The following is a 144,179-nucleotide window of genomic DNA, read 5'->3' on the forward strand; positions in this document are numbered from 1 at the left end:
AGAGGAGAACGGAGGGATGCGGAGGGATGCAGAGGGTGGGTGGAAGGGTGGGTGGCTGGAGGGAGAGAGGTGGGTGAGATTTACTACCTCATGTATTTTTGGTTGCTCACAATTTTTACTACCTCAAGTATTTTGTTTGCTCACAATTGTCATTATTACCTTTACTACCTCATGTATTTTTGGTTGCTCACAATTTTTACTACCTCATGTTTTTTGTTTGCTCACAATTGTCACTATTACCTTATGTAAGTAACGTATGTTTTAGTAATCTGCTCTTCTGTAATGTTTCTCATTATGTTTCATTTCTGTTCCTAATGTGAAGCGCTCTGACGCCTTCGGGTAAAGTCCGCGCTATATAAAAATGCATAAATAAAAAAAATAAAATAAAATGTCTGTGCGGAGGGCTCTTGCTGAGGGTGGACGGGAGAATGGAATGAGAGAAAGGAGGGGTGAGGAGCGAGGGGGCGGGGCTGCACTGGAGGGGGGAGAGCTGGGATAGGGGCAGAAGCCTGGAGGGGGCGGAACGGGAGGGAGGGGGGCTGGCATACTCGGCCCTCTGCCCTGCCTGGATCAGATTTCCTCCTGGAGAGAAAGAGAAAAGGCAGCCGAGGCAGCGACAGGCATCTCTGCAGCCCGCTCCCCAGCGCCAGCACACAGCACCCCGCAACCGCTGCAGAGGACCCCCAACCAGAAGACAACATGGTGAGGACCCCAGGACCCGGGGAGGGCGCCAGAGGAGGGATGGAGGGGCGAGAGGAGGGTTGGAGGGGAGGATGAGGGGCACTCGAGCAGTCAGGGGCTCCGGCCTGTCCCAGCTGGGGTGGGGGTAGAAAGCTGTCCTTCCTGGTGGGAGCCTAGATCCTACCCCCAGAACGCTGCCCTCCCCTGTCTTCTGTGTCCCCCAAATTCCACTTCCCTCGATCTTTTCTGTCCCTGATTCCCCCAAGTTTTCCTCTATTCTGTCCTCTCCATGCCCCCTCCTTCTATAACACCACCCCCTCTCCTGTTTCTCAAAGACTACCCCTCTCTCATGCCCACCAGGATCGCTGCCCTCCGGTCTCCCCACCCCCTCCCTATCTCTAGGTTTTATACTCCTTACCCCGTCTCTCCTGTGCTCGTTTATACATCCGTTCTTGGCCACCTAATGTCTATTCTTTTCTGCCCCTCCTCCTCCACCCCCCTCTCTTTTCTCTCCCTTCATCAGGTTCCTCTTCTCCCCTCTACCCCCTTCCTGTCCCCCATGGACTCAGCCTTCTCCTCTGCACCCCAGAACAACTCCCCTCATCTAGCCCCAGACTTACCCTGCCTCCACCCTGCCTGCAGATCTGCCTTCTCCCGCACCCCTCACTCCTCACTGCTCACCTGTCTCTCCCAGCTCTGTCACCTAGAACCCCCTCCCCCACCCCCTTGTTGCTTCTCCTGCCCCACTTGGGTTCAGCGCCTTCGCTTCAGCCCGCGTGGTATTCCGATTCTGGCGCTGCTCTGCCGGCCTGTCCTGCAAAGGAGGAATGCTGAACAATGTCAAACATTCGCCCCAGTACAGAGATCTGGCTTAAATCCAGTGTTGATTTGGTCCCCATGTCATTCCAGTTTGGACCTAGCCATATGCAAATCAGTCTTGACCCTGCGCCCAATGGGAACAGTCCAGCAGGAACGCCAGGCCAGGTCCTCCCTGGACTGGAAACAAGCATCCTGGGACTGGTTTCGGGGTTTCACCCCTCATCAGCCAGGCTAGCTTGACTCCAGTAGCACGGAGAGCACGTCTGGGCATACCCGTTCCACTCGGGTGACAAATGCAATGAAAAAGAACAATTGATGGACGGAAACATTCACCCCAGTACAAAGAACTGGGCCAAAATTCATCGTTTCTTGCTCACCATTGCCTATCCTGGCACTGGTTTGCTGGCCTATCCTGGCACTGCTGTAGATTCTGGCACTGTTCTGTTGGCCTACCTGGCACTGCCGTCGATTCTGGCACTGCTCTGTTGGCCTACCTGGCATTGCAGTTGATTCTGGCACTGCTCTGCTGGTCTATCCTGGCACTGTTGGTGATTCTGGCACTGCTCTGCTGGTCTATTCTGGCACTGCTCTGCTGGTCTATTCTGGCACTGCTCTGCTGGTCTACTCTGGCACTGCTGGCGATTCTGGCACTGCTGGTCTATTCTGGCACTGCTCTGCTGGTCTATTCTGGCACTGCTGTCGATTCTGGCACTGTTCTGTTGGCCTACCTGGCACTGCCATCGATTCTGGCACTGCTCTGTTGGCCTACCTGGCATTGCCGTTGATTCTGGCACTGCTCTGCTGGTCTATTCTGGCACTGCTCTGCTGGTCTATTTTGGCACTGCTGGCGATTCTGGCACTGCCCTGCTGGTCTATTCTGGCACTGCTCTGCTGGTCTATTCTGGCACTGCTGGTGATTCTGGCACTGCTCTGCTGGTCTATCCTGGCACTGCTCTGCTGGTCTATTTTGGCACTGCTGGCGATTCTGGCACTGCCCTGCTGGTCTATTCTGGCACTGCTCTGCTGGTCTATTCTGGCACTGTTCTGCTGACCTATCCTGGCCCTGCTCTGCTGGCCTATCCTGGCACTGCTGTCGATTCCGGTTCTGCTGGCCTATCCTGGCACTACTGTCGATTCTGCCACTGCTCTGCTCTGCTGACCTATTCTGGCACTGCTGTCGGTTTGGTACTGCTCTGCTGGCCTATTCGGGCACTTCTGTTGATTCTGGCTCTGCTGGCCTATCCTGGTACTGCTGTCGATTCTGGCACTGCTCTCCTGGCCTGTCCTGGCATTGCTGTTGATTTTGGCACTGCTCTGCTGGCCTGTCCTGGCACTGTTGTCGATTCTGGCACTGCTGGCCTATCCTGGCACTGCTGTCGATTTTGGCACTGCTGGCCTGTCCTGGCACTGCTGTCGATTTTGGCACTGCTCTGCTGGCCTGTCCTGGCACTGCTGTCGATTCTGGCACTGCTGGCCTGTCCTGGCACTGCTGTCGATTTTGGCACTGCTCTGCTGGCCTGTCCTGGCGATTCTGGCTCTGCTGGCCTATCCTGGCACTGCTGTCGATTCTGGTTCTGCTGGTCTATCCTGACACTGCTGTATATTCTGGCATTGCTCTGCTGGCCTATCCTGGCACTGCCGTCGATTCTGGCACTGGTCTGCTGGCCTCTCCTGGCACTGCTGTTGATTCTGGCTCTGCTGGCCTGTCCTGGCACTGCTGTAGATTCTGGCATTGCTCTGCTGGCCTATCCTGGCACTGCTGTCGATTCTGGCACTGCTGTATTGGTTTGGCCCTGCTCTCATCCTCCTCAGTTGCATGCACTGCTCTGCTGGTCTGTCCCAGCATTGCTGTCGATTCTTGCATGCCTAGCAGACCTCTTGATCCAGCACAGTGCTCAATCTCCTCATGTTTTTGGGCACTGCTCTGGTATTCACTCTCCAGCTGTTCTGGCCCTCTCCCAATCTGCATTTACCTGGCTCTCTTCACGTGCTGATCATGTTCGGGCTCTCTGCCTATTTTTTGAACTGAGCCCCCTCTGGTCACCTTCCTCGTTTTCCCTTCCTGACACATTCCTGGCTCTCTTCATTTTATGGTATGATTGCCTCTCTTCTTTCAGGCAGTATGCTCACTCATTTCTCATTTTGTCTCTGTACTCCCTGCTTTCTTTCGATTCTGGCCTTGAGTTTGCTCTCTTCCCATTCTGCCCCTGTGCACTCTCTCTTCCAATCCTTTCCCTATGCTCACGTTCTTTCTAATCTGGTCCTGTGCTCACTCTCTTTCCATTGTGGCCCTGTGCCCTCTCTCTTCCTATCCTGTCCCTGCTCTCTTCCCATACTCCCCTGTGCTTGCTTTCTTCCCCTTCTAGCACCATGATCACTCTTTTCCCAGTCTGGGCCTGGCCCAGTGCTTGCTCTTTGCTTACTATCCCCCCATTCTGGCCCTGTGCTCTCTCTCTTCCTATCCTGCCCCTGCTCTCTTCCCATACTCCCCTGTGCTTGCTTTCTTCCCCTTCTAGCACCATGATCACTCTTTTCCCAGTCTGGGCCTGGCCCAGTGCTTGCTCTTTGCTTACTATCCCCCCATTCTGGCCCTGTGCTCTCTCTCTTCCTAGCCTGTCCCTGCTCTCTTCCCATACTCCCCTGTGCTTGCTTTCTTCCCCTTCTAGCACCATGATCACTCTTTTCCCAGTCTGGGCCTGGCCCAGTGCTTGCTCTTTGCTTACTATCCCCCCATTCTGGCCCTGTGCTCTCTCTCTTCCTATCCTGCCCCTGCTCTCTTCCCATACTCCCCTGTGCTTGCTTTCTTCCCCTTCTAGCACCATGATCACTCTTTTCCCAGTCTGGGCCTGGCCCAGTGCTTGCTCTTTGCGTACTATCCCCCCATTCTGGCCCTGTGCTCTCTCTCTCTTCCTATCCTGCCCCTGCTCTCTTCCCATACTCCCCTGTGCTTGCTTTCTTCCCCTTCTAGCACCATGATCACTCTTTTCCCAGTCTGGGCCTGGCCCAGTGCTTGCTCTTTGCGTACTATCCCCCCATTCTGGCCCTGTGCTCTCTCTCTCTTCCTATCCTGCCCCTGCTCTCTTCCCATAATCCCCTGTGCTTGCTTTCTTCCCCTTCTAGCACCATGAGCACTCTTTTCCCAGTCTGGGCCTGGCCCAGTGCTTGCTCTTTGCTTACTATCCTCCCATTCTGGCCCTTGACTCACTGTCTTTCCATTTTGGCCATTTTCTTGCTTAATTCATATTCTGCCCTATGGCTCAGTTACTTCCCATGTTAGTTCCATGCTCGCTTACATCCTATATTAGTCCTATGAGCACTCTCTTCAATGCCTGGCTGTGTACTCAATATTTTCCTATTCTGGGCTAGTGCTTGTTTACTTCTTATCTTGCCCATGTGATTGCATACTTCCCGTGTGAGCCTTGTGCTCGCTTACATTCCATGTTAGCCCTACGCTTGCTCTCTTCCCATTCTGACCCTGTGCTCCCGCTCTCTTCCCATTCTGCATCTGTGCTCACTCCGTTCCCATCCTGCCACCTAGCTCGCTCTCTTCCCGTTCGGCTCTGGTGCTCACCATCTTCCTATTTTGCCGCTGTGCTCCTTTGCTTCACTGATGGCCCAGTGCTTGCTTTTTTCCTGTTCTGGCCCTGTGCTTACTATCTTCCCTTTCGGGCCATGTACTCACTCTCTTCCTATTCTGGCCTGGTCCCTACTTACTTTCTATTATGTCCTTCTGCTCATGTACTTCTCTTGTTAGGTCTGTGCTCGCTTACAACCCATTTTAGCCCTCTCTTTGCTCTCTTGCAGGTCTGGCCCTATGCTCGCTTTCTTCTTATTCTAGGCCTTTGCTCACTTTTATCCTATTCTGGCCCTGTGCTTGCTTTCTTCCTATTGTATACCTGTGCTCGCTTTTGTCCAATTTCGGCCCTGCACTTGCTTTCTTCCGATTAAATACCTGTGCTTGCTTTCCTCCTATTCTGGCCCTTCGCTCGCTTTCCTGCGCTTATAGCTCTGTACTTGCTCTCTTCCAAGACTGGCCCTGTGCTCTCATTCTTCCTATTCTGGCTCTGTGGTCGCTTTCTTCCGATTATATACCTGTGCTCGCTTTCTTCCTGTTCTGGCGCTGTGCTGGCTTTTCTCTGATTATAGGACTATGCTTGCTCTATTCCAAGACTGGCCCTGTGCTCACTTTCTCTATATTCTTGTCCTGTGCTCATTTTCTTCCGATTATATACCTATGTTCACCTTCTTCCTATTCTGGCCCTGTGCTCGCTTTCATCCCATGTAATACCTGTAATCGCTTTCTTCCTATTCTGGCCCCATGCTTGATTTCTTCCAATTATATACCTATGCTCGCTTTCCTCCTATTCTGGCTCTATGCTCGCTTTCTTCCGATTATATACCTATGTTCGCTTCTGGCCCTTGGCTGTATGCTCACTCTCTTCCTATTCTGGCCCTGTGCTCACTTTCTTCCAAATATGTATGCCTTTCTTCACTTTCTTTTATTCTGGCCCTGTGCTTGCTTTCTTTAGATTATATACCTATGCTCGCTTTCTTCCGATTCTGGCACTGTTCTCACTTTCTTCCAATTATATACACACCAATGCTCACTTTCTTCCTATTCTGGCCCTGTGCTCGCTTTCTTCCTATTATATACACCTATGCTTGCTTTCTTCTTATTCTGGTCCTGTGCTCGCTTTCTTCCAATTATATACACACCAGTGCTCGCTTTCTTCCTATTCTGGCCCTGTGCTCGCTTTCTTCCAATTATATACACATATGCTCGCTTTCTTCTTATTCTGGCCCTGTGCTCACTTTCTTCCGATTATATTCCTATGCTCGGTTTCTTCATATTCAGGCCCTGTGCTCTCTTTCTTCCAATTATATACACCTATGCTCGCTTTCTTCTTATTCTGGCCCTGTGCTAGCTTTCTTCCGAATATAAACCTTTTCTCGTTTTCTTCTTATTCTGGCCCTGTGCTCACTTACCTCCGATAATAGCTCTCTGCTTGCTCTCTTCCAAGACTGGCCCTGTGCTCACTTCCTATTCTGGCCCTGTGCTCGCTTTCTTATTATTAGCCTGTGCTCACTTTCTTACTATTCTGGCCGCGTGCTCACTTTCTTCCATTTGTATACCTTTGCTCGCTTTCTTATTATTAGCCTGTGCTCGCTTTCTTCCATTTATATACCTTTGCTCGCTTTCTTATTATTAGCCTATGCTCGCTTTCTTCCATTTATATACCTATGCTCTCTTTCTTATTATTAGCCTGTGCTCGCTTTCTTCCTATTGTATACCTGTGCTCACTTTTGTCCAATTTCGGCCCTGCACTTGCTTTATTCCGATTAAATACCTGTGCTTGCTTTCCTCCTATTCTGGCCCTTCGCTCGCTTTCCTGCTCTTATAGCTCTGTACTAGCTCTCTTCCAAGACTGGCCCTGTGCTCACAATCTTCCTATTCTGGCTCTGTAGTCGCTTTCTTCCGATTATATACCTGTGCTCGCTATCTTCCTATTCTGGCGCTGTGCTCACTTTCCTCTGATTATAGGACTATGCTTGCTCTCTTCCAAGACTGGCCCTGTGCTCACTTTCTCTATATTCTTGTCCTGTGCTCATTTTCTTCCGATTATATACCTATGTTCACCTTCTTCCTATTCTGGCCCTGTGCTCGCTTTCATCCCATGTAATACCTGTAATCGCTTTCTTCCTATTCTGGCCCTATGCTTGATTTCTTCCAATTATATACCTATGCTCGCTTTCTTCCTATTCTGGCCCTGTGCTCGCTTTCTTCCAATTATATACACACCAGTGCTCGCTTTCTTCCTATTCTGGCCCTGTGCTTGCTTTATTCCAATTATATACACCTATGCTCGCTTTCTTCTTATTCTGGCCCTGTGCTCACTTTCTTCCAATTATATACACACACCAATGCTCACTTTCTTCCTATTCTGGCCCTGTGCTCGCTTTCTTCCAATTATATACACACCAGTGCTCGCTTTCATCCTATTCTGGCCCTGTGCTCGCTTTCTTCCAATTATATACACCTCTGCTCGCTTTCTTCTTATTCTAGCACTGTGCTCACTTTCTTCTGATTATATTCCTATGCTCGCTTTCTTCATATTCAGGCCCTGTGCTCTCTTTCTTCCAATTATATACACCTATGCTCGCTTTCTTCTTATTCTGGCCCTGTGCTAGCTTTCTTCCGAACATAAATCTTTTCTCGCTTTCTTCCTATTCTGGCCCTGTGCTCCTACTCTTCCAGTTATATACACTGATGCTCGTTTTCTTCTTATTCTGGCCCTGTGCTCACTTACCTCCGATAATAGCTCTATGCTTGCTCTCTTCCAAGACTGGCCCTGTGCTCACTTCCTATTCTGGCCCATGTGCTCGCTTTCTTATTATTAGCCTGTGCTCGCTTTCTTCCTATTCTGGCCCTGTGCTCACTTTCTTCCATTTATATACCTATGCTCGCTTTCTTGTTATTAGCCTGTGCTCTCTTTCTTCCATTTATATACCTATGCTCGCTTTCTTATTATTAGCCTGTGCTCGCTTTCTTCCCAGTCATTTCTCCCTAGACTTGACCAAGATCCTCGACTGATGTATTCGCCACGACTTCCCGAGTCCCATATATCCACATAGAATCTTGTACCCCTCTTTCACCCCCTCGAGTCATGTGCGCCCTTAAAGAACATCATCCCATCCAGGCCCACGAAGAAAACCCAGCTGTACATATCCCTCCAGAGTGAGAGCCCCCAGCCTCTCTCTCTCCCCAAGAGCAGACCCAAGCAGTCCCTCCCTCTCTTCTACCCGCATTGCCCCGCCCCTTTCCCCCTGCCTCGCTCTCCCTCCACCCCTGCCCCCCTCTCCTACAGCCAGTCGTATGGGAACGCATTCCTTCTCAGCCGTTCACTCCTGCCTCCATGGCCTCCCGTAGACATTGGGATTTCCTCTTCAATTTAGGTTTTGTTAAATGTAAACGTCCCTGTTTCTTGTAAAGCGCTTTCATGCCCGTGGTCTTATAGCGCTATATAAAACAGTTAAAATATATAAGGACACATGTTCTAAACCCAACCTCATGTATCCTCCTACACGTATCTATCACCAAGACTCGAATACCCCAGAAATATGTGCCCCATATACTTTCCTATCACCTGTACCCCTAGACTTGTGTACCCCAGCCGCCTGTATCTATCTAGACTTCCCTTCAAAGTATCCCCCTACACTTATCTATCCCCTCAACTTGTATTCTGCAGAATTATGGATTCCATATACGGACCTATCACCTGACACTCCAGCCTTGTGTACCCTTGTAGACTTCCTTATTACCTTACACTCTCGTACCTCAGCCTCATGTATCCTTCTATAATTATCTATCAATTGGACTCGTATACCCATAAATAATTATGTACTCCATATACTTACCTATCACCTGTACCCATACACTTGTGTAACCCAGGCTTATGTATCTATCTAGACTTACCCATCACCCTAGACTCAGCCATCACCCTAGACTCACCCATCACCCTAGACTCAGCCATCACCCTAGACTCACCCATCACCCTAGACTCACCCATCAACATAGACTCACCCATCAACCTGACTCACCCATCACCCTAGACTCACCCATCACCCTAGACTCACCCATCAACCTAGACTCACCCATCAACCTGACTCACCCATCACCCTAGACTCACCCATCACCCTAGACTCACCCATCACCCTAGACTCAGCCATCACCCTAGACTCAGCCATCACCCTAGGCTCAGCCATCACCCTAGGCTCAGCCATCACCCTAGGCTCAGCCATCACCCTAGACTCAGCCATCACCCTAGACTCAGCCATCACCCTAGACTCTCGTACCCGAGTCTCCTGTACTCCCTAGACTTCCCTCAAACACTCAAGTCCTCTAAGCCCACCGCCCTGTATCTGCCTCGACGTGTCTGCCCCCCTGACCCGTGCACCCAGACTCACGCCTCCTCTGCTTCTGGTTCCAGATGCTGAAGTGCCTGCCTGTGCTGGTCCTGCTGGCCGTCTCCTGGGTCCACGCGCTGGTAAGTACCGCTCACTCTGCGCATGCGCGTCCCAGACAGACTCCATTTTAGGAGAGGAATGTCTTTTTTACAGCTTTATAATATGGTGATAAAGTGAACGGGTGCTCCCCCTGAAGATGAAAAAATGAAGCATTCTTTGGATAATTGTGTGAAAATGGAAATATGCGTTAAAGTCTGTTTATTTTAGCAGAATAAACGGCAGCAGGATGTTCTGAAACATCTGGGCGGGTTGGTGGGGGGCGAGGAGGGAAGGGGGCTATTACACAGCAGGGCAGGGGGAGAGAGGGAGGGTAGTGCTGATTTGAGAGGAAGTCAATGGCATTTCATAATTGCCGCAATTTATTCAGCCTGGGAGGCATTCCTCATTCTCAGTTGTATCTCCACTTCAGAAAGATTTGGGCTGATTGTATTTTCAAATGGGAGGTTTAATGTAATTACCCTACCCAGGGATATTTATCTTCGCAAACAGCACTGGGGAGATTGTAATTCATTCAGGGAGATTTGCAAACTAATGAATGTTCTGCTTGTGTTTAAATTGGAAAACCAAGCGTTGACCTGCTTTTCAAGATGTTTTCTATAAATCAGAACACACTCTCCTCTAATATAAAATACTCTTGTTGTTGCAGATGTGCAGGGAAAGAGATGCGTTTGTAGCTCAGTAGGTTTTGTGCCCGGGCTAGCATATGTTTGGTACTTCCAGTCAAAGGTTCAACTCCTAGTGGGCCTTGATGGGGAAATACTGCCACCTCCCAGGAGCATATGAATGAAGCTCACCAGACATAGCAGGTTTGCTCAGAAACAAAGTGAAATGTATTTAGTGATACCAAAAGCATGCATCATTGAATTAGCAATGATGCATGCTTTTGGTACCACTAAATACATTTCACTCTGCTTCGGAGCAAACCTGCTATGTCTGGTGAGTTTCGTTCATATGCTCCTCGGAGGACCAGTATTTCCCCATCAGGCCTATCCTGACGTTTTTTTTTTTGTAAACTTTATTTATCAAGTTTTAAGTTTTACAGGTTAAATCTCCAGCACAGTAAATCCACCGCTCTCGTCATAAAGAAAAAAAAAAAAACATCACAGCAAAATATCAAGCAGTCAGTTGCATAATAGTTATGAGGATATTGTGTTCATTTTGTCTGAACCCCAGTTTAGACATGGCCATAAGCAAATCAGTCTGACCCTGTGCCTCATGTGAACAGTGCAACCCGAACTGCCAAAGCCATGTCTTCCCTGGACCAGAAACAAGCATCATAGGACCGGTTTCTGGCATTTCAGCCGTCATCAGCCAGGCTTGCTTGAATCCAGTGGCAAAGTGAGCAAGGGACTCACGTCTGAGCATACCCTGCCAACTTAGGGCGAACAAAGTGATACAAAAGGGGGTGATGGACGGAGCGCTTGAGCAAATCAAACACTCACCCCCAGTCAACTGATCTGGCTTTAATCCATCACCATTCTTTAGCTCACTCCGCCACCCCATTTCAGATGTGGCCATATGCAAATCAGTTTACCCTGTGCCTCATGGGAACAGTCCAGTTCGAACTGCCAAGATAAATAGCAAAGCAGATAAAACCTCAAAATCTTGTATTTTCTATGCTTTGAAATAAATACAAGATAAAAACCCATGGTTTTGTCCAAAATATTCTTAAGTGATTTTTAACGCAGAGGCAAAATTGTAGTGTTGAAAAAAGATGTAAGTGATGAGGCTTGGAGGCTTGGAGCAGAAGGCGTAACCAGGCAAAATCCTGGAAAACTGTGATTTACAACAGAACAGAAACAAAGGAGAGCAGTGCTCAATTTGTGCCTGTGGTTTCCAGGCCTCGGACCTGCACTTGCTTGTCAAACATCTGCACTTGTGACAGTCTTCCACATGGTGGTGCTGTCTGGCTAATTTAGAGTTGACCACAACAACAGTAGATATGAATTAAATATACATTAAAAATGACTACTACCTGCTTCCCAAGTCATTCTTTTAGCTTTGGCGGCCTGAAATAGTCTAAATTATCACACTTCTACTAACCATCACACTTGTAGGAGTGTGATGGTTAGTAGTTGCGTTGTTACCACCATTGGCAACATGGCAGGGGCAACGTGTGGTGCAAGCTGCAGTAGCCTCCGGATGAGAGCCCCAGCACTTATTCTTTTACAAATTCTGAAGGAGAGAAAAGCACGACAAAGCCAGTCTCCCCCTCCTGCTACACTCGACAGCAGGGTGGTATCGCTGCAAACAGACAGCAGACCTTCCATTTCAAAGAAAAGAGGCTGCAGGCTTGGGGCAGAAGGCCCGACTAGGCCCAAGCCTGGAAAAGCAGTATTTAGAATAAAATAGAAATCTGGAGAAAATCCAATTTGTCATCAGATAAACTCCAGTGCCTTCCCGGCTCCACCCAGTAATATAATTGTGTTGCTAGAAACAAAAAATACGCCTTTCAGGTCCCAAAGTTTGAGCCGTCATCCAGCTGCTGAGGTCATGGTGAAACTATGCAATGCTGGCCAATGGAGAAGCAAAGCGGGACAGTGGGATAAAGAGAACCATCCCTATAGACACACCCGGCTCTGGGCCAGCTCAAGATCCTCTCGAGCCCAAAACGAGCCGAGCTTTCATGTGGCTTCTGCCTGCCACCCACACTCTAACCCCAGAGGGCAAGAATCAAACACGAAACATTAATCCTTGATGTTAGGGGATACCTAGATAGGGGCTGAACTGCATAACGCAGAGGAAGCAAGAAAACCTGGGAACAATCCTACTTCCCCCGTTTGACTAAATTGTGTGATTCTAGGCAAATATTTTATTTCACTGGGCCTCTTTTTTCCTCATTATTACACGTGCGAATACCTTGAAATATGTGCTCTGTACAAAAACATCTGTGCGGTTTGATTTAATAGATTATAGCATTGCTCCTTGTATAGTAGGAATTTTGCCCACATATATGGTGCACGTGACAACTGATTTGCCTCTTGGTTGAGCAGTGGCATTGTCATGGCGAATCTTTCTTACTTCATGGTAAAAACTATCACTTTCAAGAAATGCCTCTCAATCAGTGGTGAAACGAAACGTATGCCCCCCCTGCAAAGTATATGGAGGGGACCCCCTTCCGGACTCATTCGGGAGTGCTCATTCTGAGGGCCCCCCCTGGAGCTTGTCCCCCCACACTGCGGGGGCCTTTGTTACGCCACTGCTCTCAATGCAGTGATATCATCTGATTTTCTAAGGTGAAACACTTGTGCATGTTAAAGAAAGGCATTTTTTATAATTTTGAAGAGGCTTTGTCATATTATATTTTATTTTATACATGTTGCACAATTTACGTAAATACCACTCCTGTGCGTTTAGAAAAGTGTCCTATCCTGAGGGGCAAACCATGTGCAACAAGCAAGGAGCAGACTCAGTATGAAGAAGTGCCCTACCCCAGCCACCATGGGTCTAATATACGAATTCACTGTCTAACGCCATTGGGCAATGAGTGACAACAATACAGTGACTATGAACTCTGCCAAAACTTACCCTGTAAGCCACTTTTACCTACCAACGCAACAGTGAACTTTACGAGGAAAGCAGCCAATTTCCAATTATTGAGCCCTTGCAAGTGATAATCCGGGATGGCGGGTGCATCTTGGTTCATGTAGCGTACAGCCATACCGGTATGGTAAAAAGGCACTATTACGTATAGAAAAGATATTATTTTGCAACAACAGCCTCACTCTGGGCAAGCAGAGGCTGCAGACAGTACGGAGTACTGACCTTATGTTAAAGGAATTAGGAATTAGCACTGTGTCTTTATTCATTCCAACTGGAGACATGCTGCTGAGCCTCACAATCCAATTTGCTTAAAGTTTTCTGAAGGTGTTCAGCTGTCACACCCTTAACGATGGAAGATGGAGTCTTTGTCTTTACTGATTGAAAAGCGCTGAGCGATTGATGCAGTCTGTTGATAATCATAATTACTGAACCTGCTAAAAGATTCTAACCCTTAAGTTTTGAAAGTTAATTACTTGATCTATTTTGCAACGGCTATACATAATAAAATTGCCATATGGGGTTACAATGAATGCTTTGTGTTGTCTGGACCGGTGCACGGCATTCATTAATAGAGAAGGCATTGTTCCACCTATGTATAGAAGCTGCAGCGTTCACATGTGCTTGTGCTCGGTCCCCAGGCTCTGAGTATGGAGTGGGGCAGTAGCTCCTGCCCTGCGGTGACAGCAAGAATCCCATGTCAAGAGGAGCCACTGTCCCTTCCCTCAACGCCTGCAGATGGACTGGTGGTGGGAACTTATTTTCACTAGAACGCCCATATTCGAACAACACCCTCTTCTTTGAATGTTTCTGTGGAATACCAGTTTAGTATTGCAGTGCCATTGCAGTGAAGGTAAACAGTGGCTGCAGGATAGAATCTAGTGTGGAAGACCACCGTTGTGGACCGCCAGCCCCATCTAGTGTGGAAGACCCTTAGTCCATACCATCAGCCCCATCTAGTGTGGAAGACCACCAGTGTGGTCCACCAGCCCCATCTAGTGTGGAAGACCGCCATTGTGGTCCACCAACCCCATTGAGTGTGGAAGACCGCCAGTATTGACTACCAGCCCCATCTAGTGTGGGAGACGATCAGTCCAGACCATCAGCCCCATCTAGTCTGGAAGACCGCCAGTGCCGTCCGCCGGCCTCATCTAGTGTGGAAAACCACCAGTCCAGGCCATCAGCCCCATCTAGTGTGGAAGACCGCCAGTATGGACTATCAGCCCCATCTAGTGTGGAAGACCGCCAGTGTGGACCACCAGTCCCATCTAGTGTGGAAGATCATCAGTCCAGGCCATCAGCCCCATCTAGTGTGGAAGACCGCCAGTGCGGACCACCAGCCTCATCTAGTGTAGAAGATAACCAGTCTGGACCGCCAGCCCCATCTAGTGTGGAAGACTACCAGTCCAGACCATCAGCCCCATCTAGTTCTGGAAGACCACCAGTGAGGACCACCAGCCTCATCTAGTGTGGAAGACCACCAGTCCAGACCACAAGCCCCATCCAGTGTGGAAGACCATCAGTCCAGACCATCAGCCCCAACCTAGTGTGGAAGACTGCCAGTGTGGACCACAAGTCCCATCTAGTGTGGAAGACCATCAGTCCAGACCATCAGCCCCAACCTAGTGTGGAAGACTGCCAGTGTTGTCCACAAGTCCCATCTAGTGTGGAAGACCATCAGTCCAGACCATTAGCCCAATCTAGTGTGGAAGACCACCAGTTCGGACTGCCCCATCTAGTATGGAAGACCACCAGTCCAGACTGCTCCATCTAGTATGGAAGACCACCAGTCCAGACTGCCCCATCTAGTGTGGACCACCAGTCTAGCCCACCAGCTCCATGTAGTTCTGAAAGACCACCAGTCCAGACCATCAAACCCATCTAGTGTGGAAGACCGCCAGTGTGGACCGCCAACCCTATCTAGTGTAGAAGGCCACCAGCCCATACCATCAGCCCCATCTAGTGTGGCAGACTGCCAGTGAGGACCGCCAGCCTCATCTAGTGTGGAAGACCACCAGTCCAGACCACAAGCCCCATCTAGTGTGCAAGACCACCAGTGTGGACCACCAGCCCCATCTAGTGTGGAAGACCACCAGTCCGGACTATCAGCCCCAACCTGGTATGGGAGACCGCCAGTGTGGACCACAAGTCCCATCTAGTGTGGAAGACCATCAGTCCAGACCATCAGCCCCAACCTAGTGTGGAAGACCGCCAGTGTCGACCACAAGTCCCATCTAGTGTGGAAGACCACCAGTCCGGACCATCAGCCCCATCTAGTGTGGAAGACCACCAGTTCGGACTGCCCTATCTAGTATGGAAGGCCACCAGTCCAGACTACCCCATCTAGTGTGGACCACCAGTCCAGCCCACCAGCCCCATGTAGTTCTGAAAGACCACCAGTCCAGACCATCAAACCCATCTAGTGTCGAAAACCGCCAGTGTGGACCGCCAAGCCCATCTAGTGTGGAAGACCACCAGTCCAGACCATTAGCCCCATCTAGTGTGGAAAAGCGCCAGTGCGGACCGCCAGCCCCATCTAGTGTAGAAGACCACCAGTCCAGACCATCAGCCCCATCTAGTGTGGAAGACCGTCAGTGCAGCCTGTTAGCCCCATCTAGTGTGGAAGACCACCAATTCCGACTGCCAGCCCCATCTAGTTTGGAGGACCGCCAGTGCGGACCGCCAGCCCTATCTAGTGCGGAATTTCCAAATGAGGTCGCACACTGCTCGTCCCATCATCGTGTGACCCCGGAGCATGATGGCGGATGTAGTAGGTATCAGCCGGTGCACTTCTACCCGAGTCTTGAGTCTTGAGGGTGTTCACTGATGTGCTTGCCATCCCTGGACACGTGTTTCGAGGTCATTACCTCTCATCAGCAGGGATTAGGCGTGTGCACGGGGTTGCTGCGTGGGCTGCCCAAAATATTCATAGGTCCATATACCTCTTATGGCGCGCAGGTGCGTTGTCTCGAGGTCGTCACCTCCACCGGCTCAAGGGAGCCTGTATAAATAGTATTTCCAAATGAGGTCGCACACTTCTCGTCCCATCAGCGTGTGACCCCGGAGCATGATGGTGGATGTAGTAGGTATCAGCGGGTGCGCTTCTACTCGAGTCTTGAGTCATGAGGGTGTTCACTGATGTGCTTGCCATCCCTGGACACGTGTTTCGAGGTCCTTACCTCTCATCAGCAGGGATTAGGCGTGTGCACTGGGTTGCTGCGTGGGCTGCCGAAAATATTCTTAGGTCCATATACCTCTTATGGCACGCAGGTGTGTTGTCTCGAGGTCGTCACCTCCACCGGCTCAAGGGAGCCTGTATAAATAGTATTTCCAAATGAGGTCGCACACTGCTCGTCCCATCAGCGTGTGACCCCGGACCATGATGGTGGATGTAGTAGGTATCAGCGGGTGCGCTTCTACCCGAGTCTTGAGTCTTGAGGGTGTTCACTGATGTGCTTGCCATCCCTGGACACGTGTTTCGAGGTCATTAATAATAATAATAATAAAGGGGTTTATAAAGCGCCTGGTGACGCCATCCCGGCGTGTCCCCGCGCTGTGGAGAGAGAAGCAGAAAAAACAGTGAAAGACCTATAGGGTATAGAGGTGGGTTTTTAAGAGTTTCCTGAATATTGTCTCAGTCTCTGCTAATCTGATGTTCAGAGGGAGAGAGTTCCAATTTTTGGCCGCCAACGTGCGAAAGGAGCGTCCTCCCATTCTGGCATTATTTATCCGGGGGATTTTAAGAAGACCAGTTCCCATAGAACGAAGTGCTCTATTGGGCACGTAGGGGATGGCAAGATCCTTCAGGTATTCAGGGGCTTTCTGAGAGGTTATCCTGTAGCATAGTAGGAGCGCTTTGAACAGGATCCTCTTTTTTATAGGAAGCCAGTGAAGAGCAGCCAAGGTGGGCTTGGAGGCTGCTCTTTTGGGTAACCTGAGGACTAGTCGCGCTGCTGTGTTTTGTAGAACCTGCAGTCTTCTGATGTTCTTCTCGGTTGTCCCTAAAAGTAGCACATTACCGTAATCAATACGGGAGGTGACTAGAGCTTGGGTCATAGTGCGTCTGGCCTCTAAAGGGAGAAGGTCCAGAGTACGGTTTACGGTCTTGAGCACCCCAAAACATTTCCCTACTACTTTATGGACATGGCTGTCAAAGGAAAGCGTGGGATCAACCCAGACACCCAAGTTCTTTGCTTCCTTGCAAGGAGTAGGTAGAGGACCTAAACAGGGAGGCCACCAGTCCTGAGTCCAACTAGCCGTGCTTCCCCCTATCACAAGAACCTCTGTTTTTGAGCCGTTGAGCTTCAGGCAGTGTTGGTTCATCCAGCCTGCGAGCTCCTGCATACAGGTTTTAAAGTTTGCGGCTGCTAAGGTGGGTGCCTGGGATAAGGAGATGAGGAGTTGGGTATCGTCGGTGTAAGATACTAATTTTACGCCGTACGATTGGACCACATCCGCCAGCGGGGCCATATAAAGGTTAAACAGGGTGGGGCTCAGGGCGGAGCCCTGAGGTACCCCCTGTTCTAAGGCAATGCTATCAGAGAGGAGGTTGCCTCTCTGAACCTGGAAGCTGCGGTCTATGAGGAAAGCTTTAAGCCATCCCAGTGCAGCCTTGGTGACCCCAGCCTGGTTTAGACACTGTAGCAAGATGGAGTGTGCTACAGTGTCAAACGCAGCAGCTCTCTTCAGCAGGGATTAGGCGTGTGCACGGGGTTGCTGCGTGGGCTGCCGAAAATGTTCATAGGTCCATATACCTATTATGGCGCGCAGGTGCGTTGTCTCGAGGTCGTCACCTCCACCGGCTCAAGGGAGCCTGTATAAATAGTATTTCCAAATGAGGTCGCACACTTCTCGTCCCATCAGCGTGTGACCCCGGAGCATGATGGTGGATGTAGTAGGTATCAGCGGGTGCGCTTCTACCCGAGTCTTGAGTCATGAGGGTGTTCACTGATGTGCTTGCCATCCCTGGACACGTGTTTCGAGGTCATTACCTCTCAACAGCAGGGATTAGGAGTGTGCATGGGGTTGCTGCGTGGGCTGCCGAAAATATTCATAGGTCCATATACCTCTTATGGCGCGCAGGTGCGTTGTCTCGAGGTCGTCACCTCCACCGGCTCAAGGGAGCCTGTAAAAAATAGTATTTCCAAATGAGGTCGCACACTGCTCGTCCCATCAGCGTGTGACCCCGGAGCATGATGGTGGATGTAGTAGGAAGACCACCAGTCCAGACCATCAGCCCCATCTAGTGTGGAAGACCACCAGTGTGGACCACCAGCCCCATCTAGTGTGGAAGACCACCAGTCCGGAATATCATCCCCAACCTAGTGTGGAAGACCGCCAGTGTGAACCACAAGTCCCATCTAGTGTGGAAGACCATCAGTCCAGACCATCAGCCCCAAACTAGTGTGGAAGACCACCAGTGTCGACCACAAGTCCCATCTAGTGTGGAAGACCATCAGTCCAAACCATCAGCCCCATCTAGTGTGGTGGACCACCAGTCCAGACCATCAGCCCCATCTAGTGTGGAAGACCACCAGTCCGGACTATCAGCCCCAACCTAGTGTGGAAGACCGCCAGTGTGGACCATAAGTCCCATCTAGTGTGGAAGACCATCAGTCCAGACCATCAGCCCCAAACTAGTGTGGAAGACCACCAGTGTCGACCACAAGTCCCATCTAGTGTGGAAGACCATCAGTCCAGACCATCAGCCCCATCTAGTGTGGAAGACCACCAGTTCGGACTGCCCCATCTACTGGTGGAAGACCACCAGTCCAGACTGCCCCATCTAGTGTGGACCACCAGTCCAGCCCACCAACCCCATGTAGTTCTGAAAGACCACCAGTCCAGACCATCAAACCCATCTAGTGTGGAAGACCACCAGTGTGGACCGCCAACCCCATCTAGTGTGGAAGACCACCAGTCCAGACCATCTGCCCCATCTAGTGTGGAAAACTGCCAGTGCGGACCTCCAGCCCCATCTAGTGTAGAAGACCGCCAGTGCGGACCGCCAGCCCTATCTAGTGTAGAAGACCGCCAGTGCAGACCGCCAGCCCTATCTAGTGTGGAAGACCGCCAGTGAGGACCGCCAGCCCTATCTAGTGTGGAAGACCGCCAGTGCGGGCCGCCAGCCCCATCTAGTGTGGAAGACCGCCAGTGCGGACCGCCACCCCCCCTCCCCCACACTCCCCTCGAACCGTAGACAAGATGGCGGCGTTTTGATCCTGTTGGAGGTCTTGTGAGGGTGGGTGCTTCTGTGAGGAAGTGTAGGGACCCTCTCCGGTCTGACTTCAACCCCCTTCCAGAGTCTGGTCATGCCTGATTAATTGCTCATTAGTGTTTCTGAGGCATTTGTTCCACACCCTCGTTTCACATCCGGTTTGAAGGTGGGCGCCATTTATTCAACTAAAAGCTGAAACCCCGTCCATCGGGATATCTGGAAACAAGGAGCAAACCGTGATTACAGTGAAGAAATGCATGAACATTGGACACACCAGACCAGACTAAAATGTGACATTAAATATGTGAATTCATTTTGTATAGTGTCAAACATCTCCTTGCAGTTGCTTCTAAGCGCTAGATGGATAGGAGCGCGCTTAACACATGAGAAGTCGGTCGATGGCGGACTGCACATGCGCAACGCGTAGGACACTGCATTATTGATTTCTTGACGAGTGGTTCACGGGGCCTCTTCTCGGTGGGCCTGTGAGGGTGAATTCTGAGACCCCTCCTTTTTTCACCCAGGCCCACCCAGGCTGTGGCCTCACAGGGGTGCAGGAGGTCCTGACACCTCCTGGCAAACACAGCTGCTGCCCCCGTGTTTACAGGGCCCGCAGACCCCCGTCTGTCCCCTCCCAGGCCTACTGCCACCTGTGCCAACACGGCCTGTGATTGGCTGGGTGCTACTATGGGCCTGCACTGGCCATCTAGAGGGGGTCCTTGTCTGGAGAGTGCCCAGGGGCCCCCCCGATCCGCTCTGCCAGAATAACACCACCATCGGATGGTATGTGTTATTTCGGGTCTGCGCGGGGGACCTTTGGGCCAACCCTAGAACCCTAACGTTCTGATTGGTCAGGGGTTGGTTCAGTCCTTTCTTCACATGCAACTATCACTATAAAAATACACCCCTTAAAGAACATGCGATATGGAACAGCTGCCTACTTGGCTCGAAGTGCTAAGCGAGGGCCCTTACACGGCTCCTACTAAGGAAGCGATCACCGTCTCGAGGCGCTATGTCTCGGTTACAGGACCTTGCACTGACATACGGACTAACCTCCTCTGGGTGAACCCTCTCTCGAGGTGTCTGGGTGCAGTACACTCCAGGTGGTCCCGCGGCTCCCGCCACCCAGAGGTCACCCCGCCACAACATGTAACATGTGTCTGAGCTGCACCCAGAAGCCCCCCTCTCGGAGTCAGCCCTCGTTCTTTGAGACTCCTAGGCACCCAGTCACTCCACGGGTTGTGAAAATGGGGCACACAAACACGACAATGTGCGCAACAAGTGCCCCCCCAACACACACACTTTTCTATGACATGTCGTCATCACAATTCATCAAACATTGCTGCAGCTCTTTGATGATTCGCAATCTACTTTGATATATCAGCGGAGAGGCCAAGGACTGGATGGGCATAGAGTGTGGTGTGCATTTCTTGGAGGCCACAGCCCCATCGCATTGATACATAGTGGGAAAGGGTGGCTTCTTTGGGCAGTGGGTCCAGTGAGTCCGTCAATAATCCTGACCGTTGTTTTGGAACGAAATACTAACAAATTGTAATGCCCTCTTAAAGGGGCCACTCAGTGTAAAGAAGACCAAACCCCCCAGTAAGCCAGTTCCCTCCACCCAAGCCCCCACTGCCAACAGTAAGGGCTCCAGAACGACCCTTTGTTATGAGGCCGGACTGGGATTTGAGAGACATCGTGACACCATTAAAAACCCTGGGGCAGATTTACAAGCCCCTTGCGCCACTTTTGCGTCATTTTTCTCATGTTAAAAGTGACGCAAAAGTGGCGCAAGGGCCTTGTAAATCTGCCCCCGGGCCCTTAAAATAACAGCCATTATTATCAGCTGTAATATACCATCTCTCTTCACACAGAAGCCATAAAATAAAAAAATATTCACCTATTAAAGAAAGTTGGAAGTCCCTGCCTCCCAATATAAATGACAGCTCTTCTTTTCCCTGAAGCTCTAGGGCACCTCTGAATATTGAAATGTTTTATTTTGAAGAGTGTAAAGATCTACTGACACTGAATTTTGCATGAGCTGCATCGCCGCAAGCCTGGGGACGTGTGAGGTCGGGGGGGGGAGGGAGGGGGGTTATTTTCAGCTGGGTTTCCCGAAGCATCTCTTCTAGGTTGGCATGCCCTTCTCTTCTGGAATCGGGGGTGAAATTCATCATTACGCGTGTCCTTGCCCCCGTGTTTTTACTCTCCATGCTATGGAGGTCATGGCTGCCCAGTCTAGGCGGGGGGAAGGGGGGTGGAGGGGGCTTGACCAGGTTCCAATGCACATTTACAGGATACCCACTCTCTAAATACACGAGTCCCGTTCAGGTTGTATGTATGTACATATATCTTGTGTTGATGTTTTCAACCCCCTGCATGGGTCTGGCTGTGCTGGACCTGCGTTGGACACCCCTGAGACATCTTCAACCCACTGACTAGCTATAAACTCAACCCCGTGCATCTGCTGAACGCCTTTGAAGGATGCCTGGTTGGAACCGATACACATCTTAAAGGGTGCCTGGCTGCATCTCTTGGACACTTTTGATGGATGTCTGGCTGCATCAGTTGAACATCTTTGAATACTAAACGCGACACAAGCAAAAGTTGTTGCCTGAATGTGAGCAGTGGAACAATACAAGTCATCCAATCACAGGGGTGGTAAAGAAGCCATGCTCCAGGGGAGGGAGAAACACAAGAAGAGGAAGGAAATCTGTGGATAAGAATCAAGCACATGAGATTGACAAAGACGCCAACCTATGGTAAGGACTGACTCAAAGTCCTCTCTTACATTTGTTCAACCTGGATCTCCGACAGTTCTACACCAGACATCTACTAGGTTAGGTTAGCAAGAGCGGCCAGAGCAGTTATGGTTTGTCAAAAGAACATTTAGGTCAGGAGAGGTGGTGTATCCGGGGACCTGGAGTTACCTGGTCTGGTCACCCTATTGTGTACATTGACTCACTGCGCGTGTCTTTCATTCTACCAGCAGCCAATTGACCCCATCTCATGAGCGTTCCCTAAACTGGCTTTCTAGCCAACAGCATATGAAACTTTGCACTTGCATTTGTGTTTTTTCCATTTCAAGAAAGACCGAAGGATCTCAACTTACACCATGGCTGAAGGTGAACACCTGGCCCCAAAGAGAGCTCTGTCACCTTAAAGAGCAGCAGATGTGATCACAAGCTCAGCAGAGCCCAGGTTCTGAGGCATGGCTGCCCAGTGACTCTGCCATTTGTAACCCCTTCAGTCAGTCTGGTGGCCAATAGAACTGCTTCTACTGCGATTATTTGTGAATAGAAAAACAGTGCAAGTCCCAAAATGCAACTTTCTGTTAGTTAAAATACCAGGCCCGGCTGAAGGTGCCAGCCATGAGATTGGGTCATCTTGCATAGTGCTGGCTGAACAGAGTCACATCATGTTGGTAGTGGGCACTGGGGAGAGTTGCACGACTGCCGCTCAAGATGCACCTCTCTGCACAAAGTGGCATCTCCTGATAAGCCATGTGAGTAGTACCTGGAGTCCTACGTTTATAACATGAACCTCAAAACGACAAGTACCACAAATCAAAGGTAAAAACAGGAATGGATGAATTAATCACAGCAGACGTGACAGCTTCAGAGCTGCTAAGTAGGCACACGTTATGTATGACACATTGGGACTGTACCAGCTTTTTGGCTAACAGCACACTGCATTCTGGGATTTGTAGTTTGCAAGTATTGTCTTACAATGCCATTATACAAAGCACTGCTGATGAAAAGCCCATACTTGACAGAAGGCCACGTGGCAGCGATGCACAATGCAGGTGTATGCGAGAGACTGACAGCGGCCAGGTTTCCTTGGTGCTTGCGTGACAATTTCCCCCAGTCCATGTTTTTTCCTTTGCATTCTGGGACTTGTAGTTCTGGTTTTATAATGGGATAAACAAGACTTAAAGTTCTAGAATGCAAGCCGCTGGTCCCGCATGGAGCTGAGAAACGTGGCAGGCTGCAGAAGACGAGGTATTTCAATATGCTGGTATTGCAGATCATAGCAGCAGGCAGCAGGACTGCTGGGGCAGGGATGGCGGCTGCTCTCTAAGCCCCACCCCTTCCTCCCAGGGGTGCTACTGCCTGGTAAACCCTTACACAGGGCTTCCTCACTAATTGTTTTAATTACTCGCCAATTAGTGAGGAATTATCTTTGCTTATGCAGCAAATGGATCGTGGCTGACTACACTGCATCAGCAGACATGTTCCCATGAACACGAAAACCTGATGAGGTGTGTCTGTGTGCGCGTGTGTGTTAGGGAGAGCAGACAACAGGAGGAAAGAGCGAAATAACTGGCTAGAGGTCGGTCTAGTTACTGTTATTTTGCTATTTGCCACTTATGTTGCGCATGCATCATATGTGGCGTCTCACATACAACATGTGAAGGGAGGATGCTTGCAGTTAGCATAACCTGTGGTAGCATTCCAACTGGTGGTACGTTTCCATACCATGACACCTCAGTTTGCACCCAGCCATATGCAAATCAGTCTTGACCCTGCTCCCCATGGGAACAGTCCAGCCGAACTGCCAGGCCTGGTCCTCCCTGGACCGGAAGCAAGCATCCTGGGACCGGTTTCGCCCTGACTGGGACTTTTCAGTCGCGTGTAGCTTTGTTCCAGAGTCACAGTGAGCACGGTACCACATCTGGGCATACTCTTCACCACCAAAGGCATGTAGCCAGGCTGTGCTCCATGCTTCAGTAGCTTGTTACATTCTGGGATTTGTGCCCTGTTTATCCTTCTAAAAGCAGCACTACAAGTCCCAGAAAGCAAAGACCATTTCTGGATTGTTCGAGCTAACCATGCGTAGAACTGGACATTTTGAGCGCTTTGGAATAAACCTGTTGCAGAGCTGTGCACCACCCTTGTCTCTATGAATCTTGCCTTTGAGTCTCTGAATCAGACCGAGGTCAGCAGGATGCAAGGGCGAGAGCTGGTAGAATTGCACAGATACATTCCTGGTTTCCCTCAGGACAAAGATAAGCCAGGCCCAGAATGGGAAGCCGCCAGTGTGGCTGGGAGGTTTGCACTCGCCCACCCACAGGCCTGGGAACAATTCTTCTTTTCACCCGCAGAGACCAGCATTTTTGATCTCTCGAGAGTACAAGGTCTCCCCTAGAATAATTATTTCAGGCGGCAGAGCTCTCAGGTTTCCTGGTTCCATGTGTAAGTGGCTCACCCAGCCCAGGAGTTGGCTTTGCTCTCTGAGACTTTGTTGTCTTATTTAATAACAGGATTTAAAAGGCTACCCTGCGAGTTCTACCCCATGGAGCTGGCTGTGCTGTCCTGATGGGTGCAGGGATGTTGTTCCAGATTCTGGGTGCACAGATGGAGAAGGCCTGCTGCATTATTTTCCCTTCTTGCACTTTGCTTCCAGTCTGTTGGTGTCCTGGCTGCGAGTGTGCAGGGAGTCACTGGAGCTGGTCAGCTTGTCCACCAGTAATGCGGGCGCTGGTTGTGATGGCTTTGTAAATAGGCCTGGGCGGTAATTTCGGTCCCGCTTGCGGAAATGGGTAATTTCGCGTTCCGCGGAGAGCGGAAAATTGCCCAAAATTCTGCTTTCCGCATCTTCACGAAATTTTTTGCTTGTTCGCGTTCTCAAAATGCGTGTTCGCAAGATATTTCGAGCACAAAAACAGCGATTGCGAACAGTAAAAAAGCATCGCAAATAAGCAATTCAACGTGTTTGTGGAATTTCTGCATGTTTGCTGAGATTTTTTACCGTTTTGCGGAGATTTGCCTAACGTGATAACGCAAATTCCGCCCACTCCTATTTGTAAATGATGCAGCTGGGTTTGAGGAGGGTAAGGGATGGCACGGGGAGTCAGTGGAGTTTCATCAGTATGGGCGTGATGCGGGCATATTTCTTCAGGCGCTTGAAGAGACATGCTGCATGCTGTAGGATGCCCCTGAGGGCATAAGCCTTGTTAGGCCCTCCTTGGAGGGTCGGTATATTGGTTTGCCGCCTGCATACATGTCTGTGATTTTATGAGTGTACGGCTGAAAGATGCTCTGCAGCAAAAATGATGCTCGATACCGTAGGCGTGGTTTGTTGTGGTGTCAGGCCAGGGATAAAGACAACGGGCCTGATTAGTTTATGGAAAAAGCCAGAGGTTATAGCTCTAAATTGTTTATCATGAAAAGTTATGACATCGGTAGTAGGACCGCCATATATATTTTTTAAAAGTATACGTTAAACCAATATGCTTTTACGGGTGGATTGTTATTATACTGCCTGCACACTATGTACAAACCACTCCAAGATGGCATGGCTGCCATGCTTAGAGGGTGGTATGTTTTCTTTTTTCTAAGTTTATGCTTTGATTTTATCGTATATATGGTTTTTGAATTTGTGTGTGTTTCACTGTGGACAATAAGTCAGTGGGTGAATGCAAACATGAATCAGTGGTTTGAATGAATGAATGTGTGACTGACTGCAAGGATGTGTGACAAAGTGCATATATGATGGGTTATTGAGTGCCTAAGACATCAGTGACTGAAGAGGCACTTGAAGGTATAAACCAGACCTGGCTTGTTTTCGTTCTGAGTTTTCACTCTGTACATCTGATAAAAAAGATGCGGGTTGTGTGAGGCTGGGGAGGGCGCTGCTGTCCCTCTGTCCTGCAGCCTGTTGTCTCTGTAAGCACAGCTGTGTTTGCCCCCATGGATGGGTTTTCCTCACTTGGAGGGGTGTTTGCTGTTAGGCATCAGGGAGGGGGTGCGACCCCGCATTCTTTACTCTTCTGGAATGCTGCCTATGACCTGTTCTCTCTGTTTCTCGTCAGCCAAAACAATATTTCAGCTGCTGCTGGAGGGAGGGGGCACCCGAGGGTCCAGGGGAGGGGCGCTCTGTGCTCTGTGAACACAGCACCATACCCCAAGAATGTCCTCCCTGGACCTCAGCACTCTGGAATGGCCCTTCCCACAAGGGGCCCTGGCCCACCTCACGGTCTTTCTGCCTCGTCCCCACCGACCCTTGTCACATCCTCCACCCAGCAAGAAGAAATACACCCTCCCCGAGTCTGAACTAAAGCTTTCAAATACTTAACAAGTTCTGACGTGTCAGAAGAGGAACTATACGACCCCCTTCTCTCACTGGGCGCAAGTCTTTTATTTTTCATCACCTTTTATTCTTTTTATTTGATGTTCTAGGGTCTGTCTGTACAGTGTTATGTCTTGTAATCTTAGCACAGACCATTAAAAGAAATATTTCAACCCTTACCTCCCAGCTGACACCATGTCGCCAGGGAACATGCAGCCTCTCTTGAATCTACTCGGCATGCTGGGAATTGTAGTTTCTCTTTTTCCAATATTACCGTGGGACTCTTCCGAGCAGGCATGCAGATTTCTGTTGGTTAAAAACTCAGGATAGGTCGGACAGGCCTCTGTGGGGCGTGCGTTAGGTTAACAGGATTGGTACCTATAAACGGGCCCGTAGGGCTGGACAAGGTCAGTCGTCTGTCAAAACTAGAGGCTGTAAGTGTAGAATGCAAAACTAAAATCAGACTGGGACTTGCTTCTCTTTAAAGCTCTGATCTGATGTGTGGATTACCCGAATTCTTTCTAGTGAAACACGTTCATAATACATGTGAAATTTACTAATGCTGAACCTAATAGGGTTATTCAAAGGGTTTTGTGTTGTACAACAAAGGTGTGTTTAAAGCAGAAGCCCACGTCCACACTTGATGTGCCATCGCTTAGGGAGTCTCTTTCAGAAGAAACAGTGAAAGTGACACCTTCAAAAGATTAATCCCTGGGGATATCAATTCAGTGAGAGTTAGAGTTTTCTCTGCCCTGATGAAGCAAATTTGTTTCCATATAAAAAAAAGCTTGAATATGAGGGGGGGGGGGAGAATTTTTTTCTAGCTCAATCAAGCTCATTTTATCCTAATTTCTCTGACATAAAGATACTACGATCCTCATGTGCGACGCCTAAATTATGATGAACCCGAATTTCCCCCTCAGAATTATACATTAAAATCTCCATGACACTCCAGGGAAACTTAAAGAAACCCTATTTCCCGCATGTGGTTGCCCCAAAGCATGTAATTGTCAGTAGGTAACATTTTGAATTGGATCGGTTGAATTTGGCCGTTGCTGCCACATAATGTGCCCTTTATTTCTGCAACATTTAGTCAACATTGCCAGGTAATTTGGTAGTCTATGTATGTATTGGTATTTATATAGCACAAATCCAGCTAGAAGCGACGATGCGCTGTGCATTATTTGCCGGCACGCGAGGCGATCTACAAGCTGGTATATATCAAGTGGCCATTACATAAATACTATTGACATATCACATTTCACAGGGAAATTAAGTGATTTGCCCAGAATCACACAATGTTGAGTGAAGCACCACGGTCAGGATTCAAGCCAGAATCCCCTGGTTCTGTGGTCTGCAGTTCTAGCTGGTGTACCACCCCCCCCCTGCTCTCTGTTTCTTCATTATTCCAACTGTCCTGTGATATTGGTGTTTGGTACTATTTTTTTTACGGTCTGGCCTAGAGGCAGTGTCTAGTTTTCTCTCCAGCATCAAGTAATACAAAAATCATAACTAACCTACATAGAGGGGCTTTGGATCAGCCCTCGTCATTCATTGGTCACACATTTTACTTCCAAAGGCAACAACAAACAGCATGGGACAATGGGTTAGTCCACTTCGGCCGTTGTCTCGGCTGCATGGTGATGTTCTTTTGCCGGATCACGTGCAGTGGCGTAGCAAGGGGGATGGGGCGCTCCGCCCCGGGCGGCACAAGTTTTGGGGGCGGAAGCTCCCCGCCCCGCTCTTACAAGAGTGTGACGCAGGAGCGGCAAACAGAACAAGCATTGGCATAGCCAATAGGTCTCGCTTTTGGGACCTTATAAGTATTTAGTTATGCAGCACAATGTCCTTGGTGCAACAACATTAACTGTTGCATTGCTAAACACTTATAAGGTCCCAAAAGCGAGACCTATTGGCAATGCCAATGCTTGTTATTTTCTGTCGTCTGAAATGGTTTTTTTCCTGGACACCAATGATTTCATGCAACAAATCTTTGTAATAGGACATGAAAGAAAATGATAGGCTTTCTGTATAATCCTGGCTACCCAGGCAATGCATTACCTGAATGGAATGAATCCTGTAAAGTCAATGAAAGAAGCTGATGCTTGTAAAAGAATACAAGGAAGCTTCTAAAACCCGTTCCTCAAGCAATGCATTGACAGCTCAAACAACTGCCAAGCCAGTAATTCCACATACCAAAGCGAAAATCCTTTTATTTTTTATTTAAAGGCTTTGGCATTAGAATGCCTGTTGCCTTTGTACAACCAAACCTAAAACGTAGAAAAGGAAGAAAAAAAGAAGAAATCGAGATTGGAGCCCAGACCCTACACAAATAAAATATAAAAGGTCTTAAGACCCCAAGAAGAAATAAGCATACATTGGACCTTACTTGCAAAATAAGTACATCCAAGTTCAACAACTTAGGGGGTGAGGCCAGACACGAGATGCAGTACAACACTGCTGCCGAAGCTCCGCCCTTAGGACCCGACCCTTAAGTGATCCTGACAAGACAGGGCCTCCATTGCTCCTTGGAGTGACTGAGAGTTCTCCTGCAATCAGCAGGCTGAACATAACCTCCCTTGGTGTAAAGACGGCAGATTCTGTTTCCGAAGGGCAATGGCTTGCTACCTTGAAAAACAAAAGAGTGGCCACAAGTGACTGGTAATCAGACGTTTTCTCTGGGACATCTAATAAGAGGACTGAACCCCATCGGTGATTTAGGGGCAGGGCCTTTGGGGATGTGGGGGGGGCACCACTGATAAACAGCTTGAAGACGGGAAGATGTGCGGGGTACTGGCCGAGCGTGAGCGAATGTGCAACATGCAACTCGGCTGGAGCTGCCCCTGTTCTGGCCAAGAGCTCGCCGGCCCCTGCAATAAACGCTGCGGTGGTCGAGTGAACAGGCACGGGAGAGCCGAGCACAGTCCCAAAGAGGGCTCAGATTTACAACCAGCTGCTTGGTAAGAGAGCGAATGAAGGAAGGGAGGGGGGACTGATGGCGAGAGAGGCAAAGACGGGCAGTGCAAGGCCGCTGTAAAGCGCGGGGTGGTGAAAGAGACGTGGAGCGGGAGAGAGGCAAAGAGCAACACAGAGAGAGGGAGGAGGAAGTGAGAAAACTGAGAGACACAAAGAAGGAAAGAAGAGCTGGGAGATCATGTCAATGATAAAGAAGAACAGAGCGAGACAACATCGCAAAAGTGGCGGCCGCGCATGAAAGTGAAACTGATCGCGATCAAGTGAACGTGAACAAAGGGGGGCGGGAAGAAAGGGGGCGGGAAGAAGGGGAGGGGGTAGAGGAGGGGAGGGGATTCACGCGCGGTTCAAAAGTGAAAATAAAGCTGACGAGGAGGGAGTGGGAGAAGGGAGGGGGTAGGGGAGGGGATTCACACGTGCACTGAAAGCCAGATGGCAGCTGTGCACGTTGCGACGCGCGCTTGTGCACGTAATAGCAGGCTGGTGGCCTGCAAGGTAGCACTTTTAAAGCAGCTACTAAATGTCTCGCCAGAGCAGCGCATGCGCTGGATCAGGCGAGACTTAAAAATCATCGCCTGCCCTCACCCTCACCTCCCACTGCGTGGTGGCAAAGGCACAGCCCGCCGCGGGTGGCAAAGTGCCTAGCTACGCCACTGATCACATGTCCAAATTTGCTTACAAGTTAGTGCGCTTTAGTGCCAGGCCTTTAGTTTTCAGCTGTCTGCTTTCAACTCTACATTTTTATAAAAACATGTTCCGTGTTTGCCAATGATTTAAATTGTATTTTTCAAAATGTTTCAATTTTTATTCTTTGTGCACTTGCCCTGGCCAGACTTCCTGGCGTTGCCAATGCTAAAATCCAAAAATGAGAGCAACTGTGGCTTTCCACGACCCCACAAATGTTATTACATATAAATCAAAGTACAGCTCCACACCTACCAAAAGGGCCTACCGCTCACAGACCCCAACCTTCTTGTGAAGCATTTCTCAACATGCAGGGAGTGCTACTAAATATCAGTAGAACATTTGAGTGATTTAATTTTATGATCATTGAATTAATTGTCAATCAGTCTGTTAAGATGGAAAGTTCTTCATTCAATCCATAGATACAAGAGAGCCATAATCTTGTATTTTCAAAAAACGTGTATTCTTCACAAACAAAACTCCAGCCGAGCCAACGCGTTTCGTCCCTCCGAGAGGACTTCATCAGGGATGAACATATTTCTGTCAATACTCTCAAACTTCCTCTTGCGCATGTGTGGAAAACTTGTAACAACCACCATGCATTCAACAATCACCAATAAACTGGCCGTCAAAAGCGTTCACCCATCGCACATGATAACGTTCTTCTGTAGCCAGGCTACAAATGATGGCTCTCCTTGGTCTATGAATGGAATGAAGAACTTTGTCAATGCTTGTTCTGGTGTGTGTTGTGGTAAATGGACTGGTTTCTTTTGTTGTACTTGCAATATGTGCTTATTAAAATGAATCATCTGCTTACATTTTTGTCTTCTGTGGGTCATAGGGATGGAAGGAGTTGCTTTTGTGACTCACTTGCTCACAGCAAACTTATGGTCTAAGAAGTGGGACAGACCCTCTTCATCTGGGGTTCAATGCTGACCCTTGAGGGTCGCTCAAATGGGTGTAAGAAAGTGGCATAGAGATACTTGCATTTCATTTGCAGGCAGAGCCTGCACAGCGCTTGCGCTCTGCTTGCGAAACCTCTTGTATTGAAAAAAAAATCTTAAAAGGGGCGTTGAGCCCGTCATTACTTTCCTTAACTAACTATTGGCTGACTCCCACGTGCTCCCGTGTCACTTTACTTAACATTGGCTGGCTCCCTGTGACTCCCATGTCACTCTAGTTTCCTTGCTTCCTATTGGTCAGCTCCTTTTCCTCACCTCTGTCTTCCTCTTGGGCTTCCAGTCTTCATTGTACCCTGGAGCTTGAACCAAGTACTGCTTCGGGTTGCCAGTGGGCATCCTCTGCAGGCTCCTGCAGGTATTCTTTTTGCTCTCGTCGCGTGGTCCTCCCTGAACCGAAACACGAGCAACCTAGGAGCAGTTTTGCCCTAGTTAGGGCTTTTCAGCCGGATATAGCTTGGTTCCAGTGGCACAGTAAGCCCGGTCCTGGGTTGCCTGTGTTCTGGTTCAGGGAGGACCTGGCCTGGCAGTTCGGGCTGGACTGTTCCCACGAGGAGCAGGGTCACGACTGATTTGTGTATGGCGGGTCCAAACTGACGTGGCATGGTGGGCAAAAAACTATGGATTGGGATGCGATCTAGCCATTGCCAGTGGCTGAGATTAATTTAATCATTCCATCCATCACCTTGTTTTTGTACTGTTTCTATAGTGGCATGGTGTAATTGCTTCCTTCATTTAATCTCCTTTCTTTATGTTTGCTCCATGAACGTTTTTAGGTTGAGCCTGGGCAGCGCATGCGCTGCTCTAAAAGGCATGCTGTATTGAGGTAGGGACTTAAGACCCTCCCACCTGCGTTTTTTATTGGCTTATGTCATTGTCCACTGTAAATTGTGTCTATTCATTGGTCAAAAGGCTTAGTAGTCCCTCCTTAGTACCTACCGCCTTGTCTCATTTTGTAACCTCCCATGGCGCCACCCCCTGTTACGTGTGTTGTTGCTCGGTTTGCTTTAATTACAGCCTGCGAGCACTATTTTCTAAAATATTGTTGTCCTGCCTGCAGGCAGTATATGCTCTCTCCTATCACTTTCTTTTATTTTTATAGCATTCATTTACAATGCAATAGGTCTTGCATTTGTCTGTTTTAAAATCAACACATAAATAAAAGCATTCTCATTTACAATGCCAATAGCTCAAAATCTCATACATGCGAGACCTATTGCATTGCAAATGCTTGTTGTGCTCTGTGCTAAGGAAGTGTGTGAGTGTTAAGTGGCTCAGCAGAACCTGGCAGCAATAAGTGACCTATGACACCCATGAAAAATAATATTGTGCATGGTGACCATCAGTGACCAGGGGTCACAGTCACACCCCAGTACCCCTCCTTAACACGAAGACAGCGCAATCATATACTCTGCCATTATCTCTGAACATTAACTGACATGAAACCATCTTTGGGCTATTGACCGTGTCCTAACTAAGCAAGAAGGTCTGCCACGTTGTATATTCTAATTGCAATTGCCAAGTAACCAATGCGTCTCTGGGTCAGCCCACTTTAGTCATTGGATTACACAGGTTTTTCATGGTTTCCCATTGCTCGGATGAGCTGTCCATCACGGCTATGGCATTGATGACTAAGTATGAAAGAGCAGTCTATAGGCCAGACATAAACTAGAAGGCGTTCTGCCTAAGGCACCGTCTTCAATTGCCTTAAATGTGAAGCTGTGCTCGGTTGCTCTGGCAATGTAAATGTTACTTAAATGTGAATTACATTTATTGGCATCCAGGCCTTTCTCTGCCTTCCAGGCTGTAGCAATTATGCACAGGCCCTTCAGAGCCACTTTGAGTTTCTGCGAGGGGGGCCTTGCCCCCCCCCCCCCCCCCCCCATCCCCACGCAGGAGTGAGCTCATGTATTTGTGCTAGTTATGACAAGGAATGTAAATGTTCTCTCTGTTGCCTGCAGCGCCCCCCCATGCCCCCACCTTTGCCTAACTAACCCTCATCAAAGTCTAGACAGCCTCCGGTGGGTCCTCTCCCCCCTACCCAGAGACCCCCCCCTCGCTCACTGCCTGATCCTTGCTGCTAAACCATGACTATTTCCTGAAGAATGTCTCCCTCCCCCCTCCCTTCTCTGTTTCACATGAGTTGCTCTTTTAAAGCAGCACCGAGGTGAGGGGATGGAGGCCGAGAGGGGGTGGGAGTTATAACTTTATCAGTTAAAATATTGTGCAGTTTTGTGTAGCGCAAAGTTTGCTAATTGCAGTGGCGTAACGAAACTTAAGGGCCCCCTGCTAAGCACATGGAGGGCCCCCCTCTGGACTCCCTCAGGAGCTCTCAGGCCAAGGTACTGTGGGAGGGGGGCCCCCTGGAGCTCGGGGCCCTCCCACTCTGCGGGGGCCTTGTTCGCCACTATTTGTGTGGCCTTTTGACGCTATTTGATGATTCGGTGTGCGGCCTGTTGTCTGTTTTTGTGTGTGGTGTAGACTGTGGGTGCCTTGCTAGGAGGAGGACAGGGGCCACTTTGGTACCTGCACCACACTTGTGTGAACAGAGTGAGTCTTGGCTTTAGAATCTGGTTGTGTACCATTGTCTCCTGGTTGCGTGTTCACGGGGTTGGGTCTTGGTAAGCAGACGTCTGCTTATCCCAATGGCAGGCGCCAAGAAAGCAGAGCCTCGTTCTGTGATTTTCCCAACACCCGTGTACAGGCGCGCAACGCCCATTGGGCTGAAAGGGCTTCAGCCCACCCCCGGTCATGTGGGTCAGCCCAGACTGAGACAGCTACCCAGGCACACACACAGCCGCACCCGAGTACTTCACAGGTCTTTAAAAAAACATTTACTTGCTAACGGGGCTTTGTTGCTTTTCACCCTTTCTTAGAGCCCCTGCCATCTCCACTCTGGCTGGAAGAATTAGCCCCCCCAAAACACTTTTAGTAGCCCCCCCCCCGGAAATGTGGCTTTAGTTGCACCTCTGCCTGTGGATATGTGCTCTGTGTGGTCTCCTTGTGCACTGCTGGTGTCAGCTTGTGCAGATGTTCTTGCCTCCCACTGTGCATGTCAGTGTGTCCTTGTTCATTGTATCTCTGTGTCTTGGGCCATCCCTCTCTATCCAGGGCAGTCTTGCCAACTCACGCAGTGCTGCCGTGTGTCACACGATATCGGCTCCCTTCACACAGTCACCCGGCGAGGATTCGGAGCCGCTACCACAGGGTGGCAGGCAAGGCGAGCTGGAAACCAATGTAAAGAGGGGGTTCCCAGCTTGTTTCGGAGGATTTTAAGGACCCATGTTCATTAAGGGATGTGAAAACACCCAGGAATTGGCACCAGTCTCAGCAAGTTTCCTTTTTGGAGGAGGAGGGTTGGTGGGGAGGGGGGGTTGGTGAGTGTCTCTTTGATAGTTTTCAGCATGAGGCCCCACCCCATCCAAGGCCACGCCCCATCCTCAAAAAGTGTTTTTTGTTTTAAAGTTGTCGGGTCTGCTTGTGTAACTTGCTATTGCATGTTGCACACCGGCATCGCCATGTAGGGGGACTAGCACAGGAGGACACGTACATAGCAAGCTCAGTAAAGGACCACTCATTTCCAGGGTTTTACATCTTGGATTATTGCCGCATGCAGAACTCACCCTCTTGGGTCCCTCTGGTGTCCGTCCGCCATGCCCGGTGGCACATCACATCCTTGAGCAGGTGGAAGTCTCCCTGGGGCATATTTACTGAAGTCTTGCGATGCCATCGCGCCATGCAAGAGCGACACAACTCAGTTTGATTTATCAAGCTGCACAGCGTTGCCTGGCTTGATAAATCTAGAGTAAGTCATTCAGTGCAAATCTCTGCGCTGCGTTACTCTGCCCCAGGGAGGCTTTCCATGGGTGGAGCGCGGGTGGTGCCACGCACCCACCCATGGATTTTGGTATATTCACAGATTTACCAGAACTGGCAGACCTGGGAATGCGTCAAAATGCTGTCGCCCCAGATGAGGTATAACTAGGATAAATATCTTTTCTCTCTCCTTGTTACTCCCTCTTTGTAAGTGTTCTGAATTCTGCAGCTCACCTAGAAAGAGGGAAATGCCCCTCAGGATTGTTTTTGTGCAGGAAGGTCTGCCTTCCCCCGCAAAAACAATCCTGCTTACAATGCAGGCGCCCTAAGAATATGACGCAAGGGTACCAGCGTTGGCGCTAGGCAGCACATTCCACGCCAGCGCAGGGAAATGACAGGAATGTGCCGTATAATGTGGGATACGGAGCATTCCTGCCCTTCCACCATCATGCAGCCCAGTAAGGGGACTTTCTGCGCTGCGTTGTGCTGCGCTGTGTGATTTCTTAATAAATATGCCCCCCAGTGTGCATTTCAGAGTCTCCTCGTCCCGTGGTTCGTATCTATCAGTGTGTTGAGCGTGCCTCTCCCTGTCTGGCAGAATCTGTTCCATGTCCCAGGGTCCAGCATGGATGTAACTCTGGCTACCCCTGGCTTGCCCTCTGGTACCCCTGGCATGCCCTCTGGTACACCCCTGGCACTGCCCTTGCACCCCTAGTCTCAGAGATCACCAAAACAGTAGCAGACTGAGACACCTCTATTTCTACTCTTTGCCTTAACCCCATAGCAGCTGACAAGAGCAGTCACGGCTCGCATGACTCGCGGGTGGGGGGGGTTGCGCGGGGATTTGCACGGGGGGGCGGATTTAAACATTTTTTAAAACTCACCTTACCGGGTCCCGCGCCACCTCCGTTCCTGGACCGGTCCTGCGTTTTCTTGCTGCTTTTCTGCTTTCCTGCCTCTGGCAGAAACAGGAAGCAGGTATCCTCCCTCAACCTCCCCTAAGCCAGTCACAACACTGCAATGGCAGCAATATAATTGGTGGGGACAGCACCCAGCCGGGCGCCTATGGGGAGGCCATTTTCTCTATGTAGGCTGCATGCAGCCTACATAGAGAAAATGCAGGGTGCGCATGACTGGTTTGGTTGGCCCCAGAGGGGCCACAGAATTGGGCAAGCCACTCCTCCCCGACTCACCCCCAACCAGGCAGACCCTTCTGCTTTCTTGCAGCGATAGAGGCAGAAACATTGAATGGTATTTAAAATACCATTTTATGTTTCTGTTTCTCGCACTGCGAGAAAGCAGTGGGGCGACGCTCCTCCGCCCTAATGGAGTAGCCGCCCTTGGACAAGAGGCTAATGAGGGAGTAAGGGTAGAACGATGGGGCGATTCTGTGTTGTCATCGGTGGACAAAGGGTGTATGACATCACATCCACTACTCCTGGTATTTTGGTGAATTGGCATTCATTGGGGTCTGATGTTGGCCTTTCCAGTCCAAGTACCAGTACCTTTCTGCCCCAAGGTTCACTTCTTTTTCCCCAGATCTGTGTCTGCCTGCCCCAAGACCCCTGCTTCCCTTCCCATGTCCACGTTGAACAATAAGAATGCTACAAATAATTTCTTAATATTAACTTTTTTTATATATATAGTGGTTGCTAATACACTCTAGTTCACACCACTACAGATGCCCAGTTTTCCTTTTATGCTCCCCTGTGGTACACCACTGGGATGAAAGGCTGAGTCAGACCTAATCAGGTTTAAAGCTGAGGCATGCAGGCTGTAGGAGAGGCATCATCTCACTAGTTAGATTTCCTGCTGTGTCCCACTTGCTATTATCTTCTGTCCACTGTGTTTAAATAGTTATGCACAGGGCCCCTGGAATTATACGATTGTGTGGCACTGTGTTCTCGCATTGTGATGGATTTGACGCATTTGCCCCATAATCCATCATATGCTCCATAATCGGCCAATATTAACAAACAAAAATGTTTCCAGCTCAAAGGGATAAAAAGTTCCTAAAAGCGAAGCGACACGTGTCGCCACACAGTGTACAGTGAACTTCAAAAATTTACTGGTTAACTTTCTGTTGCTTATTGCTGGGATTTGGATATTAAAATTGTTCTAATGAGATGTAACCAATGCCCAGAGAGTGTTAACAAGTGTAAAAATTAAAAAATAATATAGTAATAGTATTACACAATGTGCTGCATTATGCGGCCCTCAATAGCTTTTCCTTAGCACATGCTTTACTCTGTACTGCTGCATAATTCCAGTGGCCCTCGGTATATATTGTTGTGATAATTTTGGCCCTGGAATTATCATTTCTGTCACTTTTTTTGAGTTTCTAAAACGTTATGGCACTTTTCTTGGTTTAGCAACTGTATACGGGCTGAGTTAAGAGCAAAAATGTTATCATTTGGAAAAGATGACTGTGGGTGTAGGAAATACATTGAACAGATTCAATCAATCAATCAATCGGAGTACTTGTAGAGTGCGCTACTTACCCGTGAGGGTCTCAAGGCGCTGAAGGGAGGGCCTGTGTCACTGTTCTTCTTGTTTCGGTCGGGATCCACTTGTAGATCCTGCGGAGCATGCGGAGGGTGTTGTAGAAGGAGGAGGAGACGGCGTTGACCTGCTTAGCCATGGAGATGGAGGAGTCGAGGATGACTGCTAGGTTGCGTGCATGGTCGGTGGGTGTCGGTGCTGTTCCCAGTGTGATCGGCCACCAGGAGTAGTCCCAGGCTGAGAGGGTGGGTCCGAGGATGAGGACCTCCGTCTTGTCCGAATTCAGCTTCAGATGGTTGCTCCTTATCCAGTCGGCGACAGCCTTCATTCCCTCGTGGAGGTTGGTTTTGGCGGTGTGTGTGTCCTTGGTGAGGGAGAGGATGAGCTGGGTGTCGTCGGCGTTGGAGACATTAGGCCTTTCTAAGGTGCATGCCCAGGTCAGCATCACCATGCCAAAAACTTCCACTACACAGCTAGAGCACACAGACAAAACACAATATAGATTCAGTGGCATACTAAGAACAGGAAAGTCCTAGTGGGAGGACTATTAGACCCATAGATATAGAGGAAAATCTCTGTTTGGAACATCGGACATACACGGGTACAGAAATGCCAGTCCATGTTTGATACTCCCCAAAATGTTATAATCCCTTTCATGTACTTCCCTTCCTCCCCACCCACACTATTTCTTACCTATCGCCTATCATGACTCACTCCCCGGGGAATAGACACCTCTCCTGCTGATACCCTGAAATAATGCATGCATTTCTCTGCACAGGTGTCTGTCCCAAATGCTGATGCGCTCTAAGCGGGAATCAGGTACACCATGGATACTGTAATGGTGACCCTTTAAGCAGCACTCACCTGTGGTTGGCATGATGTGCAGAGGGGTTGCACTGTAATTGACCCATTGGAGAACAGGAGCCCCCCAGTGGATAGATGGCTAAAGGAAGGCTGTGAATCCCATATGTTCTTGAAACTGTATGATAGATACAAGCCCATCTAAGGGAGTTAGTTTGACCAGGGTGCTCCACCCTGGGGAAGACACTGACAGGCCTGTCAATGAAAGGACCGGGGAAGGGGCAACAGCCTGGTGTATTGATCTGATAAAAGAATGAACGCTTCGAAAACAAACACAATATGTGTAAAGTGCAAAGCAAAAAGTAGGAGCAGCCCGTGATCTTGTTGGATGGCCTTGGTCTACAGCAGGGTTCTCCAAAGTCAGTCCTGGAGGGCCAGATCCATGCCAGATTTTTATGATAGCTACATTTATCTTAATATGGATATGCTAAAAATCTGGCATGGATCTGGCCCTCCAGGACCAACATTGGAGAACCCTGGCCTAGAGGTGGGGACCAGGGAGAGCTGAGCCAGAAAAGAGCCAAGGGTCTGTCTCGGCTCTTAGAGCACATGCATAAGCAAAGCCCTGAAAATATTTGCAATGTGAATCATACAACAAACATCAAGTAAAGTATGACAAAGTCTCTTCAAAATTCAAAAAAGTGTATTTTTTTATCATGTGGAAGCTTTTACATTAATATGTCAGGCTATAGCACCGCACGGAGAAGTACTTATTAAAAGTGATAGTTTTAAAGAATGAGCCACTAGTGACCTAAGAGGCAAGACAGTTGTCATGTAAGCACTGTACCTGTCCCAGATTATTATAGAGCAACATTATAGTCTAATAAATCAAACCATTAGGTTTTTGTACAACTGGTATTTTGAGCTCACGTATTTTAAAGTGCATCATACGCAATAGTAAAGAAAAAGGATTTTTTGTGAAATAAATTATTTGACTAAGATCACACAATTTAAGCAGGGAAGCCTCAATTTATTCAGGTTTTGTGGTTTCACTTGATACAAATCAGCCACTAAATGGATATCTATTTGTCTATCACTTTTAATGTTAATACTGTTTTTAACTCCATGAGCACTTTTCTGAAGTTTTTCTACAGCTCGAACGCGACCCGAATGTATTGAAGTGCCTTACAAGAGTGGCAGTTACATTACACAAGGACACTTTATTTTGGCACTGGGAGATTAAAAGGTTTGCCCGGAATCACACTATGTTGAGCTGACGCTGAGACTTGAACCTGATTCCCCAGTGCCAAAGTCTGCATCTCTGGCCATTACGCCACATCCCTTGTAGAGTGAGGGTGAGAGGCAGCAGCCACATGAAATCTTGGCTCGTTATGGCTCGAGGTTTTAACAAAACCTCGAGCTGACCCAGACCCACGCTTCAGGCTCCAGCCTGGCTCGAGCTTTCAGTGGCTCGCCCACCTCTACCAAGGGCTATGATCAGGGGCTGACTGCGGGTCATCTATGCGGGCAGTAGTCAGCAGCTGCTGCCTACCCACGCCTCCCAACCACTGCACGGACCAGCGAGATGCAGTAGGCCCCGCCCATCACTACGACACAAATAGCTACAACATTATAACCATTTATACATATCACAACAAAACAATAGCACCGTCTGGGCATTTTAGTTTAAAATCTGTATAAGTTTATGTTTAGAAATTAAGAATTTAAATCCTGACTTTGAATACAAAATCGTGAATTCCCAAAATTTTAGTAGTGGCCGGAGATTCATGCTTAATCATAGGTTTTTATCACACTTTTAGGCCTTTTGTTTTACCTTTTTCGACGACTCGGCTTGAGCTTTGGTTCTTATGGTCAGCCAGGGCCTGGATACGGTGGCAAGACGTTCTCTACAAATCTACTGATTGATTGATCGATTGATAATCAAGCCAGTTCCCTGGCTTAGCATAGTGCCCAACACAAACATTTGAATGGCCCTAGGTTGCGTAGAAGGTTTGGGGACAGTTGTGATGTGCCACAGCCCCCTTTAGACCCATTCAAGGCTTTATATAGCAGGCACGGAGTGGAGCAGTGTCTTCAGAAACTATGTCCATGTTGGCTAACAGTCGCGGCTCGCATGACTCACGGGTGGGGGCAGGTGGGGGGGTCGCATGAGTGTTCGCGCTGGGGAGACAAATTTAATAAAATAATAATAATAATAAAACTTACCTTACTAGGTCCCGTGTCGCCTCCGCTCCTAGCCTGGTACAGCTACTGGAAACAGGAAGAAGGCAGCCTCCCTCCCCTCCCCTAAGCCAATCACAATGCAGCATTGGCAGCGTTGTGATTGGTGCGGGCAGCGCCCAGCCGGGCGCCATTAGGGATGCCATTTTCTCTATGTAGGCTGCATGCACCCTACATAGAGAAAATGTAGAGACTGCATGATTGGTTTGGTCACCCCTCTGGGGCCGACCAAACAGTCAGGGTACTCAGAGTGGTGCAAGCCACACCTCCCAGACCCGCCCACCCACCTGCCCCTAACCAGGCATACCCTGCCTTCTGCTTACTTGCAGCGCGAGAAGCAGAAACATAAAATGGTATTTAAAATACCATTTTATGTTTCTGCTTCTCACACTGCGAGAAAGCAGTGGGTTGACGCTCCTCCGCCCCTAATGGAGGAGCCGCCCCTGTTGGCTAAGCACTCTTCTTTAGGTCTGATACCTTAAGCCAGTCTTCACTTTTTGCAGATGGTGGGCGAGCCACTGAAAACCTGAGTCGGATGCAAAGCCTCTGATTTAGAGCGAGGCCCTCTTGGACCCTTGAGCCCAAAACCAGGAGAGCTTTCATGTGGTTTCAGCCTACCACCACCCACACTAACGAATGAAAGACAAATATTTCACTTCGGCAATCTTCCTTTTACTTCTTTATTACATATGAGAGCAATAACAGACTAATATGTCCACTACTCAAATGAATTTCATATGTCACTATACTAATTCACCACTAATCCTTTATGGGTTCCAGAGTAGCGTGCTACTTGCCACAAAAGCACTTCAACACCTCATCAGGGATGGCAAGCGCTATACAAATGCAAACAGTTTCACCTCTTCTACCCTTTTGCTATCCTTCTCAATTGAAATAACTGACTAACATATCCGTCACTCACATTACTTATATATTTTCACTATACTAATTCACCACTAATCCTTTTATGGGTTCCGGAGTTGCGTGCTATTCGCCGAAAAAGTGCTGTGATGCCTCGTCAAGGGTAGTAAGCGCTATATAAATGCAGTTACAATACAATCTTCAAATGTGTGGCTTCTGAACGTGCTCTGTAAAAAACCTCTTGTTTGAATATGTCGCTCCATCTACATTGGGACCATAAACCATATATATATGGTGCGCATGACAACTCACCAGCCTCCTAGGTCCATGCGTGATGAGCTACTCAAATCTAGCTATTTTTCCTTTGGATTCTGGGACTTTTTGTTCTGTTTTATTAATGAGATAAACAAGACTACAAGTCCCAGAATTCAAAGAAAAAACCTGGACTGGAGCAGCGCATCACGCATGGAGGTGGGAATCTTGGCAGTGTTGTTTTAGTTCACTAGTGACAATACATCAGGGTTTCAATGTTTCACTTTTAATAAATGACTCTCAATGTAGTAATATAATGGGGTGCACTAAGGTGAAACGTATCTGTAAGTTACAGAAATAAACTTTAAAAGAATGTTGAAACAATGTTATAGTTTACACAATGTTTGTTGTGTGTTTTAGATGCCAGATATCCTTGCAGCTCGGCTCGTGCCTGGGCTCTCAGAGCCAAGCCAGTCTCTTGATTCTGCTCTCCTTGTTGCTAGATTGCACCAATGATACTAATGTATTCCCATCTTTATGTTCTGTATAATTATTGACGACAATGCTGTACAGCGCTCTGATACCCCCTTGGGTCTTGTTCGCGCTCTATAAAACTTTCAAATAAATAAATAAATGTTGACTCGACCATTTCCACTTTTTAGCCACCAGCACGTGGGATGCTGAAATTTTAAAAACCACATGTACAACTTTAAATTTCCATCTGTCTGTTACTCAAATTACTCACCATGTATATGTCACACACCATGTAAATATCATTTTCAATAAAAAATTTACTGAAATGAAAAAAACTACAAGACTCGGAATGCAACTTACAGAAGGCTAAAAAGTAATTACGCTCCTCATATTATGTGGTTGTCAGTCAGCTGGCAGCCATGCACCCTAGACTAGAGTATAAAACACTACAGTGAACCGGCGCAGAGTCCCAGGAGCAGGCTCTGGGTTGCAGCAGCCCTCGGAGGGGCCATGCTCCTGTCTCAGAGCCGCATGTGGACGGGTCAGGCACTGTGACGTGCGTCGGTCACCCCATTGGCTCACCGCAGCAGCCTCGGCGCGCTGTCGTTCTCTGATTGGTCGGCGCCCCTCATGGCGCGCGTGCTGCCAGGAAGTCGCCCCCTCTGCACGCAACAGCTGGAATAATTTAAGAGCGCGCGGCCCGGAATGCCTGGGAACAGCCGGGCAGAAACCCCTGGAGGGGCCAGGAGCGCATGAAAAGAGAAATGCATGGCCGGGCCTGCACGCTTCTATCACAGCACATGTGCTGCACTCGGGAAAGGGGAACTCACTGCACCCAGCCCCTCTTGTTTTAGGAGGGGATAATGAGTGAGGTTTGAGGCTCTTGCCTCACCACTCACGTGACGTATTCAAAGAGCGTCACTTTATAATGTCTACGTTCTGGTGTAACTATCTAGTCCCTAGTAGTTGAACTGACACAATAATGTGCGTTTTTCATGGGCATGCTATTTCTATCTCTTAGAAAAATCTGGGGTACAATTTGAGCCAATCAATAGACTTTGCATGGACGTAGATATGACTGGTTTAGTCCACCAGGGCCCTTGTTTGTCAGGGGCCCTATGTATCCCAAATGTGGCTGTGTTTTATTATCCAAATGAGGGTAGTAGGGCCCACATTCCTTGCTTACATTAGGGCTTGTGACGCTGTCTAAGCCACAGAAGCTGTAGCATGTCCCTAAGTCTCAGGTTTGGAGACTCCATTTAAAGAAGTTGAGTTTAAATAATTTGTATTCGTTTCATTAACTAGACCTTAGTGCAATAGTGACAGGCATATAATATAATAATTGTTGGTATGCTGGAACACATAGAGGGCACTGCTGTAAATTTGATTGACTTTTTAGAGGCATCGGTCACTTCATGGAAGGAAGTCAAGTGGGGCCACTGAGCCTGCCCATCCGTGGAGCCGCAGGGCCTTCTCTATTGAGACACTTCTAGGACTACACGCACAAACGCGCACTGTGATATGCAGATTTTTCCTTGCTTACGCTGTACACTTGGACACTGTTATGAATGAATGGAGCCAGTTTAAATACAGCACTTCCGGTAGATTGTCTCAAGCACCCATCCCTATTTTGAGCTGGAGGCATGTCTGACGGGCTGTCGTTGCTGGTCCCAATCGCCAAAGCCCTGTTGCCTCGCTAGCCACGGAGAACACTTGTTTTGACCAGCTGTAGTCACTGGTGTTTTTCAGCCATCCAAGTCATGCCCGGACACTACACTTGACCCAGTGTTGTCTCTAGTTCCCCGCCCAATATAGCCTTGCTTTAACACAGTGCCAAGCTGTCTGTTTTTTTTCTCTCTCTGACCACCCAGCACTGTTGGGACCCCTGCCTGACCAATTGTTGTGTGTGGCGTTCTCTGACCGTCTTCACCGTGTTAGGTAACCATGTTTCACTGAGTGTTGTATGAGACTAACTACCACAGATCTGTTTGTTCAGAGTATCTGAACATGTCCTGCATTTGGCCCTCTGTGGCCACCATAGTCTCGCTTGGAATGCACACCATGCCTGGTAGACTGTCAGCCGTAGTCCTCCCGTGAAGTCCGCACTGACCGACACGAGTAAAATCATTGTATCTTGTTCGCACTGACCATCCTGAGCTTGGAGGCGCTTTCTGGCACCAGGCTGCAGGTTCTCTGTTAGGCCTGCTTGACCATTCTAAGTTGGCGCTTTCCTTGCACCTTCTTGAACCCTGGCCCCTTTGCTTGTGTGTGAGCCCTGGTTCCCCTGTATATGTCTGTCCACTACCTCCCCTGCCATTCCTGAGGCCTAGTCTCCCGCATGTTTGTAAGTCCTGGTATTCTCAGTGTTCTTGAGCCATGTTTCTGTCTTGTACTCGGATCCTGAGTTTCCTGCCTAATCCTGAGTCACTACTGGGCCTGCGTTACCAGTTTCTAGTTCCGCCACATGTTCTTGGTGCCTTGTTTCCCTGCATGTTCTTGGCTCCTGGTTTCCATGCAAGTTCCTGGTTCATGATTTCCATGCGAGTTCTTGAGCAATGCTCCTCTGAGTTCCTGTTCTCTGGTTCCCATACGTGTTCTTGTGTCCAGGTTTCCTAGCACTGCTCCTCCGTGTTCCCCCTGCATGTTCCTTCTCTGTGCCTGGCTTCTTATTTCACTACGTTTCAGTACATATTCCTGTGCCCTGATTTCCCATGCACAATCCTGTGACTTGAGTCCCCTACAAATCCCCGAACCCTGTTCCTCTTTGTATATTACCTGGTTCTAGTGTTTTGGATTCTGATTTCCCTCACACATTCCTGGGTCCTGGTTTCCCTCACACATTCCTGGGTCCTGGTTTCCCTCACACATTCCTGGGTCCTGGTTTCCCTTACACATTCCTGGGTCCTGGTTTCCCTGATACATTCCTGGGTCCTGGTTTCCCTCACACATTCCTGGGTCGTGGTTTCCCTGACACATTCCTTGGTCCTGGTTTCCCTTACACATTCCTGGGTCCTGGTTTCCCTGATACATTCCTGGGTCCTGGTTTCCCTCACACATTCCTGGGTCGTGGTTTCCCTGACACATTCCTGGGTCCTGGTTTCCCTCACACATTCCTGTGTTCTGGTTTCCCCGACACATTCCTTGGTCCTGGTTTCCCTTACACATTCCTGGGTCCTGGTTTCCCTGACACATTCCTTGGTCCTGGTTTCCCTTACACATTCCTGGGTCCTGGTTTCCCTGACACATTCCTGGGTCCTGGTTTTCCTGACACATTCCTGGGTCCTGATTTCCCTTACACATTCCTGGGCCCTGGTTTCCCTGACACATTCCTGGGTCCTGATTTCCCTTACACATTCCTGGGTCCTGATTTCCCTTACACATTCCTGGGTCCTGGTTTCCCTGACACATTCCTGGGTCCTGATTTCCCTTACACATTCCTGGGTCCTGATTTCCCTTACACATTCCTGGGTCCTGGTTTCCCTTACACATTCCTGGGTCCTGGTTTCCCTGACACATTCCTGGGTCCTGGTTTCCCTGCATATCCCTGATCCATGTTCCTCTGTCTCTATCACTGACTTCTGGTTGTGCGGTATATTTTTGGCCCCCGGGTTCCCTGCTTGTTCACGGGCACTGGTTTCCCTGCTCGTCCCAGACTCCTGGCCTGCCTGCCCTTCTCTTACCCTTCAGCCTGTTTCCTGGAGTTACATGTGGAAATACTTAGCCAGATTGCAGCTGAGATCCCGGCCCTCGGGGGGCCTGTGAAATACCTTCATGGCAGCTTCTTGGCAAGCAGTGAACCTAGCTTTTTGTTTTCCTTTTGTCTGGCGGGGGCCAGACCTCCCCCCACCTACCAGTTCCTAAATACTGTACTGGGACAGAGGCTCCCTACAGGGCGGGGACCCCGGAATGACTCTGAAATGATGTCACTGAATTGCCAACTGCAGAAAGTTTGAACTAACACAGGCACAATGAAGGAACTGCTGCGCTCTGGGGCTCGTGCACCTCTAACATGAGTCATTATGCCCAGTGCTTTCTTTGTAAAAAAAAAAGTGCCAGAACTACTGCAGCTTGCAACTCCCACCTCCACTGCCATTGTTGCCAAATTCCAGCCCAACACAACTTCTAAATATTGCACTCGTACGAGTGGAACCTTTAGAACCATTCCAGCCCACCCAAAGCTGTGGAAATGGCCTGGATGTGCTAATAATATTCATTTTTAATATGTATTTTATTGTTGAACACTCAGCAGATGATGTTGTGGTGAATTGTTAGAAGTGCCGGTGTTGAGAATTAAGTCCTGTGCCGGGCACCGGCAAACACCGGCTCTAATTAAGCACTGGTTGTGACCTAAAGTGTAAATTGTTGCTCCGAGGATATAGCACGCGCCGTTAGCGCACTCACCTCCAGTGCCAGGATTTGCAAAGCCACATGTTTGCAATTTGAGTTCTTGCCTCATCTGGAAACAATACCATTTTAGGCTTTTTGTTGCAATCTTGCGCACTCTTGTGGCCATTAGTTGTAAAGCAGTAAGGCAGCTGCGGACAGTCGCCTCACTGTAGCATTGTTTCTCGATGCCTCCATAAAATCAGTTGTTGGAGCAGTTGTGCTGGCACCGGGCTGCTTGTAGTGAGGGGTGTCTTTGCCACCCTGCACTCAATCAGCAGAAATTCCGCTGGTCAGACAAACGTAGGGTCTGCGGTCCCTAACGGCGGACATGAACTCTACTAGTCAGACAGACAAGTGCACAAAGAGCAGCAACTCTTCATATTCAAACTACAGGCATCAGCGAGCAGTAACTACTGATAGCCAACCAATACACTCCACTGCCCACCAGTAACTACTGATGGTAAACCAATGCCCTCCACTGACCACCGAGCAGTCACTACTGATAGTAAACGTACACACTCCACTACCCACCGAGCAGTAAGTACTAACAGTAACTACTGATAGTAAACCAGTACACTTTACTGCCCACTAAGCAGTCACTAATGGTCGTAAACAAACACATTCCACTGTCCACTGAGCCGTAACTACTGACGGTAAACCAATACACTCCCTGTCACAGATCAGTAACTATTGATAGTAAACCAATACACTCCAATGCCACCGAGTAGTAACTACTGCTAGTAAACCAACGTTCCCCACTGCCCACCAAGCAGTAACTACTGATTGTAAACCAATAAACTCACTGCTCACCGAGCAGTAACTACTGATAGTAAACAAACACACTCCACTGCCCACCAAGCAGTAACTCCTGATAGTAAAACAAAACACTCCACTGCCCACGAGCAGTAACTACTGATAGTAAACAAACACACTCCGCTGCCCGATGAAGGGTAATGCCCCGAAACCGGTCCTAGAGTGCTTGTTTCCTGTCCGGGGAGGACCTGGCCTGGCAGTTTGGGCTGGACTGTTTCCGTGAGGCACAGGGTCAAGACTGATTTGTATATGGCTGGGTTCAAACTGGAATGGCATGGTGAGCAAAAAAACGATGGATTTAACCCAGATCTCTTGACTGGGGGTGAATGTATGATTTATTCAGCATCCCGTCCATCATTTGTTGGCGTAGCACAGGCTCTACAACAAGGCCAGAGGTTGTCGCGCCGATACAGTTCATTTCAATTTTGGATCCAATGCTGCCATTTTGTGTACTTCACTTACCTTTAAAAGTGTTTGATATTGATTCACTGGCGTATACTGGATATATATATATATAAAGCCTTTTATACTGCACTTCTGCAAATAATAAAGGTTACCATTATCCAATTTTAATGCCACTCGGTGCGACCTCGGAAGGATGGATGGCTGAGTTGGTCTTGGCTGGATTCCAACTTGTGATCTGTAATTAAAAGCAGAAATAATGGCTATTTTTAAATGTAGGCGTAACTACGTCCCATTGATGTTAATACTAAGTAGGTGTTTAACCGATTACAACCTTAACTTACCTCAGCACACAAGACAACACGGGGCGCTGAATAGAATAAAGACAGCGAGCTCTCTGGGTCAAACTGAACCGTCCCCTCTGTGGGAGTCTTTTGCACAAAATCTAATTCTTGGGACCATACTAATCATGATGCGCATATGAACATGTCCACCAGAAGACAGTGTAGCACCGGGAACGAATAGTCCCCAAGCACATTTCATTTAGAGGCCTGAAGGTTGCCCCCATGGTGCCAGTTCTCGCATGTGGCATGGCTGTGGTCAGTGCCCTGTACCAGTTACAAAACAGTGGGACTGGCATCATGGGTGACTGTAAAGCCTCTGTAAATTAACAGGAGTAGCCACGCAGTGCAGATGGCTGAAGCGTCCAATCCTGGCCCGTCTTTGCAGGACCAGTCATGAACGAGGCAGAGGGGGGCATTGAGACAAAACAATGGAAGACGGACCACTGCAGTACTAATCCTCAATTGGAATGCTGCTAAAGCTTGCACAACGCCTCGATGGGGAACACCTTCGGTGCTCATGACGAGCTGAGCTCGTCATGAGGCACAGTGGCGCTGTGCTCATGACGAGCTGAGCTCGTCATAACCGCTGTGGCGCTCACACGCGGGGATAATTCCCCTGCTGTGCTGAGCGTTCTACGAAAACGGGTGTGGTCATGACGAGCTCAGCTCGTCATGAGCACAGTGCCACAGCGCTGCATGACGAGCCGAGCTAGTCATGAGCATTGCAGCGCCGCGCGCGCTCCGCTCCCTCCCGCACCGCAGGGGAATTACCCCAGCGGCAAAGGGGTTAAGCACTCCTCCTTCCTTACCATTACTCCTGTCCACCTCAATTTCTCCAGCCAATCCATTCCATTGACATGCAGTTTACTCCACCCCATTTCTTTGACATAATCTCCACTTGGTTCCCTTCCGTATCACTGCACCTTACCATAATCCAATAAAATTACATTACATTTATTTTATGCGACCCGAACCGGAAGTGGATCAAATTTTGCTTTTTATGCATTTAATATAAACAATAAGGTACCTAAATATATACCTAACTATGAAACTAAATTAAACCAATATAAATAATTATTATATTAAGGTAATAATAATTCTAACTCTAAACTTACTTTAAATCTATTTAATTGCATTTACATATACCTCTGTTGTATCCCCAATGATGGTCACAACCCTATAATTAATTCCGTTTAAATAATTAGAATCAAATGAAATACCGATATATTGCATTCAATTAATGAACAGCTGTTGTTGTGCTCATACTTAAATTAGGCAGACAGCGCCACCAAGTGACAGACTGTCCTAAGCACCAGTGCAGTGTAATTAAGTGACAGTGCCCAGCAATGGAAACCTGCAGCTCAAATTAAGCACTGCAGACACTAAGTTATGTATATGCAGGGAACACCCATGCGCCACCCATGAAACACCTCCCTGGGGAAGAGTAGCGCAACGCAACGATTAGCGATGCGTTGCGTTACACTAGATTTATTAAATCACGCAGGGCCATGCGAGGTGGCCTTGCGTGGCTTGATAAATCTGACTCAGTAGCTGCGTAGCTCTTGCGCCCCTTGCATGACGCAAAGGCGATGCAACTCATTGATAAATCTTCCCTTAGGACCATCACCAGGAGGACTCCAGAGAAGTGTTGTACAATGAACGCCCTGGACGTGTTGACATGTTGTCTACGGCCCCCTCCCCAGCCCACAATCTGCAAAGTGATTCTGCTTCAGCTCTAGAATGCCTTAAGTTTCTGTTATTTTTGTGGGTCAGGCACAAGGCCCTTCTTAGCTTTGGAAGTAAGCTGAGGGCTGTAAGGAAATAGTCATTTATTGTCACGTGAGCTGACCCCATGACCATACCAAGGGATCTACATTGTAACAAAGCGCTGAGACATTGTCACCATGTGTAAGCTCATCGTTGTTGATTTTGTTGACTTTCAGGAGGAGCCGAAGAGCAAGTCCAAAGTCTGTGCCAACGTGTTCTGTGGCGCCGGACGGGAGTGTGCTGTGACGGAGAAGGGCGACCCCACCTGCCTATGCATCGAGGTAGGTACCACAGAAGTGCAAAGGGAACGGATGGAGGAAGAAAGCAGCCTTTGTAAGAAAGCAGAAGGTTCCTTAACACCCTTGTCAACACCACTTCTGTGTTTACTATCAGGCAGTGATGTGTCTGTATGATCGCTCTGTGTGAAGCAGCATTCTTCCAAGCAGGGCCTTGTCAACCCCAGAAGCCTTCAGGAGATCTCTCCTTTAGGGGTAGCCAAAAACCTCTGTTATCCAATGGGTCCAGATAAGAGGTGGGAGACCTTCCTACCTGAACCAGCACAGGAAGTACCCGCCAAGTATCCCTATAATGTCTGTGGATGAGCAGAAGGTTCACAAATTGCGCACGCGACTGCCACCCAGTGGTTGTAGTGGATTGATTTGGTGAAGTGACAGAAGAAAGCATTGCTTTCAGGTCCCTTGGGTTCACAGTTACAGTTCAGCCACATCCCATGTATGTGTTGCATACCTTTATGCCCCGTTCCAGTGCTCTTGGAATGTTAGAAAGGTGCCTTGATGGGGGGGGGAGGGGTGGAAGGGAGGTGGGGGGAAAGAGAAGGGCTCGGCTCATTGCTCCATATGTGAGCCATTTCTCTCTGGAGATTGGAAGGGTGGGTCCCTTTTCGCGGTGTACACCGACCTACGCACCCTTCTTCGAGACACCTTTGGGTGTGTGCATACTACTCCACTAGTGATACAACTCTGGAGGGTACAAGGTGGATCGCCTAAGTGGTGGAAGGCATTGTAGCAGCAAACCATATGTATGGTTTGGGTGGATACCATGTCTGGAATGTGGTAAGAGATATTGTTGAAAGGTGTGCTTGTTGCAGCTATTGACTGCTGTAGAAACAGTTCATTACATGGTGGAGTACCTTAAAAACATATGCCTATCAAAGAAATAATGCTTGCCCTCTGCACGCATAACAACTTTTAGCTATTTTTATGGCGAGTGAATTAAAACCAGTGCATCACCGCAGGAGATGGTCATTGTTACTCCAGAAGTCCTCGAGTAATACTGCAACGCCCTACAGCCTGTATTTGCACCTAAATCTGAAGCGACGAGTGCAAACCCTGAAATCCAAGAACCAACCTGGAGAGTTCAGTGCGTGACGCCTTGGGCCGTGCTCCCTTGGTGGCATTTAAACATTCAATCTTACCCTTAGTGGGAGTGTACCGAGGCCAGCCAACACCAGCGCTCCACTGCCGAAGCACAATTCAAACTATGGGGCATATTTATGAGATTTGTGGCGAGTTACCTTGCTGTGCTGCCCTGCGTCACAGGGAAAGGCAGGAACTCTGTGATTTATCCAACACAGCACATTCCTGTCCTTTCCCCTGCGCCGGTGCTGTTTTGGCTGTGTTATAGGCAGGTTTGTTTTTGTGCAGGAAGGGGGACCTTCCGGTACAAAAACAATCTTGAGAGGCTTTTACCTCTTTCTATTAGAAAGAAGAAAAAGCAAGGAAAAATAAAGATATTTTTCCTCGCTACGCCTCACCTGGGGAGGCGTATCTTTTTGGCACATTTACCAGGTTTGGTAAATTTGGGAATGTGTATAAAGCCATGGGATTTGTGTGGGAACACCCACCGCAGCGCCCATTGAAAGCCTCCCTTGAGCAACGTAATGCAACGCAGCGATTTGTGCTGCGTTGCATTACACCATATTTGTGAAGCCATTCAAAACCGCATGAAGTGGCTCTGCGTGGCTTCATAAATATGACTCAGCGGTTTGTGTTGTGCATGTGTCGCATTGCGTGGTGCAATCATGGCGCAAACCTCTCTTAAATATGCCCCTCCGTGTTATCCTGCAGCCTCTGCCTACATGTTTCGTTCAATGGTGAGAAAAAATACCCAGGGGCTTTTTTGAAAGCCCATTGCGCCACCAAGGCGTCACTTTTAATATGGGAGAAAGTGACGAACTGGTGGCGCAAGAGACTTGTATATAAGCCCCCAATTTAAAAAAAAATTAAGTGACATCCTAGGACGCGCTCTGCAATTTCCTCAATAGACCACATAACCTGCTTATTTCGTTATGTTGTCTGCCTGTAGATGGCAGAAATGTAATTTAATTAAGATGGGATGTCTAAAAAAAAGTTTCATAACATATGAGCCATGCTCAAAAATATTTCTTACCTGCAACAATAGCTTTGAAGCTTCCCTTCAGTGGTGCCCATTCAGGCCTCTTCTGTGAAGTAAAAGCGGTAATTAAGCATGAGCTTACAAAACTATTAAGATGGAGTTTAGGCAAAGATTGTTTTTTGGGGGGGGTAGTTTCTAATTGATCTAAGACACGGGTACTCAAGCCTTCCTTGGTGGCCCGCGGACCTGGCAGACATTGTACCCGTGTTTTAAAAAATTATTTTAAAGAGTGTCTGCAAACACTGCCGGCAGCGCACTTCTTAGAGACTCTGCTCTGTGGGGGCCGTGCGATTCCAGTAACAGTCAGTGGAGATGCAGGGGGCTAAGAAGAGGTAAAATACAACAAAGCCTCATTAACATGTAAATGATCTTTAAAAGACATGTGAAGTGCTCGGGTGCGGTTGTGTGTGTGCCCAGGAGGCTGTCTCAGCCTGGGCTGACACACACGCGGTGAGGTGACAGAGGGAGGGAGAGGGAGGGAGGGAAAGGGAGGGAGGGAGAGGGAGACAGAAAGAGGGAGACAGAGAAAGGGAGACAGAGAGGGAGGGAGATAGAGGGAGGGAGATAGAGAGAGGGAGATAGAGAGAGGGAGACAGAGAGGGAGAGAGACAGAGGGAGAGAGGCAGAGAGAGGGAAACAGAGGGAGACAGGCAGAGGGAGGGAGACAGGATGACAGAGGGAGGGAGACAGAGAGAGAAAAGGAGACAGAAAGGGACACAGAGAGGGAGGGAGGCAGTGGGAGACAGGGAGAGGGAGGCAGAGAGAGGGAAACAGAGGGAGACAGACAGAGGGAGGGAGACAGAGGGAGAGGGGGAAGGGGAAGGGAAAGGGAGGAGGGAGAGAGAGACAGAAGGAGGGAGACAGAGAGATAGGGAGACAGAAAGAGGGAGACAGAGAGGGAGGGAGACAGGGAGAGAGACAAAGGGTGACAGAGGGGGGAGATGGAGGGAGACAGAGAGGGAGACAGAGAGAGGGAGGGAGATAGAGGGTGAGGGTGACAGAGGGAGTGTGACGGAGGGAGAGGGAGGGAGACAGAGAGAGAGGGAGACAGAGAGAGGGAGACAGGGTGTGAAAGAGGGAGGAAGACAGAGACAGAGGGAGGAAGAGGGAGACAGAGGGAGGGAGACAGAGGGTGACAGGGAGGGAAAGGGAGACAGAGAGAGGGAGACAGAGGGAGGGAGACAGAGGGAGAGAGACAGCGGGAGGCAGACAGAGACAGAGGAAGTGAGACAGAGGGAGAGGGAGACAGAGAGAGAGAGAAAGAGACAGAGGGAGATGGACAGAGAGAGGGAGACAGACAGAGGGAGGGAGGGAGACAGAGGGAGACAGACGGAGAAAGACAGAGGGAGAGAGACAGAGGGAGAGAGAAAGAGAGAGGGAGACAGAGAGAGTGGGAGGGAGAGAGAGAGAAGAGAGAGAGAGAGATAGATGTGTGTATGCCGGGTCTGGTGGCTCAGTAGACGAAAAACAAAAAACAAAGGGGATGATGGCTGCAGGGACCTGTGTTCAACCTTATGGTCACCGTTTTTTGTTGCTCTAGCCACGCCCCCTTCCCAACTGACACCGCCCCCACCATTGTGGCCCTCTGCGACAAACCACACTGTAAATTTGGCCCCAGAGAGAAAGTTTGTGAGTACCCATGATTTAAGACAATGAGGAGCCTGGTCTTTCAAAATCTAGCGAAAATAATTCTGTATCCAACCACTAGATGGCAGAATAATGCAAACAATGCTGTAGCTGATGTCTAGATCTAAAAGTATAGTACATTTTTTCATCCGTCTATATCGGTGGTAGTATAGGGAAAGGACTTCTGTGTGTATTTTAGTTACAGGCGATGAACGTGGCAAATTCTTGGGAGACAGAATAATCTAAGCTTTCCTAAAACTTTTTGGAAGACACTGCTTTTGCCAAACTGCCTGACGTCCCCAACTGGGGGTGACATGGTTCAGTAGACAGGATGGTGTCTGTTCCTGTCAATGTTTGATGGATTAAAATGGAATTTCAGATCATAGCAATGATAAGAGTTAATGTCAAAACCTGGTCCGTGCAGTGTGAGTTCAGCATTGATGTAAGTATTTTCTGAGCCCCACGCAAATTGACGTTTTGCCGTTCAAACAAAACAGGTGATGGACCGAATGTGGATCAATGTCACACATTCACCCCAGTTCTGGGAAGGACATGGCTTTTGTAGTTCGGACTGGACTGTTCCCATGGGGCACAGGGTCAGAGCTGATTTGCATATCGCCATTGTCTAACCCAGGGTGGTGTGGAGTGCAAAAAAACGATGGATTAGGACCCAGATCTTTTGACTGGGTTGAATGTGTGACATTGATCCTCATTCGGTCCATCACCTTTTGTTTTTGCAAACTCGCTATATGTTTTGCCGTTCAGGCGCTCCATTTCTCTTAACAAGCCATTTGGAGACAATTTATAATAATCTGGTGCCCTCTTTTGGCCTCTTGTGGTGGTTCCGTAAGTCATCGGGTTACATCTGCCTTAATGCATCACTGATCCAGCTGGATGTGGGGTAGACTGTTGAAATTAGGGCAGTGGCGGGTTAATGCACACTATCTGAGCCACAACAACTTTTAAAAGAATTCTGAGCAGGCATCAGTAGAGTATGTTTCTTTTTTCAGAAATGCAAACCACACAAGAGGCCTGTGTGTGGCAGCAACGCCAAGACCTACCACAACCACTGCGAGCTGCACCGGGACGCCTGCCTGACCGGCACCAAGATCCAGGTGGACTACGATGGTCACTGCAAAGGTGAGGTGGCCTGGCATTTGGTTACTGTTTATGGCCTAGAGCTGTCACCAGGGTAATACGTTAAAACAAAGCTGTTTCCCTTATAAAAGTGCTCTCGTCACTGGACCCTGAGGGTAAGGGAGGCCTGGCCTAGCAGTGTGGAGGGATGGCATGCAAGAGAACTAGCTGTTTGTGGCATGCGTAGCTGTAGATACACAAGCTATGCATACTCCTGCCAGCTAGTGTTGGGGTCTGACATGTACAACTTTTTTGTTCGAAGAAAGTCTTTTGAGTCAAGTGTAGTGGCTCCTCCCTTAGGTAGTACTGCGCATGAACATCGGCTCCATCTTCAGATTGTTTTTTTCATGGGATTCCCACTGCAGACAGACACCCTGTCGCGGCTGACAGTGGAGGCCTAGTGCAGACGGTCCGCATTGCAGCTGATTTCAGGGAATTCAAACTGCAGACAGACACCGTGGCGCGGCTGACAGCAGATGCTTGTTGTAGACAGACTCCACTGCAGCTGGCTACAGCGATCTCCAGACCAGACAGACACCGCTGTGGCTGCTCAGGGTGGATCTCCTCATTGTAGTGATCACTTGTGATCTTTCAGTGAAGTACAGCTAAAATGTTGTGCCAAAATTGCACCAAGTGAGTGTCAAGTGAGTGCAACTACCCGTTCAAAAGAGTCTGGGGACTCTCCAAGGGGAAAAAATGTTGAAAAAAATGGGTAAAATGGGGCATTTACAGACCAAATTTCAGAAATTTGCTAAACATGCATAGGGGTTATGAATGGTTACTCCTGTAAAGGGCTGAGGGAGGCGACACTAATACAATATGGCAATATTTCTCGGTGTACAATGGTTGCTCAGGGAGGTTGACTTGGGTTAGACAGATGGGACAAGTTCAGGCAGCAGAGCTGGATCTTACAGGCTCAGAGAGCAGAGCCTGATCTTACAGGCTCAGAGAGCAGAGCCTGATCTTACAGGCTCAGAGAGCATAGCTTGATCTTGCAGGCTATGACAGCAGAGCTCTATCTTACAGGCGCAGCAAGCAGAGCTAGATCTTAAAGGCTCCGAGAGCAGAGCTCTATCTTACAGGCGCAGCAAGTAGAGCTTAATCTTACAAGTTCAGACAGTAGATCTCTACCTTACAGACTCAGCAGGCAGAGCTTGTTCTTACAGACTCAGCATGCATTGCTCGATCTTACAGGCTCTGACAGCAGGGCTCGCTCTATTTTACAGACTCTGGGAGCAGAGGTCGATCTTACAATCTCAGGCGGCAAAGCTTGATTTTACAAATTCAGACAGCAGAGCTCAATCTCACAGGCTAAGACAGCAGAACCTGATCTTACAGGCTACGACAACAGATATTGCTTTTATAGGCTCAGGCAGAGCTTGATCCTGCAGTCTGAGACAGCAGAGCTTGATCTTGCAGGCTTATATCAATCTTACATGCTCCGACAGCAGGAGCGCACGCGTTTCCAATTTCAAAACGTCGAACGTCTAGGTTCCCAGAGCAGAAACTGAGCATACAGGCTCAGAATGCAGAGCTTGGTTTTACAGGCTAACACAGCAGAACTTATCTTACAGGCTGAGACAGCAAAGATTAAGCATACTGGCTCAGACAGCAGAGCTTGGTTTTACAGACTAACACAGCAGAATTTATCTTACAGGCTGAGACAGCAAAGATTAAGCATACAGGCTCAGACAGGAGAGCTTAGCTTACAGGCTCAGACGCCAAACTGTTGTAATAGGCAGTGATTTGTAATTCATAAAGAACCATCAATGTATCAAAATATATATCAGGTAATTCATGAAACAGTTTCCACAGCAGCCAGAAGATGACTATTGTGCTGAAGGAGAGGCACCCCAGCACCAGTGAGATGTCAGCAAAAGATAATGCTGCTTTTCATTTTGGCCCTTCGTGTGTTTCAAATTGCTGACAGGCTATTTACCTTATGTATTTGAAAAGCATAAAGGCCGGTTGGGTTTTTTGGTTGGTGATTGTACTGGAACTGATGCAGGAGTCACTTTTTGGAACATGACAGCCGGTGATTATCGATGAGGAGATCAATAAATGGGTGGTGGACGAAGGCTGTCCGTAGTGCATCAGCGGTTATGGATTCCGTGCACAGAGCTCTCACGTCTCCTGGTTTCGTGCACGAGTCCCTCATTGAGTCTGCTTATTCTGGTCCTCATAGTCCTACAACTATAAGGAGGCGAAGGCTGAGCCAGACCACGAGGACCAAAGTCTGGACCGGATGAGCTGCTCACATGGGATCTGTAAACCTGAGAGCTCTGTGACCAAGGGCGCTGTGTACAGAAATGTGTTGGAAGTCATGGGAAACATGAAATGTATGGTATTGGTAGTGTGGACCTTCCGCACTTCTGAATTTATATTTGTGATCTTTTTAATTACAGAGAAGACATCTGACAAGCCAGTGGCCACCCCAGGTGAGAAGCACACACATGTACAAACATGTGCTAACCACAGTAGTAAACTGCATGATTTCTACATATGTGTAAAGTTCAAAGGGCCATCACCCGCCATAGGAACATGAAAGTAACATATAACCCATTTCAGATCCATGACCTCGGTAGATAAAGGCCAAATGTGTAACTGACATACTCCAGTCTTTGTACAACCACAGTCCTGCCCTCTCTACTGTCCAACTAGAAGTGGCAGCCGTCATCACACGCATTGCATGAGACTAACTAGGCAATAGTCTCTGTCCCACATGTCAATAAACACAGCCAAAACATACCACCTTCACTGTCACAGCCCACACACCTGGAACCGGCTCTTTTGCAGCATGAATCCTTTTCTGAATTCACATGCTGTACATTATTCCGCCATCTAGTGGTTTGGTCCAGAAACTTTTGTTTGCCCTCTTTTTCCTTTTTTTTTCTGGTGGTTGTCATATTGGTGCTATGCCCATCCTCTTGTGATGTCAGACCTGCACCCCAGAAGCTTCTGTGCATGGTCATCATCGTCAGATTCTTTTTTCCACCACTGGGTATGGAAGCATCAACCAAAGCACGTGGACCCCAAAGAACAGAGCCAGAACTCTGACTAATCGTCGAGGACAGAGAAAGAGAAGATCTGTGGAAGAAAAAGGACAAAGAACCAAAAAACACTACCTCTGAAGTAGGGCCAGCACGTGGTAGGGCGGCCACACAGTCGGAGAATGCACCACAGGCACAGTGGACCCGGTGAAGCAAATGGAGAACACACCCTTCAGGTTGTGCCCCAGGTGCCACCAAAAGTTTACCTAGAATGACAACCATCAGGTCTGTAACCTCTGGTTAACCAGGGATCATAACGGGGAAGGCTGCGAGCTGTGCACGGAGTTTATCCTAAACATGCTGACGACTAGAGCCAAGCAGAGAGTACCACTATGCCAACACGCAGGCCCAGAAGAAAGAGAGCTAATCCCTAAGGAACCCCGATTGTCTAGTGAGGAAGAGGACAATGGGGGCCCTGCAGCAGCTCAAGCTGAAGGGCCAGACGTTGAGCGAGAGGTTGTTAAGAGGGCGTCTGGGTCCTCAAAGAAATTCATGGAGGCAGACCTCCTGAAAAAGTTCTCAGGTACGGGGAAGAAAGCAGGGGGAGCTTACCAAAAGTCTGTGTACTCCAAGTCCCTATCTATTACCTCAGAGCCGAAAGATTTGTCGATCGAAGGAATGTTGAAACGCAAAGAGCCACATGGAGAAGGACACCAGTGGTGGTCACACAATGGAAAAATGCTCGATGTCAAAGGACATGCGAGAGTGACTGAAGGAACTAATAGACCTTGAGATCCTTGCTCTGAAGAGAAGAACGCTGACCATGATCTATGCCGAAGAAAAGGCGCTTGAGGTCTAAAGAAAGAAAAGATGCTTCAAGGCCAAAATGGCACCAATCCTGCAAAAGAAAAAAAACTTGGACACTTTCTTCAGGGAATTTTAAATACCTTCAAAGCCTTTCGGGGGAACCAAGTCATGAAGAGTTGAAGGAGGTCGAACTAAAATCGCCAAAAACCCCAGCGCATCTATAAGACCAGGAAATGTTCTTCGAGGTCGAAGAGATCAAGATTGTCCAGAGGCTCTTCCCCGACATCGAGAGTGTCGACAGCAGGCAAGATATCAAAGACGACTCACCAGAAGAGGGAATCAGCTCCAACCCTTAGAGACCCCCTGGCGATATCGCCACATACAACTCAGAGGTGAAAATGGCAGTAAGCACACATAGAGAATAAATTGAACAGGGGAAGGCACATAAATGCTTCTTCCTTAAAACCTGTGTGCCCTCACAAAGCAGGAACACATACCTAGCATCCTGGACCAATGAAGGGAGGCTTTCAGAGAGCCAGCAGCCTGCAAGGCAGTGACCACGAGAGCAGAGAAAAATGATAAATACTCCTCCAGAGACCGACTGTACATTAGAGGGAATACCATGGTAGGCTCCTTATTAGTGGTCACAGCAAGGAAAAGAGCCAACCGCCTCCACAGACCCTCCACACGTGACAGAGAGCAAGAGTGTGGAGATGGTAGGACAAAAAATGTAGAGAGGAGCAGCCACACAGTGGAGAATCACAAATTCCAATGCCCTCCCAAACTGGAATGCCCATCAGCACTGGTAAGAAATGGGTGAATTCATGAAACAGCTCCAGGAGCAGTTCCAAAAGCAGGCAAGAAGGAAACACCATTACCAACACATGCCTGAAATCCATCCTCGATGCCGCAGACCCGGCCAGTAGACAGATGGTTCATGGGCACAAGACTGAGAAGACACACCTGGCTACAGGTGTCAGGGTTAAAATGCGAGATGCAGGCAAGCATCACTAACACCCCCTACCCCGGAGAACACCTAATCAGCACTGCAATGTATGAAACCCTCCAGCAGTTGGAGAAGGACCATTACACAGCTAGGGCCATGAGAGCATTACAATTTTGAGGCCACCAATGTGGAGGGGCTGCCTCCAAGAGAATACCAGCCAGAAGGGGAAGCTTCCCGGGCACCGTACCACAGACCCCCTACCACCTCACTGGACAACAACAATCAGCGGTGCAACAGTGGCAGCCGCAGACAGCACAACGACAGCCCTTTCGTGGCAGAGCGAGAGCAAGGGAACTCCTTCCTGGAGGAGCCAGCTCCTCACCCATACAACTTTGGAGGCCAGCCACCACTCCATACAACACCAGTGGGGGGCAGAATTAAGAGCTTCCTCCAGACTGAAGGATGGTCACATCAGACAAGAGTATCCTCAACTTCGTCCAAGGCGGATAATGCATCGAACTCATAAACACACCCCTAGGAGCGAAACCGAGGTGCAGCCAATAGAAGAAAGGCACTGCCTAGAATGCGAGGTGCAGGGTATTTTGGAAAAAGGGGCAATAGAAAGAATGCTATCAGCAGTAATCAATCAAGGAAACTACTCTACATGCCTCCTCGTCCCAAAGATAGACAAGTCCTTCAGGCCAATTCTGTTTCCAAAACAAATTCATAAAAGCACAAAAGTTTACGATGTGCCCTCTACAAGAGGCGCTTCCATTGCTGCAGCAAAGGGATTACATGGAAACTTAGACTTAAGGGTCACCTACCTACAGATACCCATCAACCACAAGCAATACCTGTGATTTGTCGGCTACAAAAACCATTAGCAATTCAAAGTGCTCCCTTTCTGCATTCAGTCAGCACCAAGGAGATCCAGAAAATGTCTGGCCACAGTAGCATCTTACCTAAGGAAAGGGATTCACGTATACCCATAGCTGGACGACTGCCTGGTAAAAGCAAACTCCTTCCACCAATGCTAGATGCCTTCACACAACCATCTCCAACTGTGACAGTCACCACAGACTCATCCCACATGGGCTGGGGAGTACACATGGGAGGGTTAAAAAACAGAGGATGCGTAGGGCTGGGGAGTACACAAGGGAGGGTTAAAAATCAGAGGACGTGCAGGAAGTGATCCAACACATAAATGTCCTGGAACTAAAGTCGGCCTTCCTGTCCTAAAGGATTTTCAGACAGTAGTGAAGGAGAAGACCGTACAAGTACAAACATATAACACAACCATGATGTTCTATCTGAGCAAAAAAGGAGGAACAAAATCACACATACTGGCCAAACTAGCCCAGGAAATATGCACATGGGCCATTCAAAGAAGAATAACCTTAATAGTAATGCACCTACCAGGAGAACAAAACAAAGAAGCAGGCAGGGTAAGAAGACAAGCTTCCATATCACAAGAAAGGGAACTAAACATACAGGTGCTCTGGGAGCTCTTTACACCCCAGGGCACACCAGAGACCGACCTCTTCACAACACCAGAAAATGCAAAATGCCAAGACTTCGCATCGAAGCACCCACCACCCACGTCACCACTCCAAGGGGAATGTCCTGTTGGTAGGCTGGTCAGGTAGGTTTGCATACACTTTGCCACCAATTCCTCTCATGCCCCAGGCCATGAGCAAGCGCAGACAGTTGTGCATGACTGTGATCCTCATTTTGCTTCAGTGGATAAGAGAAACATGGTTCTTGGACCAAGTGGACATGACACAAGGGAACGTTATATAGTTGCCGACAAGGTACGACCTTCTCTCCATGCAAGGTGGAAGAGTCCACCACCCAGAAGTAAACACCTTGAGTCTGGCAGCTTGGCTCCTGAGGACATGGAGTTTGGCCACCTGAACCTCTCAAAACAATCCAGGGACATCCTAAAAGAGGCAAGAAGACCGAGTACAAGAAGATGCTACTCAACTAAATGGCAGATATGTTCTGTCTTGCAGGGGTAAAGAACTACTGCTCATCAAAACGGAAGACACCACAGTAATAAAATACCTGACACAACTGCTAGGCGACAACCTAACATACAGCATACTAAAGGTACGCTTACCAGCAATAGTAGCCTACAAAAAAGGTCACCTAGGAAAAGGCCTCTTCACAGCACCAGTTGTTAACTCCTTCGCAGCGGGGGTAATTCCCCGCTGTGCTGGGGGGGCGGGGGGAGAGGCGCACACAGCGCCCCCGTGCTCATGACGAGCTCAGCTCGTCATGAGGCACAGTGCCCGTGTGCTCATGACGAGCTGAGCTTGTCATGACCACACCCGTTCCCGTGGAATGTTCAGCACAGCTGGGGAATTATCCCCGCGTGTGAGCGTTCCACGGCTCATGGTCATGAGCACCGGAGCACCGTGCCTCATGACGAGCTCAGCTCGTCATGAGCAAGGAAAAGGTTAAAAGGTTTCTAGAAGGGGCAAATAGACTAACTCCTCTCAGGTCTGCATAGCACACAACTAAAGAAGGCGCCCTTTGAACCACTGCACAAGTCACAACTGCGGTTCCTGCCCTTAAAAACTGTCTTTCCGATTGCGATCACATCACTACGAAGGGTGAGCGAACTGCAAGCACTAACCATCCAGGAAACCTACCTGCAAATACACACGGGCTGGGTCGCCATGCGAACAAACCCACACTTCCTTCCTAAAGTCATATCCCAGTTCCACATGCATCAAATAAGTGATCTTCCAGCAACCAAAAGCTTACGCTAAAGGAGTCCTACACACGCTGGATGTCCGCAGGACAGTGATGTACCACCGAGATAGAACTAAAGAGATCAGAAAGGGAACCAGTTCTTTACATCTTTAGCTGATTCAAACAAAATATTACCAGTAAGAAGGGGCACCATTGCAAGATGGACATTGCAAACAATACAACGCAGCTATCAGGAAGCAGGCACGCATTTGAAGGTATGGCCTAAAGCGCATTCCACAAGGAAGAAAGGGGCCACCTGAGCATTCCTTGCAAGTGTGCTGATAAGCAGCAAAGCATGGCAGCCACATGATCATCGGTTCATACCTTCACAAAACATTTTTGTTTGAACATCCAGTTGAAGAAAGAGTCACAAGTGGGACAGATAGAGCTGAAACACCTATTCGCAAACTCAACCTCATTTCAACACCACCTCCAGGAGAAAACAGAAGACAGCTACAAAATCAATGCATGGCATGTGAATCCAGCAAAGAATTAATGCTGCAAAATGAAATGGATACTTACCAGTACGAGTAGTTTTGCAGCTTGAATAATTTTCTGGATTCACATGCGGCCCTCCACCTTCCTAAAAAAAGAAAGTTTGCAAGGAGGGTTAAAATCGTGCCTACAAAAACATCAAGAAGTCAAGAAAAACAAAGGGGACCAAGGAGAAAGAATAATTTGAAGATGGCGACCACGCACAGAGGCTTCTGTAGTGCTCCTCTGATGTTACAAAAGGATGGGCATAGCACCACAGACGATACCCAGCAAAACAAAAGAGGACAAAGAAAGGTTTCAGGACCCAACCACTAGATGGCAGAATAATACACAGCATGTGAATCCAGAAATGTCTTCAAGGTGCAAAACTACTCCTAATGGTAAGTAAAATTAAGTAACCATTGTGTTTCACACGATGCCTTCTCCCTTTCTTTGCCTGGTCACTGATTGGTAGTTCTGTGCATTAACGTTCAATACTGCTTGTTCTCTACTGTTTTGTTTCTGCTTCCACTTGTTGGTGTTTTTATCACTTCAGCTCACATGCCTACTCTTTTTTTTCTCCACTGATTATTTAATGTGTATCTCTGTCACACACTCTCTCCCTCCATCTCATGTAAACCTCTTGTTCGAACCCAGTCTAGTTATTTTCCTTGACTGATGATGTACACATGTAGCTTGCACACTGTCTCCTTTCCTTACAGTTGTACATCTCTTGCTCACATTCTCCCTCCTGTGCCATGATTGGCTGTTGTACGCCTCCTCTCCAGCTAGTTGTACATCTCTTGCTCACACACTCCCTCCTCTCCCCTGATTGGCTGTTGTATGCCTCCTCTCCTGCTAGTTGTACATCTCTTGCTCACTCACTCCTCCTCTCCCCTGATTGGCTGTTGTATGCCTCCTCTCCTGCTAGTTGTACATCTCTTGCTCACTCACTCCTCCTCTCCCCTGATTGGCTGTTGTATGCCTCCTCTCCTGCTAGTTGTACATCTCTTGCTCACTCACTCCTCCTCTCCCCTGATTGGCTGTTGTATGCCTCCTCTCCTGCTAGTTGTACATCTCTTGCTCACTCACTCCTCCTCTCCCCTGATTGGCTGTTGTATGCCTCCTCTCCAGCTAGTTGTACATCTCTTGCTCACACTCTCTCCTCCTTTCCCCTGATTGGCAGTTGTCTGCTACCAGTCTGATCGGGACGAGCTGCGGAAACGCATTATTCAGTGGCTGGAAGCTGAGGTGATTCCAGACGGCTGGCTCTCCAAGGGCAACAACTACAGTGAAGTCCTCGACAAGTACTTCAAGGTGAGGAACTTAGAAGGAAAGACCACAAGATGCAGGTGGGCGTGGCCTCCATCTGGTCATTTAGACTCATGTGATGTATTACTTTCAGCTGCTCAGCCCCTGAGCATTTTGGTACATGGAGTGCACTTAACATAATTGCAAACCAATAGTTCCATGATATGTGTTTTTTCCTTTTGAATTCACATACGCAAGAGAAGCTCCATGAAGGGTGAAGGTGGCACGTGCTCCTGGTGAAAGGTCAAAAAGCCCTAACAACCAGTGCTTGATATGTAAAAACATAAGTGACAGGGCGCTTGTCAGGAGGTCACTGCCGCTTGCACCACACATTGCCCCTGCCAGCGCTGCCAATGATAATAACAGCACAACTACTAACCATCACACTCCTACAAGTGAGAGAATTTGGACTATTCCAGGCCCTCAAAGTTATACGAATGGCTTGAGCGGCAGGTAATAGTCATTTTTAAAGCATATTGAATAAACAATTGACTGTTGTTGTGGTCGTCTCTAAATTAGCCAGACAGCGCCACCTTGTGGCTGACTGTGTCACAAGCGCCGGTGTTGACAATTAAGTGCCAGTGCCGAGCACCGGAAACCACTGGCTGAAATTAGACACCGCTAACAACTAAACTGACCTTAATTATTTATCACATTCCTGGCTTTCTTGACACCCTTCTGGCCCTAAGCAGTAACACGGCATCCTTCTGGGTTAGCCGGGGATCGGAGTACCTTTGCTCTGAACTTCTTGTCTAAAGCCCCTTTAACTACCTACCTGTTTAATTGCTGAGTTTGTCAACTCAATTTTCAAAAGTCATCCTTTGGCAGAATAGGTTGGACCAATTCTTACACATACCGCCCTCTCTTAGCACACAGACACACATACTCACTGACACACAGCCCTGCCTTGACACACATTCACAAAACCCTGTCACAGTCAAGGGACACAGATGTAACACACTTCCTGTGGAGTTTGTTTAATAGAAGAAGGAATAGCTAGGTTAAGCTTTCTCTGAGTGGAAGGCTCCGTTTAGTTGGAAGGTTTTCGATGGAAGACCTTGGGTGAGATTGGTGATTTGTAGGGGCACAGTCGAAAAGCAGGCATTTGCTTGACAAGAGGTAGTGTTTTGCGATTTAAGGATGATGGGGTGTCACTATATCGTTGATGAAATATCGACCTGAAAGAATATGCCATCCACAATATAGACTGCCACTATATTGTCAGGATAAATCGACGTGGAGCAATACAGACTACAGTAGGAGTCATCATCATGCCTTGTGACTCAAAAGACTTCTTAAAAGACAAGCACTGGCGTTGCCAATAGGTCTCGCAGTAGGAAAGTTGGAGCTTTTACAATTGCAAATAACAATGCCTTTTATTTTTATTTTGCATGTTAAAAACATAAAGGGCTTTGTCATTTACAAAACCAATATCTCCAACTTTCCTACTGCGAGACCTATTGTGCACTGCACAGTGTGTGTGAAAGTGGCACTGCGTGGGTGTGAGTGGCTTTGAGTGAGTGTCGTTGCGTGGGTGAGTGGCGTTGCATGTGTGAGTGTTGTTGCATTGGTGAGTGGCGTTGCGTGTGTGAGTGGCGTTGCATGTGTGAGTGTTGTTGCATGGGTGAGTGGCGTTGCGTGTGTGAGTGGCGTTGCGTTGTGATTTGCGTTGCGTGTGTGATTGGCATTGCATGGGTGAGTGTGGCGTTGCGTGTGTGAGAGTGGGCTTGCGTGGGTGTGAGTTGCGTTGTGTGTCTGAAAGTGGCGCTGCGTGGGTAAAAGTGGCGCTGCGTGGGTAAAAGTGGCGCTGCGTGGGTGTGAGTGGCACTGCGTGGGTGTGAGTGGCGTTGCGTGTGTGAGTGGCGTTGCGTGTGTGAGTGGCGTTGCGTGTGTGAGTGGCGTTGCGTGTGTGAGTGGCGTTGCGTGTGTGAGTGGCGTTGCGTGGTTGAGTGGCGTTGGGTTGTTGAGTGGCGTTGCGTGTGAGTGGCGTTGCATGTGTGAGTGGCGTTGCATGTGTGAGTGGCGTTGCATGTGTGAGTGGCGTTGCATGTGTGAGTGGCATTGCATGTGTGAGTGGCGTTGCATGTGTGAGTGGCGTGCGTGTGTGAGTGGCGTTGCGTGGTTGAATGGCGTTGCATGTGTGAGTGGCGTTGCATGTGTGAGTGGCGTTGCATGTGTGAGTGGCGTTGCATGTGTGAGTGGCGTTGCATGGTTGAGTGGCGTTGCATGGTTGAGTGGTGTTGCGTTGTTGCGTGGTTGAGTGGGGTTGCATGTGTCAGAGGCTAAATGTAGCAGAGGAAGACCTCCAGCGGTAAGACAATCAAAAACAACTTAGAAAACATTTCACAGTATGAAAAGATCAAACTCATGAACGAGCGTGATACACCTCAGCTAAAAATCATGATAAATAACAACACACATTAGAAGTGAAACTGCAAGTACAGAAGGACCAGCTTTGCTTGTTTAAAACTCACACTTTGGGCAGATGAGTGTAATGTGTAAAGCGTCTTGTGCACATGAGCAGATCGTGGAGTCTGAGAATGGCAGCCGAAGCAAATACAAACAAGAGGAATGACTGTGAGGAGCATTGGTGTGAAGCACATCAAAGGGCTTCTCCTCCCCTAATTAGGTGAGGAGAAGCCGTTTCGGGAAACTGAAAGTACGGCCGGCCTGCGGCCGGCCATGAATAATTAGGGCAAAATGTCCAAAGTGTGGTGCTAAGTTCCCACACAAGGACCTACACGAGGTGTGCAACCTCTGTCTATCGCCCGAGCACGAATCCAGGGACTGCGAAGCCTGCGCAGCATTCTCCTCCAAGCTAACGATTAGAAATCGTCGAGCTAGAAGACACGAGGTTTCCAGAATGCAGGCGGAAGCGATCCCGGAATTGTTCGGAGAAGACCAAATCGAGGAAGAAGAAGAAGAGCAGTCGGGGTCGGAAGGGGACCAGTCGGAGACCGAGGAACTCATCGATCAACAAACCGTGAGTGACGACGTCCCCTTACCGAAAAACCGACCCCGTGCGGTAACGACCCCGCCCTCGGGCCCGGTCAAACCGCTGAAAAAAGTTTCCGACGCCCCGCCTTCGGGCCCGGCAACGAAACCGAAACTGAAACCGAAACACTCGGACTCCCACCATGTCGGATCCGACAAAAGGGCGACATCGACTTCGACACCGAGGCTACATGCAAAGGAAAGCTCGGTATCGAGACATTCCATGTCGAAACACAAATATGACTTATCGCCCAAGAGACACTCGATACCGAGAAAGTCGGAATCGAGCAAACATTCGGTGCCGAAAACAACAAGATCTGACGATCGAAAACAAAAGCACCTCTCGGAACCAGGACCTTCGGTACCGATTCAGGAGCAACAGACAGATCCCAAACAAAAGATCTTGTTTATTGATCCACAAACTGGGAAAGTGGTCACAAAGAAGAGAAAGAGTGAACAGTCAGAAGATAAACCTCTTCCTCCAAAAAAGAGAACAATGGGGACAAATATAACTCCTCCTGCTTCTCCTCGTCCAAGAGTCACACCCTCTTCTCCTATTCCTCACAATAAGCCAAATGTTCCTACACCTTCCACACCAAGACCAGCTACACCTCAGTCAGATGTAGACAGTGATCTGGGGGAGGGAGAACCTCAAGGGGATGACGAAACTATCCCAGATGAGGAGGACCCATGGGAAAACTATGATGTAGGGTCAGATGAGGACAACGACCCACAGCTATATCCCTCAAAGCCTTCACCACCTGATGATAACACAGGATTTGTGCAGCTCATTAATAGGGCAGCAAAATATCACAAGCTAGATATGCACACAGAACCTCAAATAGAAGATTTCTTGTTAGAGACTCTACCTAATGCACAGAGAACATCAGGTACTCTTCCTATGTTAAAGGGTCTTCTTAGTCACACAGAGGAAATTTTCAAAAACCCAGTGAGAGCCAGGGTGTTAAACCCCAGAATTGATAAAAAATACAAAGCGGCTCCAAAAGACCCAATTTTTATTAAAGGACATGTACCCCTAGACTCGCTGGTGGTCTCAAACGCTCGCAAAAGAGCAAACTCACTATCTACAGGAGAGGCACCTCCACCAGATAAAGAGTCGAAGTTAATAGATGCATCAGGCAAGAGAGTAGCATCACAGGCAGCGAATAGCTGGCGTATAGCAAATACACAAGCACTACTCGCACGTTATGACAGGGCACATTATGATGAGTTAGAAAAACTTCTCATACATCTCCCAAAGGAACACCAGAAAAAGGCAGATCAATTAATACAGGAAGGTAAAATAATAACCAATACTTCCATTAAGTGTGCATTAGACGCAGCAGACACTGCAGCAAGGTCTATTAATACCAGTGTCATGCTAAGAAGGCATGCATGGCTTAGAATCTCTGGATTCAAACAAGAAGTGCAGACAGCTCTATTGAACAAACCATTTGATCAGAAAACATTGTTTGGTTCAAGCACAGACGAGGCATTAGAAAAAATGAAGAAAGACACGGAAACGGCTAAGTCAATGGGAGCATTGCAACAGCCAACACACAGAGGTTCCTTTCGTAGATCCACCTATAGAGGGGGCTCAAAGAACACAGGAACAAATCAGCAATCCACATCTTTCACACCAACATCACCCAGAGGTAATTCAAGAGGCAGTTACAGAGGTAACAACAATAAGGGTAGAGGCCGCGGAAATAATAACAACCGCAACGCCTCAACACCAAAACAGTGACTTCATAGAACTCCCCCCAGACCACATAACACCGGTCGGGGGACGTCTATCACAGTTCCTACCTGTCTGGGAAAACATCACGTCAGACAAGTGGGTGAGACAAATTATCCAACATGGTTATTGCCTAGAACTCACAGCTACCCCACCAAACATCCCCCCCAAACAGCGTCCAATGAGTCAAGATCATCTAACATTGTTAAGAGAAGAAGTTCTAGCACTTCTACAAAAGCATGCAATAGAGACGGTCCCAAAGGATCAACAAGGAACGGGAGTATACTCTCTATACTTCCTGATCCCCAAAAAGGACGGGTCCCTAAGACCGATATTAGACCTCAGACCTCTCAATGCGTACATAAATTCGGAGCATTTCCACATGGTCACGCTCCAACAAGTACTCCCTTTACTGAAGAAAGGGGACTTTCTTTCTACACTGGATCTAAAAGACGCTTACTTTCATATCCCAATTCACAAAGCCCACAGGAAATACCTAAGGTTTGTGTTAGAAGGACAACACTATCAGTTCAAGGTCCTTCCGTTCGGTGTCACAACAGCACCAAGAGTTTTCACAAAATGTCTAGCTGTGGTGGCAGCACACCTAAGAAGACAACAAATACATGTCTTCCCATACTTGGACGATTGGCTAATAAAGGCCAAGTCAAAGGAAGAATGTCTTCACAACACACAGAAGACAATCCAATTGCTGCACCACCTAGGGTTCACGGTGAACTACAAAAAATCACACCTGCAACCAAACCAGATTCAGCAATACCTGGGGGCTACAGTAGACACAGAGAAGGCAATAGCATACCCCAACCCAATCAGAGTACAGACAATGGTCGGGTTAATACAAAGATTTCAACCACAACACTTACTACCAGCACGAGTGTTTATGCAACTATTAGGCATGATGTCCTCCTGCATACAGCTAATACCACATGCCAGACTACAAATGCGTCCACTACAAGAGTGTCTAGCGACACAGTGGAATCAGGCTCAAGGTCAGATTACAGATCTGGTGTTGGTAAACGACCGGACGTATCGCTCTCTGAAGTGGTGGAACACAGAAAACATTTCCAAGGGACGGTCGTTCCTAGAGCCAATTCCACAAGTGACGATAACAGCGGACGCATCGCTCTCCGGATGGGGAGCGCATATGGACAGATACACAGTACAGGGAAAGTGGACTGTGCAGCAAAAGAAACTGCACATCAACTACCTAGAACTATTAGCAATATTTCTAGCACTAAAAGCTTTCCTAATACAAATAGCAGGAAAAGCAGTCCTGATCAGAACAGACAACATGACTGCAATGTATTATATTCAAAAACAGGGGGGGACACACTCTCTCCAACTGTCCAGACTAGCACAAGACATATGGAGATGGGCCATTCCTCAAAAGATCTACCTGTTAGCGGAACACCTACCAGGAGTTCAAAATCAAATAGCAGACATCCTAAGCAGACAGTCAGAACAAGTACACGAATGGGAGCTGCACGACCAAATACTACAGCCATTCTTCCAAAAATGGGGGCAACCAGAGATAGATCTGTTTGCCAATCATCAGAACGCAAAATGCAAACAATTCGCATCCAGGTACCCACACCAAAGGTCACAGGGCAATGCACTGTGGATAAATTGGTCCAAAAAATTTGCTTACGCGTTCCCTCCTCTACCACTAATTCCATTACTGGTTCGGTAACTACAGCAGCACTCAATGACAATGATACTAGTGGCACCCACGTGGGCAAGACAGCCGTGGTTCACCACGCTGCTACAACTCTCACAAGTACCACATCAAAAGCTAAGGTTATTACCCATGCATCTTACACAGAACCATGGAGAAATAATGCACCCAGATCCCAAACAACTGAACCTAGCGATCTGGCTCCTGAGGTCATAGAGTTTGGGTATTTAGATTTACCACCAGAATGCATGGAAATCATTAAACAAGCAAGACGTCCTACCACCAGAGCATGCTATGCAGCAAAATGGAAGAGGTTTGCTATACACTGTAACAGTAAGCACATCAACCCTCTGGACGCATCCACTAAACAAATCATTTGCTATTTATTACACCTACAGCAATGTAACCTAGCATATACCTCTATCAGAGTTCATCTCGCAGCCATAGCGGCGTACCTACAAAACAGGCAACATCTGTCACTGTTTAAAGTACCAGCTATTAAAGCTTTCATGGAAGGACTAAAAAGAGTCATTCCACCAAGAAGACCACCTTCCCCAGTCTGGAATCTCAACATAGTGCTTACCAGACTAATGGGGCCACCCTTTGAACCTATGCATAGGTGTGAAATACAATTCCTCACATGGAAGGTGGCCTTCCTCATAGCTATCACGTCACTTAGAAGAGTAAGTGAGCTGCAGGCTTTTACGATTCAAGAACCATTTATGCAGCTACACCAAAATAAAGTGGTTCTTAGAACAAACCCAAAATTCTTACCGAAGGTTATTTCAGCATTCCACATCAATCAATCAGTGGAATTACCGGTTTTCTTTCCAAAACCACAAACAGTAGCTGAAAGAGCCCTACATACACTGGACGTTAGAAGGGCCATATTGTACTATATAGAAAGAACACAAACTTTCAGAAAGACAAAACAGCTATTTGTCGCGTTTTCTCCTACACATAAAGGCAATCCCATCTCCAAAGCGGGCATTGCCAGATGGATTGTAAAATGCATTCAAATATGCTACTTAAAGGCAAAGAGAACATTAACTGTTCCTCCTAGAGCTCACTCTACACGTAAACTAGGAGCATCTATGGCACACATAAAGGCAATCCCATCTCCAAAGCGGGCATTGCCAGATGGATTGTAAAATGCATTCAAATATGCTACTTAAAGGCAAAGAGAACATTAACTGTTCCTCCTAGAGCTCACTCTACACGTAAACTAGGAGCATCTATGGCATTTCTGGGAAACATTCCACTAGATGACATATGCAGAGCAGCTACCTGGGTTACACCGCACACCTTCACAAAACACTATTGTGTAGATGTGCACACAACACAACAAGCTAGAGTGGGACAAGCAGTATTAAAAACATTGTTTCAGACAGTTGCAACAGACACAGGCGACCACCGCTAGGGAGAGAACTGCTGTATAGTCTATTCATAATGTACCATCTGCAGCCCATATGCCTCGAACGGAATATGCTACTTACCAGTATGCATCTGTTCTTGGCATAGAGGGCTGCAGAGTGGTACATGCCCTCCCAGCCTCCCCGGAAACCTGTGTCTGTTCCAACATTATCTTATTTAGATACACTTACATGGGCACTCTTATCTGTATTCTACTATACTACTCCATCTAACCCTACTATGGCAAAACAATCTAAGGATGGAGCCGATGCCCATGCGCACTACCAACCAAGGGAGGAGTCACCAAGATACAAAAGACTCTCCAAGAGAAAAACAAAGTGCAATCATCCGAGCCCAACACCAGATGGCGATCTATTCATAATGTACCACTCTGCAGCCCTCTATGCCAAGAACAGATGCATACTGGTAAGTAGCATATTCCTTTCGCCACTTGAATTCTCGCTCCGCTCGATGCGCTTGCGCACTTCGATAGGTCACGAGACCTAAAAAACAAGTTGCAAACGTCCGAGCCGAACACTAGATGGCAGTAGCATGCTAAGCATATGAATCTACACCACTACACGCTAAGAATAGATGCTTCATGGTAAGTAACATATTCCATTTCCCTTTATATACTGACATTGACAATATAATGGCGATCATTATTGTTTATGTGAGTTTTCTGCAGGTCAACTGCAATATTGTGATGTACACCCCCAAGGGTATTTCTGTCTCAGGCCACACAGATACACACAGCAACAAAACTAAACAACACAGCATGCGCGCCTCTACTTAAACGCATACAACATTGCCTCAACAATAGAGTGTGCCAGCCACACACATAAAACATTGTTTCAAGATGCACACACTGACGCAACAAAAAAGAATATATTTCATGACAGTCCACACAGACCTGTTGCAAGTTGTAGTCGGCCACTGCTAACTATTATAAACCACTCCAGAATACATCGGCCTACTTTAGCCGTGCTGCTGGCCACCAGTCAATGACTGTAAACAACGAAGCCACATACATTATTAACAAACGCACGTAACAAAATTAGGCTTACAACTCTGTTTACCCCTAAAAGACACATTCCACTTTCAACGCACATAGATGCCGACTTTCAGCTCAGCCTGCACACCTGGCTCACTTTCCAGGATTCCAAGTGCCTAGAAGTCGCAGAATGCAGAGATTTGCTAACTGAAAGCCCATGGACACATTGATTGCGCTGGGCTTTTCGGTTCTTCGTCGCCACAACATATATTGTCATGAAAGTCTCTGTGTTTCCGAGCTCTGCCAGCCGAGGGTCATTGGCAAGACTGTCTCAGCGCACAGCTTCAAGGCGCACGCTCCCTGCGTGCACGCGCATACGAAGGTGCCCGCGCTGTCTGATGAGCACATGCCTCGGCACACAGGCCCTGACAGGAGTTTATTGTGGGCGCCGCCGGCTCCATGGCAATGCCCCCGCAGGCCAGGAATGCCCCCGCGGCGCGCACCGGAGCTGTAACTGTTACTAATGCCCTTTGTGCGTGCAGAGTCGGTGCTGTCAGGGGTGACACCCACACCTGTCATTACCGGTAATTACTGGGCCCTGACACCAAAGGATGCCGCCCTGCTCCCTCCCCCTGGTAGCTGCCAGCTTTAAACACAAAACTCAACAGTGATGGGACGGCGGAGACAGCTCAGCGGGTTCATGCACCAGCTGCAGAGGCCCGTGCGTACCTTACCCGGACCTTCATCGTTCTGAAGCCGATGACTCCCTAGTGATCACACATCTGAGACAGCTCAGGGGGTTCACGCACCGGCTGCAGAGTACCGTGCGTACCCTATTGAGGGATGTCATCGTTCTGAAGCCGATGACTCGGTCCTACTGAGTAAAAATAACAGCTATTATCATAAAAAAAAACACACACACACACAAAGAAACAGCTCTGTGGTTGTGGGGCTGTGCATTTAGGTATTACATTGGGAAGTGCTGAGTGCTTGGTCACGAGCCCCTTGCGCCAACGGTACCTCACTTTTCCCCCATATTAAAAGTGACGTAGGTGGCTTGTAAAAAACCCTCAGTGTTTAAAATAAAGGGTGGTAATTTTATTGAACGTAGAGAGCCATTTACTCCCCCACCTGAGAAAGATGATTGGCTGAATAGACCATGTGGAAATGCGAGCTCCCGACCTAGCTGTAAACGGTTATCTGTAAATGTAAATGTAAATGTATTTGAGCTTATATAGCGCACAGCTACCTACAAAGGGTTTCCCGGTGCTTGCTTAGGGAACCCGTCCTGGTATTCCCCTGTGAGATAACCCCAGCAGGGTATCCACAAGGTGAAAGCCAGGCATCCCGCCGCGAGGGGCCGTTGTGGAGATTAAGCAAGCTATTGCCCAGAGTTGCAGAGTGTGAACCCGTGAGTCGAGAAGGCACCGGAGCGAGAATTATCGAGTCCGTGGAACTTTTGAGCCCAAGACCCGCCGAGGCGGGGAATTGAACCCTGGTCCGCTCCCAGGTACCTTAACCCACTGCGCTTTTTTTACCAGGCTCGCCAACAGAAGCGAATCCAGTAATGGCAGGGGGAGCGGGTTAAAGGGGTCTACTCTGGCTAGAATGTGTTTGGAAACAGGGTTATGGACTAGGGCTTGGGTCTGGAGACGCTTTTGCTGGTAAAGCACCACTTGGGCACCAAAATGGGACGTTGGCACAGATCAAACCTTTGAAGATGAACAAATAAAGAGTTTTCGAGTAGGTGATGTCAAGTGGAGAAAGTTAGTCCAGCTTTGTTTTTCTTTGTATTCTGGTATTTGAAGGCCTGCATTATAATGGGCAAAAACAAAGTACAAGTACAAGAATGCAAATAAAACAAGCATTGGCAAAGTCAATAGGTTTAACATTTGTTTGGCGAGCCCGTTGCACTTGCACATACCTTACACATGTCAAACCTATAGGCATTGGCAAATGTTTGTTTGTCTAACAGCACAGAAAAGCCAGCATAGAAAAAAAGCATCTGAAAGTGGACGCTACGGAGAAAAGGTGCTTTCTTTTCATGGCATGTGTGGCTGTAGATACACACGCTCTGCATACTTCCGCCGTCTAGTGTTGGGCTCGGACGTGTAAAACTTGTTTTTGTTCGCAGTAAGTCTTTTCGAGTCATGGGACCTAGTGACTCCACCTATTAGTGGCATTGCAGTAGTATGTTTAGGTAGACATTCCTGCCTATCTAATCTTACTACTCTAATATTTCCTATGCGAGATAAGCGGGCCTTGCCTATTCACAGGTTAAGAGAGTTCCCATCAATAAGGCCATCAAAGAGGGACGGAGCCCTTGTTCTTCACCCCTCTCAGCAATTCATTCTATTAGTGGTATTGCACATGGGTATCAGCTCCATTGTTAGATTGATTTTTCTCTGCATTCGGGTTCAGATGTGTCGGAAGTGAGTCTAGGTTCAATAATAATCCACATTTGTAAAGCGCACAATCACCCGTAAGGGTCTCTAGGCGCCGGGGGCCGTTGGGAAGTTTAAGCAAACTATTGCCCAGAGTCATACGGTGCTGGGCTAATCTGCCGCTGATCGAACCGTGATCCCCAGATTCCGGAGTCAGTCGCCCTAGCCGCGGCGCCACACCTCTTCCAGAACACCGTGTGGTGTTCTCGCCGGGCCTTCGGATCCGTTTCTCATCAGTTCTTTTAAACAATTATGCTCTTCGTTGGTCTCCGCTGTTGTGTGTCTTCTACTTTGTGTTGGCGACCAACCTGTCAACTTCTGTCATTTGTGTCAAGATCGTCCTCATAATGGAAAGGACTCCATTTCCGCTTTGCCCCATTTTCCAATCCAAGTACCCGAGAACAGATCTCCACGAGGTTTGCATCCTTTGCTTATCTCCTGATCATCTTGAAGACTACAGTTCGGTTTATTTTGTGTTCCTAAACAAGAAGATGATCGGTATCAGTGGGCTCTTCGTATCGCCTGTGCCTCATCGGAGCACAGAAAAAGGAGAAAAATACACCGGACTTTGTCAGTGAGCGAATGGAGTCGGATGTTGAGCAACTGGGTGCACCAGGGCTGAAGTCGAGGTAGCTTTTTTGCCAGAAAGCATTGACTTCAAGGCAGAAGTAAAATAAGAAGAGCCTCAGTAGGCCCAGCGTCCGCCAAAGATCAAAGTGAGTACTGGCACCCCTTCTAATCACCAAATTGAGGTGCCATGCTGTTGTGCTGCCTCTGAGTGTGCCTCCAGTGTACCACTGCCTTCCAGCCATGGTCGACACCGCCATTCTCAGCTGTACACTGTCTGATTTGTGTCTGGGGATTCTGGCTGCAGCATTTTGGACTACCTGCAGCCTGTCTGTCACATATTTAGGAGAGCCCAGGTATAGAGAGTTGCCGTTGTCCAGCTGCGAGACCACCAGAACCTGGACCACCGTCTTTCTAGCTTTTTCTGCGATTAGATCCATGATTTTACGGATCATCCGTAGCATACCGAAACAGGTTGCCGATAGTTTTTTGGCTTGTGTTTCCATGGAGAGATTTTGGTCTAGCCACATCCCCAGATTTTTTTATAGATGTTTTAGGAGTGGGGGAAGGACCCTGACTCCCCGGCCAGCTGATCCTGGCTCGCGGACCAGGGCCATTGCCCAGGAACATCAACTCCATTTTGTTGCCATTCAATTTTAGGCTACAGTTAGCCAACCATTTTCCTATTTTTTCCATGCACGGTACAAGCTGCACAAGAAAAAAATTGACTTCTGAGGAGGCTCTTAACACTCCTGTGCCTCCGACTTCCAAAAGGCCTAAAAGGCACAACATGGCTACCTCTCCACTGCCTCCTGCTCGACCTTCTTCTCCACTCCTTTCTCCCACTTTTTCTCCTTTACTGCAGGTGGATTCCCAACAACTCTCACCAGAGGGTTCCTTACATTCTGGGGGTGGAGAATGAATGAATGTTACACTTGCACAGCGTGAACTTTGCCCCAAGGAGTCAAGGCGCTAGGGATAGAAACGGCAGTCGTAAGTAGCAAGAATGGGATTTAGCTGTTAAAGTTCGAAAAGCCATGTTTTTAAGGCATTAAGGCATTTGCCCATCATAGCACCGAGTTAGTAATGCTCTCAGTGCTGGATGAGCTTAGATGCATGCTGACAGTAAAAAACCAAGCACCCTGATACTTTTAGATCTTTCAGCGGCGTTTGATACTGTCACCCATGCCTTGCTCCTAGACAGGCTGGCTGTGTTTGGGATAGAAGACCAGGCCCTCCAATGGTTAAAATCCTTTTTGCTAGGGAGGACTCAGAGGATCCAACTAGCAGACCGTGTCTCTGAGGTGGGTGTTCTGGAGTGTGGAGTCCCGCAAGGGTCCGCACTCTCACCACTCCTGTTCAATCTTTACCTGCAGCCACTGATAGACCCCCTGGCGAACATGGGCTGCAAAGTTTTTAACTATGCCGATGATACTCAGCTGTTGCTGAGTATCGGCAATACAACATCGGCTCAGTCCATGGCCCAGAATATACTAAGGTTCACGGTGAGCTGGATGACGACGAATCTGCTAAAAATTAATCCAGATAAAACAGAGGTCCTGGTAGTTTCAACTGCCACCTCACCTTGGAATGATTTGTTCTGGCCCCAAGAGCTTGGACCGACCCCAAAGCCATGTCCTAGCGTAAAGAGCCTTGGTATTAAGATCGACCAGGAGCTCTCAATGATCAGCCAAGTATCCCCCGTTGTTGGAACTTGCACTAACTTGATGAGGCAGTTGCAAAAGTTAGTCCCCTTACTTTCTATAAACATGCTCCGAACCATCGTCTCGGCAACAATAGGCTCCAGGATCGACTATGGGAATGCATTATATCTAGGTCTGCCAAAAAATCTGATTAACCGCCTGCAGGTCACCTTGAATGATGCAGCACAGTTAATTTTCGGACTACCCAGACAGACCCATGCTTCCCCATTATTGCACAGGCTACACTGGCTCCCCATAAAGCAAAGGGTGGAATTTAAAAGCCTGTGCATTGCCCATAAGGCAATTTATGGGCAGGCACCTGCCCATATAAAAGAGAGGCTTGAAGTCTACAATCCCAAGCGAGCTTTAAGATCTTCCAACTCCCAATTGCTGTCATGTCCGTGCTTTAAAATGGCAACCAAAGGCGGGAGATCCTTTTCAATCCAAGTCCCTCAAATGTGGAATAAGCTACCTGAGGCCCTTCGTAAAGAAACTAACCTCCTCCTTTTTAGGAAATCTTTGAAGACACTTTTATTCAGAGGTGCCTTTGGAGCTCTGTGAGTTAGGCCGATAATCCGAATTCCTGCTTAATTCTCTTCTCTTGTAGCTGTATCTGTCAGAAGCGCCTAGAGACCTGACGGTGATTTGACGCTATACAAAATCCAGATAACAATAACAATAACGAAACAGTAGATGCGAGTCTTGAAAAGAGCTTGTTAGAGGGAGAGTATTCCAGAGCTTAGAGGCGGCAACAGAAAAGGCTCCCCCCCACCTGGCCTTCCTAAACCTGGGAACTACCAGCCAGTTTTTACTGGCAGGCTGCAGGTGTTTGGTAGGGACATACCATTGGAAGAGTCTTTTGATACCTTCGGAACCAGAATTATGAAGAGATTTATGGACAAGGCATAGCGCCTTGAACAGAATTCTCTTTTCTAGAGGAAGCCAATGTAATTTACGAATAGATGCAGAGACTGGGTGAAATTTGGGACGATCCATCACAAGTCTTGCTGCTGCATTCTGTACAAGTTGCAGTTTATGGATGAATCCCTTGTTAATGTCCGGGTAGAGGGCATTACAATAATCCAACCTGGGCAGAACCAAGGCAACAACTGCCTGCTTTCGAGAAGAGAGAGAAAGACATGGAAAGATCTTCTTCATGTCCCGTACAATGCCAAAAACAGGTGGAAGCCACTCTGTTGAACTGGGGGTCAAAAGAGAGTGAGCTGTCCAAGATTCTTTGCTGATTCAGCAGGGCAGGGGACTGGGCCGAGCATTTCAGGCCACCAAGAGAGGGACCATAAGGATTGTTGACTGCCAAAAATTAGGACTTCTGTTTTCTCCCCATTGAGTCTTAGGTGGTTGTCTACCATCCAGGCAGCCGTGGCCTGCATACAGCTTTTGAAGTTTGCTGCGGACTCCTCAATGCTGTTGGTGATTGACACAATTATTTGTGTATCATCCGCGTAGGACATCACCTCCAGGCCAAAAGATCTAATAACCTTGGGCAGTGGTGCGACGTAGATGTTGAATAAGGTTGGACTCAATGAGGAACCCAGTGGCACCCCTCAGAAGGTGTAAGTGGAGTCAGAGTAGAATTGGTCCGGTTTTACTTTTTGTTGCCTATCTTTTAGAAATGAGGACAGAAGTTCCAAAGCGGAGCCTGAGACCCCAATTTCTTTAACACCTTCCATGCTCAGGACGGCTCCCGGCCATCATGAGTCACAGTAGGCTTGTGCTCATGATGGCCAGGAGCCGTCCGAACGTTACCGCTCCGCCCACGAGCGATTAATTCCCTGCCCGTACGTGAGAATTAATCAGTGGATAGAGTTCGGACGGCTCCCAGCCGTCATGAGCACACGCCTACTGTGACTCATGACTGCCGGGAGCTGTCCTGAGTACCCAAGCGCCACGCCCAGCCCCGAGCCCCCCCGCCCCCTCGCACCGTGGTGGAATTTGCCACGCGGCGAAGGGGTTAAGACCGCTGACCAGCCTTGTTGGCGAGATGGTATCAAAGGCCACAGTTAGATCTTAGAAAATTAATAGAGAAGTGTACCCAGCATCTACTTGAATACGTATGTTATTTACTGCCGATGTTAAAGCAGTCTCCGGGCTATGGCCACTCCTGAACCCATGCTGGGAGCAATCAAGCCAGTGATGGAGACATTCCAAGGCTATCCTAGGACCCCTATGACCCCCCTCATCACCCTCAGGGCCCAGACCCCTGGGGGGATTATGATGCAGACCCTAGCGGACACAGACCCAGACCTGTACCTTGCAAAGCCTTCCTCCCAGATGGCGTCACCTCTTATCGTGATGTCCTTCATAGGGCAGCTACCGTCCATGTGTGGAGATGCATGTGCAGCATGAGGAGGAGGATTTCCTCATGGAGACCCTCTCCTCCATCCAACCATCTCTACAGTAGTGTCATATGCTTAAAGGGGTCCTTAAACCAGCCACTGAGATATTTAATGAGCCAGTGAAAGCAAGGGTAGTTGCGCCTAGCATCGATAAGAAATTGCCTCCCCTAATGACCCTCCATACATACGAGGCCAGTTACCGCCTGACTCTAACTGTGCATGCAGCTAGAAAGCGCACTGACACTCAAGGGACAGGTGATGCTCCAGATCAGGAGAGCAAGGAAATTGATGCAGGGCGCAAAAGGGTAGCAGCACAGTCTACTTCGCATTGGCCATCGCCACCTCCATTGCCCTATCCTGGTACGACTGAGTGGCACTAATAGAAGGGACAGGAATTGGTGGCAGAGGAAAAGTTTCTCTCTAACAGGTGTGGTGCTGCAGCCAGGGCGAATGACGCTGGACGCTGGGGATCACGGTTCGATCCCTGGCTCCGGCGGCAGGGGTCTGCCCAGCACCATGCGACTCTGGGCAATAGCTCGCTTAATCTTCCCAACGGCCCCCAGTGCTGAGATAACCCTTCGGGATGATTTGTGTGCTATACAAGTACTGGATTTACATTTTACATTTTTTACACCAACATCCTTTGTGTGCTGGACGCCGCTTACACAGCTGCTTGCAGCATTGACCCCAGCATCCTCCTGCTTCACTGTGCTTAGCTGTGCCTGTTTGGTTTTAAACCAGAGGTCTAGCAGCCCCTCTTAAATGTACCCTTCGATGGCCAGAATCTCTTTGGCCCGCAGGTTGACAAGATACTAGAAAAAATCAAGAAAGACACTGACACAGCCGAAGCGATGGGCGCCCTACAGACACCCACTCCCCATGGCTCCTTTCGATGCTGCCAATACCATAGAGCAGCAAAAACTCCCAACCCGGAAACCACTTCTACCTTCACAAGGCGCACACAGCCATCACCTTCACAGGGCTACTAGAGGTGTGGCTACACGGGCAATAACAACAAGGGTAGAGAAAAGGCATTGCTCCAAAAAGGGCTGCCCCTCCAAAACAGTGGCACTCTCCACCTCCGCGCCCGACCACATAACACCTGTCATGGGAAAGTTGCATGGGTTTCTGCAACTTAAAATCAAAATAGAGGAACCGGGGGCTTTTGATGAGGTCCTACACAACGCTCCTAGAAGACACGTAAATCGAAAGAATGTGCAGTTCCTTACGAGGGTGGGAGTGAACAGGTCTCTTATGGATTGCCCTCACACACCCCGAGGGATGTCATGCTTCATCATTGGGCTGTGCTCCTCGTCGGGCCGGCGCAGCGATGCCCGACGGGCTCCTGCGAAGGGGCTCTTTGCCTTTTAAGAGACAGCCATTTGGTGAGTGTGGGTAAGTGGTCTAGGTAGTGTGTGAGTGTGAGTAGTGGATTAAAATAGGTTAACTACTGCCCTAGAGGGAACTCATTTTATTCGTGGGGTGTACAAACCTACCTAAAATGTGTGTGCCCATTCTGGATTATCAATGATCCTACAGGGTCTAGTATGTGTATATGGTTGACATGTTTCTTGGCTTCTGCCCCTAACGGGTCAATTGGCTATTCTGCTAATCTAGCCATTGTGCCGCAAATAAAGAAATCAAGATCTGGAGGCCGCTCCTTTTCTTATAATATAGCCAAGCTGTGGAATGCCCTTCCCCAGCATTTAAGATCTAACCCCGACATCCTCTCCTTTCGTAAACAGCTGAAAACGCTCCTGTTCACCACTTAAATAGTGGAGCTGACAATCCTTTTTCCCTACTTTAGCTTCAGTTGGTATTCTTAGCGCTTGGACGCCTCAGGGCAGCTATGTGCGCTCTAGAAATCTAAATTCATTCATTCATTCATTCATTCTTCAGGACCAACCTGTAGACACTGGTCCTGAAGAATTGCAACATTTGTGACTATTTCAGGAGGCGATTTAGGCCCTCCTCACCAAAGGGGCCATAGAGGCGGTTCTGCAACAAAAGGGTACTGTCTATTCTCTGTACTTTCTTATCCCCAAGAAGGACGGCTCTCTCAGACCCATCCTCAATCTCAGACCCCTCAGCAAATACACACTGTCAGAGCACTTCCACATGGTGAATCTACAAGACGTCACCCCTGAATGAGAGAAGCACCAGGATTGGATGGTGCGGGTAGGCTGTCCACCCAAATGCAGATCACTTTGGCTGGCGCAAGACTGCCGGCCATAATGACATGCACACTTTGGAGCATCCAGACAGCTACTGCTCCAGTCCTTTATGCGGCCTGTCGGCAGTAGTGGACACACCCCCATTACTCCCAGCTTGAGGTAAGGCTGACGGCTGTGGCGCGCCTTGGTGAAAAATAAACAGGCAAGGAAATCATTTTATTGTCATTTTATTTTTAACACTTAGCGCGACTTGCAGCAGGCGGGGGCACAACGCTCCCCTGCCCTCATGAAGAAACCGCCATTGTCAGGCCCACGTCTCTTCCTTGGCTTATGTTTTGGTACCAGAGGGGTTAATCTGCCACCTTGCAGACACATACTGTGACTACCCTTTAAGTGTCACTGGTGACTCCATATGCTGCCTCCCCTCAGTCCCCCCAGCTGTCGGAAGCCGCCCCTTTGACCCTCCCGCACTTACTTGGCTTGTGTTCTGGCCACAGGGGTGACCCTCCCTTCTTCGAGTCCTCAGACATTGTTATCCTGAGATTGTCCTATAGGCGTCACTGTTGCACCAGTACCTCCTCTTGGTACGTTGACCACCCCCACCCCCCACAACTGAAAGCTGCTTCTCTGATGCTCACTGTGACACCTGCAGCCCCTCCCTCTCTTCTTTGGCTTGTGATCTGGACTTAAGGGTAAAGCTGCCACCTTGGATACCTTAGACATTGCTACCCTGAGATTGCCCTGTAGGAGTCACTGCTGCACCAGTCCCTCCTTTTGCTGCCTCCCCACAGTCCTCTGACCCCCACAACCAGAAGTGGCCCTCTGATGCTCAATATTGTACCAGCAGGCTCTCCTTCTCTTCCCTGGCTTGTAATTTGGCCTCAGGGAATGGACCTGACTCCTTGGATCCTTGGAGACCTCAGAACTCGAGCCATGACCCGAAGATGGGGCAGGTGAGGTCTGAGCGTGCCCAGGCTCAGAGGCGGATCTTTATCTGCCCTCAGACCGGCCTGGCCTCTGCCTAACCTGCTTGGGGAGTCTGAAGAAACCTGATGGTTACAGTAACACACCCCGGTTGGCTGTGATAGTGAGCTGTAACCGAGCCTGTCATTACACCATTGTGTGCACGTCGGCTGCCTGTCCTCCAGGCTTGGCATGGGTGGAAGGGCTGACAGCCCCACAGGGAGCATTTCCTCGCAGAGAGACTCCAGGTGAGCTTCTCACCTGTCAGTATCACCTGTGCTGTCAAGGACTCCGCTGTGCACAATTTAGTGCCCAAGGGCATAGCCGCCATTGGTGCAGTAGGTACAGTGGCACAGGGGCCTAGAGCCCTAAGAGGCCCATTGAACAATGATTATTGCTGTATTCCCTACCCCTAATTAAATTTCACAGCGTAAGTCCAGTAACCCCGACAATCTCGGTCTACTACATATTCAATTATAAAGTGATTCTGATAGGAAACAATTTTTTAAGGGAAAAAAGGTGTTCGAGGCATATGAGCTGTAGATCCCACACTATGCATATATCACCATCTGGTGTTGGGCCCAGATGTTTGCAGTTGTTTTTGTCCTGGTAAAGTCTTTGGAAGTCACAGGATAGGTGACTCCTCCTTTGGACTACAGTGCGCATGGGCATTGGCTCCATCTTCAGATTGTTTTTTTCCGCCAACGGTTTTGGATGTGTTTCTTGTGCTCCAGTTCGTAACTGTCACCGATTCCACTTTCGACGCACTATCCTTCACGCACTCTATGGTATTGTTTTCAATTGCGATCCCCAGTCGTCACGCATCTCTCCAACTTCGAAGTCCTCGATTCCGATCGTCGACGAGGGCCTTAGGGCCTACCTGGACCTTGGCATCTGGCTCATGGAAAGGACTCTATTCAAGAAGTGTCCTCAATGTGGGTCGAAGTTTCCCCACACCGATCTGCATGAGGTGTGTAACCTCTGCCTTTTACCCGAGCACGAGGCGAGAGACTGTGCAGCCTGTGCCTCTTCGCGCTCCAAGAAGACCATTCGGGATCGTCGAGCTCGAAGAACAATGGCTCGCTCGTTGGCATCCATTCACAATGACATCTTCCAAGAGGGCGTCGATGTTCCAGAACAGGAGCGGGTCGAAGAACTCCTCATCAACGCCTCCGAAGCTGTGGACTCAGACGTCGAAGAACTCGCTCCTGCGCAGCGGGTCGTAAGTAAAGACGTCGACCCAGACCCCTTCCATACACCATCGAAAAAGGCTTCAGTCACACCTCCACCATCGGGTCCAGATGCACACGAGAGACTGCTTCCCATGCCCCGCCATCGGGCTCGGCAAAGAAGCCTATTAAGCCTTCAGGCGACTCGGGCTTGAGTCAGTCTGCCTTCGGTATCGAAACCCAGTCACCGGCACCGAAAAAGAAACCACCCTCCACCTATGTGCCGATCGCTGCCTCCACATCCAAGCACTCAACACCGAATCCTACAAGCACCAACATTGCCCCTTAGCAGTGCATGTACGTCAAGCTATGGAAAATGTAATGATGCGTTTCGACCCGTAACACACACTTTTTGGAGCCAGGTCTTCACCAGAACAACAGGAGGGTATGAACCATTGAAACCACCAAATGGATGGGGGAAGTACCTGTGGGGCCTTTATATAGATAGGCAAACATGGATGAAACCATCCGCTGTTAGCGGTATCTGGGTCTATGGACATCAACAACACGCTACCCTCCAAGGCCTCGCTCCTAGAGATGATCTACCAAGAGAAACAGAGATCAACGATAGAGCATTCTGGGCCTCTTTCCTAGAGGCGCTCTCTAGAGAGAGGCCAGTTATTGCACGTGCTCAGCCTCCCGCTCAGAAGTGATTTCTAGAGAGAGAGAGAGGCTAGGGATTGGCTGCATTTGGCCTCGCTCCCCCTCTCCTCGTGGTGAGGTGAACGCAGATGAGCATGGCTTGGGCACACGGGGTCTTGCTCCCCTTCTAGATGTGATCCATTCAGGGAAGCCCCATGTACTGACCACACCCTCGCTCAGCCTCGCTCAGCCTCGCTCCGCCTTGAAGACGCGCTTCTACAGAGGCCAAAGACTGAGCATGTACGGCCGAGCTCCGTTTCCCTTAGAGGTGACTACTACAGACAGAAGAGTCAAGGACTGAACTCCTGAGGATTTGAGAATTTCAACTCTCAATGCAACTTTTTATGGGCGTAATAACGTATAATTAGAAAAACATTTGTGAATGAATGCTTCTACAGGGAGCACACAACGTGGTAACCTGTGAGGCCAAGATTAGAAAACAGGTGTGCTGTGTTCACAGTCAGTACCTTACCCAAATTAGGACATCTTTGGGCTCCCAGTGCACCCGCCCTCCCCCAAATATTTGCCACTCACAAAAGGGGGTTATTTTCGGTACACAAAGAATAGAAGAAGGGCCCCGAAACCGCATTGGAATTCTAAGCCTTGGTGTCTTTCTCCCATAGCCAGGGGAGTCTTTAGTTGAAATACTAGCAGCAGGGGCAGATGAGGATTGAAATCAAGACTGGAATTACCCATACCCTGTTATTCTTAATTTCTCAGGGGACCCTCAGGATCCCACGCATAATACCCAGTCAAAACCCCACCAGCCCAACCCACGCCTATGCAGCGAGTTCCCAATTCCCCTAGTATCAACAACTTTGGTGCTGCGGTTGGAGTTACTATGGTGCAAAGTTGAAGCTCTGGGAATGAGGACATAAGTCTTGTTTTGTGTTTTCTGTGTGTTCACTGAGTGGTCGTAAGATGAACAATGGTTTCAAGACTGTTCTTCTGTCAAATGCCCCTGACACGTACTGGACATCTTGAGGGTGTATTTGTGATCTACGGATTGGGGGAGCATCAAAGCGCTGGAAGAGCTTCTTCTAGACAACAGTGTGCCCATGTTCTTGAGGCATCTTCAGGCAGTAAAAAAGATCTTTCAGTATGGGGAGCTAGCTCTGGTCATGGAATTTCAGAGCCCTAGGCTCAATAACAGTTCAACATTTGGACACTCTCACGCCCCTATTAATGAGGGCATTTTTGCTGACTGGCCCTTATCTAGGTTGACATCCTTTGCATTATGCCTCCATCTGGTGACTGGGTCCAGAGAAGCATACTTGATTCTTTTATTTCGGGGTATAACGCTTTTATTTTGGTGATCGGCCATGGGAGATGCCAATATGATTCATTATGTTTGGCACCATGTTGTATCCTCTTGTGGTGGCGCTACAAGGCAGCTGCCTACATGGTTACAAAGCAGAAGAGAGCTTGAGAATAAAATCCAATTCCTGACTTGATCATACCGCAAGAGTGAGCAGGTCTGGCCTAACTTAGGTGAAAGAAGTCTGGAATTACTTGTGTTCATGTTTAGAAAGGTCCTATCCTGGCATGTCGGCTACGCCTGTTTAGGGCAGGACCATGGCTGACTTTAAAATGCCAAACCAAGAAGGAGAAGCGTAGAGGTATTGATAGAATCACCCTCCAAAGTAAGACTTTTTAACCACAGAGATTCTATCAAAAAAGTGAAGAAAGTGATGATTTTTTAATTTTTACCGTTTCTAAAAGGGTGCTAGGCTCTCTCTTATACATGGAAAGATGGGAGCACAATGTGCTTGTTAAAATACCCCTCACACACTAAAAAACCGTTAGTGTCATGCTTCATCATAGGGGTCTTCCCGCCCCTATAACGGGACGGGGCGTGCTACGACCAGACGAAATACGCGGGAGCACTAAGATGTGACAGAGGCTATGTGTAGGTGCATGGGTATCAGTGAAAGTGTAGGGACCTGACACTAGTGAGTGTGCAAAAAGTGAAAAAAATGAAAAAAGTTAAAAATTCCCTGGCTTAGTAGAAAAAAAACAATTTTATTAGCTTCTCTAGCTGGGAACATTAAGAAGGGGTTGTGTGGTAGAGAATTAGCTACTACCTGTCGACATGTTTCGTAAGCAGTCCCCTACTGCTTACTCATCAGGACCATATAGCGATCCCTACTGTTACTGCTCAGTTCTAACAAATAGTGCCTACTGTCCTACAGACAACCAACAAAAATAAGTTGGCTGTTTGGGCTTCAGGGCATGAGCTGGCCCAGGTGAAGCAGAAAAAATTGACCTGATGTGGTCTTTATCTCAACAAATTTCAGCACCCCATGAGTTTGCAGGCGAGGGGTATTCTGCGCAGTTTAATTTCTGCCAGCAACGGAAAACATTATTCCTACCCCCGTGCTCCTCCGAGGATAGCACGGGGGTAGGAATAATGTTTTCCGTTGCTGGCAGAAATTAAACTGCGCAGAATACCCCTCGCCTGCAAACTCATGGGGTGCTGAAATTTGTTGAGATAAAGACCACATCAGGTCAATTTTTTCTGCTTCACCTGGGCCAGCTCATGCCCTGAAGCCCAAACAGCCAACTTATTTTTGTTGGTTGTCTGTAGGACAGTAGGCACTATTTGTTAGAACTGAGCAGTAACAGTAGGGATCGCTATATGGTCCTGATGAGTAAGCAGTAGGGGACTGCTTACGAAACATGTCGACAGGTAGTAGCTAATTCTCTACCACACAACCCCTTCTTAATGTTCCCAGCTAGAGAAGCTAATAAAATTGTTTTTTTTCTACTAAGCCAGGGAATTTTTAACTTTTTTCATTTTTTTCACTTTTTGCACACTCACTAGTGTCAGGTCCCTACACTTTCACTGATACCCATGCACCTACACATAGCCTCTGTCACATCTTAGTGCTCCCGCGTATTTCGTCTGGTCGTAGCACGCCCCGTCCCGTTATAGGGGCGGGAAGACCCCTATGATGAAGCATGACACTAACGGTTTTTTAGTGTGTGAGGGGTATTTTAACAAGCACATTGTGCTCCCATCTTTCCATGTATAAGAGAGAGCCTAGCACCCTTTTAGAAACGGTAAAAATTTAAAAATCATCACTTTCTTCACTTTTTTGATAGAATCTCTGTGGTTAAAAAATGACTTTAAAATGCTTCATCTCTTCCGTTTGCAAACACAAACTAAAAAAAAACAATGAACCAAGTGGCCCTGATTGATTCAAGAATGTGTGCCCATTAGTATTTGGTGTCTGACATTGCTCCAGCAAACACCTGGTGATCACCTTTCCTTCTGTGTCCTTAGAGCTACGATGGTGGAGACTCCCGCCTGGACTCCGGCGAGTTCTTGAAGTTTGTGGAGCAGAATGAGACGGCCATCAACATCACCACGTACATGGATCAGGAGACCAACCGGCTACTCAGGTACTTTACATAGACATAGGACCAGCCCACTGTCTAGGCAGCGTATACAGATATGCGACCAACCGGCTGCTCGGGTAGTGCATATGGGCCAGGGAGCCAAGCAGCCACCCGAGTACTGTACAAAAACATGGGACCAACCAGCTGTCTGGGCAGTAGATACAGACATGAGACAAACCAGTTGCATTGGGAATTAATTTGTACTATTAGACCAAATGGCTACATGCAGAGTACCTAAATCACAATAAAGAGGGCCAGGGGAGATTTATAGACCTGCAGGTGTTCACTCCCAACCTATCAATATTTTTCACAAAATAAACCCCTTGTCTTGAAACAAGAAAAAGAAAGAGGAGAAAGAGCACTCAGAACAATACCCAGCTAAAGTGGGGATATTCCTTTTAAAGGATGACTTACCTCACCTACCAGAGGTGGCCTGCTTCATCATTGGTCCTCACACCGGCGGTGGATGGTTGGACGTTGGGTCATTTTTTAAGACCGAGGTGTTTATTTTGTGAAAGATACATGCAGAATACTCCATATGTTCCAGGAGACAAACCTATTGCCAAAGCACTGTATTTAAACGATGGCTGCTCAGACACTATATTTACCAGAAGATCAAGTGGTTGTGTCCCATATATAGACCAGGAGACCAAACAGCTTCTTTGATGCCGTATATGTGCCTTGAGAGCAAGTCGCTGCCTGGGTGCCCTATGTAGACCATGGGACCATCAGCTTCCTCGATACCGTATGTGTGCCAGGAGGCTGTTCGGTTGTTGAGGTACTGCGCGCTAACCGAGAGATCACCTGGATGCTTTGGTATTATATATGGACCAAGGGTTCAACTGCTGCTCGCGTACTATGCGTGGACTGAGAGACTAAATGTTGCTAGACCAGGAAAACACTGGTTGGTCAGGTCCTGGTCATGGTGGGAGAGGATCTGGCAGAACGTGCACCTTGATGAAAGTTGACCATGACCAGGGTGAGGAAGACCTCCAAGGTGGACCAATCCTAAGCCTACTGGGTATAACTCCCTCTTACTTCTTCCTCCAGGGGTCTCTGCGTCGATGCGCTCATCGAGGTGTCCGACGAGAACGCAGACTGGAAGCTGAGCTTCAACGAGTTCCTCAAGTGCCTGAACCCTTCTTTCAACCCTCCAGAGAAAAGTATGTGTGATATCTGCCTTCCATCCCACCCAGGACACAGAAAGGGAGCACAGGAGTGACAGCCAGAATATGAGGGAGGGAGAAAGAGTGTGACAGAGAGAGTGGCAGAGGCTGTGAGAGTCAAAGAGAGAGTGTCGAGCAGAGAAGTAGAGATAGAGACAAAGAGAAAGAGAGCAAGCACAAGTGAGTCTGGGGGAATGGAAAGCACACTTACAGGGTTCAGATTGTATAAAAAAGAATTATGAATAAAGGGGAAGAAAGACAAAAAAGGAAAGAGGGAAAGAAAGGTAGAGAAGCAGAGTTAAAGTGAGAGATGAGAGAAATTGTGAAAGTACACTAAGAAGACAGCAGATAAGAATTAGCAGGCCAGAGAAGGAACAACAGTGTTGAGAGCGTGTTAGTGAGAGAGGCTTAGCTAGTTCAAGACAGAGTAAAAGTGCAAATGTTAAAGAAAGGAAGGGTAAAAGTAGGACACCTGGCAAATGGCAGATGAGGATAGAAAAGGAGGAGTAGCGAGCTGGACAAAACAATGTGACAACATGCAGTAATGGGCACAAGAGAACACATTGTACATGACAGTGAGAGTAGAGCGAGCTAGTGGGCTAGGGGGAGAAAGGAAGAGGAGAAGCAGAGGGACGTGCAAAAGAGCACAAAACAGTGGAGTGGAATGTTTGATTTTGTGTTTATAAAGCAGTACATACCAGAGTGGTCTCAACACATATCATTTCTACCTGCACTGAGAAAGCAGATCTGGGTTGTGTATGAGGGTCTCTGTGTGTGCTAGGCCAGAGTTGGGGTGTAGCATGTGACCAGTGGTCTGTGATGTTTTGTGGTAAGCAAAGCTGTGTGTGAGATGTGAAAGGTGATGATTGTAAAGGACTTATAGAAAGCAGAGGTGGGAGTGTGTAATTATGGATCACTGTAAGGGGGTTCACTTGATGGCAGTTACAGCACGCTTGCTAGTAGAGCTTCGGCCCTGTGTATACCTTTTGGTAACCTCTCTAGTAAGCATGGCACCCGTCCCATTATTCCAGCCGCTTCTGGTCCTGTTCAGGGCCTGTAGGTGCTGGTGGCAACCCTTTAACCAATAGTGTTACCCTAATGTCCACTCTGCTTCCTCCCCCGACAGAGTGCGCCCTTGAGGATGAATCCTACGAGGATGGAGCCGAGACCCAGGTGGAGTGCAACCGCTGTGTGTGTGCCTGCGGCAACTGGGTGTGCACCGCCATGACATGTGCTGGTAGGTACTTCCTAAACCATACATACCATAAGCTCACATTCATTGTGTAACATTTTCAGGAGGCTTAGAGGATTTCTTGACAGTGAGAGCTATAGAATGTAGACGATACAGTCTATAAGTATTGATCAAAAAACACATGTTCACTTCCCCCAGAAAAGTAGCTCATCTATCTGGGGCCCCAGAGCTCGAGCCAAAGAACCCCAAACCATGAGAGCGGGGACCAACACAGCTTGGTCCTTTTTGCTCAGGGGATCCCTATTGTCTTTTTAGAAAGGACCAAGGGCATAATATATTATTCTCATTCAAAAACAAGGTACGTGCAGTTTGTACTTTGATTGGTTTGCAATTTTACCTGAATTGCAAAAAGTATGCCCCCCCCTCTATTTTCTACTCCGACAGGGTTGTAAAGACCCTTTTCTGAGTAAAAAACATGTTTCTGGCTTGCAATAAGGCTTTTGTAATAGTAGCACTCATATTTCCGGTCGCAAATCCGGTGATTTTGTGAATTGAAAGCTTTGCGACTGAAAAGTATCTTTGTACATCCCAGACACGCATCTCATCAGCTATTTTCATTGTACGTTTTGTGAGGACAGACGCCACCTCTGTAGGATATGGCTCAAATTTAAACAGGCCCATTACAAGCATATTACTAGCTGGCTCAAAGTCATGAAACTGTGGTAGGCAATACTACTGTAAATAGTCTTCAACTTCAAAGGTTCCCCTCTAAGCCCCATTGCGTAGTAGAACAGGGGTGCTGTGCTGCTCTGTCTTCTGAAACGAAAGAGCAACCCAGAGCCAGTCTCAGTGCATTCCAAACAAAGCTGTGAATGCGTGCCGCCCCTCTCCGAGCCCTGTGCCAAGGGCTGGCGAGTGGGTAGATTGGTTAAGAGGTTTGTGGTAATGGAGCCAATTCTGAAGATGAACAGGATGGTAACACGTGGATTTATTAAACTAAAGCTTTTGATGGTGACTAGGACTGCAGCATATAGCCATATTCGTTTAGGACCTGTGATGATAAGTGGTACAGCAGCATCTAGCCATATTAGTTTAGAACCTGTGATGATGAGCAGGACAGCAGCACCAACATTTTTTGATAAGAGTTTCAGGTGATGCAAGAGTTAATTAGATTATACATTGTGATGATTAGAAGGGTTTGCTCCAAATCATAGCATGTGGCTCATGGAAGTATTCTGACTTGGAGTTTTGATGTAAATGTTCTGCTTTGAGGCATAGGCCATGATTTTGAAAAAAACAAGGAATAACAATGTGGATGTGTATCTGGGAAATGTTTGTGCTCGAGGCATGTGGACTGCTGAATTCATATCTGTGCATAGATCGCCGCCTAGTGTTGGGTCCGGATGATTGCACATTGTTGTCCTGGAAGAGTCTTTGAAGTATCACGAGATAGGTGGCTCCTCCCCCAATGTGGATGTGTATCTGGGGAATTTTTGTTTCCATCTACTGGCTCAGGCTCGCAGAAGGATTCCAGTTTAGGATGTTCATAAATGTTTGGGAATGTTCTAATTCCATCCCCTACTTATGGTTGCACAAAAGCAATCTGGCTAGGAATGTTGATGTGTTTGGGAATGCTCTTCTTTGAACAGTTACCTATGGATTACAGAGCATCCCGGCTAGGAACGTTGATCTATGTACAGGAGGAGTGCTCTTCTTTTGACAATTAGTTATGAATCGCCGAGATGGCGACTAGGAATGTTGATGTGTGTCTTGGAATGCTCTGTTCGAAACAACTGGTTATGATTCACACTTCAATAGGAATGTTGGTGTGTGTATAGGAATGTTCTGCTTTGAATGATTAGCTAGGAATCAGAGTATTCCTGCTAGGAATGTTGACACGTTTCTGGGAATGCTTGTTTGAATGGCTGGCTATGATTTACAGAGTGTTGCTGCTAGGAATGCTGATGTGTGGCTGGGAATGCTTTGCTTCTAACCTCTGTATGTGATTTTCAGGGAAGAATCATAAGGATGGTGAGCCAGACGAGGAAATGACAGAGGAAGAGATGACCAGATACGTGCAGGAGCTGCAGAAGCATCAGGTTGGTAGCCACATTCTTACCACTTCCAGTTTGCCTTTTACTCCATATCAGTGCATGATTTAGTCTATTCGTCTTTCTCTTGTTCACTCCAGGTGACCTTATTCTTAGAGTTTTGTGTCCCCATCTGTTCTTCATTCGGAGAGGAGGATGGCGCTCCATTTTACATACACAGTAGAAGATAGGTTGAAATGCTGGCAACGCTGTCGACACACTAGCAACAGGCTGGCACCAGCTTATTACACTGTAGTCAGCAATACCATTAAAAATGTCCTGTAGTTCAAACATGTATCTCTGAGTCGTATACAACACCATAATGGTGATGCTGTTTTACGTTGTTGGCTGAAAGAAAAGAGCAAATGTAATCCAATTTCTGGAAAGTTCCGAAAAAGCTGAATATTGGTGTGGGCACACTCTTTAGGCCAACATAGAGGGGTGAGTGGTGGAAGGATAGTGGTCAGGAATGTTGCTAGATGTAGCAGGATCTTACACAGTCCTTAGAGTTTTGCAGCATGAAATCTTTCCTGGATTTGCATGCTGTGCATCTATTCCGTCATCTAGTGGTTGGTTCGGAAACATGTTTGTTCCTCTTCTCTCTCTTCTTTCATTTTTTTTCTCTCTCCTTCTCGCTCTTTTTTTCATTTTTTTTTTCGATTGTGGGTGTTTTTGACCACCATTTGGTGGTAAGTCCATCCCCTGTGTGATATCGGACAGCGCCCTGAAACTTCCTGAGCATGATCGCCATCTTCAGATTCTTTTTTCCGCCATTGGGTCTCGAAGCACAACGGAAGAGCTCTAAAGAATTACTAGGAATAACAGGGAGAAAAAAACAGAAAAGCACTGGAGAACACCGAAAAGCCACAGGAAAAATGCTCAGACAGAGAAGGGGGGCCTTCTCAACACTGACGGAGGACCCCGCTGGTGAAAACCCATGTGGCTGGAGAATGAAGAGTAGAGAAGCAGCAGAGGATCATCGAAAATATGCTTTTTATATTCTACCCCAAATGTCAGCACAAGTTCATGCAAGGGGATCCACATGAGGTCTGCAATCTGTGCCTGCCGAAAGACCATAAGGAAGAAGATTGTGAAGCCTGCACAGAATTTTTGCCAAAGACACTCAATGTACGACGTCAACAAAGACTAAGACACCATGCCATGGCTAGCCCCCACAAGATGCAGTAATCCCTGAAAGACCTTGACCTATCCAACAAAGACAAAGAGAATGCAAACCAGCGCAAGGAGGGGAATTAGAGGTGGAAGACACCACAGCCGACATTAAAAGGAGTAAAGGGTCGAAGAAGGCCACAAAAGACGTCAAAAGTAGATGGTAGAAGGAAAAAAAATTGCCTCGAAAGCAGCCTCAGCGTCAAAACAAACGAGGACTGAAGGACAACATACATAAGGAACCGCACGGGTCCCGACCAAAGAACACATCTGGACGCAAACCTTAGATGAAAGCCTTGACGCAAACAAGTGCTTGAGAGGGAATGAAGAAGAACATTGACACCAGGGGAGCTGCCAGCGCCAAAAAGGAAGATGGCACCCACACAGGATGTTGAACAAAGAGCGCTCATGTGGAAAAAGTAGAGTCTCGTTGCCCAAACGCTAGCTGGTCTCCAGAAGAAAAAGGAGTTTGACGAATCGCTGAGGGAATTTTGCATCCCAGCAAGACCATTGGGATCTGCAGAGGTGGAGGATGAGCAACCAGGTATGGAGTTACCCATAATTCCAGAGCCATATGAGGAAGAACAGGAGGAGCTGCACGAACTCGAGGAAGGAGAGGCGGCACGTTTGAAGAACACAGCCCGTTTGAGGACAAATGGCACAACCTTGATGCCAAGTCTCCCAAGGAGGGCATGGACAACTACCCCTTGAGACCTTTGCCCCCGGACAACCTGTCGTAGTACAAAAGCCTTACCAAGCAGGCAATGGACACGTATGGGATACAATTAGGGGATGAAAAGTAGGAATCATGGTTCCTACTCTGATACCTTCCCAGAAAGTAAACCTCAATCTGCCCATGCTCCCCATCATGAATCACATCCCTGCCGAATCGATCATTGTGACAGCCGCAAGGAAGAGAAACAATGCCCCACATCAACAGAGCAAACACAAGGAGATGATGGACGGAGCTCTAAACTTTTCAGACTCTCACCCCCAGTCACAGATCTGGATTGAATCCATCATTGTTCTTTAGCTCACTTCACCACCCCAGGTCAGACCCAACCATATGCAAATCAGTCTTAACCCTGTTCCTTATGGGAACAGTCCAGCCTGAACTGCCAAGCCAAGTCTTCTCTGGACTGGAAACAAGCATTCTGGGACCGGTTTCTGTGTTACACCCCTCATCAGCCAGGCTAGCTTGAATCGAGTGGCAAAGTGAACAAGGGACCCTCGTCTGGGCATTCACCTACAGCTACCTCCCAGGATAATGGAAATCCTAAGGGATGCTAGAAAACCAAGCATGAAGAAGTGGTACATGGAGAAGTGGTGCAGATACATCCACTGGTGCAGGGACAGCAAGAAGATGAAAGCAAGGACCGAACTCAAGATAGTACTAACATACCTCACCCACCAACTGGATAGTTGGCTGACCTACGCATTACTAAAGGTCTTCGCGGCCACAAAAGTTGCCTAACCAGAGGTACAACAGGGAACTGTCTCTTCACACTCCCGGTGGTGAAAAGATTCCTGGAAGGATCAAAAAGAGTAGCACCACCGAGGGAAGCAACAACGCCAATGTGGAACCTAAACACAGTGCTCACGCAATTGATGACCGAGCCTTTTGACCCAATGCACAAGACTGATTTGAAGTTTTTGTCCCTAAAGACAGTTTTCCTAATAGCAATTACATCCCTACGCAGAGTCAGTGTGCTACAAGCTTTGACAATACAAGAACCATACCTGCAGACTCACAAGGACAAGGTTGTCCTACGAATTAACCCACAGTTCTTACCAAAAGTCATATGGCAATTCTACGACAATTTAAGCATCCAACTACTGGCCTTTTTTCAGGAACCAAAATCATGAGCCGAGAAGGCGCTTCACACACAGGATGTGGGAAGAGCGCCAATGTACTACATAATGGAGACAAAGGGATTTCGGAAGAGGAACCAACTTTTCGTCTTATTTGTCAGGCCAAGCAAGGGAACACTTGTGACGAAAGAATGATCTCACAACGGATAGTGGAGACCATACAAACCTGCTTTGCTAGAACAAAAAGGACCCTTCCTATATGACCCAGAGCGCACTTGACCAGAAAGAAGGGTGCAACCCTAGCATTCCTAGCAAACATACCCATTGATGACATCTTCATGGCCACAACTTGGTCCTCCCCACATACCTTTACTAAACACTACGGTGTGGAAATTCTAATGTACAAGGAAGCACAGGTTGGACACAGAGTACTGCAACACCTGTTTGCCAACGTACCCACATTTCAGCCCAGCCAGAACGAAATACTGCTACACAATCAGATGCACAGCATGTGAATCCAGAAAAGGATTTATGTTGCAAAATGAAATGGTTACTAACCAGTAGGAGTCGTTTTACAGCCTGTAAAATTTCCTGCCTTCACATTCGACCCACCCACCTTCTCCAAAATGGGGGAATGAGAAAACAGACGAGGAGGGCAACACTACAAGGCAAGGGAAACTGCATTAAAAAAAATATATATATATATATCTGAAGATGGCGACCATGCACAGAAACTTCCAGGGGGCACCATGATGTCACACAGGGGATGGACTTACCAGCAAATAGTGGTTGACGACAACCACAACCGGGAAAACAAACAAAAAAGAAGGAGAAGAAGGACTAACACGTTTTTGAACCCCACCACTAGATGGCAGAATAGATGCACAGCATAGAAATTCAGAAAATTCTCAGGCTGCAAAACTATTCCTACTGTTAAGTAACCATTTCAATCCTGAGGATGAACAGCACAGCATACAAGTTCATCACATTAAAACTTTTTATGGTGATAAGCGAAGCGGCATTAATGCATGATAGTCTACAATTAATGATAAGTAGGACAGTAGCATCTGTAAAATAGAAAGTCAGCGTATGGTGATGAATATGACAGCCCTGCATGGGTTTAGTAGTCTTATTATGTGGATCAATTAATAAAATTCCAAATCAACCTTCTGTAGAGGTAAGCTGAAAGTGTCTCTGAGGAAGTGGGATTTAGCCCAGTTTCCCTTATGAAAATTGTGCATCTGGCATAACCACATCAGAATGTCTACAGGATTATTCCTACTCTTGTAAAAACAATGCAACTACTACAAAACATCTTCTAGCACAAGAGTCAGCCTCTTGTGGTCAAGTGCTGCGTTTAATTATTATTTTTTCATTCTTAAGGAGACGGCTGAAAAATCCAAAAAGATGAGCAGCAAGGATATGTAGATCACGTGATGTCACTGCCATGGGAGGAGCCAAGAAGATTTGCTCCCAGCACGCACGCGCACCTCTATTCATCGGCGCGGAGTTTGACGCGCAGAGGGAGCTTCTTTTGCCAGATCATGAATATTTGCAATTTATATCGACAATTTTTTTTTAATTGACGAATATGTTTTGTTCATTTCAGTTAGGGATTTGTTAAAAAAACAGACTTGGGTGGGTTTCCAGAGAATTTTTGTACGGGGAAGGGAAGAAAACTGCAGATGGTGTCCATTCTATTACTGAGGTCAGCGCTTGGCAACAGCCTTTGCGTCTAAAAAGCCGCCAGAGGAAATACGCGCTGTTGAAGACCAGAATCTTGTATGGTGTTGGTTGTCAAATCTCTTGTATTTTTTTTGTGGGAAATTTAAACCGGTTGTTTTACATCAGTAACCAAACCAACTTGACTGTGTAGGGTGAGGCGCAAGTAGCGGAAGGGGTGAAGGAAGTGACACGAGGAAGCAAGGTGCCCTGATTCCGCCCCCTCCCCACCACCGCCCTTTCCACTCACTACTCAGAAAGGCCGGGCACTAAACTTTGGTACCTATCCGAAGGGGAAACAAGAAGTAGGTAGGCACTGCAGGGTTTTATTTTGGGAGTGAGTAGATAAAAGCTAGCAGTCTTTTACAGCTGTAAGTGTTTCAGAAACCAATTACACGCAAGCTCTGTATGGGGCAACTGATGGAGTTAGGCAGTGAGTAACATCTCGCGACAAGGACCGCCGACTCCAATGGCGACGCACTTGAGAGACTGATAACAGGATGTGAGGATCATTTTATTGTATGGGGTCTGAAACTTAAAGCATGTGTGTTTGGAGAAGGGGGTATCATCACCCCGAAACTCAAGAGCTACTTTTTTCAGCACTTTGCCTGCAACAAAGCATGTTGTGCTGCTCTGTGGCCCCATATTGAGGCATTACAATGGGAGGATGAGAAAACACAAACTTTTAGAACATCTTTTACAAAAAAACATAGACTTCTAAACATAGAGTACCAGATGTCGACCTTAATCAATATCCCCCTTTTGAACTTGGAACTGCCCCAAATCCGGACACTTGCCCCTGAATATGGGAGATGCCGCCTTTGAATGGTAAATTAACACAGCCTTAAATTTGTGGGAAGTGAGCTTGGCTGCATTTAGGAATTAAATACAGGTTGTAAATTTGGAGAGAGATAGTTACCGCATTTAAGTTTTAGATTTTGAAAGACTTTACTTAGGAGTCTGTGTTTTTGCAAAATGTGTTATTGCACTCTGTTTTCATGAGTAAAAAAGTAAAAAAAAATAAGGTAGACCCACCCTCTGTCCCACAAGCCACTTCTCTGATACATTTTAGACCCCTTGGGTGGTGGACAGAGTAATTTTTGTTCAATAGTGCACCTAGTTCTAGCAGGTCCCCATCACAGCTGCTGCCTCCATTAAAGTCCTTGGATAACTTTTGGGGGGAATGAAAGGGTCGACTCCTCTGCCCCACTTCTCCACATGTCTTTTTACTAGCCTGTGCTTCTTCTCTGCTACCCATCCGTTAAATGCATGCCTCGCCTGCTCCCTTCCACTGTTTTTGCACCGGCTACCCTGACGCTCCATGTAGGTGCTACTTTTAACCATGTCAAGGACTAGCTAACCATTCCCATTTTTTAAAACTTTTTTTTATTTACAAAATATCATTTTGTATTCCTAGCTAGCAGTATTTTTTGTTTTGTTATTTAACATATTGCATTACCATGTGGTGCTTCGAAATCAAACAATGTTATTGATTTTTCGTCTTCAAAATAAGATGAAAATGCGCACTTGAGGTTCTCGTGGTAAAGCCATTTCTTCCACCCAAAACCAATGGTCTCGTTTTTCTGCTGGTGACGTCATCATTCAAGTTTCGTGCACAAAAGCCAAAGAGCATGATGTCTCCAGCTGCGCCGCAAGAGGATCTGGTCTTGGGTGGTCAGGCATCCTTCTTGTACCACCATGGTTATTTTTGATGTATGGCCACAATTCTTCAAATGATTTTGGATTCATTTCTGCCCTATATGTATTGAGGAAAGCGCGTAACTATGCCTGAAAGACCATCTCAGTTGCAAAGCTGGTTACACGTCTAATCCCTTTCACCTGCTGATGTAGGACGATGGATCAAAATCCTCTGTAGGGTGGCTAGGTGTGTTCCAGCGAATTGATCCAAATTAATGTTCACATCTCAGGTGAAAATGCAATAGAAAGTTCCACAAAATCATCCGGGAATTCCTAAAGATAATCACGCCCACTTTTGTAACCACATTTTGAAAGTAAGGCCCATCCTGGTTGGCGGCTTGGTGCACGGGGCGGCCGGGTCATACTAGGCAACAGTAATACATTGAGTGGTTGAGTTGGTGGTAGACAGTCAAGCCTACCACTTTTCACACAGATGCTATTGAATGAAGTCGGAGTATGCTGCCGCTTGAACAAAGCTCCACGCGTAGCATAAGTGGGGTGTGGTAAAAGGACAAGTATTTGCATTTACCACAGTTAAATGGGACGCGAAACATTAGTCACTGCCACCAAGGAACCAATGGCAGTTCTGTTAAAAGACACATTAGCAGAAAGTGGAAATGGAGGGTTCTGGTGACAACAGCATGTCTACCTTTCCTAAAGCATAGACATAACTGCTGCTCGGTGACCTCCCATTCCTACTAAACCACAAAAGCTCTCAACTTCCACACATGTCTTATCAATGTTTATATTGAGGGCAAACCTCTAGCAAAGCCCTCTTTCTTTAAAAAGAAGTGTCTTTTACGATGCTTCGACTGAAATTTTAAAGAACCATAATTTTACCCCAGGTGCGATGTGGCGTGCTTGTGGCGGCCATCTTGTTCCCTCCTTGTGCATGGCGGCCATTACAATCAGCTTGTTCAGTTTACTTAGATCAATGGAATAGTGTCAGATGTGAGACAGGGTTAAAATCAGAAGGATTTGTTCTGCTGCCGCCCTAAGGCAAATAACATGTACTGTTGTCTACTTTACAGCTGTTGAAATTCTGTTACATCACTTTTGACTACAGTTTGACCACGTATTTTTGTGGGGAGTCAGTTCCCCTTCAATTCCAAGCAGTATTTCTGTTGCTGTTTACTTTGAAAGGTGCTGTCCTGTTTTTTTTGTATTATTTTATTACATTTATTCATTTTCAGTATTATAAACCATACGGAAAAAGAAACACAAATTGTCTCGGCTGCCTGTGTCTGCGCCTTCTTTCATTTGTGTGTACCCATATTCCAGATGATTGTTACAAGCATTTATTCTGTGTTTTTCTAAGTTTTTTGTTGCGTTGTTATTTTTGTGGTCTGCAAGCCAAATAAAATGGACAAAACCATTAACCTTCGGCTGACATGTTTCTTTGATAGAAGGGGATACTTTGATGGATGACTTGAGGATGACTTAAAAAAACACAGAACAAGCTTTTGGTACCCAGAGTGTAAAAACAATTAGTGAGTAAGGGGAAATAGTTAGACAATGAGGGCAAAAGAGAAGGATGTAACAGAAAAAACTAAATAAGAATGCAGATACGGGAGGAAAGAGGAAGTACAGGGCCAAGAGGAGTGCCTGTAAGAAGGTGTAAAAAAGGGTCTTGCAGGGTCACCCCACTCCTTTAACAATTATTGGAAGAGAAACTGGCGGGGAAAGTAGAGAAGGAAGGAATGAAGTGGAGAATCTGAGAAGTGTGAGGAAGAAATGAGATAGGAGTGGAGGGGGAATGTTGAGAAAGAGGGATTCCCACCAATTAAAATAAAAAAAACTTTACTATTAGTTTTGAACCAAATTTTGGCTCAAACCAAATGATTTGAGAAAGATGAATTTACAATCCAAATGTAGGCAAATAAGACATGTAATGAACTCCAGAAACTGAAGTGACAATACAAGGGGAAAACTGGAAGGGAGATGGACAGAAAAGAAACACCCTGTGTCTCAGCCCGCTGATGTCAGGAACACAGCAGCCACGGCCGGTCCGTACGGGTGAAGGGGCCCTGCCTCCACATTTTACTCAACAAGAAGAGTATCTGTCAGGCTGAACAAAGATCAGCCTGACAGTCTTCTTGTTCATGTCAGTCAGCCAGGAGCTAGACATGCGCCAAATGCGGAGGTTCTAGTCTCCCTAAGCGGATCTTTGCCAGGCTGAGGATTTCACAGCCCTGTGGGCGTGGCCTTCTCAGTCTGGTAAAAGTGCCTCGAGGCCCTTCCCCCACATGACGAGGCCTGAGGGCTTCAGTATTGAGCCCAAAAGTGACTCCGGCCGAGTGTCAATCAGTGACACCTTGTCACAGATTGGGTTGGGGTGAGCAATCTCACTGACCCCATCCCACTCAGTTGCGCATGAGTGATGGCTTCTGCCTGCCTTCTTCGAAGGTCAGCCAAGGAGGGAAGCCAGCAGTGCCAACTCTCCTATGGCCTCCGAGGCTTCCCTGCCGGAGAGACGAAGTGACATTTTTAATTTTTGATGTTTTGTGCGTGCATGCGTGTTTGTATCTGAGTGAGTGAGTGTTGTGAAAGGGTGTGTGCACACATGTGAATACATGGGTGTGAGTGAGCACAGGTCAGTTGGTAGAAGTTGTGAGAAGTTGGCCTTGTATATGCTGTCCACTAATTTAAAGTGGGCACCTTGCACCAGTCCAAACAACCCTTATTGATGATTAGGTTTAAGACAACATTTATTGAAAGCTATCCTAGTGGTAGCATGGAGAGCAGCCTTCAGGCTAAGTCTCAAAGGAATGTAAAGCAGCCTGTTTTACCAGATCATAACCTCCTGAATGACCAGAACACTCGTAGAGTGTAGGCCGGAAATCTTTGGTGGGATTACTGCTCGGGGTCAGAACTACAGGTGCCCAAAGCACAGCCTCAGGGTTCGCCGAACAGCATATGCTGCTGCGAATGGATACAGTGTTATGTTATGTTATATTTTATTTCTATAGCGCACGGCTACTCCAACGGAGTGTCCCGGCGCTTTGTATTGGCAGCTCATAAAAAGAAAACATGGCAGATGAAAAACATTCAGAAGAGCAAGATAACATAACTAAAGGGTAAAAAGCCACGTTTTTAAGCCTTTCCTAAAAGACAGCAGATTAGAGGTACTGCGAAGGGCCAGTGGCAGAGTGTTCCAAAGCTGGGGCGCCCTCACACTAAAGGAGCGCCCCCCAATACGGGCCTTCCTAACTCGGGGAACCACCGCAAGAGACAGAGAATCAGAACGCAGAGCTCTGGTAGGGCGATAAAAAACAAACCTGCGTTGGAGGTATTTTGCTCCCGAGCCGAAGAGCGCCTTATGAGCTAGGGTCAGCGCCTTAAAAACTATCCGCTACCGGATAGGCAGCCAATGGAGTTACTGTAAAAGGCCGGACACTCTGGCTCGCCTACGAAGGCCAAAGATGGCACGCGCCGCAGAATTCTGCACGTCCTGAAGTCGCTGCACAAGATAATCTGGGCGACCCAAATAAAGAACATTGGCATAATCCAATCTGGAGCCAATCAGAGCTTGCACCGTAATCTTCCTATGCTCTTCAGTGAGCAGAGGGAGGAACTTCTGTAGCATCCTTAGAATGCCAAAACATATGCCCATGAGGCCGAGGATCTGAGATCTCATCGACAGACTGTTGTCGATCTTCACTCCCAGGTTTTTTGCCACCTGGGATGCCTGAGCTGGAGGAAACATATCATTCGGCCACCATGCCTGCCAATCCGGGTCTGAGGTACAGCCGAAGAACAGCACCTCCGACTTGTCAGAGTTACATTTAAGGCTGTTCAGCTGAAACCAATTAAAGACCGCCCGAGACAATCCCGAATGCTCTCTCCATCGAAGCCCACCCCTTTCCTACACGTGAAGAGAAGCTGGGTGTCATCGGCGTAGGAAACGATCTGGGCCCCAAAAGACTCCGCCAGTGCCGCCAAATGGGGTCATAAAGATGTTAAAAAGAGTCGGGCTCAACACAGAACCCTGCGGAACTCCGACTCCCAGTGGCAGCATCTCAGCAGAGCTAGGGGGGACCCAGACCGTTTGTCGACGGCCAGCTAAGAAAGATGTAAACCAGCTGAACACCGTCCCCCTCAGACCGATGTTGTAGAGTCTGGCGAGGAGCCCCTCATGGGGGGCGGTGTCAAAGGCTGCCGACAGATCAAGCATGACAAGCATGGCTTTACCTCCAGAGTCCAGAACCTCCTTAATGGCCTCAGACACTTCTAAAAGCGCCGTCTCGGTGCTCAAATTGGGCCGGAAGCCAGATTGAGAGGGGTGCAGCAGATTGTTCGTCTCCAGAAAAACAGATAGCACGCTGTGTACGTGCTTTTCCGTAATTTTTGCCAACGCTGGAAGGAGCGAGATAGGCCTGTAATTGGCCAACATCTCGGGGTCTAAGCCTGGCTTTTTGAGGAGGGGGATCACCATAGCCCGCTTCCAAGCCTGCGGGACCATCCCCTCCCTCAAAGAGCAGTTCAAAAGTGGATTAACCAATGGGTTTACCACCTCGGCCATCCTCGCCAAAAATTTGGCCGGGCAGGGGTCTAACGGCGACCCTGATTTAAGATTTGCCAAAAGTGCCAGAGATGTGGCAAGAGAGATAGGCGGAAAGACACACAGGGCAGAATCCGGGGTGGGCGATGGAACTAACCCAACCCCGCTGCTTGGCTGAACTTCAACTGACCTCCCAGGGAAGGAGTCCTGGATCAGTTTGATCTTGTCTGTAAAGAACTTTGCAAGGTCACAGGCCCATGACTCAGAGGGAGCGGTTTGAGAAAGGTTAGATCTAGGAGTTATAAACTCCCTCACAAGAGTAAAGATCTCCTTGCAAGAATTGGAGGCTGCCTCAATCCTCCTCGATAGATAGTCCTTTTTCTCGCGAAGGATATCACGGTGATAAGTTTTAATTGCAGTCCTATAAGCAAGCCTGGCCATCGGGTCATACTGAGAACGCCAGGCCCTCTCCGCCACCTTACACTGGCGGCGGGAGGCGAGCAGTGCTTCCGGGAACCACGGAGCAGAAACCCGCTTAGAGATAGCCCGAGACGCCGACACAGGGGCTAAGTCGTTCAGCCTGTCAGTCAGCCACTGCTCCAAGGAGTCCACATCCTGCTCAAAGTCACCTGAGAGGGGACACGGATGGTCCAGAAAAGCCTGAGCTAGCATCTCAGGAGTCACAGGATGGAGTGCTCTGGAAACAGATCCCTGTGATCTGGGCTCAGTGCTCGACAATTTCTCCCTGCCCCGTATGCAGAACCTAGCCAGCTTGTGGTCCAGGGGTACGGGTTGCACGGTCCCAACGAGAGCTGAGGGTGGATTGCTGAGAGCACTAGTCAACCTCGGGGACACTTGGGGACCCACCTCCTGTGTTGCAGAAATCTTCTGAGTCCTCAGGAGCTCGGGAGATGCAAACCGGTCAGATGTGTTTAAGGTGCCTGCTTTGCAGGGGGTAACTCCTTCACTCCAAGGGAGATTCTTCAGTCATCCAGCGTAGTGTAGATGGTCGCAGTACTTGGTTTCTGTAGAGCATAGTTTTGTCCAGGTAAATCTAAAGTCCTGTAGTCAGGGGTTCCTACTTTATACCCAAGGAAGTGGTGGGACAAACTCTGGGGACCCACCTATGGGAGGGTCAGGACAGAGGGGTGGTTACACCCATGTCCTTTGTCCAGTTTCATGCCAGAGCACGAGTCAATGGCTCCCGCAACCTGTTTGAACTGCACTATGCACAGGGACTCCAAATGTGCCCCCAGTGCAGACATCAAAGCACTCTCAGAGTGCACCCACCCAGCCCCCAATACACTAAAACCTGTCTGGGAGGTGGTTAAACCTCCCTGTGACAGGAAACCTATTGTCATGCCTTCCCCTGCTCGAGCTTGGCTCAGCAGCAGGAGGGCAGACGTGTGTCTGTGGCTGGCAGCATCCATTTTGTGATGCCAGATTCTGTAAAGCTGGTACCGGGTGTACCGGTGTGGTCATAGTTCGCCCTCTACGAGGGTGGAATCATATCTCTCACACCAGTTACTGGTGTGGAGGTATGATTCCAAGGTGTTTGACACCAAACACGACATGTTTCCATTCAGCCGTTTTAAAGTTAGCATTTACCGTGAAGTTATAATGCACTTAAGTATATATGGTTTGGCTGCATCACTAACAACCCCAGAGGATAGATTCTGAAGGCTGCAGAGGGGCTCTGCTCATGCATGGGCACCGTCACACAAAAACCAGCACCCTGCCTTCAGGATTGATAAGGCCTGCCATAGGTGTGACTGATAGGTTTATATGTGCAGTGATATAAGGTAGATATAGTGAACCTATATCTAAGTAAGGGGTGCATGCACCACCTTACACAGGCTGCAGTAGCAGACCTGTAATGTCAGTTTGAGTGGTCTCTCAGGGGTGGCACAATACATGCTACAGCCCCTGGGAGGCCTCTGGGGTACCTATGCCCTAGGTACATAGTATACTATATACTACGGTCTTATAAGGGTACCCCAGAATCCAATCTGTAGTGTACCTAAAGTGCATGCAATCAATTTAGAGGAGAAAGCTGCTAGGCTGGGGTCCTGGATAGCTGGATCCCAGCCAGACTAAGTCGAAAACAGTGAAACATCAGCAAAAAGTGGGGTTTACTATACGAATCAGATCCTACTCTCCTATGCAACCCCCTCTCCCCCCCAAACGTCAGGACATTAAACTAACCTTGACCAGTTGAGACTTCATGTTCTACGTGGAAATATCTGGAGAGTCCATCTGCATTGGCATGGTTACTCCCGGGTCTATGTTCAACTGTATAGTCCATTCCCTGTAGGGAAATGGACCACCTAAAAAGTTTGGGATTTTCACCCTGCATCTGTTTTAGCCATAAGAGGAGCTTATGGTCTATCTGAACAATGAAGTGAGTGCCAAACAAGTATGGCCCCAGCTTCTTCAGAGCCCAAACCATAACAAAGGCCTCCCTCTCAATAGCTGACCAACGTTTCTCTCTAGTGGTCAGCCTTCTGCTAATAAAAGCTACTGGCTGATCCTGACCTTCATCATTCAATTGTGATAACACAGCTCCTACCCCCACTCAGACGCTTCTGTTTAGAGAATGAATTGTTTGGAGTAGTCTGGACTTTGCAGAATGGGAGCAGTGCACATGGTCAGCTTCAGGTCATCAAATGCCTTCTGACAGCTAACTGTCCACTGAACTTTCTTCGGCATTCTCTTGGTAGTTAAATCATTCAAAGGGGTCACTATGGATCCATAACCTTTGACAAACCTCCTATAGTACCAAGTCAGGCCTAAGAAAGCTCTTACCTGAGTCTGGGTGGTTGGAGCAACCCAGTCCATGATCGTCTGGATTTTGCTCTGCAATGGTTGAACCTGACCTCCACCCACAAGGTGGCCCAGGTGTACAACTTGACTCTGCCCTATCTGGCACTTGGTGGCTTTGATAGAGAGGCCTGCTTTCTGCAGGGCCTCCAAAACATTTCTCCGGTGGACCAGGTGATCCTCCCAGGTGGAGCTAAAGACAGCAATATCTTCTAGATATGCTGCACTATAGTCTTCCAGGCCTCTAAGGACTTTATTCACCAACCTTTGAAAAGTGGCAGGTGCATTCTTCAAACCAAAGGGCATCACCACAGATTGGTAGTGCCCACTAGGGGTTGAAAATACTGTCTTTGGCTTTGCATCCTCAACTAATCTGATTTGCCAGTAGCCAGCTGTCAGGTCAAATGTGCTCAGAAACTTGGCTGAGGCCAAAGTATCTATAAGCTCATCTGCCCTTGGTATTGGATGGACATCAGTCCTAGTGACTGTATTGAGACCCCTGTAGTCAACACATAACCTCATCTCTCGCTTACCATTCTGGGTGTGAGGTTTAGGTACCAAGACTACTGGACTAGCCCAAGGTTCAATCACTCCCAAATCCAACATCTTCTAGACTACAGTCCTGATACAGTCCCTGACGTGGTCAGGTTGCCTGTAAATCTTATTTTTAACAGGCAGACTGTCCCCAGTGTCCACTTCATGAGTGCACCAGGTAGTCTGACTTGGAGTCAATGAAAACATATGTCTAAATTGATTAAGAAATTTTCTGAAATCAGTTTGCTGTTGACAGTGAGGCTGCCTGCCAAGGCTACACCATCAACTGAACCATCATCAGGGTTCTGTGAGAGCAGGTCAGGGAGTGGAGCACTCTCTTCCTCCTGCCCTTCATCAGTAGCCATGAACAAGCCCATGTCTGTCCTGTCAACATATGGTTTGAGCCTGTTGAAATGGAGCACCCTATGGAGGCTCCTGGGAGTTCCAAGGTCCACCAGGTAGGTAACCTCTCCCTTCTGCTCAATTATTGTATGAGGGCCACTCCACTTGTCTTGGAGGGTTGCTGAGGCCACAGGCTGCTCCAATACCCATACTTTCTGTCCTGGGTGATAAACAGTCAAGACAGCCTTTTGGTCATGCCAGGCCTTTTGCAATTCCTGGCTAGCCTCAAGGTTTTTAGTTGCCTTCTTCGTGTACTGATCCATCCTGGAGTGGAGACCAAGTACATAGTCCACAATATCCTGTTTATGGTGTTTGAGAGGTAACTCCGATCCATCCTTTACTAGACATAATGGACCCCTGACTGGATGTCCAACCAGAATTTCAAAAGGTCTGTAACCAACCCCCTTCTGTGGAACCTCTCTGTAGGCAAAGAGAAGGCAGGGCAAAAGTATGTCTCGACTGCGTCTAAGCTCTTCTGAGAGACCTTTAATCCTACCCTTAAGGGTTTTGTTGAACCTTTCAAGTAACCCATTGCATTATAGGTGATAAGGGGTGGTAAATGTGTAATTTACTCCACACTCCTTCCACATAGCAGTCAAGTAACTAGACATGAAGTTTGCATCTCTGTCTGATACTACCTCTTTAGAAAAATCCACCCTGGAAAAGATTCCCAGGAGGGCTCTAGCCTAAACAGGAGCTGTGGTAGTTCTAAGGGGAATTGCCTCTGGATACCGGGTGGCATGGTCCTCCACCACCAGTATGAATCTGTGCCCAGATGCAGTTTGAGGATCAATGGGACCAACAATGTCAATCCCAACCCTCTCAAATGGAACCCCCACCACAGGTAGTGGTATCAGGGGGGCCTTTGTAGTACCACCTGCCTTACCACTGGCTTGACAGGTGATACAGGTGTACAGGAGGAAACTCCTTCGTGTCCTCTGACATATGACGTAAATGAAAGTGAGGGACATGCCCGTCCCAAGTCTTGTTTTGGCCTAGGTGACCTACTAATGGGATGTCATGTGCCAGTGTCAATAGGAAGCCCCTAAATTTCAAAGGTATAATCAACCTCCTGGTAGAACCAGGCTTGGGGTCTCTACTCTCTGAGTAAAGGAGTCCATCATCCCAGTAGATAATATGGGACCTACTTGCATTCCTAGCAGCCTCAGCAACAGCTTGTTGTCTGAGGGGTTCAAGAGAGAGGTAGCTCAGCTGCTCCTGGCTCAGATCTGCCCTGGAAGGCACCCCTGTCCAAAAGAACTCAATTGATCAGGCTCAAACTCCTCTAGGACAGTTCCTTCTTCAGGACTAATATCATCTCCCTCAAGAGACTGATCTGTACTCTGAGTCAGGGGGTAAGACACTGCCTTACCCCTAATGCTCCTCCTCTAGGAAGGCACCTGGTCCATTTTTCCAGGATCCAGTGATTCTTCAGTGGAAGACATTTTTGCCTGTGACCTAGTCATAGCAAACACATCTGCAGGGATACCCAACATTTCTGCATGAGTCCTGAGTTCCACTTCAGCCCAAACTGAAGTTTCTAAATCATTGTCCAACATGCATTCAACAGGGAGGTCTGCACTTACCACGGCCTTCTTAGTGTCAGTTACTCCTCCCCAGGTAAAATTAACAACTGCCAAGGAATGGTCTGTCCGGACATTGCTAGCATTGGTCACTTGGAACATCTCACTAAGATTTGCTCATGGGCCACAAGATCTTTTGTCACCATGGTGACACTTGCACCTGTGTCCCTGAATGCCAAGGTTGCTTCTCCATATATCAAAGGCTGCTGTCTATATTTTTACCAGATTACTGGGACTGACGAATAAGGAGGCAATATCCATGCCTCCGTCACAGATCAGTACAGCCTGAGTGGGAACTCTGACTAGGCCAGAGTCCATCTCAGATCCCAGGGTTAACACTACTACACCCTTATTCTGAGTACCACCACTTGGAGCTGAACTGGGGGGAACAGTTGGCTTAGGGGCAGTGGTGGTTGGAGTTGAGTCCTTGGGCTTGTTACAATCACTTGTCCAATAGGTCTTCTGTTTACAGATTTGACACCATGGCTTCTTCTTGCCTTTTCTCTTGTTGGATTGAGACTCCCCACCAGTAGAAGATTTTTGGGGCCCTTGAAAAGACTTCTGGTCTTTCCCCTTTTCCCCACCCTTGATTACTGCTCGGGGTCAGAACTACAGGTGCCCAAAGCACAGCCTCAGGGTTCGCCGAACAGCATATGCTGCTGCGAATGGATACAGTGTTATGTTATGTTATATTTTATTTCTATAGCGCACGGCTACTCCAACGGAGTGTCCCGGCGCTTTGTATTGGCAGCTCATAAAAAGAAAACATGGCAGATGAAAAACATTCAGAAGAGCAAGATAACATAACTAAAGGGTAAAAAGCCACGTTTTTAAGCCTTTCCTAAAAGACAGCAGATTAGAGGTACTGCGAAGGGCCAGTGGCAGAGTGTTCCAAAGCTGGGGCGCCCTCACACTAAAGGAGCGCCCCCCAATACGGGCCTTCCTAACTCGGGGAACCACCGCAAGAGACAGAGTATCAGAACGCAGAGCTCTGGTAGGGCGATAAAAAACAAACCTGCGTTGGAGGTATTTTGCTCCCGAGCCGAAGAGCGCCTTATGAGCTAGGGTCAGCGCCTTAAAAACTATCCGCTACCGGATAGGCAGCCAATGGAGTTACTGTAAAAGGCCGGACACTCTGGCTCGCCTACGAAGGCCAAAGATGGCACGCGCCGCAGAATTCTGCACGTCCTGAAGTCGCTGCACAAGATAATCTGGGAGACCCAAATAAAGAACATTGGCATAATCCAATCTGGAGCCAATCAGAGCTTGCACCGTAATCTTCCTATGCTCTTCAGTGAGCAGAGGGAGGAACTTCCGTAGCATCCTTAGAATGCCAAAACATATGCCCATGAGGCCGAGGATCTAAGATCTCATCGACAGACTGTTGTCGATCTTCACTCCCAGGTTTTTTGCCACCTGGGATGCCTGAGCTGGAGGAAACATATCATTCGGCCACCATGCCTGCCAATCCGGGTCTGAGGAACAGCCGAAGAACAGCACCTCCGACTTGTCAGAGTTACATTTAAGGCTGTTCAGCTGAAACCAATTAAAGACCGCCCGAGACAATCCCGAATGCTCTCTCCATCGAAGCCCACCCCTTTCCTACACGTGAAGAGAAGCTGGGTGTCATCGGCGTAGGAAACGATCTGGGCCCCAAAAGACTCCGCCAGTGCCGCCAAATGGGGTCATAAAGATGTTAAAAAGAGTCGGGCTCAACACAGAACCCTGCGGAACTCCGACTCCCAGTGGCAGCATCTCAGCAGAGCTAGGGGGGACCCAGACCGTTTGTCGACGGCCAGCTAAGAAAGATGTAAACCAGCTGAACACCGTCCCCCTCAGACCGATGTTGTAGAGTCTGGCGAGGAGCCCCTCATGGGGGGCGGTGTCAAAGGCTGCCGACAGATCAAGCATGACAAGCATGGCTTTACCTCCAGAGTCCAGAACCTCCTTAATGGCCTCAGACACTTCTAAAAGCGCCATCTCGGTGCTCAAATTGGGCCGGAAGCCAGATTGAGAGGGGTGCAGCAGATTGTTCGTCTCCAGAAAAACAGATAGCACGCTGTGTACGTGCTTTTCCGTAATTTTTGCCAACGCTGGAAGGAGCGAGATAGGCCTGTAATTGGCCAACATCTCGGGGTCTAAGCCCCGCTTTTTGAGGAGGGGGATCACCATAGCCCGCTTCCAAGCCTGCGGGACCATCCCCTCCCTCAAAGAGCAGTTCAAAAGTGGATTAACCAATAGGTTTACCACCTCGGCCATCCTCGCCAAAAATTTGGCCGGGCAGGGGTCTAACGGCGACCCTGATTTAAGATTTGCCAAAAGTGCCAGAGATGTGGCAAGAGAGATAGGCGGAAAGACACACAGGGCAGAATCCGGGGTGGGCGATGGAACTAACCCAACCCCGCTGCTTGGCTGAACTTCAACTGACCTCCCAGGGAAGGAGTCCTGGATCAGTTTGATCTTGTCTGTAAAGAACTTTGCAAGGTCACAGGCCCATGACTCAGAGGGAGCGGTTTGAGAAAGGTTAGATCTAGGAGTTATAAACTCCCTCACAAGAGTAAAGATCTCCTTGCAAGAATTGGAGGCTGCCTCAATCCTCCTCGATAGATAGTCCTTTTTCTCGCGAAGGATATCACGGTGATAAGTTTTAATTGCAGTCCTATAAGCAAGCCTGGCCATCGGGTCATACTGAGAACGCCAGGCCCTCTCCGCCACCTTACACTGGCGGCAGGAGGCGAGCAGTGCTTCCGGGAACCACGGAGCAGAAACCCGCTTAGAGATAGCCCGAGACGCCGACACAGGGGCTAAGTCGTTCAGCCTGTCAGTCAGCCACAGCTGCAAGGAGTCCACATCCTGCTCAAAGTCACCTGAGAGGGGACAGGGATGGTCCAGAAAAGCCTGAGCTAGCATCTCAGGAGTCACAGGATGGAGTGCTCTGGAAACAGATCCCTGTGATCTGGGCTCAGTGCTCGACAATTTCTCCCTGCCCCGTATGCAGAACCTAGCCAGCTTGTGGTCCAGGGGTACGGGTTGCACGGTCCCAACGAGAGCTGAGGGTGGATTGCTGAGAGCACTAGTCAACCTCGGGGACACTTGGGGACCCACCTCCTGTGTTGCAGAAATCTTCTGAGTCCTCAGGAGCTCGGGAGATGCAAACCGGTCAGATGTGTTTAAGGTGCCTGCTTTGCAGGGGGTAACTCCTTCACTCCAAGGGAGATTCTTCAGTCATCCAGCGTAGTGTAGATGGTCGAAGTACTAGGTTTCTGTAGAGCATAGTTTTGTCCAGGTAAATCTAAAGTCCTGTAGTCAGGGGTTCCTACTTTATACCCAAGGAAGTGGTGGGACAAACTCTGGGGACCCACCTATGGGAGGGTCAGGACAGAGGGGTGGTTACACCCATGTCCTTTGTCCAGTTTCATGCCAGAGCACGAGTCAATGGCTCCCGCAACCTGTTTGAACTGCACTATGCACAGGGACTCCAAATGTGCCCCCAGTGCAGACATCAAAGCACTCTCAGAGTGCACCCACCCAGCCCCCAATACACTAAAACCTGTCTGGGAGGTGGTTAAACCTCCCTGTGACAGGAAACCTATTGTCATGCCTTCCCCTGCTCGAGCTTGGCTCAGCAGCAGGAGGGCAGACGTGTGTCTGTGGCTGGCAGCATCCATTTTGTGATGCCAGATTCTGTAAAGCTGGTACCGGGTGTACCGGTGTGGTCATAGTTCGCCCTCTACGAGGGTGGAATCATATCTCTCACACCAGTTACTGGTGTGGAGGTATGATTCCAAGGTGTTTGACACCAAACACGACATGTTTCCATTCAGCCGTTTTAAAGTTAGCATTTACCGTGAAGTTATAATGCACTTAAGTATATATGGTTTGGCTGCATCACTAACAACCCCAGAGGATAGATTCTGAAGGCTGCAGAGGGGCTCTGCTCATGCATGGGCACCGTCACACAAAAACCAGCACCCTACCTTCAGGATTGATAAGGCCTGCCATAGGTGTGACTGATAGGTTTATATGTGCAGTGATATAAGGTAGATATAGTGAACCTATATCTAAGTAAGGGGTGCATGCACCACCTTACACAGGCTGCAGTAGCAGACCTGTAATGTCAGTTTGAGTGGTCTCTCAGGGGTGGCACAATACATGCTACAGCCCCTGGGAGGCCTCTGGGGTACCTATGCCCTAGGTACATAGTATACTATATACTAGGGTCTTATAAGGGTACCCCAGAATCCAATCTGTAGTGTACCTAAAGTGCATGCAATCAATTTAGAGGAGAAAGCTGCTAGGCTGGGGTCCTGGATAGCTGGATCCCAGCCAGACTAAGTCGAAAACAGTGAAACATCAGCAAAAAGTGGGGTTTACTATACGAATCAGATCCTACTCTCCTATGCAACCCCCTCTCCCCCCCCAAACGTCAGGACATTAAACTAACCTTGACCAGTTGAGACTTCATGTTCTACGTGGAAATATCTGGAGAGTCCATCTGCATTGGCATGGTTACTCCCAGGTCTATGTTCAACTGTATAGTCCATTCCCTGTAGGGAAATGGACCACCTAAAAAGTTTGGGATTTTCACCCTGCATCTGTTTTAGCCATAAGAGGAGCTTATGGTCTATCTGAACAATGAAGTGAGTGCCAAACAAGTATAGCCCCAGCTTCTTCAGAGCCCAAACCATAACAAAGGCCTCCCTCTCAATAGCTGACCAACGTTTCTCTCTAGTGGTCAGCCTTCTGCTAATAAAAGCTACTGGCTGATCCTGACCTTCATCATTCAATTGTGATAACACAGCCCCTACCCCCACTCAGACGCTTCTGTTTAGAGAATGAATTGTTTGGAGTAGTCTGGACTTTGCAGAATGGGAGCAGTGCACATGGTCAGCTTCAGGTCATCAAATGCCTTCTGACAGCTAACTGTCCACTGAACTTTCTTCGGCATTCTCTTGGTAGTTAAGTCATTCAAAGGGGTCACTATGGATCCATAACCTTTGACAAACCTCCTATAGTACCAAGTCAGGCCTAAGAAAGCTCTTACCTGAGTCTGGGTGGTTGGAGCAACCCAGTCCATGATCGTCTGGATTTTGCTCTGCAATGGTTGAACCTGACCTCCACCCACAAGGTGGCCCAGGTGTACAACTTGACTCTGCCCTATCTGGCACTTGGTGGCTTTGATAGTGAGGCCTGCTTTCTGCAGGGCCTCCAAAACATTTCTCCGGTGGACCAGGTGATCCTCCCAGGTGGAGCTAAAGACAGCAATATCTTCTAGATATGCTGCACTATAGTCTTCCAGGCCTGTAAGGACTTTATTCACCAACCTTTGAAAAGTGACAGGTGCATTCTTCAAACCAAAGGGCATCACCACAGATTGGTAGTGCCCACTAGGGGTTGAAAATACTGTCTTTGGCTTTGCATCCTCAACTAATCTGATTTGCCAGTAGCCAGCTGTCAGGTCAAATGTGCTCAGAAACTTGGCTGAGGCCAAAGTATCTATAAGCTCATCTGCCCTTGGTATTGGATGGACATCAGTCCTAGTGACTGTATTGAGACCCCTGTAGTCAACACATAACCTCATCTCTCGCTTACCATTCTGGGTGTGAGGTTTAGGTACCAAGACTACTGGACTAGCCCAAGGTTCAATCACTCCCAAATCCAACATCTTCTAGACTACAGTCCTGATACAGTCCCTGACGTGGTCAGGTTGCCTGTAAATCTTATTTTTAACAGGCAGACTGTCCCCAGTGTCCACTTCATGAGTGCACCAGGTAGTCTGACTTGGAGTCAATGAAAACATATGTCTAAATTGATTAAGAAATTTTCTGAAATCAGTTTGCTGTTGACAGTGAGGCTGCCTGCCAAGGCTACACCATCAACTGAACCATCATCAGGGTTCTGTGAGAGCAGGTCAGGGAGTGGAGCACTCTCTTCCTCCTGCCCTTCATCAGTAGCCATGAACAAGCCCATGTCTGTCCTGTCAACATATGGTTTGAGCCTGTTGAAATGGAGCACCCTATGGAGGCTCCTGGGAGTTCCAAGGTCCACCAGGTAGGTAACCTCTCCCTTCTGCTCAATTATTGTATGAGGGCCACTCCACTTGTCTTGGAGGGTTGCTGAGGCCACAGGCTGCTCCAATACCCATACTTTCTGTCCTGGGTGATAAACAGTCAAGACAGCCTTTTGGTCATGCCAGGCCTTTTGCAATTCCTGGCTAGCCTCAAGGTTTTTAGTTGCCTTCTTCGTGTACTGATCCATCCTGGAGTGGAGACCAAGTACATAGTCCACAATATCCTGTTTATGGTGTTTGAGAGGTAACTCCGATCCATCCTTTACTAGACATAATGGACCCCTAACTGGATGTCCAACCAGAATTTCAAAAGGTCTGTAACCAACCCCCTTCTGTGGAACCTCTCTGTAGGCAAAGAGAAGGCAGGGCAAAAGTATGTCTCGACTGCGTCTAAGCTCTTCTGAGAGACCTTTAATCATACCCTTAAGGGTTTTGTTGAACCTTTCATGTAACCCATTGCATTATAGGTGATAAGGGGTGGTAAATGTGTAATTTACTCCACACTCCTTCCACATAGCAGTCAAGTAACTAGACATGAAGTTTGCATCTCTGTCTGATACTACCTCTTTAGAAAAATCCACCCTGGAAAAGATTCCCAGGAGGGCTCTAGCCTAAACAGGAGCTGTGGTAGTTCTAATGGGAATTGCCTCTGGATACTGGGTGGCATGGTCCTCCACCACCAGTATGAATCTGTGCCCAGATGCAGTTTGAGGATCAATGGGACCAACAATGTCAATCCCAACCCTCTCAAATGGAACCCCCACCACAGGTAGTTTTATCAGGGGGGCCTTTGTAGTACCACCTGCCTTACCACTGGCTTGACAGGTGATACAGGTGTACAGGAGGAAACTCCTTCGTGTCCTCTGACATATGAGGTAAATGAAAGTGAGGGACATGCCCGTCCCAAGTCTTGTTTTGGCCTAGGTGACCTACTAATGGGATGTCATGTGCCAGTGTCAATAGGAAGCCCCTAAATTTCAAAGGTATAATCAACCTCCTGGTAGAACCAGGCTTGGGGTCTCTACTCTCTGAGTAAAGGAGTCCATCATCCCAGTAGATAATATGGGACCTACTTGCATTCCTAGCAGCCTCAGCAACAGCTTGTTGTCTGAGGGGTTCAAGAGAGAGGTAGCTCAGCTGCTCCTGGCTCAGATCTGCCCTGGAAGGCACCCCTGTCCCAAAGAACTCAATTGATCAGGCTCAAACTCCTCTAGGACAGTTCCTTCTTCAGGACTAATATCATCTCCCTCAAGAGACTGATCTGTACTCTGAGTCAGGGGGTAAGACACTGCCTTACCCCTAATGCTCCTCCTCTAGGAAGGCACCTGGTCCATTTTTCCAGGATCCAGTGATTCTTCAGTGGAAGACATTTTTGCCTGTGACCTAGTCATAGCAAACACATCTGCAGGGATACCCAACATTTCTGCATGAGTCCTGAGTTCCACTTCAGCCCAAACTGAAGTTTCTAAATCATTGTCCAACATGCATTCAACAGGGAGGTCTGCACTTACCACGGCCTTCTTAGTGTCAGTTACTCCTCCCCAGGTAAAATTAACAACTGCCAAGGAATGGTCTGTCCGGACATTGCTAGCATTGGTCACTTGGAACATCTCACTAAGATTTGCTCATGGGCCACAAGATCTTTTGTCACCATGGTGACACTTGCACCTGTGTCCCTGAATGCCAAGGTTGCTTCTCCATATATCAAAGGCTGCTGTCTATATTTTTACCAGATTACTGGGACTGACGAATAAGGAGGCAATATCCATGCCTCCGTCACAGATCAGTACAGCCTGAGTGGGAACTCTGACTAGGCCAGAGTCCATCTCAGATCCCAGGGTTAACACTACTACACCCTTATTCTGAGTACCACCACTTGGAGCTGAACTGGGGGGAACAGTTGGCTTAGGGGCAGTGGTGGTTGGAGTTGAGTCCTTGGGCTTGTTACAATCACTTGTCCAATAGGTCTTCTGTTTACAGATTTGACACCATGGCTTCTTCTTGCCTTTTCTCTTGTTGGATTGAGACTCCCCACCAGTAGAAGATTTTTGGGGCCCTTGAAAAGACTTCTGGTCTTTCCCCTTTTCCCCACCCTTGTCTGAGGGTTTTGAATCTTGCTTCTTGGAGTCACATCCTTGGTTCTGAACCTTCTGCCTCACCCTGGTTCTGACCCATGTGTCTGCCTTCTGGCCCAATTCTTGATGAGAGGTCAGATCAGAATCCACTAAGTACTGATGCAACAACTGATTTTGACAATGATTAAGAATCTTCTCCCTCCTAATTAAATTGTACAATCCTTTAAAATCACACACTTTACTGCCAATTAACCAGCCTTCCAGAGCCCTAGTAGCACAATCTACAAAGTCAACCCAGTCTGAGTATGTGCCTTTTGGGTATCTCTGAACTTAATCCTGTATTGTTCAGTGGTTAAGCCAACCCCTTCAATGAGAGCACTCTTTAAGACTTTGTAATTATCAGTATCCTCTTCTCTAACAGTAAGGAGCAAGTCTCTACCTTTGTCTACAAAGGAGAGCCACAAGATTGCTGCCCACTGCTCCTGAGGGACCCTCTGTACTTTCCAGGCCCTCTCAAGTGCAGTTATCCATTTGTGGATGTGTCATCCCCACTCTGGTAGGGAGGGACAATCTTGTTCAGGTTCCTATGGTAATGAGTATGTTCTCTACCTCTAGGGACACGGTTGCTGCCAACATGGGGCTCTAACCCAACCTTTGAAGCTCCAGGGATTCCCTATCTAAGGCCAATTGCTCTCTCTTGAATCTGAGCTTAGCTCTCTCAAAATCAAGCAGTTGGTACTTCTTTTCATAAGAGGATTCCCTTTTATGAGAAGCTGAGGTCCCTACAGAAGAACCAGAATGATTAGATTCCTGAGAAGGAGATCTTGATCTTCTTGGTAAACTGTTAACTCTTCCTGGCGGGGTAAAGAGAGGGCCACTGGGGCCTTCTCCCCCACCTAAGGGAAGAATTGGATTGTCCACGTTAGGATCCTCCTGGCCAGCATCAGAGTCCAGGTCATAGACGTTTTCACTTCCTGGCCTTTCTTCATCTGCTGTCCCACCCACCTTGCCTGTCTCATCAGACCTTGGGGTCTTTCTTAGATCATCTAGATCATCATCTTAGATCATCCAGCACGACCACCAGCACGACGGAACGGAATCCGAAAAAGCAGCACAAGTAGCCGGATTGCTCACTGACTGGAGTAGCGGTAGCTGGAGTCTGAAAACACAGACACCACCATCGCTGGAGCACCGGGAGCCTGCTGAACCCTCACCGAGGATCGTACCGCCATAAGACCAGCACTGGCAGCTGGAGTCTGAAAACGCAGACACCACCATCGCTGGAGCACCGGGAGCCTACTGAACCCTCACTGGCAGCTGGAGTCTGAAAACGCAGACACCACCATCGCTGGAGCACCGGGAGCCTACTGAACCCTCACTGCCGCTGGAGTCTGAAAACGCAGGCACCACCATCGCTGGAGCACCGGGAGCCTACTGAACCCTCACTGCCGCTGGAGTCTGAAAACGCAGGCACCACCATCGCTGGAGCACCGGGAGCCTGCCGAACCCTCGCCACGGATCATCCTGCATCACCTACATCGGAGGGCTGAGAGAGACACCCCCCTCCGTGCTCCGGAAAGTAACAAAGGAGCTCCAGAGTCACCGGGGGGCAGAAAGGACTCACGGCAGTATAGGGAGACACCCTCCCGAACCGCAGAGGCGGCTGAAGTTCCGGGAGTCTGCTTAACGGACGTCAATGGAACAGTGAATCACGGAGGCTGTGGAGTGCTAAAAAGACCGGCCGCGCCAAAGCAGAGGAGCCCCAGCGGCATCAAAAAGGCCCCCATCCCGCCCGCACCGTGACTGCAAAGGGACACTGCAGCAGACCCACGCCCCCCCCATCATCCAGCACCGCAGAGACGACGACGGAGGAGTAGAGACTGCCACCGGATGCCCCAGAAACTGGATGCGATCGGAGGATGTGGCGCCCTGCCCTGAGGAGCGAGAGAAGTTAACCCAGAGTACAACAATAGCTGCAGGGGCGGCAGAAGACCGTAGCATGCCCCACTGTCACGGTTGGATACATGGCAATCGTTGGACCGGCCTCATAGGGTAACACGGAGCCCTGATACATGGCAATCGTTTGACCGGCCTCATAGGGTAACACGGAGCCCTGATTTGCCATCACGTTCACACACATCTACGAAGGAGATGGGACTGAGCCAATTTCGGACTACAACATAACAGTCCTTCTGCAAAATTCTGCAAAACTCTGCTGGCAAGCGCAACAGGCACACAGTGTCTCAAGGTATTTATTTCTCTCACTCGCCCACCTAAAAAACTACCTCCTTTGTTCAAAATGGCTGGGGCCATAAAACTGTAGCAATAAATCCCCCCTTCCCCTTCCTACCTACCTCTGATGTCCACGAGGCCCCTCAGCTAACTCCCCCACACAGAGATAAGAACTCCTCTCAGCTAGTCTGAGCATGGCTTGCTCAAACAGAAACAGAAAGCTACCCTTATGCTTAAAATAATAGCAGCAGACAGAGGACTGTGAAGGGAAACTGCTCCTCCCTGCTATCTAGGTAACAGCAACAAACAGAGGACTACTGCCTCTCTACCTTTGTGTCGGCCATTTTAGACTAGTCTCTCTCGTGGGCGGCCAGCCTGGTCTAGTCACTTTCATCAGTTCTGAGTTCTCTGCTCAGTGATCTACCTACACCTTCCTGGGAAAGGATACCTGCTCACTACTGCAATATTGTACTTCTACCTATATTTTGAACACTTGTGTACCTATATTTTGCGCATATATTTTGAGCATTTGTAATGCTCAGATGCCTACCTATATTTTGGACACTTGTGTACCTATATTTTGCACCTATATCTTGTAATGCACAGATGGCTACCTCATATTGAAAAGAATGTCTGCCTATTACTGTAGTATTATATGTCTGCCTGGATTTTAATGCACGGATTGCTACCTCATATACCTATACCTATTACGCAGTATTTCCTACTGGTAATGTACAGAGCGCTACCTCAACTAATTCTGGCTGCTCGCTAATGTCATTTCTGCCTCACGCAGATTTTTGGCCGCACCGGCACCTAGTCTCAGTATATCATTCCTGATTTGTTTCTGTCTATTGTTCATTCCTGTAAGCTGCACCTATCTCACTTTTTCCTGGAATGCACCGATTGATTCCTCATATATTTACGTATATTACTGTAAACTGTATCGTGTGCCACCTCATATTTTTTCTTGCATCCTGCCCCTATACACTATCAGGATTACACCTACACTTACTTACACCTTGTACTGTGTAGTTTACCGTATGCTACCTCATATCTATTTTTGTATACTGCCCGTATATCATATATTATATCAGTATTGTACCTACACTTACACTTTGTACTCTGTAATTTACCATATTTATTTGCTCTACCGCATACGCTTATATCCGGGCTGTGTTGGTTCACCACATGTACCACCTTGGTAATTTATAACCTATTAATGTGTAACCCACTGTATTTGTTTTCTGCATATCTGTACCACTATAGTGCATTAGTGCACTCCCCCATTGTACCCTACCCTTATATATTATCAGTATTATGCCTATTCTTACACCTTGTGCCTTAGAATTTACCGTATGTACTCGCTCTATTGCTCACTCTTATTTCCTGGGTAGGCTGCCTGACTACTATTGCCACTTTGGTAATCTGTAACTTATTACTGTGTAACCTACTGTATGCACCTGTTTTGGCACATTTGCTTTTCCGCACATTTGTACCACTATAGCGCACTAGTGCACTCTCCCATACCCACCTAACCCTTCAACGCAACATGGACTCTATCGGCAAACACACATACAAAATCAACTACCCACCATCACTCACCAAAAAAGCCGCCAAACGCTTTAAACACAACTTCCTTAGGTCACACCCGGAAACGCCCTTTGCTGACACCTACTTCTCACCGGTCAATGGATCCCTGAACACTGATATCATCTTCCACACCACACGCAGAGCACAATGGAGAAACGCGTTCTTCACCCTACTCACAGTATCCTCCACCAGAAAATCCGCTCATAGTCTAACTCTCTCCATCACACCATCCCAAGTCTTTCCAGGCAGAGCCACCATCACTATTTACAATAACGGGATTGTCCTATCACAATCGACAGACAGGAACCTGGAACTACTAGACAACATGTTCCCCACTTTCAAAGAACACCTCTCCAACTCACGGACAAACACTCACATCTCCCCAAGTCACGCCAATCATGACCTCACAGCTACATACGCTTCAATCAGGGACATACCTACCACCCCTGACCTCCCATCCTCTACCCACAACCCCACTATCGCAATTCAGCACTCACTCACAGACACGGATCGCTCCCCCTCTTACACCGCTCTCTCCCCCGCCCCTTCTACCAACTCGCGGACCTCCACACATACCTTCAACTCTCCCATCACACATACAGCGGGCACTATCACCCCGCTCGCCGCTGACAGCACAGCTCCCACCTATAACACACCTAACGTAGCCCAGCACCAGAATAACACGCATTCCACACATACCTTCAACTCTCCTATCACACATACAGCGGGCATTAACACCCCGCTCGCCGCTGACAGCACAGCTCCCACCCATAACACACCTAACGTAGTTCACCACCAGAATAACACGCACTCTGACAATTCCCCCCATTTATCCCCCCCCATTCTCAGTCCTCATTACCCTCCAACCAACTTCGCAGAACATACCCACTCTCTTAATTTAACTCCCCTCCCCCTCAACAGGACCATCTCCAACCCCACTTCCCCTCCTACTCTCAGCCCCCATTACCCTCCCTACACCCCCACCACGGCTATCAGTCTCCCTGCCTACACCCTGACCCCCCCGCCTACCACCAATGCCCTCACCCATAACACCATCCTCCTCCCTACCTCATCCACACCCCTACCGCCCAAAACCTCTTGCCCACCTAACTCCATCCCTCACACCAACACAACGCAGACCTGCTCTAACACCAGCCCTCTCTCCCACATGCACACGAATTCCCTGGTCAGCCATTCACCCTTGACGGTCACCCCCACCCCCATCACCTGCCCTTCGATGGAATACATCACGGCCACCCTCACTCAGATCAAAGAAGAGATACACGCCATCAAAGAACTACTCTCCACACTCCCCATACACCCCCCACCCACCTCCATCTCCCCTCCCAACTTGTCCCCTACTCCGCCGGCTGACTCCCACCGTAATCACGCCCCACACCAGGCGGCAATCCCGGCTCATAGGCACAGCAACTGCCCTCGTCCCCCGCATCGCCCCCGCAACCCCTCACACATCATCACATCCCCGCCCAACTTGTCCCCCACCCCTCCGACTAACTCTCGCGCTCAGCTACCCCACCCCAATCCGACCTCAATCCCAGTTCTTAATCGCAACAACCGCCCTCGCCGCACCCACAATTCTTCTTCTGACCTCGACACACCCACCCCCCGACCAACTCTCGCGCTCAGCTATCCCACCCCAATCCGACCTCAATCCCAGTTCTTAATCGCAACAACCGCCCTCGCCGCACCCACAATTCCTCTTCTGACCTCGACACACTCACCCTTCTCCGCTCCTATGACCCAGCCCCCGAACTTCACTCAACCACACCACACCGCAACATTCCCACGATACACCCAAATCCCCTTAGACCTCCCACACTAAACAGCAGATCCTCTATCCCCAATAACCTTAGAAAAATCCCTCTCTCCCTAGAACCATCTAACACCCTCTACACACCCCGTCTCAAATGCACTCTTCTCAACTGCAGATCGGCCACGAAACATTCCGCCGCCATTGCTGAACTACTCTTATCGCAGGACCTTGACCTAATCATCCTGACTGAAACGTGGCTAACTGAATCTTCAACACCCATAATGGACATTCTGGTTCCTCCCAACTATCACATTATCAGGCTCGACAGAAAAGGCCAAATAGGTGGTGGAATCGCATGCATCTACAGGGACAACCTCTCTGTTCAGAAAGTCAATTCTACATCCCTACCATCCCCAACATCCTGGGAATACATCTGCCTCGACATCATTAGTGAGGGCAAACCGATATGCTCTCTTCACAGCATTTACCACCCACCCAGGGACAATCTCACCTTTTCCCAACAAATCATGGATATGATCTCAACCAATTCCGGACGGCAGCTCACCCAAATATACCTTGGTGACTTCAACCTTCACTGGAATGACCGCAACGACGCAGTGGTAAATAGTCTTAAAAATGTCCTTGTTGCCCTTAACCTCACCCAAATATGCAACAGCCCAACCCACAAGAAAGGCTCTACCCTCGACCTGATCATCTCCAAAGAGGAGTCTATCCAACTCGAATCCATTCAACCCTGTGACTGGTCAGATCATTATATTATCACATTTTTTATCAATGAAAAAGTCAAAATCATCCCGGCTCAACTCTCCAAGCCCAAAGTCTGGAAAAGAGACTTGAAAAAACTCAAACCAGGCTCTTTGCCCCCTAACAGTTGCAATCTCCTACTCCCACCTACAGGCGCCACGGACGTCCAAACTCTGACTGACCACTATATCAACGCTATGACCTCTATAATTAATGAGGTCGCACCTATGCAGCTAAAAAGAGTCTCTACTAAAATCTCCAAACCATGGTACGACGGGAGTCTCAACGAGGACAGACGAGACATGCGAATGGCAGAACGGACCTGGAGATCAGCCCCCTCCGCAATGCACCTAAAAGATCTGAAGAAAAAGAGAAACGCCTACTTCAGGAAAATAAAACGCTCAAAATCGGACTTCTTCAGCCTACAACTCGACCAAGCAAAAAACCGCCCGAGAAAACTGTTTGAGCTAATCAAGTCACAATCAAAGGAGCAACCACAACCACTAAACACTGGGCGTGAGGCACCCTCCTGTGAAGACTTCGCTGCTTTCTTTATCCAAAAAACCGACAAAATAAAAAGCGATCTCCTTATTGACGCAAGCCTCTACTCCAAACCCCAATGCCTAGCACCCACTGAACCAAAAAACAATGCTACATGGTCAACCTTCGGCATATACTCGGAAAAAGAAATTGGCAAACTGCTCAGCACCCTGAAACCATCCAATCACCTCACGGACCCCCTCCCTGCCTCCGCAGTAAAAGACTTTACCCCTTTTCTTCTCCCTCTCTGGACTAAAATTATCAACAGCTCTCTCCAACAAGGCATCATACCTGACTCCCTCAAAGTTGGCCAGGTCACACCTCTGCTAAAGAAACCTACAGCCGACCCCTCGGATCTCAACAATTACCGTCCCATCACCAATATCCCCACTCTCGCCAAACTGCTGGAAAAATGCGCACAACTACAATTGTCTAAACACATTGAGCAATTCGATCTCCTCAACCCTCACCAGTCAGGCTTCCGAGCAGGACACAGCACAGAAACTGCTATGACTCACATAATTGACGACGCACTTCAAATGCTAGACCAAAACGACACCTGCCTCCTCATCCTTCTTGATCTCTCCTCAGCATTCGACACCGTTAAACATGAGAATCTACTAGAACTACTAAACACAAGAATGGGCTTTTCTGGAACTGTCCTCAAGTGGTTCACTTCCTTTCTTCACAACAGGTCGCAAAAATTTAAGAGCAACAACCAGATGTCCTCGCCAATACCTGTAACGCTAGGCGTCCCCCAAGGATCTTCTCTATCCCCAACTTTGTTCAACCTAGTCATGGAACCTCTCACCACCTTGCTACAAGCATCCAATGTACACTTTCACATGTACGCTGATGACACCCAACTTTACCTCAAGCTACAATCACCCAATGACATCCTGCTCCTGAACTCAACGATCATCACCTCAAACTCAATGCCCTGAAAACAGAGTTCCTTCTGATCTCACCTCCAGCGAAGATATCCACCACTCAACATTGGCTTAAACTCCTAACCGCACTTAATGTCCAACCCACCATCGTGGATTCAGCAAAATCTTTAGGCATAACACTCGACACTAATCTTAACATGCAGCAACATATCAGCAAGGCAACAAAGGGAGCGAACTTCCAGATCAATACTCTGAGGAAACTTAAACCCTACCTCCCAGCAAAGACTTCCAAACGGCAGTACAAGCACTAGTCATCCCACGAATTGAATACGGCAGCACCGCCCTCTGCGGACTCCCCCTAACTACAACCGCACCATAAAAGCTTCTCTAAATGCTGCAGCGAGACTCATTACTGGGTCAAAAAAGTACTCCCACATTACCCCTGACTTGAAATCCCTGAACTGGCTGCCTTTTGAAGCCAGAATACATCTGAAAATCGCCTGCATGACACACAAGGCGGTACACCTAAACTCACCCGGCTACCTCGCTCAGAAGTTGACAATCTCTGGGGGAAGCAGAAACACGAGAGGCACAAACAATCTTCTGCTGAAACCTCGAAGATTCCGGAAGGAAAAAACATGCAAGCGATCCTTCTCAGGAATGGCGCCTAGGATCTGGAACTCACTCCCTCCCGAAACCAGGCTTATCTCCTCCACTACACTCTTTAAAAAAGAAGTAAAAGCTATCCTCATGGCTAAATACACTTGAGCTACTATCTCGAACCCTGTTAACACCCTGCACCGATCTGTATTACATCTTTGACCCCTTGACTTATTTGTAAGAGTTGTTTTATCATTCACGTGATTGGCTTTGTCACTTAGTTGTACTATTTATACTGTGATTTATTGATTTACTTGTTTGAATATTCTCCCCCATGCACCCTTCTATGTAAAGCCTGTTTACCTGTTTGACTTTGCTCCCTCATGTACCCGTCTATGTAAAGCGCTCTGATATCTGTAAAGATCTTGTTTGCGCTATATAAAACTTTTTAAATAAATAAATAAATAAAATCTAAAAGCAAAGCCTCTATGAGGCGTTGAGTGTGTGGGTTTTTCCCTGTCTTCAATTTCCTAGATGTACACATAGTCCTCAATTCTTGGATTGGGATATGGTCATAGTGGAGAAGTGTGGCTCAATGGTTAGAGCGGCAGACCCTGATGCAAAGGTCTGGCCCAGGTCCAGGGTTCAATTCCCGCCTCGGCAAGTCTTGGGCTCAATTTCCTCAGACCTGATAATTCTCGCCTCGGTGCCTATTCTAATCATGGGTCCCATTCTGCAACTCTGGGCAATAGCTTGCTTAATCTCCACAACGGCCCTAACAGCGCTGGGAGGCCTGGCTTCACCTTGGGGGTGCCCGGGAGTGGACATTTCACAGGGAAAAGCCAGTAAGGGTTCCACAGCGGTATGCTTTACAGTGCCAGGACACCCCAGTTGGGGTATTAGTGCGCTTTACAAGTACAAATTAAATTTACAATTACTTAGTTGGCAGAAGCCCTCTGGCTTCTGGTCTAGAAGACATACTAGTGTTATGTGATGTAGGCATCTACCTAACCTTGTGGGAACTGAAACTCTCTTTAGTTGGAGAAAGGGTGTGCTAGACCATTGACTTACCAACTCTAAGGGCCAGTATGTAACCTGATTTGCGATTCTCGAATAGCGATTTTTAAAAAATCGCTATTTGAGAATCGCAAATAGGTATGTATGTACAAAATTGCATTTTTTTTGCGATTTCTTAAAATTCCTTAATTGCGATTCGCAAATTGCGAATCGCAATTAAGGAATACTTTCCCATTCATTTCTATGGGCCAGGAGGCCCTTAGGAATGAATGGGAAGTTAGTCTCAATTTGCGATTCGCAAATAGCGATTTTTAAGAAATCGCTATTTGAGAATCGCAAATAGGTATGTATGTACAAAATTGCATTTTTTTTGCGATTTCTTAAAATTCCTTAATTGCGATTAGCAAATTGCGAATCGCATTTAAGGAATACTTTCCCATTCATTACTATGGGCCAGGAGGCCCTTTGGAATGAATGGGAAGTTAGTCTCAATTTGCGATTCGCAATTTGCTGATCGCAAATTGAGAATAATTTCAAGGGTGCAGGGGTGTCCAAAGGACACCTTGTTGCACCCCTGAAATATGCATGGGTGCACACGTGGCACACATACATGCCCTATGGGCATGTATGTGCGTCAAATGGCACTTTAAAAAATGCAAAAATGTGCATTTTTCAAGGAGTTTGCAACTTACCATCAACTAGAAGTTGGTGGTAATTTGCGATTCCTTAAGGACATTTTGCAAATTTTTTTTGCTTCATACATTGCATTTAAGTAATCGCAAAATTAGCGATTCCTTAAATGCAATTGCAAAATAACGAATCTCAAATTTTGCGATTCTTTGTTTTGCACCAGAATTTGCTTTATACATAAGATTTAGCAAATTTGCATTCGCAAAGGCCGAAATTCTACGAATTTCGGCCTTTGCGAATCCGAATTTGCTTTATACATATGGCCCTAAGTTCAGTAGAACTTACTTTATTCTAGTCTTGATTTATATATACCTAGTACTTTTAGTGGTTTTCACTTAGTTACTCAATGAGATTATCTGGTAAAACAATAGCAAGCTTGAATCCCAACCGCTGCACACCAATGTGAGAAGTGGGCCTGGTATATGCTGCCCACTAATTAAAGTGAGCACATTGCACCAGTCGAAACGTACCTTATTAATGATTAGGTTAAAGAAAACCTTTATTGAAGACTATCCTAGTGGTAGCTATGGAGAGCAGCCTTCAGGCTAAGTCCGGAAGGAATGTAAAGCAGCCTGTTTTACCAGCTCATAACCTCCTGAATGACCAAATAAAAGGAGAACCACACAAGCGTTATTATAAAAATATGTATTTATTACTAAACACTCTCTACTAATCCCTTTATGAGATTAGAGCACAAAGTACACAATATTAAATCACTAGAACAACAGTAAATAGCATAATACACAGTGGGCTCCAGGGGGAGATTGAACAATATACTAAGAAAGTGGTATAACAACCACGACTTGACTAGACATAGTGCCTAGAGCACGTAGAACCGCTGGGACCCCAAGGAACCACCCAAGGTAGTGACACGGGGACCCATGAAGGACTTGTGCAGTGTGAGAACGCAGGCGTGAGCCCCCTACAACTCTTTGGGAAAGTTGCAGTTGGAATTTTTAAAGATTAAGGATACTTCGGAGAGGACTTCAAGCAAACCCCTTGGAACACATAAGGTTCGAAGGCCAGCACCCTTGAGAGTACCGAGGTACCCGTGTTACCTATCCCAGGAGAGCCGGTGCATATTGGTCAAGTGGTGACGGAAACGCTCGTTGATTTCAATGGTGTGATGCGAAGAAGTGCTGCTGCCTGGAAGATGAAAAGTGTCCGATGTGATCCAAGCTTGGATCGGAGCTGAGAAGAACCTGAAAGCAGAGGGGACAGAGTCTGGCTCACTTCACAGTGACCAGGGGCACGATAGACGAATGCCCACCAAAGTGGGGTGCTTCAGGTGAGAAGAGGTGAAGCTTGACTCTGCAGCCCCGGGGACAAGGAGACCAAAGTCTGGAGATGAGCTGTCCTACGAAGGATGTCAAGTGCTGGGGGTCAGTGTCTGGATTGAACACCAACAAGCCTTATCAACTGCAGCCCACGCGGTCAGAGGAAAGATGCTTCTGTGAGGACCAGCAAGGTCCTGGAGACTCTCCAAGTGATGGAAAGTCAGGGCACATCTGGAGCAACCAGGAAAGCCCACTGAAAGTTAAAGTTGCCTTCACAGGGACCCACAGGCCAACGGACCAGGGATGGCAAAATACCAGCCCACGGAACACTTGTGGAGTGTAGGCCGGAAATCTTTGATGGGATTACTGCTTGGGGTCAGGACTACAAGTAGCCCAAAGCACAGCCCAAGGGGATCACCGAAAAGCATATGGTGCTGCAAATGGACCCAGTGTCCAGGGGTACGGGTTGCACGTTCCCCACAAGGGCTGTGGGTTTCAGGCTTGCTGAGAGCACTAGTCAACCTAGGGGACACTTGGAAACCCACCTCCTGTGTTGTAGAAATCTTCGGAGTCCTCAGGAGCTCGAGAGTTGCAAACCGGTCAGATGTGTTTAAGGTGCCTGCTTTGCAGGGGGACAACTCTTTTACTCCAAGGGAGATTCTTAAGTCATCCAGCGTAGTGTAGATAGTCGAAGTACTTGGTTTCTGTAGCAGAGTTTCATCCAGGTAAATCTAAAGTCCTGTAGTCAGGGGTTCCTACTTTATACCCAAGGAAGGGATGGGACAAACTCTGGGGACCCACCTATGGGAGGGTCAGGGCAGGACAGAGGGGTGGTTGCACCCATGTCCTTTGTCAAGTTTCGCACCAGAGCAGGAGCCAATGGTTCCTGCAACAGGTTTGAACTGGACTATGCACAGGGACTCCAAATGTGCCTCCAGTGCAGACATCAAAGCACTCTGAGTGCACCCACCCAGCCTCAATACACTAAAGCCTGTCTGGGAGGTGGTTACACCTCCCTGTGCAGGAAGCCTATTGTCATGCCTTCTCCTGCTCGAGCTTGGCTCAGCAGCAGGGGGGCAGATGCATGTCTGTGGCTGGCAGCATCCATTTTGTGATGCCAGGTTCTGTTAAACTGGTACCGGGTGTACCGCTGTAGTCATATTTCTCCCTCTACGAGGGTGGAATCATACCTCTCACACAAGTTACTGGTGTAGAGGTATGATTCCAAGGTGTTTGACACCAAACACAACATGTTTCCATGCAGCCGTTTTAAATTTAGCATTTACCGCGAGGTTATAATGCACTAAAGTATATACGGTTTGGCTACACCACTAACAACCCCGGAGGATAGATTTCTAAGGCTGCAGAGGTGCTCTGCTCATAACATGGGCACCCTCACACAAAACCCAGCACCCTGCCTTTAGGATTGATACGGCCTGCCATAGGGGTGACTGATAGGTTTGTATGTGTAGTGATATAAGGTAGATATAGTGAACCTACATCTAAGTAATGGGTGCATGCACCACCTTACACAGGTTGCAGTAGCAGACCTGTGGTGTCCATTTGAGTGGTCTCTCAGGGGTGGCACAATACATGCTGCAGCCCCTTGGCGGCCTCTAGGGTACCTATGCCGTAGTTACATATTATACTATATACTGGGGACTTATAAGGCTACCCCAGAATCCAATCTGGAGTGCACCTAAAGTACATGCAATCAATTTAGAGGAGAAAGCAGCTAGGCTGGGGTCCTGGATAGCAGGATCCCAGCCAGACTAAGTCAAAAACAGTGAAACATCAGCAAAAAGTGGGGTAACTATAAGAATCAGATCCTACTCTCCTACAGAAGTCATGTGGCATGGTCAAAACTATATGGGACTAATTTAGCATGTGCCATCAGAATCTGTTGACCTGGTACCTGGCCAGCTCTTAGTGCCTCCTCTGGACCTCTAATACACAAGGCACCAGATGATGGCTGTAACCTCAGAACATGACAACCCTAATTCCCCCAAGGAAGTTGTGGAAACAAATCTTACACTTTCGTTTGTAACTCGGGCATACGCAAAGAGGTAACCAAGAAATACACAAGTGGCGCTTCAAATATTTATTGAGGCAGCTGCAATCTTGTGTAAAGTATTTGTGCTGCAATGTTTAATAAAATGAAGCAAACCAATGTCACCAGCATGAGAAAAATGGTAAACAGGATGAATAATTCAACTGTTGTACAATTGCATCAGATTATATGTAAACATGCAATTGTACTTCTACCTAACTCCACCTATCCTAATACGTATAGGTGTGCTGATCTGCCAGATCCCCTTAGGGTGATCTAACTCCCCATGAACCTGTGTACGTGTTTCATCCGCCAGCCATGTCTGATGTCGAGCCGGCCGCCGCCCTTCGATGAGGATAGGGATGGGATCCAGCTGGGTCAGAGTTCAGGAACAGAGAGCACCACGAACACCCTGCCGAAATGCCTGTCTGCCTAAGCAAGGGCTTGTTTGGTTTATATATTAAACTAAACCTGTGCATTTAGTACCTGAGCTCCAGATCAGCCACATCTTGTTTATACCACCCACCCAGGGCTGTCACCTGACAGCCAACAATCCATAACATGATTTGCACACAGTACCAGGAACCTTGTACAGAGTGTTCTAGTAGAAGATAATGTGCCTACCAGGAAATGTACATGGAAGCAATTATTTCCAGAGTACGCTGATGTGCAAGCAAAATGTGCTACAAAGGTCACTGTTTAAAAGATGTACATTTAACAACTGAACTGAACTGAGTGGAGTGGTGTGGCTCACTGGTTAGAGGCGGCAGACCCGTAAGCAGAGGACGGCCCGGGACCAGGGTTCGATTCCCGACGCGGCAGGGTCGTGGACCATGGTCAGCGGGCTCGATAATTCTCGCCTCGGTGCCTACTCCAGTCAGGGACCACACTCGGCAACTCTGGGCATTAGCTTGCCTCATCTTCACAACGGCCCCCTCAGACCGCCGGGAAAGCTTGGTCGCACCTTAGAGATACCCATTAGGGACCATCTCTCAGGGTGAGCCAGGACGGGTTCGCCAGCGATCGAAGCGCGGAGATACTCCTCCGGGAGTCGATTCCTAGCGCTATATAAACCTTCAATTAACGTGTAAAATGGAAGAGTTAGTGGACAGGGCCAATTCAACCACACAACATGAGTCGGTTTAGTGAGCGTTGTAAATGGGTGTGGGTGTGTGCATGTGTTTGAATGCATGGGTGTGCATGAGTGTATATGTGTCCCCCCCCCACCTATGCCCTGATAAAATTACTGTCCACTACTGCAACCCAGGCTGGTGGAAGGCATGTGGCAATGTCCCTCGAGCTGCAAAGGACTGACTGGTAACCGCGTAATCCAGGGTATGGAAACAAAAGAGACTGTGACTAGTCTCCAGGATAAAGATAGCAAAAGATATGGCTAAACCAATGCCAGCCTTGCAACAACAGGCCACCATTTGTAAGGGGTTTAATAGAGCCAAGAAAAACGTATACCCTGCAAATACACTTTACAGGGTTATGGCCAGGAGCATGATACACGATACACAGTGGCAACACAGATACATCAGAAAACAGGCTGGAAGAGCTGCATACACTATATTGAGGAATGGAATGGAAAGGATGTAATACTAACTAATTAGTGACTTGCAATAGGGCTCTAATGCCTCCATTTTCCTGAATACAATTGGTAAAGATTATGGTTCATCCCACAACTCTGGATGTAAACAACATTAGATAACTGGGCACTTATTCCAAGAAGTAACTCTGTGTAGGGCACGGCTAGATGAGTGACTAAAATGCACCTGATTACATGCTTAGACCAGCTTGGCAAGCTCACACTCAACACTGCCAGTGTATGACCTGTCCTACGACATGTCATGAATGTTATTGCTGCAAGGAGTAAGGGATGTGCTGACTGGTGGCATGCAACCAAGAAGACTATGACCTACAATGCAGGGAACAAAGCTGCAGGAAGATGTAACCCCTCCTCTGCTGGCAGGATGCACAGAGACAGACTGCATCAGCCAGAAAGGGAAAGGGAGGTCCATCCATCGTTCACCAGCTCCTGGTACAAAGGTCTGCGATGGAGGTAGCTGATTGACACCTGATGGAGCTGCAGGACCAGGGGCTATGCTGAGAGGAGGTAGGCCCACAGATGAGGCTTGAAGACTGGGGCTGACCTAGGATGCAGCTGCAAGGAGGCTGAGGTTCAGTGAGTTGCCAGCCTAAATAGCTGCTGGTGGTGCCCACATGAGAGGAATGGTCCAGGCAGATTGAGTCCAAGAGAACGGAAACCCATCCTGGATACATTTTTATAAATAAAACTTTTTATTAAATGTTACCATGAAACAAATCCAGCAGCAGTAAAAACAGTACTAGAGGGCAATGGACTCACTAGGAAAGCAAGAATCAATTGATACAGCACCCCCATCACGGGTAAATCCCAACTGAACCACTACCGCCCCTCCCCCTCCATCCAACCTGGATAATTTTTGATGTGTGACTCTTAGGGCCAGACTTACAAACCTTTTGTGTGCTCGAAAGTTCCATAAAAGTAACGCAAAGCAGAACAAAGTGGTGCTTTGCGCTAATCTGTGCTAAAGGGGCGTTATATTGGTGGTACATGGGTGTTCATATTTGACCACCCATGCTTTTTAATGCAAAACCATATTTACTAACAATAGTAGACAGGGCTTTGCACCAAAAAATAACACCAGCTCAAAGCAGGTGTAAAAAAGAGAAATAATTTCTCCTTTCTTTTCTAGCTTTGCATTCATGCTGCACTGTACATCACACATACAAAGCAAGAAAATAATTAAAGTTAGTTCAAGTGTTGCATTTGGTACTGGAAGGCCACCCTTCCAGTACAAAATCTATGCTAGACTCATGCAGACACCCTTGCAATATGGTGCAAAGGTGTGTGCGTGGCTCATGGCTGCCTGTGCTCCGGCACTAGGGAGATAGCACTTTCCTGCTCTTGCCTGACATCTTCTTTAATCAGGCCCTCTGATTTCCTCATTCTAGAAAACAACAAGAACTCCACACCCCCACCTCCACCTCCAGACCTGTGCTAATCCTAAAGCCTCTGGCAACAAACAAGGCATAACTCCTGGAGAAAGCGACTAATAAGACCTAATAAGACACCACAGGTAAAGAGACAAGTGGACAGGCTATGAGTTTCAAGGTGATGGGGCTCAAAATTGTCAACCCCAAGGAGCAATGACACAAAATACTCCTTGAGACTTTAGGAGTTGCTCATACTGATTCCTGAGTAACTGGTTAGGATTTGACACTTGCAATACATTCTTTTATAGAAAGGACTGCATCCACATCATTAACTCTCCGGGAGGATCTGTGCCTGGTTGGGGAGTGAAGTGTCCTGGTGGTCTGGTAGGGCCTTCCTGAAAATCTTTCAAATTACAGAGGACAATCTCAGCTTGAAATCTCCTGAACACCTGTACCTTGTGTGCGCTGCCTTTCTCCGGGACGAGTGTTTGTGTTTCAGACATCGCCCTTCAAAAAACCTGGGGATATTTGTCTTAACTAGATCAGGGCAGTAAACTGTCTTAATAGACCTGAAACTGCACACTGTGCAACCACTGACCCAAACCTACGCTACAGGTCTTAACTGCAATACACAACACACAAATGATCGACAAGCATAAAATAGGCTCAATAAAAATGTATCTCAAATTTTATGGACTGAATTCAGGATGATTTCAGAAAGTAAGGATGTCTGAACAGGGTAAAAAAAGCAATGGCTGACATTAAACAATTCAGGGAAAGGTTGAAATCGCTTGCGATTGATACTCATCACCTTTTCTAGAGGGCTGAAAACATTGAAGGGTGCTCCTGCAAAAACAATATCCAATTTGTGGGCATTCCTGAATCAACTGAAGGATCTAACGTAGAATTGTTTATTGAGAACTGCAGCCAGACAATCTTAATGCCCAATAGTCTTTTGACCTTTTTCTCGGTTGAAAGGGCTCCCAAAGTGCCTGGCAACCTCTCCCACCTTGGACCCCAACAAGAACTATAATTATACAGTTTCTGAACTGTACAGAGTTGCTTTTCTCCAATATGCAAGACTACATGGTTCAACCCCTTATGAGAATGCTGAAGTTCTTCTTTCCAGACTTCACTTGACTGTACAGCAACAACAGCAATACAGCTTTGACTGCTATGAAAAACTTTCAAAACGTAGGATGGAAGTATACGACTAAGTCTGCACCAAAGTTAAAAGTTAGGCCAGAGGAAAGGGTGAAGTATTTTTCAACCCTCGAACAAGTATGGAAATGGCTGGATTGATGGAGAAAACAAGTCTCCCCCCTAATTTTCGGGACATGAGGGCTCGCAAATATACAGGTTTGATGATGGTCTTGGGAGTCTGGAGCGCAGATCAGTGGGCCTCCTCTGTCCAGAAGGGACAGCGTGCAATTGAAGAGAACCTGTGATGTATCCGAACATTTGCGAGCAATTCATTATACTGAATACAACTGAATATTGCAGACAGATGGTCTGGAAGAGCCCTGTGAACCTATTTCCGACTAAATTCAGTGTGTATGATGGGTTGGAAATAAGCAGTCTTTTAAATGAAAATCGTGAATAGATGGGGCTTTCAATATCCCAGAGATAGATGGGATCTTTTTCTGAAGATGTCTGAAAACCTGAGCAGTTACCAACTGTTTCACTCAGTTGAGTATTAATTCTTGGCTATGCTGCCACAACATTGAGTTGATTTTCTTCTTTCAATCTTTTGACAACACATGTACAATTTTTCACTGACTGGGAAGGGTGCCTGATATCCCTTTTAAGGAACAAAGTGCATAAACAACAAAAGGTGATTACATTCTTGCACTCTACTCACTACATCGACATTTGGGGTCATATGATATTTTCAAGTCCCTATCGCTACAGGAATATCACTAAGATTTCTGTGGTGATAGGGGCTTTGCCTTCTTTACAAAGCAGCGCTAAGCCACTTAACATGGCTTAATGCCGCCTTGTAAATAAGGCATCCTTTCACGCTATTTCTTAGACTATACTTGAGATTGTCCGTTCAGAATTCTATTCAAATGATGTCCGTGATATCAAATCATTGCCTTATCAGAACAATTAACTTAGTATCAGAGCCCCTATGAACAAAGGAACTTTCATTGTAGGTCTCAGTAAAAATGCAATTAACAAAAACTTGATTAATACATTCTATTTAGTTTCATTATGGAAGAAAGCTCCAAAGGTGATAGTGGCCACGGCTAAAACTATAAAACAAGGTAACAACTCTGAGACATTTATTGTGAGTAATTGTTTATCACTTCGATGATCCTACTTTGAGATCATCTGGAATGACTTTCTAAGTGGTATTAAATCAATATTGGGGTACCCCATTTTGTACGGCCTGGGTGTGATACTGTGATGCCTGGAGGATGACGTAGCCCCATCCGTGATGTCATAGAGCAGACTCCTGATAAGCTCTCTGCTGGGAGCAGCTAAGATACATTTAGCTAATGTATGCAAAAACACTTCAATATAAAGACCCTGAAGAAAGAAAAATTAAAACAAACGTTAACAGCTTTAAAATAATGCAAGACAAAGTTCTGCTTTTATAGGTTTAATACATTAAATTAGTGCCATCCCAGAAACAATGGTGGCTCCCCAGAGTGCTCCCTTCAGGAGATATTCCAAGGGGACCTTTGTGTAGATTGACATGCTGCACATGTAGTGGTTGGCTCTGGACATTTTCTTTTTAAAAAATGAGATTTTACTTTTAGGAGTTGGCCATCCGAGGAGCCAGCAATACAGCCCCTGACGCGAGCCGCAATCCCACAATGCCCCACTACATGTCCACCATCTTTAGATTCGACGTTTCATCGGTGCTAACAAGAGGAATCACTTGTGAAGCTTTTTAATCTGATCTTGGGTAGATAATGTTTCCTGGGCAGCATCCCTTTTGTTTACTACTGGTGTGCAGCGACTTTGATGGAACAAAATCACCACCGACCAGATCTCCACATCGCTCCTTCTAAACACCCCAGCCCACTCTTCTAACCCAAACCAAGCCGCCGCCAACCTCACCTTATGGTTATCCAACACCGCCGACACCTTAGCACCACTGAAAAAACGTCAAAGCAAACCTGGCAGCAAGAAGGCCTCATGGTTCAACGATGACCTTAAGAAGTCCAAGAAACTCTGCCGCTCCCTTGAAAAGGCCTGGAAAAAAGACCCAACCACTAGCACCAAGGACGCCTTCAAAAACGCCACCCGCACTCACCACCAACTAATCCGAAAGGCCAAGAAAACAGCATTCAATGATCGACTTGACAACAACGCCCACAACAGCAAGGAACTTTTCAACATCGTCAAGGAATTTTCCAATCCCTCGGCCAACTCCAACGACATCACCCCCTCTCAAGCCCTCTGCGACTCCCTAGCCTCATTCTTCCACAACAAGATTGCAGACATCCACAACAGCTTCGACAACCAACCCGGAGACCAACCCACCCAACCATTTGCTGAACATTCTCCCCCCGTGAACACCCTTAACGTCTGGAACCCAATCTCCACTGAGGACACAATCCGCCTGATGAATTCCATCAACTCAGGATCCCCCACAGACCCATGTCCTCACCACATCTTCAACAAAGCAGACTCCGTCATAGCACCGCACCTCCGAGACGTCATCAACTGCTCCTTCAACTCCGCCACCTTCCCGGAAGACTGGAAACACGCTGAACTCACCGCCCTTCTGAAAAACCCCACAGCGGACCCCACCGAACTCAAAAATTACCGCCCCATTTCGCTCCTTCCATTCCCGGCCAAAGTCATCGAGAAAGCTGTCAACAACCAGCTCGCCGCTTTCCTCGAAGCCAACAAATCCCTCGACTCCTCACAATCTGGCTTCCGAGCAAAACACAGCACTGAGACCGCCCTCATCGCAGCAACAGACGACATTCGAACTCTACTGGACAATGGAGACACAGTCGCCCTCATCCTCCTCGACCTCTCTGCAGCATTCGACACAGTCTGCCACAGCACCCTTTTACAACGCCTCAATAACATCGGAATACAAGGAAAAGCACTTGAATGGATCACCTCGTTCCTCACCGGAAGAACCCAGAGAGTCCGCCTTCCACCATTCAAGTCCGAGGCCACTGAAGTCATCTGTGGCGTACCACAAGGATCCTCACTCAGCCCCACCCTCTTCAACGTATACATGAGCCCCCTCGCGGCCATCGCCCGCCAACACAACCTCAACATCATCTCTTACGCGGATGACACTCAACTAATCCTTTCTCTCACCAATGACCCCAGCACCGCCAAAACTAACCTACACGAAGGAATGAAAGAAGTTGCCGAATGGATGAAACAAAGCCGTCTGAAACTGAACTCAGACAAAACAGAAGTCCTCATCTTAGGTACATCCCCCTCTGCATGGGACGACTCTTGGTGGCCGGAAGCCCTTGGAAAAGCACCCATCCCGACAGACCACGCACGGAACCTAGGCGTCATCCTGGATTCTTCACTCTCAATGAACAGACAAGTCAGCGCCGTATCCTCATCCTGCTTCAACATTCTTCGCATGCTCAAAAAAACATTTCGCTGGATCCCCACCGAAATAAGGAAAACAGTCACCCATGCTCTGGTCACGAGCCGACTGGACTACGGAAACACCCTCTACGCAGGTACTACCGCTAAACTCCAGAAGAAACTCCAACGAATCCAAAACGCCTCAGCCAGGATCATATTGGACATCCCGCGCAACGAACACATCTCTGGTCACCTGAAAGACCTCCACTGGCTACCCGTCAATAAGAGAATCACTTTCCGACTGCTAACCCACGCACACAAATCACTCTACGACATCGGACCAGAATGCCTCAACTCACGTCTGTCCTTCTACACCCCCTCCCGCCAACTACGTTCTTCCAGCCAAGCCCTCGCCACTGTACCTCGCATCAACAAGACCACCATGGGAGGCAGATCCTTCTCATACCTGGCTGCTAAAACATGGAACTCACTCCCCGCTTACCTTCGCCTTACCCAGAACCACCTAGCATTCAGAAAGCAACTTAAAACGTGGATATTTGACAAGTAATCCTCCTCCCCTTTCTAAGCGCCTTGAGACCCTCTGGGTATGTAGTGCGCTATATAAATTCTCTGACTTGACTTGACTTGACTTGATGTTTTATTGCATTTCAATTGGGTTGACCTTCTAACTTTTAACTTTTACATAATAAGCTAGACTTCAATGACAGCTTGGTCTATGAGTCAGGGATTTGGTTTAAAGTTCAAATACTCCATAACACAATAATTACACACAATAAAAAATCAATTTCCAGTCAGAATTATAGCCTGATTGTTCACCATATAGGTAGGCACAGCACAATTGGGAGTTCTCCAACAGTTCATCGTGCGGCATAGCAACACTACAGTGCCTAGACACCTACGGGCTTTTGTGCACTTTTTACATTTTGGTCATTGAGAAAGCACAGACGTTTATGTGTAGTGGGATTAAACTGGGCCGCTGGAACAGGACTCTTCAAAGAGAACCAGAAGATCCTATGTGCTCCAAGAGCCGAGCTAAAACCTTAAATGTTATTATAACACCTCTGTGGAAACACATGAGGTTATGTTATCTTTGTGTGCAGTGATATCCTGCGGCGAGGGTAAGGCAAGACAATATTTCTTGGTGTGTAAACACTTGGTAATCACAGCAATATCTGCACAGAACCAAAGGTCCTAACTTCTAATCACAGCAAGCCGGGAAACATCCATTACAACGCACTACCTTTACAACGTGTCTGTTACAACGCAGCAGCCTTTACATTGCATGCCATTACAACACAGCCATTACAACGCATGTCACTGCAACGCATGCCATTACAACACAGCCATTACAACGCATATCACTACAACGCATGCCATTACAAAGCATGTCACTACAACGCATGCCATTGCAACGCATTATAAGGTAAGTAATGGGGATTTTTAAAGTTTTAGGGTGGGTATGGGTTTTGTGGTACACGAGAATAGTAATTTTTACCCCTACACTATCCAACACTTACCCTACTGTTGAACTCACTGGAGTGGGGATAGTAATTTTTACCCCTACACTATCCAACACTTACCCTACTGTTGCCCTAAAAGTATTATGCGTTGTAATGGTATGCGTTGTAATGGTATGCTTTGTAATGGAATGCGTTGTAAATGTAGTTTCTAAAAATGTGCTGTTTGGCATGCGTTGTAATGGATGTTGCGATGTAAAAACGCATTGTAAAAGCATGCGTTTGTGTAAATGTTTGCATTGTAACGTGTCCTATTCCAACAAGACAGACTCAGCCTTTCATGTTTCTGAAGTAAGGGAATTGAGCCCCATTATTAGGAATTTACAAAGCATAAAAAGGTTAGGAGTGTGGTGCAAAGCACTATATAAAAAAAACAAATTATTATTAATAAATGCCTCAGCAGACAAATTGCTGCAATGTAACTCAAAGGGCTTAGATGTGCCTGTCCTGTCCTAGCATCGGTGCAGACAGAGGTTCAAAGAAAATAGTTCAGTAGTTGTGAGCGAAAGCCAAAAAAGCCACATTTACCAGACCCTAATATCTTTGAAACAACATTACCGGTTGACACAGAAATGAACAAGCCTCAGGTCAGTGGATTGTCGGTGTACAGGGCCTCGGGAGTCTGCACTATGGTGGAAAGGGGAGAGTTGCGGTGACATGTCCTGAACTGCGGTATGGAGACCATGCTAGGCTTGAACAAGTGATGGATCAGCCAAAGTGCAAAGTGGTGAAAGAAGAGGCAACAGCACCTTGCAATGCACCCATGTTATGCTATGGTGTTCATAACTTCAGAGGCTGTTATCTCTGCAAAGGCCATCATCATCACAGGGTTTAGTGTTGGGGGCACCCAGGGACACCCTATTGCAGATTTGGGAGACACCTAACTTTAAACAGTGATAACGGGAGAACTGTAAGTCACATAGAACGGTGCCAATTCTCATATCTATCACCATTAAAAGTCCATGGCTGGAGGAGAAACATCCTTTAACATGTAGTCATTACCACAATCTGCCTTTACAGCGCAGTCACTACATTACCATGTCTTCCTTTACCACGCAAGTCGTTACAACGACTTGCTTCAGGGGGAGCGTTATTGGACTAGTGTTGGATTTTAAGCCCAACACCTTCCCTACTATTACGTAGACTGGAGCTGGGATAGTAAATTATAGTATTCCAAAGTCCAGCACGTGGTAACTTCTCAGTCAATGTAGAGACTGCGTTGTAAAGGCATGTGTGGTAAATGCATGTGGGGTTCCATCAAACATCCGTGCTGGAGAGCCTCCGGCGGGCCTGGATGAAAGTGGCGTGGCTCATCATGGTATGATGCAGAAGATCCAGCTATCCTCAAAGTCACAAACAGTCGTAGACCCCTCACAAAGCCACACCCTCTGTTCACCACTGTGAGAGGGTAGGTGTACTGGGGTAAGTGCAAGGTCACTAGCAGGCACAATCCTTCTGTGTGTCCTCTACATCCTTGGCCCTCCTGGGATCCAGTTGAGAAGGTCTTTGTCCTCCATGTTTGGTCCAGACAGACTGCGTGGACGAGCCTTGTGGCTTCTGCTCTTGCTCCAGTCTCAATGCACAACTCGCACCACTCTTGGTCAGAGGAAGTGCTTGTCCCCACAGGCCAATTGACTTCAGCTTTTGCTTCTGGACCTGAGGACAACAAAAACAATGCTACATCCTGGTCCTAACATATTTCACAGCACAGGTTCTGACATTAGCAAACACAACACCAGAGGGACGAGTTGCCTATTGTCACATAGAGCACACCTGATCAAAAGGGCAGAACAAATGAGAAGGAAACAAGGCAACTGCGAACTAAACCCAACAAACTTCTACAGGATAAAGCCAAATAGCAACAAAAGAGAGAACAGCTTGATTGCAATTGAATCTTCAGAGGGTAAACTCTTTGTAAAGCATAGACAGTGGAAAGACACATGTCAACTCTGAAGCAGTGAACAGCAATCATTAGCCAGGCTGAGTTCCATGGAGTAGCATGCACAGGCTTGAAAGAGGGATCCTTCACCCCCTTCTAGGAAGTGAATCATCAGAATTCACAAAGTGTAAAGGGTCTGAATGAGGAAGAGAGTGTGTGTGCAGCACTTGGACCCGTTCTATCCTCCAGCCAGCATTGCATGCTAAGTGGGATGACTCATATCTTCTGCTAATGTACAAAACTCTTTGCAACTATAAGGCAAGAAAAGGCAAGTCCTGCCTTTCACAACATTTGTGCATCAACGTGGCACTGTTCCTGCAGCTTCCCCGAAAGAACCACCACACCTACATCGCCAGCCGTTGATGCCGCAGAGTATTACGCCATCATTTGAATGAACACAACCTAAAAAAAAAACACCTGGGCTAAAGCTGACGTACATCCAAGGTAGCTGGACCCACCCATGGTACATGTCGCATAGAAGATGAGGCAGGGCCTAGAGACATCTGCGGTCTGACAACTGGTGTGACCAGTCAGCATTTCAGATTCTGTCAATACCCATCCAGTTCCTGCTCCTGATTCCATAACTATAAATCCTACAACACATGCATTTTGGAGCAGTCACTCCAGCCCAGTAGATCTGGTGGGGAGGGATCTCCTCTGTAAATTGAACTGTTTTCTGAAATATACCGCTGAGGGTGTGTTCATGGAAACAAGAGACCCTGATTAAAGTGATGTCTCTATTGAAAGTGATACATTTATACTACACACGCTTAACAGCAAAAGTGCCCTGTGGAATAAAAGATGGAAGTTTATATTTATGTTATAAAAAGTAAAGTTGAACATTTTAGAGAACGGTTAAGGAAGGCTCTTCTGGTCGGACCGTGTTAACTCTGAAGTAGAATGGGCCCAACACTTATTGATAATCTATAGTAGTGAAGATCAGCAAGCTTTAATCTCACTGCACAAAGTAGATGAGAAATTGTTGAGTTCAATAACTGGGGCTAACATTTTTGAGGTAGAAGCAGTGGTTAGTGCGGGCTTGAGAGGGACATGTTTTTATGAAAGGATGATACCGATTTAAGAGCATTTATGTAAGAAGCTGTTTTCCAAGAATGTTCTGAGGCATGAAATCCCTTCCAGGCCAGCAAATACTCCAACCGGCCATGTCTGCATCAAGAGTCTATAATCACCTCTACATAAGACTCAAGGAAACCATTGATCAAAGTGGGAGAACATAACAACACACACTCAGTCAAAGTCTCACACGTTCAAAAGTTATAAATGACATCACATATTAGACAGTCACTCATAGCAAAGTTGACCAGAAGCATTTGCTACAACATCATGCGGGGGGGGGGGTCATCCACCATACGCTAATCTGCCAGTTGTCCATATGCTGGGTTAAGACTAAGAGCAACGTCTCAACTATTTACCCCTGCCCTCCTCCCACCCTGAATCTGGGAATCAATCTCCACATTAATAATATAACATTGGGCCCTTTCTGCCGCCACCTCTTCGTCCCTTTCGCCTGGCTGCATCGGTGATGCTTATATGGTCTCTAACTCAAACTATCCCAGCTCTCTGAATTTTGGCTACTAGTCCTGCAGTCGGGCTAAGCCTAGAGACATGACCCACAGGATGGATTCACCAGTGGATGGGTAACTTCAAGGGTACTATAGACAATGCGCAATTCTTGTACCTGAATGGGTCTAAGTGCGAATTTAGGATAAGGTCTAGGAATAGTCAAGAACTTGGTAAAAACCATACTTTATCCCCTGCTTTAGATACTGGAGCAGATGTAAGAGCATCTGCAAAACGTGTATACCCTGCCCTTGTTTAGGAAAAATGTTGTAGAAGACTTTGCGGGACGATCGTATCTTGCATAACAAATGTGACCCAGATGGTTTGGCGTATTCCTGTCTTGTGAGTGGGAACATTCAATATGTATTCCCAAGGTCCAATAGAATACAGAGATGCCTGTGGATCTATAAAATGAGTTATTAAAGGTTATCTTCAGCCAAGGTGATCCATCTGCTCCATTCTGTCTGATGGTTAACAAGAAAGCATCTTAAGTACTATCTAATGGACTGATTTAAAGGTTCTGTTTTACCATTTCTCTGTGTGTGATCTCTTGTGAATTTGAAATGTACTGTTTCAATGCATTTAATCAATTCAGACGACAACCGCCAGTAAACTGGAATCCCCTATCGGATATTATAATCTCAGGAATGCCATGCAATATGAAGATCTGTTGGGAAACGGGTGATACAGCTCTGGGACGCCATTTCCATAGGACTAATGCCCTACCTTAGTGAAACTGTCCACTGCTACTATGAAAGTTGTGTTGACATTTGAGGAAAGAAGTTTTACAACAAAGTCCATTGAAATCATTGTCCATGGTTGACTGGGAGTTGAAAGGGAAACAACAAACCAGCCGTTTTGATATGTTAGGTCTTGGCCTGTCCACAGATGGCAGATTGATGCACATAAGCCTGAACAGACTATATCCCCTGACGCCACTAAAAATGTCTTTCCACC

General features: G+C 47.8%; 1 protein-coding gene across 1 annotated transcript; it reads left to right on the plus strand.

Annotated features, from left to right (window-relative positions):
• Positions 1 to 572: 572 nt before the first annotated feature.
• On the plus strand, positions 573 to 100,633 carry FSTL1 (follistatin like 1). Its single transcript, XM_086935629.1, has 11 exons — positions 573 to 702; positions 9,489 to 9,545; positions 49,805 to 49,909; positions 54,680 to 54,809; positions 57,212 to 57,244; positions 63,967 to 64,097; positions 88,289 to 88,407; positions 89,455 to 89,567; positions 90,697 to 90,807; positions 92,776 to 92,861; positions 97,218 to 100,633. The coding sequence occupies exons 1-11, from the start codon at positions 700 to 702 to the stop codon at positions 97,260 to 97,262; spliced, it is 933 nt and encodes a 310-aa protein (XP_086791755.1). The 5' UTR covers positions 573 to 699; the 3' UTR covers positions 97,263 to 100,633.
• The last annotated feature ends 43,546 nt before the right edge of the window (positions 100,634 to 144,179 follow it).

Source organism: Lissotriton vulgaris, chromosome 8 (assembly GCF_964263255.1).
Source record: "Lissotriton vulgaris chromosome 8, aLisVul1.2, whole genome shotgun sequence".
NCBI lineage: Eukaryota > Metazoa > Chordata > Amphibia > Caudata > Salamandridae > Lissotriton > Lissotriton vulgaris.

Coding starts and splice junctions, on each gene's coding strand:
- FSTL1 (XM_086935629.1), top strand. Junction 49,910..54,679: donor CCACCTGCCTATGCATCGAG/GTAGGTACCACA, acceptor TTCTTTTTTCAG/AAATGCAAACCACACAAGAG. Junction 64,098..88,288: donor TCCTCGACAAGTACTTCAAG/GTGAGGAACTTA, acceptor CTGTGTCCTTAG/AGCTACGATGGTGGAGACTC.